Below are 121,896 nucleotides of genomic sequence, written 5' to 3'. Positions count from 1 at the left end.
CTTCTTCACACTACTCAGTATGATGTGCAATTTAAAACTTACAAAGTATTTACAGAATTTTCCATTTAATATTTTTAGATGGAGGTTGACAACAGGTAACTGAAAACACAGAAAGCGAAACCGCAGATAAGGGGGGACTACTGTATTTATTTGATCCATTCCTTCATTTCTTTTTCTTCTCTCTGTATGTGTATGTATCCAATATTATTATCAATACCAGTATTATGAGTAACAGAACAGTTACTGAAAAAAACCTTCTTTGCCATTCCTTTATCCTTATGATATATCCCACCAGGGAAAAACAGACAAACAGTTTAAAGTTACTTGAAATTATTTCTTGGTATGGTTAACCACCAATGCTATACATGTTTAGTTTCATTTTGCTAAATTTTTAGGTGTCACTTCATTTTGACTTTGTTTTCTTACTATTTATACTATTTACATGGTTCCAAAGTCAATTATACAAAACAAAGTTACATTTATGAGAGGTCTAAGGGATATCACTATCCTTTCCACCATGTTCAGTCACCTTAGAGCAAAACATTTTAATTAATATTTGGGTCTTTCCTTTCAGCATTTGTACTTATATATAAGAAAATATGTCCACTTGTTCCCACCACTACCTGTCTTTCTTAGAAGACAGTGTACTGTAATTCTTCTGTGCCTTGCTTTATTTAAGAACATGACTGGAGAGTATAAAAAGATGTATCTCATTCCTTTTTAGAGTTGCACGGTCCCCAGTGTGCAGATATACTATATTAAACATTTTCTATCAATAATCATTTAGGCTGTTTATTGTCTTTTTTCTGTTGTGTATAGTGCTATGATGAATAAACATAAGTATGCACCTCTTTTTTTTAAGATTTTTTTTTGATGTGGACCATTTTTAAAGTCTTTATTGAATTTGTTACAATATTGCTTCTGTTTTATGTTTTGGGTTTTTTGGCCCTGAGACACGTGAGATCTTAGCTCCCCAACTACAGATCAAAGCTGCACCCCTGCATTGGAAGGTGAAGTCTTAACCACTGGGCTGCCAGGGAAGTCCCAAGCATGCATCTCTTAATATTTCCCCAACATATCTTTAGAAGATTCCTAAAAATGTTTAGAAATTGCATATGTAATTTTGCTAGATACATCCAAGTTTATTCCAAACTAATCACTTCTTTTAACACAGAAGAAATTTTAATATTAATATAAGCCATTTTATCAATCTTTTCTTCATGCACAGTGTTAAACATTTTTCCCCATCCTAAGGCTATGAAGAGTCTCCTATATAATTACCTGGAAACTTTGTCATTTTGCATTTCATATTTATATTTAATTGACCCAGAACAATTTATGAAAAAGATAATTTTTCCCCTTCTGATTACAATGCCACTTTTGTCATAAAGTTACTCATATATAATTTTTTCATTCTCAGGCTCTCATTTCATTAATCTATTTTTGTCACTCTTGTAAATACTATATTGCCTACATTACTACAGCTTTGTGGGAAACCTTAGTCTGATCAATTCTCTAACATTTGTTCTTAATGAGTGACTTGACTATTCTTGTCCCTTAGTATTTCCATATATATATTAGAATCAACTAGATACAGATATAGATATATCACAATTTGTATGTGTTTGCAAAATAAAATAAATGAAAAGTAATTGAGGTCTCTTTAACATAGCATGAGTTAGATCACCAGACACAAAGGCAGTGAAATGGACAAAGGAGAAGACAGGAAAGCTGAGATCAGAAGTACTGTGTCTTAAATGCAAATCAAATTTAAATGTGTGCACATTGGAATTAGTAGCCTATTTCAAGAAAAGAGAGAGGGATAAACAGGACAAATATTAGCTAAGAATGTGCTGTCTGCAGATGTAGAGAACAAACGTATGGACACCAAGGGTGGAAAACCATGGTGGGGTGGGGATGGTGGTGTGCTGAATTGGGCGATTAGGATTGACATGTATACACTGATGTGTATAAAATTGATGTCTAATAAGAACCTGCAGTATAAAAAAACAAACAAACAAAAACAACTAATACTAAACTTTCTTTGGGTTATTTGTATGGAAATATGTTAATATAAATGTTTCAGACATTACATGAAATTTCTAAAAATCTTATATGTTCTGGTATAATGTTTTAAGTCATAATTCTAGTTATTACTTTAAAATGTATATATCAGAAATAACTAAAAAACAATGCGCTGTCTGCCAGGATTTCACATACAGATGAGCAAACAGACACTGAGGGTTAAAAAGGTCTTCATAAATGTCACACAATCTATTAATAAGGGAACAAGGGTTAAAACTCAGGGCCATCTGACTTTAGAACCAATGTCTTTCCACCACACCAAGCTCCTAGAAGGGCAGGGTAAAAGGGAGAAATGAGCAAGCAGTGACAATTCCAAGGTCCTGGGTCCATCCACAGACACAAATCAACTTATATTATCAAAATTAAAAAACACATAAAGACCACATTTACTGAACCTTTTCAACCCATCTTTCCATCATTCTATAAGAAGAATTTTACATATACTTTTAGGGTCTGATGATCAAGTCCCCTCCCCTTAGTGCAGTTTCTAGGTCTTGGCACTTTTTGACTCATGCTTTCTTCAGGTCCTCTTTGGGTAATTACTGCATGGCCGTAATTATGAGAAGCTAACATTAACAATATTACCACATGCCTAACTTATTATGTAGTATAATCAGGAACATGTAACTTCAAAATAGACCATATGTAATTTGTTCTGTTATGCTAATCATTCAGTTCCAAATCTTAAAAGTTTAACATGCCAAAGTGAAAATTTATATAAACAAAACTTTTTATTGTATTAGCTTTGATTAAAAAATTAAATACATTAGAAATATGATTTCACTTGTAAAATAGTACCAACAAAGATGCCTAGAAACACATTAAATCTGTGAGTTTTGTGGTACTTATTAAGGCTTGAACAGATACTGAAGGCTTTTCCATGCTTAGTCCATTCTTATGATTTCACCACTATATGAATTCTCTGATGTACAGTGAGTTGTGATTTCTGGATGAAGGCTTTTCCACATAAAGCACATTGATAAGGTTTCTCCCCAGTATGAATTCTCTGATGTACAACAAGGTCTGACTTCTGGGAAAAGGCTTTTCCACATTCAACACATATATAAGGTTTCTCTCCCGTATGAATCCGCTGATGTCCTGGGAGGTGAGACTTTTGAGAGAAGGCTTTCCCACATTCAGTACAAACGTAAGGTTTTTCTCCTGTGTGAATCCTCTGATGTCCAATGAGATGTGACTGCTGACAGAAGGCTTTTCCACATTCACTGCATTTATAGGGCTTTTCTCCAGTATGCGTTCTCTGATGTATAATGAGCTGTGACTTCCGGGAGAAGGTCTTCCCACATGCGGTACATTCATAAGGTTTCTCCCCAGTATGAATTATCTGATGTATAATAAGTTCTGACTTTCTGCTGAAGGCTTCCTCACACTGAGCACATTTGTAGGGTTTCTCCCCCGTGTGAATCCTTTTATGTATGATGAGGTGGGACTTCTCACAGAAGGCTTTCCCACATTCAGTACACTCATAAGGCTTCTCTCCAGTATGAGCTCTATGATGTATAATCAGCTGTGACTTCTGGGAGAAGGCCCTCCTACACTGATTACATTCATATGGCTTTTCACCAGTATGTATTCTCTGATGTATAATGAGGGGTGATTTCTGGGAGAATGCTTTCCCACAGTCACTACATTCATATGGTTTTTCACCAGAATGAACTCTCTGATGGATAATGAGGGATGATTTTTGAGAGAAGGCTTTTCCACATTCAGAACATTCATAAGGTTTCTCCCCAGTATGTGTCCTCTGATGTACAATGAGATGTGATTTCTCACTGAAGGCTTTCCCACAAGCACTACAACCATAAGGTTTCTCTCCAGTATGAATTCTTTGATGTATAATGAGCTGTGACTTCTTGAGAAAAGATTTTCCACATTCAATACATACACAGATCTTCTCCCCAGTTTCAACATTCACATATTGAATAAGAGATTGTTTATCGCTGATGATTTTTCCATATTTACTATCTGCACAGTGTTTCACTCTATTATGAATTTTTTCATGCTTAGAATAGGAAGAACTAGTAGTTCTCCCACATCCAAAATTCTCATCTGTGTTTTTTCTTGCATAACCCCTATTACAACTGAATAGGTTTACAGTAGGTTCCAAGCTCTTTTCAAATGAATCACACTTATACAGTCTTTGTCTTGAAGTATCTAGGTCTGTGCAGTTATGAAATATTTTTCCAAATGCATTATATGTATAGTTTGACTCTTCAATAACTGTTTTGTTGTTGATGGCTGTGACTTGCCTGAGAAGTCTGTCTTGATTTTCCTGATCTCTCTCCAGCTGGTTGCCTTGCCAGACCTTTAAAACGGAGTACAATGAATGATCCCTTGTGACACTTTCCAGTATGTCCTTATGAAAGTAAACATCTCCAAGTGTATCCAATTGATGTGTGTCAAGTCTAGTCTCCCTGTCTGAAAGAATAAAATTGTAGAGATAAAATCAGAAAGATATAAAGATTGAGTAGAGGACAGAAGAGGTGAAACAAATGGATGATCCAGGATGGTCCATGAAGACAGAGAACTGGGCGGGCAACAGGCCATTTAAACCACAACAAAACATGTAAATTTATTGGGTGAGTAACTAAAGATGGACTTTACTTCTGATAATGGTGGCATGAGGTAGTCACGGAGTTCCCCTCGTCAGAAAACAAGTATAAAACTGAATAAAATAATTTTAAAAACATCCAATTCAGGGCACTGGAAAACTACCAAAGGCAGGCCACAAGGTGAAAAGTGTTTACTTGTCAAAAATTTCTACTTCATTAGGTAAGAATGGGGAGTTTGTGGCATTCTTTCCTAAGGTTTTCCTGTCTCGCACCCCTAGTTTATGGGGCATTGACAGATAACACAAATCCACAAGATACAGTTTTATGCTGATAGTAGAGCAGCTAGGAATTTAACAAGGAGAATTTGTAAGCAAAAGAATCATAGAAAGGTTGAGATAATGAACTTGCGATACATTCCTACCTGACTGCTAAAATATTTGTGAAAAGAGACCCTAGTGAGCCCAGCAGTGATTGAAAAGCTGGGGAAACTTGCAAATTTCCTATACTTTTAAAGGGTTCTGAGACATGCACAATCCAGGTGGCAAAGAGTAGAAGTCATACTGGCTTTAGGTGTCTAATAAACCTCTGTCCAAATCATTAGTTCACATCTATAGCCAGGCTTAATCAAACAAACAAAACTAAGCAGAGATATTAGTGATGACACTCCACAGGACAGAAAGATGTCACAGTTTAAGCCCAAGCAAGTGCCTCAAAAACAAAAACTCTCAGAAGGAATAAAAGGATCCAAAGACACTATAACGTACTGTCTACAATGTAGAGCTTTCAACCAAAAATTACTAGACATATAAGGAAAAAAATGTGACCTATACTAAGGAACAAAATCAGTCAATAGAAACTGACTCCAAATGGGTGCAAATGTTGGATTTAGCAAAGACTTTAAAGAAGCTATTATAAACATATTCAAAGAACTAAGGGAAAATATTCTAAGGAACAAGTGAATAAACTGACAATTTCAAAAGAGGAAAGAAGAATATAAAAGAACCAGTTTGATTATAAGGAGGCAGGAAGAAGAATTTTTGAGAGTAACGGAACTTTTCTGTATCATGATTGTGGTGGCAGTTAACTTCCTCTATGCCTTTTTCAAACTTTAAAGAAAGAGTAACATTTATTTTATGTAAATTAAAAAATAAAAGAATCAAATGAAAATTCTAAAGTTGAAATGAAGATTTCACCAGATGGGCTCATTAGTAGATTTGAGACAGCAGAAGGCAAAATCAGAATCAGTAAACTCGAAGATATATCACTAGAAATTATTCAGTCCAAAGAACAAAAAAAATTATTAAAAAAATAGAATCTCAAGATCTGTGGAGCAGTTAGGCATTCCAGTATAGTGTAATTAGAATTTAGAAAGGGGGGGAAGAGCCAAAAGAAATCTGGAGAAATGTCTTTAAAATTACCAAATTCGGTGGAAAACATTAGTTTACACATACAAAAAGCTCAACAGACCACAGGAAGGATACCAAGACAACCAGCCAAATCAGAATTAAACTGCTGAAAAATAAAGGCAAAAAGAAAAACCTTCAAAGCAGCAAGGAAAAAAATGACACATCATGTATCAAAGAATAAGAGTACTGTTGGCTGAATTTTCAACACACACACACACACACACACACACAAACTGAGGTCAGGAAATACTGAAATGACACACAGTCAAAATACTAAAAGAAAGCAACCTGTCAACCAAGAATTCTACATTCAGTGAAACTTTAATAATGGCAAAATGAAGACATTTCCAGATAAACAAAAAATGTTACCAACAGAACTGATCTATAAGAAATACTAAAGAAAATCTTTCCTGCTGAACAAATAATACCAGATGATAACTCAAATCCACAAGACAACAGAAAAATTTTAAACTATTTGGGTAAATATAAAGGATTTAAATATCTATAATTTTAAAAATATTTCCTTCTAATTTCTTCAAAAGACTTCTTAAAGCAAAAACAGTAACACTATACTGTCAAATTTACGACAAATACAAACGTAACATACATGACTAAGAGAACAAAACAGCACAAGGTGGTTCAGGAGGGCAAAAAATGGAGCTATGCTAGTGCAAGTTTCTATAATTTGTGAGAGAAAAAAAAAGCAGTATCAACATAAGGTGGGTTATAAGAAGATAAATATATTGTAATCCCTATAGCAACATCACACACACACACACACACACACACACACACAGAACTACAACTAAAAAATAAACAGGGGAATGAAAATGGTCTATTAAGGACTTCCCTGGTGGTGCAGTGGTTAAGAATCCACCTGTCAATGCAGGGGACATGGGTTTGAGCCCTGGTCTGGGAAGATCCCACATGCCACGGAGCAACTAAGCCCACGTGCCACAACTATTGAGCCTGTGCTCTAGAGCATGCGAGCCACAACTACTGAGCCCATGTGCCACAACTACTGAAGCCCGCATGCTTAGAGCCCACGCGCCACAACAAGAGAAGCCACCGCAATGAGAAGCCTGCACACTGCAAGAAAGAGTGGACCCTGCTCTCCACAACCAGAGAAAAGCCTGCATGCAGCAACGAGGACCCAATGCAGCTAAATACATAAATAAATAAACAAATTAAAAAGTCTATTAAAAAATATTCTTGTAACAAAATAACAGGGACCAAAAAAGAGATTAAACAAATAGAAAACAAATAGCAAAATGGCAAATACAAATCAAACCAAATCAGTAATTATAAAGATTTAGGAATGGAATAATTTTCCAATCAGAAACTGTCAGACTAGATAAAACTAATTGTACGTTGTCTAAAAGAGATTCACTTTCAATTCAAAAATAAATAAATAGGTTGAAAACAAAAGGATGGGAAAAAAGTTTTAAGCATAAGAGAGTTGTAGTAGCTATATTAAATCAGACAATAGAGATTTCAAGATAACAAATATTAGAAATTAGGTATATTTCAAAATTGCAAAAGGATCAATACAGCAAGAAAATATAACAATTATAAATGTATATGTACCTAACAACAGAGCCCCACAAAACATGAACCAAAACTAGCAAAAATGAAAGACAAAACAGACAAATTAACAATTACAGCTAGAGATTTCAACACCCCTCCCACAATGATTAATAAGACAAGTAGACAGGACTTCCCTGATGGAGCAGTGGTTAAGAATCCACCTGCCAATGCAAGGGACACAGGTTCGATCCCTGGTCCAGGAAGATCCCACATGCCGTGGAGCAAATAAGCCCATGCACCACAACTACTGGGCCTGTGCTCTAGAGCCCGCGAGCCACAAGTACCGAGCCCATGTGTTGCAACTACTGAAGCCCGTGTGCCTAGAGCCCATGCTCCTCAACAAGAGAAGCCACCACAGTAAGAAGCCTGCCCACCGCAACAAAGAGTAGCCCTCACTCGCCGCAACTAGAGAAAGCCTGCATGGAGCAACAAAGTCCCAGCACAGCCAAAAATAAATTTTAAAAAATAATAATTAACAAATAAATAAAATTCAAGTCATATTTTAAAAATATATTTTAAAAAAAGACAAGTAGACAAAGAAAATCAGTAAATATCAATGAACTTGACAACTGACATCTACAGATACCCCATCCAACAACAGAACACACATTCATTTCAAGAACACATTAATCAAACATCAGAATAGACTATATACTGGGCTTCAAAACAAACTGCAATAATTTTATAAGGATGGAAATCATACACAGTATATTTTCCAACCATAATGGAACTAAATTAGAAATAAATAACAAAAAGAAATATCAGAAATCTCCCCAAATATTTGGGAATTAAATAACATATTTGTAAATAAACTATGTGTCAAAAAGTCCAAAGAGAAATTAGAAAATAACTTGAATTGAATGAAAATGAAAACACAAAATATCAAAATTTGTGGGACACAGCTTCATGCTTAGAGGACAAATTATATGCAGGTAATCCTCATTTTGCAAGATTTCAACAAGCATGAAATTTAGTTACCACAGTTTAGTTAAATAACACCAGTCTGCCAACAACATAGTTCACACTTTAATGACCACAGTATGTCTAACAGCATAAAGTACAAACTTCACTGCTAGCTCTTCGGTCCATAAATCACTAAATAAATAACAGATATGCATCATGATCAGTACCCAATCATTTCACTTCTTTCAAAGTCTGTTGGTGATTATTAACTTCACATCTGTTGTCCAATATATATACAGACAGCAAAGTGTATAGTTTGTTTCCTCCTTGTATCCCACTGATAAACCCATGTGACATTATCCAAATTATCCTAATCATCCAAAAATGCATAACTGAAAGAGGGAATTGACCAACAAAGATGTAAATGCAGCAAAGAAACAACACATAACAACACTGGATGTGATTAGAAAATAGCTGACCATGTTGGCATTGCCACTATTTATGAGACTTTAGATATGCAGCCAGAGGAACTTAGTGAAGGCAAACTTATCAACATAAATTTCTGGGTTGTGATGGAAAGGATAAAAATATTTCAAAGAAAGTGATGCCTAAATTTTCACATTACCTTCGACATATTTCACAACACTGAAAGCACAAAGGAGAAAATGTTGGAAGCTGACCCAACCTTAGAAAGTAATATGACAATTCACTAAGGCACAGAGAACATGTTAACTCCTTATCATAAGTTATACAATTATAAGAAGGCAAGCACTGTTCAAACCACTCTACATAGAGTTTTTGGAAAGAAATTAAAGACATTTTCAATGCTTCCAATGTTTTAAATTGCAGGGTAGTAAATAAATATTAGTTTTACTACATTTCATCTCTATAAACAGTTATAACCAACAGCAAGATAACATTTTTTTTCAATTTTTTTTTTGATGTGGACCATGTTTTTTTAAGTCTTTACTGAATTTGTTACAATACTGCTTCTGTTTTATGTCTTGTTTTTTTGGCCACAAGGCATGTGGGATCTTAGCTCCCCAACCAGGGATCAAACCTGCACCCCCTGCATTGGAAGGCAAAGTCTTAACCACTAGACCACCAGGGAAGTCCCCAAGATAACTTTTAATGTTTTGACGAAAAATGTTTAAAGGTCAAAATCAATTACAATTTTTCCCGTCGATTATAAAAATTACTTGGCAAAGTTCTGGCTTCCATGGTAATTTTTATGGCCCCTCACTACCATACAAAGTAAGGACTATCTATATTTAAATGTTCATACTAGAAAACATAAAGGTTTCAAATTAATGATCTAAGCTTCTACCTTAAGAAGCTAGAAAAAGAGCAAATTAAACCTAAAATAAACAGAAGACAGGAAACAATAAAGATCAGAGTGGAAATCAGTAGAAGATAGACAAACAATAAAGAAAAATAAATGAAATCAAAACCTGATTATTTGAAAAAAAATTAATGAAATTGTTATGTTTTAGCTAGTGATGAGGAAAGAAGAAAACAAAGTATCAGTGTCAGGAATGAAAGACAGAACATCTCTAGAGATCCTACAGACATAAAAGAACAAAAAGGGAATATTATGAAAAAAATTTATACCAATAAATATGACAATTTAGATGAACTGGAAAAATTCCTTGGAAAAAAAAACAACCTACCAAAACTAACTCAAGAAAAAGTAAATAATTTACATAGATCCACATCAAGGAAAGAAACTTAATAAATAAAAATCTTCCCACAAAGAAATGTCCATATTTAGACTGGTAAATTCTATCACTGTAATAAACCATAATCATGAATATAACAGCTTTTCTCAGTCTGTGAGTCCTTCTAGTAAATCAGCAGAACTGAAGGTGGTCTTGCAGACCCTCAACACAACTAGCAAACCAAATCTAGCAACACATAAAAAGAATTATACACCATCACCAAGTGGAACTTATCCAGAAATATAAGGTTGGTTTGCTGTCCAAAAATGTATTAATTAAAATCCATTAACACATCACATAAATAGATCATTTCAACAGATGCAGAAGGAACATTTGTCAAAATGCAACACATTTTCATGATAAAAACACTCACCAAACTAGGAATAGAAAGGAACTTCCACAAACTGGCAAAGGGCATGACAACCTACAGCTAACATAACTTAATGGTAAAAGACTGGATTTTTCCCATAAGATCAGGAACAAGACAAGGATGTCCACTCTCCATTCTATTCAACATTGTACTAGAGGTTCTAGCCAGGGTAGTTAACCAAGAAAAGAAATAAAAAGCATCCAAAAAAAGGGATATTTAAAACGATCTCTATTTACAGATGACAAATTCATTTATATGGAAAATCCTAAAGAATTAGCTAAAAACTATTAGAACTAGTAAACTTTGTGAGTTTGCAGGATCCCAGACCAATATTCAAAAATCAATTGCATTTCTATGCACTTGCAATGGACAATCCAAAAATAAAGTTAATGAAATAATTTCATTTACAATAGTATCAAACAGAATAAAATACTAAGAAGTATGTTTAACAAAGATGTACACAACTTATACTCTGAAAACTATAAAACATTGCTGAAAGAAGTTAAAGAGGATCTAAATAAATGGAAAAACATTTCATGTTCCAAGTATCAGAAGACTTAATACTGTTAACATGGCAATACTCCTCAAATCGATCTACAAATTCAACCAATCCCTATCAGAATCTGAAGAGGTTTATTTGTGGAAACTGATACTCTGATTCTAAAATTCATATGGACCCAGAAGAGCCAAAACAATGCTGAAAAAGAAAAACAATGTTGGAAGAATGATACTTCCCAATTTCAAAACTTACCACAAACAACAGTAATCAAGAGAATGTGATATTGGCTTTAGAACAGATATATAGATGAACAGAATAGTATAGACAGTCCAGAAATAAACCCTTTCATTTATGGCCAATTGATTTTTGGCAAGAGTACCAAGACCATTCAATGGGAAAAGGAGAGTCTTTTCAATAAATGGTACTGGAACAACTGGATTACCACAGGCAAAAGAATGAAGTTGGACCCTTACCCCACACCATATGCAAAAATTAACTCAAAATGTCAGATCAAAGACCTAAATGTGAGAGCTAAAAGTACAAAACTCTTAGGAAAAAAACATAGGGGAAAATCTTCACAACATTGGATTTGGCAATGGATTTTTGGATACGACACCAAAGCACAAACAACAACATAAAAATAGATAAACTATACTTCATCAAAATTAAAAACTCTTGGCGGGGCTTCCCTGGTGGCCCAGTGGTTGAGAGTTCGCCTGCCGATGCAGGGGACACGGGTTCGTGCCCCGGGCCAGGAGGATCCCACATGCCGCGGAGCGGCTGGCCCCATGAGCCATGGACGTTGAGCCTGCACGTCTGGAGCCTGTGCTCCACAACGGGAGAGTCCACAACAGTGAGAGGCCCACGTATAGCAAAACAAAAAAACAAAAAAACAAAAAAAAAAACTCTTGGGACTTCCCTGGTGGCACAGTGGTTAAGAATCTGCCTGCCAATGCAGGGGACATAGGTTCGATCCCTGGTCTGGGAAGATCTCACATGCTGCACGGAAACTAAGCCCATGCACCACAACTACTGAGCCCACGTGCCACAACCACTGAGTCCACATGCTGCAACTATTGAAGCCTGGGCACCTAGAACCTGTGCTCCGCAACGAGAGAAGACACCGCAATGAGAAGCCTGCGCACCGCAACCAAGAGTAGACCCCGCTCGCCACAACTAGAGAAAGCTCGCGCTCAGCAATGAAGACCCAATGCAGCCAAAAATTTTAAAAAATTTAAAAAAGAGTTAAAAACTCTTGTGCTTCAATGACACAATCAAGAGAGTAAAAAGAAAACATGGGAGGAAGTATGTGCAAATCATTTATCTGATAAGAGATTTATATCAAATAAGAATTCTATACAAAGAATTATATCTATATAACAAACTTAACATGAAAGTTCTATATAGGAACTTTATATAAAGAGCTCATAATTCAATAATAAAAAACAAATAATTCAAAAATGGATGGGGGGCAAGGTAGGGATAGGTGATTAAGAGATACAAACTACTATGTATAAAATAAATAAACAACAAGGTTATATTGTATAGCACAGGAAAATATAGCCATTATTTTGTAATAACTTTAAATGGAGTATAATCTATTAAAATGTTGAATCGCTATGTTGTACACTTGAAACTAAGATAATATTGTAAGTTAACTATACTTCAAAAAAAAGGACAAGTGATCTGAATAGATATTTCTCCAAAGAACATACATAAATGGCCAATAAGCACATAAAAAAATGCTCAACCTAATTAGTCTTCAGGGACCGTTTTGGTTCAACAGAGAGTTGTTGTATTACCCAGCAATTCTACTCCTAGGTACACACCAAAGGAAAAGAAAAAGATATGTCTATACAAAAACTTATATATGAATGTTAACAGTAGCATTATTCATGTAGCCAAAAGACGGAAACAAGCCAAATATCCAACAACTAATGAATGGATTAACAAAATGTAGTATATCAATACAATGTAATATTATTCAGCCAAAAAACGAATGAAGTACTGATACATGCTAAAATGTGGATGAACCTTGAAAACATTATGAAAGAAGTCAGTCACAAAAGACCACATATTATATGAATACATTTATATGAAATATCAAGAATAAGGCAAATCAATACAGACAGAAAGCAGATTAGTGATTGCTTAGGGCTGGGGAGATGGGAAGAAGGGGTGTGATAGCTGAAGGGTATAGAGTTTCTTTTGGAGGTGATAAAACTGTCTTAAAATTGACTGTGGTGACAGTTGCACAAATCTGTGAATATCCTAAAAACCACTGCTGACTTTAAATGGGTGAACTGTATGGCATATGAGTTATATCTCAAAGCTGCTTAAAAAAAATAATAACAGAAAATTTCAGGGTACAGCTAGTGAAACATAGCTGTAGTCACAATGTGTAACCAACTTTATATTCCACTATTCCCCAATAAATATCTTTTATTAAAGTCAAGTAAGCCTAGAAAATTTCTATCAGAAAAGCCATGTTGATTTCTAACTCCAAGGATTTGTACATGTCCTTTCCTAGAGCTTGCCCTCACCTTCCTCCTTCTGCCTAAGCCACACTTCACATATGCTTCAAAGTAGCTGGTTCATGCTTTGAAAAATGCCTTCTTAAATTATGCCACATCTCTTTAGACTATAATTTTCACTGAACCCCTGAAGCAGTAACTATATTGGACATGCAATTTTGTATAGCTGTAAATCTTGATATCTTGTCTTTCTATGTATAACCTATGTTCCTGAAAAGCATTTGCCTTCTATTGTCTTTGAATCTCTTTTAGAAAGGTACTAAAGATATGATTGTTGAGTGGATCAATAAGAAATTTCTCTTCTGTACATGGCTCACTACTACTGAATTAACTAGTTGTTGAATACCTACTACAAGCACAGCACAGGAGCAAGAAGGAATAGGAGTTATCAATCTGGGTGGAAATGTAAGTCTTAGTTGTCAACCAATTAAAAACAAAAACAAACTGATATTTCACTTCCTTTGTCTTCCATCTGCCAGATTTTCACCTGGATAGATCCAATTCGATATGTCTCTCTTCATGATCCATGGCTCTTCTCCTTGTTCCAACTTAGATATGACACCTGGTTTGGAAACTGGATACCCTATGATAAAAAAAAAAAAATTGAGGAATTGAGTTGACTACACTGAAGAAAGAAGAAAAGGTACAGTTTTAGGAGCCCTACAATGAAGTTGTCCAGCTGGCCCTCAGCACAGTAATGACCTTCCACTGGAGAGAAGAAAGAGAGCAAAAAGTCACAGGTAGGTCAAGAACCCACCCAACTCAATCAAATTCCAGTGAGAGGCACTGGATTGGCTAACTCTGAGTTATGTTGGGAAGCCATCCTTACCCACTGAGACCAGGTGGCTGTAGTTCTCCAGCATTACATCCCTGTACAGGGTCCTCTGAGCAGGGTCCAGTTGCTGCCACTCCTCCTGGGTGAAATCTATAGCCACATCCTCGAATGACACTGGACCCTGTAATAGCATGCTCCTGTTCAATCTGAACTGATCATTCTCAACATTTTTACCATAGTAAACAAAACTACATTCCCAGTTCTACATTATGCCTATTGAGAAAAATGATGTAAAGATCTATCTTCAGCAAAAAGAGTCAAACACAGCAAGAGAACAGGAAAGCAAAAGAGACCTAATCACAAATGGAAATTTAATCAAGGCAGCATCCACTTCAAGTAAGTGGATTATTCAACAAATGGTACATGAGAATGCAAATCATGTATATGATATCCTCTAACTTTCCACTGTGTCTTCTCGAAATTTATATATAATATATATATATGAACTATAGTTTAATAGTGGTTTCATGTGGTTTCAAAATATATAATCTGCATATTACATAGTAACTCTTTTCAAGTCTTTATCTTTCGTTCTCTCTACATTTTCCCTAATCCTAATTTTTGACTTTCCACTCTTTTCTATTTCATTGTATGGAAATCAAGTACAAAGTAAGCAAGCAACTCACCTGAGACTTGGTCATCTTCTGCTTCTCTTCCAAACAGGAAAAGGTCCGAGGAATCAGGACTGGGAGATAGAATGGAGCCTCCCGGAGCCAGAACTGACATTCACCAGTCTAGAAACACTACCACCAAAAGTCAGGTGGATAACAGGCCACCCTGTAGAAGAAGGTCATTTGGTCCTTACGGAAGAGTCCTTACCAAACCACCACGTGAGGGAAGCCCTCTTGTGATTATAATATGATCACATAGAACTTAGACAAGGTGTATTTTTAATTGGATGAATGCTGATATGTTTTCTGTTGACTTACTAGCACCTTATTCTTCTCCTTTGGACCAGCAATTATTTGTTGTTCTATATGCAGAACTACCATAAGACAATAATCATGGATATATATGTAAAGATTTAACTCAAGATGGAGCAGATCCCTGGCAATAAGAATGGGAATGATGAAGTAGAAAACTGCTTCTGTTTAGGGAATATGCATTCCCATATTCCCTAAACAGAAGCAGCCAGTAAAATCCTAAGAGCTGTTTCATATTTTCCCCTAACTTGGCAAATTCTCTTGCCAAGTCAGTATTCATGGATTAAAATTGTGGATTTTGTTAATTTTAAGATGTTTTCTGTTTGCTAATTTTTAATAGTGCAGTTGTCTATATTTAAAAAAATAGTTATAGGTTGTATAACAGTAGTCTGTTAAACATGAACATACCACAATGCAGCAAGATAGTTACCTGGTAATCTTCTCAGTCCCAGGATGGGTCATGCAGACATGGGCTGAACTCATTTAGAGGAAGTGAGTGCTCTCATGATAGGAAGACTGTTTCATATAGGGTATCCCAGGCTTTGTCAAAATAAATCTGGAAGAAAACAATCAAACAGTCATGCTCATCTCTGAACGCCCAGCTCTGCAACAAGTAAACAGCAGGCATTTAATAAATGTTTGTTGAACAGAATGTAGAAGGACTGCAATAAACTGAGGAAGAGGCAGGGCTGAAATCAAATCTTACATGAGAAAGAGAAAAAGCAGCCCTTCCTATCTGAGAACTGGCCTGGCACTCATAACTCTCCTATTTAACACGAACAATTACAAGAATCACTTACATCAGACAGGCCACTCCCTGACCAGGATGGATCAAGACAAAAACAACACCTCTCTTAAATCATACCTGAACACAGACAAAACATCAATATTCTCCAATTCACAAAATACCAAACATCCCCCTCTCCCAACTAACATGAAGGATTGCTGCTTTTTTACCTATCACAGCTTTAGCTTCAATCTAGTCATTCTTCTCTCTAGATAAGATTTATTCAACTTTCCACTCACTGAATTACCCCACTTCCTGACAACATCCAATTCAGAGCAAGGCCCGTTCCCTACACCCTCCTCAAAATCACCTAACACAAGGCCAAATCCTACAAGTGTTTTCTAACACCCTCTTATCGAGACACCCTTAAGGCTCTCCACTGTGTACGTGTTCCTAACTAAATGCAAGAGCAATAAACCCAACTTATTCAACTACAGGGTGTTCCTGGTAGTTTTTGGCTCGACGGAATTGACAGTAATAATCCTGTCCCTTTAGATTTGTTTGGTCTTACATTCAAAGGATGTTTTCTTCTGTGATGATATGAATGATGGAAAGACATGATGGCTTGAAAAAACATCTGAGGAGGGGCTTCAACTTGAGAGCAGCCTCTGACCTACACAGACTGTAAAGTGAGGCATTTCCCAGTAAACTGGGACTAACCTTTACCAGCTCTGGGCCCCATTAATAACCTCTAAAAATCACTGAATCACCAGGTGCAGAAATCAGAAACCTCAAAGAGCACCTCCACCCCCACTCCCATCACAGCACTGGCCATATAGGTCCACAAATCACTGGCCACACGGATACCCCATCAGCACACAGGCCGGCCGTCCCTGACCCACAAATAACACAGCTCTCCCTATGACTGATCCACATACATACCCAACACTCATCCTAGAGACTCCCCACCACTGACCCCATAGACCTTCAATTACTGACCCTCATGGGCCGCCGTCCCAATAACAATTTCAGTCTTCCTCAGGTCTCAACCCATAAATCCCCCTTCTGACCCCCAGCTCGATTATCAGGTCCCAAAACGCCTGCCACAGCTTATCCCAGTACGGATGTCACATTCATAGCGGCGAACTCTCCCGCTTCCTATCTGGGTGAGCAAAGCACGAGGCTCCCGGGCCTGCGCTGTTCCGTACCGGGCACTTTTGCCCGCTCCACACCCTGGGCGGCTTTGTTCAGGAGGCAATATGGCCGCCCCCATGCGCTGTGTCTCAGTGGGAGCCGCCATCTTGAAAGGCCGGCCAGTTCCGTACAAGCAGAGGAATTCGGTTTATTCGGAACCTGAGGCTGGGCTGTACCACCGCGGCAGCGAGGGTAGGGGGAAAAGATGACAAAAAGGAGAATTATACAAATGCGTAAGGTAGAAGCTATTGCAGACTTTACAGGATTGGGGAAGAATCTGCAGTAGGACAGTACTTTACTGAAAGACTGTAACTGGTGTAAGAGGAATTTGGAATGGTGCAATCCTTTCGTAGGAGAGTCTACTGAAAAGGTCTGGTAAATGGTCCAGGAGATTCCAGTGTGGGAGAGGGGCAAAAGTGATGCAAGACTTGGGCAGCAGAGAGGGGCATGAACAGTTACTTATGCTAATTATTATAGGAAATCCTCCTAGGGGAAATTACAATTATGGTAATAAATCGCAGGGGGCGATTGACGAAAAAAGAAAAATTGATGGATAAACAACAAGATCCTACTGCATAGCACAGGGAACTATATTCAATATCCTGTAATAAGCCATAATGGAAAAGAATAGGAAAAAGAGTATGTATGTGTATATATATATGCATAACTGAATCACTTTGCTGCTTTGCTGTAAGGCACAAACTAACACAATATTACTTCAATAAAATTTTTCTTAAAAAAAAGAAAATTGAGACAGGGAAGAGGAGACTGAAACACAAAATAAAGGAGAACCTAAGGAAAAGAGAAAGGAAGCCTAAGGGACAAAAAGACCTAAGGCATAAGAACAGAGAATAGAGACTAGAGGACAAAAGGGGGGAGAATGAGGGACTGAGAGTGAGAGACTGAGGACAGAGGCAAAGGAGAATGAAGGAGAAGGGAGGATTGACAGACAGAAAAAAAGCAGAAATGAAAGGAGAAGACTGAGGTGGAGTGACCCACCATAAAGTTTTGCCTGGAACTGCCCAAGGAAATCCCTCCCAGGGACTTCAAAAGTCCTGCTTTGGGAGGATGGCTGGGGAAAGTTGGAGAATAAGTACAAAACCCAAAAGTAAAGGTATAAGCAACACTGTTATCCTCTCAAGTGGATAAGGCAAAAGATTTTATGCCTTTCCTGGTCTTTACTATTGCTTTTTTTTCCCTTGGCTGTCGATGCTGGCAGCCATGATTTGCAGTTTACAAAAATGGTTTATCCACTGTTGCATCACTCTGGAGTGATACAATTTAAGTGTACAATTTAAATGCATTGCAATCATAAGCTTTAATAATTAGTCTATGGCCTTATCTGTGGATTAACTGTTGTGCTTTGTACTGATATAGTACTAGTTTAATTTCTAACAGTGTGACTATTTTGACCATGTTTTCTAAGAGTTCAGATAATGAAAACGAGAATATTTTTAATACCAATGACAGCATGACCCAGACGTCACCAAAAAGGACTCTTATTTTAATAACAGATGTAAAGACATATCCACATCTAGATTAGGGAAGTAAATAACTAAAACAGTGCAAACTGCAAAAGATGAAAAAAAGAATTTGGGATTGGGCATGGTGGAGGAGGGGAATAAAAGCACATATGGAGAATTAAATTTAAAAGTCAAGGATGAGACAGACAAATACTTCTAAGTAAATAAAAGGGTTTTTTTGTTTGTTTTTGGTCCCTCGAAAAGACACCAATGCTGAGTTGAAAATTGTAGCCGTTGAATTCGACTGGACAGATCACTCCTAAAGGGAATCTAAGCAGCAGAAAAGAAACCTGTCAACTGGCCCAAAGTGCCCCCGACATTAGGTGTACCTCTCACCTGGTTGAGGTTGCCTACTGGGTGTTTAAAAACCAAAATATAGAGGACAAAAAGGCCTGGAGGCAAGCCCACCTACTGGTTGTTGCCCCTCAGTGTCAACCAGACAGCCTGGGAATTTGAACTAACTACCCACAGAGATTCTCGACCTGGTGAGTCTGATCCCCAGACTCCACCAAGGTATAGCAAGTCAAGGAAACTAGTACCCAATCAGTGCACCATATGTAAACAAGAGGGACACTAGAAGAGACAATGCCCTCAGCGCCCCCCAAGGTGGATGGAAATGGCAGAACCCAGCCACAACCCTCGAAGGCAGCTGGTCCAAATAGATGAAGAATAATGGGGCCAGGGGCTCCTAAGCCAGCTCTCCAATTGACCCCTGAGGAGCCCCGTCTGAGACTGGACACTGGGGAAAAGTCTGTTGAATTCTTAGTCAACACTGGTGCCACTTTCTCAGTTCTGAACACCAGATCAGGCACTCAGTCATAAGAGTTGTAAAATTATGGGAGTATCAGGGAAGGCCCAAGAATGGGCATTCATAGAGCCATTAAAATGCAAATTGGACAAACACGTCATCCATTCCTTCCTACACATTCCCAAATGTCCTATATCCCTGATAGGAAGGGATATCTTACATAAATTGGGAGTTACTATCCACCTAATGGGAGACAAACTGGAGATTGGCATTCCCCTAGACAGGGGGCACAAGATGGTAATGTTAATGGCTGAGGACAAACCTCCCTGGACAGATCTAAACAATTAGATCAAACAGCTAAGGGATGGTCTCCTTGCCTACAGGCAGTAGTAGCTACTGCAACCCTGCTAAAGGAGGTTGAGAAGTTAATGTTCAGACAGCCAATCACCATATGAACTCCACACCAGTTTCAAGCATTAGTAAGCTCTAAGGGAACAGAATGCTATCCCCCGGGGCAATTCAAGTCCAGACTACACTTTTGGACACCTTAGTGGTTACTATGAAAAGCTGTCATACACTGGGAATTCCCTGGTGGTCCAGTGGTTAGCAGTCAGCACTTTCACTGGCGCAGCCAAAAACAACAAAACAAGATAAAACAAAAAACCTGTCAAACCTGTCGTACATTAAATCCTGCCATCTTACTACCTACAGAAACAGGGCCCTTAGAACATGAGTGTATAGAAACAACAGACACAGTCTATCCCAGTTACACCAACCTAGGAATCAAGCCTCTCCCAAACGCTGAAGAGGAGTAGTTTTATGAGGGAGGGAAAAAGCCTGGTGGGATATGCAATAACCTCCCAGACCCAAGTCATAGAATGAAGAGGCCTACCCCCAGGGACTTTAGCCCAAAAGGCGAAACTGATGGCCCTCACCCAAGCCTTAGAGCTCAGGACAGGGAAGGCCTTAAATATCTACACAGATTCCTGGTATGCATATGCCACCCTACACAGACACAGGGCTATTTGAAGGGAAAGAGTTATGCTTACTGCAGAGAATAAATAGGTAGTACATGGCTTAAGCATATTGAAACTCTCAGAAGCAGTACAGATTCCAAAAAAGGTGGCAATGATTCATTGCTGGGGTCACCAAAAGGAGGATGCAGAGGATAATGGGAAACAACACGGTGGATGCAACCACCAAAAAGGTGACCCTAGAACCAGTAACTTGGCAACTACCCTTCATACTTTGAAGGTCAGATCCATCCAATTATTCCCCAATCTACACAGAAGAAATATTAGACAAAATCCCAAAATGGGGCTTCAATAGGGATTTGGGGAGTCATGGGTGGCTAGTTAATGCCCCAAACTGTAGCTTGCCAAGCCATCAGGGAGGACCATTAAGGATCTCACTATGGGAGGGAAGTCCTAGATAATTAGCTGGTTGAGATCATAGTGACCCCAAGCACGAAAAACATAATTGGTTGGGTAGTTGAGACCTGCCCCATTGGTGCAATAAATAACCCCAACACCAGAGCCCCCAGAGGCCCCCAGATAAGACCCATTCAAACCAGAGGGACAGACCCTGGAGAACACTGGCAGATAGATTTCACTGTCACACTGAGAGTACCGGACAATTTCAGATATAAGCATTCCCCACTAGAACTGAAAGGGCAGCTGAAGTGACTAAGGCATTACTAAAAGAAATAATCCCCAGGTTTGGGCTCCCAGGATCCCTACAAAATGATAATGATCCAGCATTTGTGTCTCAAGTGACGAAGGGGATAGTGAGTGCCCTGGGCATAAAATGGACCTTACACTCAGCCTGTCAAGAAAACTGGATTCAGGTTCTTCTGGCTGCTCTGCTCTACATGTGGTTAGTCCCCGGTGGGGATAAGTTAAACTTAAATGCATCTGAACTCATGAATGGTCGATCCATTCCCCAAGCCCAAGAAGGGACACCTTAACCCCCCCTTGGAATGAAACAACTCAAGCTCTCCAGGTAGGAGAAACCATGAAAGCTCTCACAGAATACGGTAACCACGAGTGGCCTGCACACACTGACCTGGCCCTACATCCCTTCCAGCCAGGAGAGTGGGCGTACCTAAAAACATGGAAAACAGGCAGCCCACGAGATCAACTCACTCCTAAGTGGAACGGACCACGCTTCGTGATCCTAACCACCCATTCTGCCCTGAAGTTGCAGGGGATCACTCCGTGGGTACATCACACTCCAATGAAGAGGGCTCCTGAGCCCCAACCTCTGGAGAAATAACCCAAGACAACAGACACCATCCCCCCCCACCCCCCCCACTCCACACTACTCTTGTGAACCTCTCTCCAACCTAAAACTCCTTTTCCAAAAAAAGGCAAAAGATAAGTAATTGTATATGCCAAGCAATAGGGATTTCAGGATAACTGGATTGCCCTAGATTATCTGTTGGCTGACCAGGGAGGGGGTTTGTGCATGTCAATGCAACATGTTGCTTTTACATCAGTGCAAGTGGCCTGATTGAAGAAAGTGTAGACAGGCTACTAGGAAAACCAACTTGGCTAACAGAAGCCAGCCAGCCTAATCTGGCCAAACAAATTTTGGAGCAGGGTAAAACAAGCCCTCCCCAGCATCCTTGGTTTCTACGTTTCCTGGGTCCCTTAAGAACCATTGTCCTCTTGCTGATATTTGGGCCATGTAGTTTAAATTGTCTGGTGTCCTTTGTCTCCAAAAGATTAGAATCTATAAAACTTCAAATGGTGGTCGCTCAGGGATACGAAGTCAGGGCTGAGGCCAGTCAACAATCAAACATATCTCAAGGCAGCAGGGGAGAAGTTGTGCTCCTCCACCTGGGGTTATTTATGACAACACCCAAACTCGGCAGGAAGCAGTTGCAGAAGACAGAGCCTCACCCCTCAGCACCCGTCAAGAATGAGGGGCAGGTCAAAAGAAAGAGGGGGGATTTGCCACTTTGCCAAAGGCCACTAGGGTCCCCTGGGGAAAATAAGATGGAATCTAAGTGATAAGGTCTAACCTCTTCTTTTGTGCTTAGTCTAGTTTCACTGGCCTGTTAGAGGGCCGTGTGCAGAGGCCTTGCACCTAACCCATCGCATTAGCGCTCCCAGAGCAGAAGCGCTGTGCGCTGTGCTGGACACCCCAACTTGGCCTGAGGTGAGCAGAAGCCTGCGCAGGACATTGAATTCAAGATGGCGGTGGCCGCAGCAGGTCGTGTGCTGACGCTGTACCCGGCACTTCAGTCTGAGGTGCGTGAGCACCACGCCTGCCCCTCACCCAGGAGATCTCCACCCCGCCCGCCACTGACAAGAACCCTATAAAGTAGCCCCGCTAATGGTCTTTCCGGGAGAACGTGTGCTCTAGAGCACCAGTTTGCACCTCTCCATTCTTTGACCACAGAATAAAGCTTTCTTTTGCTTCTGAAGTAGACCCTTCTTGGGGCCCGACTCCAAAGGGTCGGGAACACACCTTCTTAAATTGAACTCCCCTGAGGAGGAGATCTGTCTCCAAGCTTTTTCAAATTTTTCTCTTTAAATATTACCCAGACGAGTTAGCTATTGGTCATCATATTTGTGTAATCAATATAAATTTGTGTTTGTGTTCTTCAGAATTATCCCACTCAGTACTAACTTCAACCACTGTTAGCTTCAATTTGCAGGCATTTTAATAAAATCTGTAAGATGTATTTCCCATTTTGTCGTAACTTCATACTCACAGGCCCACAACGAAAAGCCTTGGGCTCAAACTCAAATTCCAGAGTTAAGTCCTCAAATTTCTAGTGAAAGCCGTTCCTGCCAGGAGAGTTCTTAAAACGGAGTAGGTACGGACGCCACCACAAGATTCCTGGCACAGTGCACCTGTGCGTCATCGCCCAGTGGACCTTCTGCCGGGAAGGGAGTTGGGGACCGGGGCGGGAAACGCAGCGCTGGAATCAGGTGTAACGCGCCGGGACCACACCTCACGCCCGCCGGGACGACACCTCACGCGCGCCGGGACGACACCTCACGCGCGCCTGGCCTCTCGCTGCGCATGTGCGGCACCTCAGCGCGGGCATTCTGGGAGATGTAGTTTGCAGTCGGAGGAAACACGCTCCAGCGAGCCCCGCGCGAGGCGGCTTCTTCTGCGCATGTGTGCCCTCCAAGTCCTCACGGTGGTGACCCCGCGCGGCGGTGACCCCGCGCGGCGGTGAGGCCCGAGAGGTTAAGCCCCTCACTTGGCTGGCCTTGATCGGGGCTGGAGGTGCGCCGTGCAGAGGAAGATGGCGCGGGTATGAGGTGGGTGGGGAATAATAGGGCTCAGCCGGACCTCGGGGTAGAGGCGTGGACCGGCGTGTGTCAAAAGCTACAGTGACCCTCCCCAGCCCGAGTTCGTGAGCCCCGGGTGGGCGGGCTCCCGGGACTGCGTTCTTACGGGTCGCGGATCGGGCGATGCAGGGGCTCTGCAGGTGTGGCGATCCGGAGCGCATCCGCCGGTGGCAGGAGCGCACAAGTGGTTAATGCCCGGAGCGCCCTCTGGGGTGTGGGAAGAGAACCAAGCTTTACTGAAGGTCTGAATTGTTGCCGGTGGAATGCTACCTGCTTTTCCAAAGGTGTCTAGCTTTAACCCCACAGCAACCCTGTAAGTCAGTTTTTCATACTATGGGTTGAAACCCAGTACGGTCGTGAGTATGGGTGATGAAATCTGTTCAGTTAGTAAAGACTAGTATTTTTATTTGCCAGTGCTTTTTAAAAGTTGGGTTATAATTTACGTAGAATAACTGGCACGTAACTTACAGAGAATAAAAATGTAAAAATTGTTGTATACACCCATTTAACCACCACACCATCAAAATACAAAACATTTTAATCCCCCAGAAAGTTCTGAACCTTCCCAGTCAATCATTCCCCCCGTATGCTGAGAAACAACCAGTTTTCCACTTTCTACAGGTTAATTTTGCCTTTATAGAACAACATATAAATGGAATCCTATAGTATGTACTCTTGTATGTGAACATTTAAAAAAATAAAATACTGTAAAATATCACGTATGTATCCCATGTAATAAGCATTGTTTTATGAAACTTACTATAACTACATATGTATTGTTTTTCAGTGACTATTTTTTTGAACGTCTATGAGCCAAACACTTTCCTGGTGCTGGCTATTGACTATTCAGACAAAAATCCCTGCCTTTATGAAATTTTAGTTTTAGCTAAGTAGAGATAGTCAATAAACAATAAGCATAATAAATCAGTAAATTATGTAGTATACTAGAAGGTGATGTGTTATACACAAAGAAAAAGTAGATCTGGGTAAGGGAAATGGGAGAAGGGTTAATTTTAAATTAGGTAGACAGGGAGCCCTCCTTGGTATCTGACTAAAGTCTTGATGAAATAGTGGAAGTGTGTGCTGGCCAGAGGGAACAGCTAGCATGGACGTGAGTGTGCACACACACAAACACACACACACCTACATTAACATTAGGTTGTTTTGTAAAATATATTTGTTAGCTTAATTTAAAAAGGGGTGGGCGGGTAAAGTCACTGGTACAACACAGGTATTATTTCCAATTTTACTGAGGCTCAGGAAGGTGAAGTGACTTGCTCAAGGTCAAATAGCCAGAAGGTAAATTCAAGCCCAGATATTTGTTTCCAACTCTCCTACTTTTTACAACATGTCTCCTAGCCTAAAACACAGCATTTGACTGAACTCTGCTCCTCCTCAGCTTAAACCACAGGGACCTGCACCTCAGTTCCCCTGGGGCAGATTCCAGACAGTCTGGTGAATGAATCTCACCATGTGGACACTATATTTCCAAGTCTATAGATGTCTTTGCCTATATCCTTGGTCCCACTGAGAACCCAATATTGGTGCATCCTACTTTCAAACTGTAGCCTATCTGTAATCCTACAGCCCTGGTTGGAGTCCACAGAACTCATGACTAGAGGGTCAGAGAAGGGTGTACATCAACTACCACTTACATTTTGATAAATTTCTGACATCATTTTTGATTATTACAAATTTACTTGAGGGGTATATATCTATTTGACTAACCAGTTCTTTAATTTGTTCCAATTTTAAGTCTGTTAAAAAGTGCTACAACAGATATCCTTGTAGCTAAATCTTAGTGCAAATCTGTGGTTTTCTCTCAATGAATTCTGGAGGACCCAGGGGAAATTCTCCCACAGTGGCTTCTTCAACCCAACTGTTGAGGCAGCTGTGTATGGGTTGTTATGGTCACCAGTGTCAGGGTTTATTACACCAGTGATTCTGGAATCTTCAAGTCATACCTGGTCTCACATGGCTCATTCTCTTAAACCTATCTCTATCTTCATAGATCTCTGCCTTCACCCAAGGGTTACAGAAAATGACCAAGTCCCAGGTGAGTTAGTTTGTTTTGCTATACAGGACCAGTAGAACACGATTGTAAAAATGACCACATGAGCTGAAATAGTTCAAACCAATCTTAATAATCAATGAGATTTTCCCCATTGGTTATAATTATTCTGTGACCTTAAACTTTTTTGTCAAAACATTGAATCCTCTCTTGGTTATACAAGTATAGGGAAATAAAAAATAATAAAAACAAATATTTAGTACACTGTAATTTGAAACATTGAGAAAGTGTTTTATTCTTCGTTAAAAAGCTTATCAAGAACGGTTTGAACAGTGCCTTCTCATTGTATAACTTTTGACACTGAGTAAGCATTTTTTCTATGGCTTGACATATTGGCAAATTGGATCAGCTTCCAATATTTGATCCTTTGCATTTAGGACAGTCAGCTCTGGACATGTAGTGGGTACTCAGTAAATATTTGTTTAATGACTTATTATTAAATGAATGACCTAATGGGTAATTATTTCACAAGTATAAAGTATTTCATATAGGAGTTTTGTGTCATGCACAAAATAGAACATAAATCTAGACAAACAGGCATCAAAGCACAGTGCTGGAGAAACAGAATGAGACCAGTTTAGTGTAATATCCCCAAAAACGAAGTGGGACTAAATTTTGGGAAGCATTGTCAACTAATGAACATGGTTAGAAACAAGTTGCCATGCATTTTTGTCCATTTTATGCATTATAGATAATTTTAGTTGGAATAGGAATGTGTTGTTACAGAGACCAGTAACATTCAAGGACGTGGCTGTGGATTTCACCCAGGAGGAGTGGCAGTATCTGGGCCCTCCAGAGGGATCTGTACTGGGACGTGATGCTGGAGAACTATATCAACCTCATCTCAGTGGGTGAGGACCATTTCCCAGTGTTGATTGCTATGCGCCTGGTTGACTGCTTTTCCTTTCTCAGTTGCTCCAAATTGCCAGCCCTCTGAAATACTTTTACTAGTGTGGCTCTGAGTCTCAGTTGGTGACAACTGACAATCTTTGGGGAGATATGGCTACACGTTTGTTTAAAAAACCTCTTTTTAAGGTACAAGTGAGCACCTTTATCAGGCAGTCCCTGATGAAGCTGAGAGTTCAAAGGACCTGAAGCCCAAGTAGCTAGGTCCAAATCCCTTATCATTTCTAATTGACAGGCTATAAAACCACCAAGCCTGCTGTGATCTACCAATTGGAACAAGGAGAAGAACCATGGATGGTGGAGAGAGAAATCTCAAGTTGGAGATAGCCAGGTGAGTTAGGTGAAGAGTTGTGTGGATGGAAGTGAATGAAATGAAGTTCACAGTTGGTTAATGAGGGCTGGCATCTTTGAGAAATATCCTTCAGATTCTCTTCATAAAGGCCTCGGACCTTTGGAAATAACTAGGGACAGTTAACATAAATTTCATATCTACCTGAACACCATTTCTGTGTACCACCTTCACATATTAATGTGGTTTTTTTTGCATGGCTGTTAGAGAGTTACATTTTCTCCTTCAGGTGTATTCTGCCTGTGATCCCTATCAACTTCACTTAGGACCTTGAGAAGATATTTTTCTCTTTTTTAAAATTGTGACAAAATATAGACAACATAAAATTTATTTTTTAAGTGTACAGTTTAGTGGTATTAAGTACATTCACATTGTTGTGAGACCATTACCACCATCCATCTCTAGAACTCTTTCATCATCACAAACTGAAATCATTAAACAATAACTCTCTGTTCCACCATCCCCCAGCCACTGGTACCCACTATTCTACTTTCTATAGCTACGAATTTGACTATTCTAGATATAACTCATATAAGTAGAATCTTAGAATATTTATCCTCTTGTATCTGATTTATTTCACTTAGCATAATATCTCAAAGTTCATCTATATTGTAGCATGTGTCAGAGTGTCATTCCTTCTTATGGCTGAATAATTTCCATTGCAGTATATACCAAATTTTATTTATCCATTCATCTACCAGTGAACATTTGAGTTGTTACCTTTTAGTTGTTGTGAATATTGCTTCTATGAACATTGGTGTACAAATATCTGTTTGAGTCCCTGCTTTCAATTCTTTCAGGTATATACTCAGAAGGGAAATTGCTGGATCATGTGGTAATTCTCTATTTACATTTTTAAGGAATTCCCATGATATTTTCCACAGCTACTGCACAATTTTACATTCCCACCACAATGCACAAGTGTTCCAATTTCTCCACATCCTCACCAACACTTGTTATTTTCCAGTTTTTTTAAATAAATAGTCATCCTAATTGGTATGAAGTGGTATCTCATTATGGTTTTGATTTGCATTTCCCTAGTGATTAGTGATGTTGAGCATCTTTTCATGTGCTTATTGGCCATTTGTATATCTTCTTTGAAGAAGTGTCTATTCAAGTTCTTTGCCTATTTTATTTTATTTTAATGTATTTATTTTATTTTATTTTTGGCTGCGCTGGGTCTTTGTTGCTGCGCAGGTTTTCTTTAGTTGTGGTGAGCGGGGGCTACTCTTCCTTGCAGTGCATGGGCTTCTCATCACGGTGGCTTCTCTTGTTGTGGAGCACAGGCTCTAGGCGCACAGGCTTCAGTAGTTGTGGCTTGCGGGCTCTAGAGTGCAGGCTCAGTAGTTGTGGTACACGGGCTTAGTTGCTCCATGGTATGTGGGATCTTCCCGGACCAGGGCTCGAACCCATGTCCCCTGCACTGGCAGGTGGATTCTTAACCACTGTGCCAACAGGGAAGCCCCCCTCTTTGCCTATTTTAAAACTGAGCTGTTTCTTTATATATTCTGGTTATTAATCCTTTACAAAATATATGATTTGCAAGTATTTTCTCACATTCTGTGGGAATGTAAAATTGTGCAGTAGCTGTGGAAAATATCATGGGAATTCCTTAAAAATGTAAATAGAGAATAGAGAATTACCACATGATCCAGCAATTTCCCTTAATAGTGTCCTTTGACACACAAAAGGTTTTAATTTTGATGAAATCCAGTTTACCTATTTTTTCTTTTGTTGCCTATGCTTTTGGTGTTACATCCAAGAAATCATTGCCAAATCCAACTCCATAAGGCTTTTTTCTGTATTTTCATCTAAGTGTTTGATCATTTTTTTTTTTTTTGGCCACTCTGTGGTCAAGTGGGAAATTAGTTCCCCAATCAGGGATCAAACCTGCACCCCCTGCAGTGGAAGTGCAGAGTCTTAACTACTGGACCACCAGAGAAGTCCCAAATAAGTGTTTTATCATTTTAGCTCTTTAAGTCTTTGATCCGTTTTCAGTTAATTTTTGTATATGACATAAGATAAGGATACAACTTCATTCTTTTGCATGTAGGTATCCAGTTTTCCTAGCACCATTTATTGAAAAGACTGTCCTTTCCCCATTGAATGATCTTGGTACTCTTGTAGAAAATCATTTAACCATATACATGAGGGTTTATTTCTGGGCTCTCTATTCTATTCCTTTGGTCTGTCTATCTGTCTTTATGTCATTACCACACTGTCTTGATCATTGTGGCTTTGTAGTATGTTTTAAAATCAGGAAGTGTTAGTTATCCAACTTTGTTCTTCTTTTGGAGTGTTTGACTACTCGGAGTCCCTTGAGATTCCATGTGAATTTTAAGATGGATTTTTCTATCTCTGCTAAAAAGTCACTGTGGTTGGGCCTAGAGTTTTTTATCTTCATTTCTCTAGCATTCTAGCGTACCCACCATCACCCTTGCGTTGTCATAGTGTCTTTTTTTTTTTAACATTGTATTAATTTCCCAGGGCTGCAATTTAAAAATTACCACAAACTAGGCTTAAAACAACAGAAATTAATTGTCTTACAGGTATGGAGGCCAGAAGTTCAAACTCAAGGAACTTCTGGCCTCATGGAGTTTGGGGCCCAGCATGGTGGTACATGAAAGCACTCTGGTTCCCCAACCTGTGAACTTTCTGAACCCCCTCCTTTAGGGTTTTTTTGGAGGCTCCATTACATAGGCACAATTGATTAAATCATTCGCCACTGGTGAGTACTTCAGCCTCCAGCCCTTCTCCCCTCTCTGGAAGCTGAGGCATGGAACTGAAAGTTCCAGCCCTCTAATCACATGGTTGGCTCCACTGGCAACCAGCCCCGATCCTTAGATGCTTCCCATAAGTCACTTATTAACATAACAAAAGACACCTTTATGACTTTCATCACTTAGGAAATTACAAGGGTTTTTGGAGCTCTGTGCCAGAAACAGGGACAAAGATGAAATATATATTTCTTATTATAAATCACAGTATCACTGGGATAAAAGATATGTGTTGAAGCCTCTGGGGTTCCAGTGGTAGACATAGAATAGAAATTTACTCACTTTCTTTAAAGAGTGATGACTTACATGTTGGGAACTGGGCCAGGAAGCTCAGTAGCGTTGTCAAATTCTGAGCCAAGGGGTGCCTTTATTGCTCTGGATATAGGTAGCATAAATGTAACAGTAGTCAAGTACTGTCAGAAGTTTATAAAATATCAATAGATGAAAATGATGATTGATAGGAATTTAGATACAGGGTGAGAAATCTACTGCTTAAGATTACATTAATAGAATCCAGATGCTTGGAAAACATGATATAAAGCAGAAAGTGGCAAGAACATAGTTGTCTGAGGATCAGTAATAATAAATATAATAATATCTAACTAGTGAAACATTACATGCTAGGCAGTATTCTGAGTACTTAAAGCAATTGACTCGTTTAATCCTCACAAAACCCTGTAAGATAGGTGATATTATTATCCTTTTTTATAGAAGGGGAAATTGAGGCCCAAAGAGATTAACTTGACCTGTGTCACACATCTAATTAGTGATGAAACTAAGATTGTAATCTGGATTGAGAGCCCACATGCTTAACGACAATTCATTTTCCATCTGTGGTAGGTAGAGAGCAAGGTAGGGAGAGCATTTAAAGTCAGGATTGATTCAGTATCTATGAACTGTTATAGAATAATACACACTCAGTAATCAGAATTTAGCAGTGACTCTAATCCTGAGGCAAGCATGGCTTATCCTATGGCATATTTTCCTCTTACTGGACATAGGAATTCCTGCGCCCTCACACCTATACAAGAATGAATTACCATTATACTGGCTACAAAAGTGTTCCTGTTTACAAGTAGAATTGATGGTTTTATAAAATCAGTTTCATGCTGCTGGATGAATAGACAAGAGCTCAAAGACACTGGAAGCAAAGAGACAAGTGAAGATTAAACTACAGCAATCCAACAATGAGTTGATGAGACACTAGCTCAAATCTCTCTGTTCCTCATCCAGTCCTTCCTTTATTGCCTCTAATCACCATTTTACCTTAGTCACTTTTATTTCTCCTAGATGGGCTCTTCCCATTGACCCTGTAGCAGCTGTTCTTCTTTGTTCCTTTTTACTACTTCTTGGCATTATTTCCATTTTTCTCCCCAGTTTACAAAGTCTTGTTTGCATATAGTCAAATATATTTATGTTCATCGTCATATTATCTAGTTCTTTTACTACTACTACAGTGTTTTTTAAAAGTTGTGCCTTTCCTGCTAAGCTCAGGGGTATAGATTCCATTTAGCCTTGGTATTTCTGTTAGATATGGATACTGGGTCTGCAAGTAAAGATTCAATCTCACAACAGTGCAAAAAGCTATGAGTCATAATACGTTAGCAGAAATATTCACCGACATATAGTTTATTATGCTCCCTTCTAGAAAAAGTCTGGCAAGTTGATGACCACATGGAGAGGCACCAAGAGAACCAAGGAACACTTTTCAGGCATGTTGCATTCATTGACCAGAAAACTGTGACAGAGGAAAAGTGTAACAATTGTAATGCACTTGAAAATAGATGTCATCTGAGCACAGCCTTTGTTTCTTCAAAACTAAGACTCCAAAGACATGATTCATATGGTAGAAGTTTTAACTATTTAGACTTATTTAGTGGTGACAGAAGATATGCAAGAAAGAATGAATGTAGTGAATGTGGGAAAGCCTTCTTCCAGAAGTCAGACCTCATTATACATAAGAGAACTCATACAGGAGAAAAGCCCTTTGTATGTACTGAGTGTGGGAAAGGCTTCAGCAAGAAATCAAATCTCGTTATACATATGAGAATCCATACTCTAGAGAAACCTTATGAGTGTACTGAATGTAGAAAAGCTTTCTCCCATAAGTCACACCTCATTGAACATCAGAGAATTCACACTGGGGAGAAACCCTATGAGTGTAATGAGTGTGGGAAAGCCTTTTTCCAAAAATCACAGCTCAATATTCACCAGAGAACTCAGACTGGGGAGAAACCCTACGTGTGTGATGAATGTGGGAGAGCCTTCAGCATGAAGTCACACCTCTTTGTACACAGGAGAGAAACCTTATGTGTGTACCAGGTGTGAGAGAGCTTTCAGTGAAGTGTCCTGCCTTATTAGACATAAGAAAATCCATACTGGGGAGAAACCTTATGAATGTAATGAGTGTAAAAAAGCCTTTTCTGAGAAGTCTGACCTCATTATACATCACAGAACTCACACAGGAGAAAAACCCTATGAATGCAATCAATGTGGGAAAGCCTTCAGACATAGCTCAGCCCTCTGTCGCCATAAGAGGACTCATAAAGAAGAAGTTTCTTAAAAGAGAAACTAATGTGGGAATATCTTCAACTAAAAATTACAGTGACAGAAAGCCTTCATTAGAAATCAAACCTTATTATATATCAAGAAGTCTTAAGAAGAAGCCTATTAATTCAACAAATTTAAAGTATGTAGCTATATTTCTGTAGAAATCATATTTCAGATGTGATGCCAAAGTATTTCTTGAAGATATTACAGAAAGTACACCTCCTTGTTAAAGGATAAATGCTTACTGTGGACTACAAAGACTTTTGAAATATTAATAAGTGGGCTAGTCAAAACAAAATTAGAAAATCATATATGGACAGTCTGCAAAATATGAAAGCATTATATTCCAAACTGTTCTACATTACATTATGCACCACATAACGTAAATCATAGGTATTGGAATTGCTTATGTGAAGCTAACAATTACAAATATAAAATAAGTATTATATATGTAGAATGCCATTACCAATTATTTTCCACATTAAATAGTACTATTTTTTCTTTTTTTAATTATTTATTTTTAATTTTTTTTTATTTTTTGGCTGTGCTGCACAGCTTGCAGGATCTTCATTCCCCAACCAGAGATTGAACCCAGGCCATGGCAGTGAAAGTGCAGAGTCCTAACCACTGGACCACCAGGGAATTCCCTATTTTTTCTTCTTTTAACAAAGTATGAATTGTAACAAAACATAGGGCATCCTAAATAAGAATTCTAAAGTATAAAATAAACTTTTTTCCTGTTGTTTGTTGGCATATATAAAAGACTCCTGCTACTTCTTGATCAGTGATAAGAGTATGTAAATGTAATGTTATTTACATAAAGTATATATGAGACAGATATCATATGAGAGTGAGCAAAAGAAAGTAGCCATGGCCTCTTACAACACTCACTACAATTTAAATAGTTGTTTTTGGTGACTAAATTACCCCCCCCCCTTTTTTTTTTTTGAGGTACGTGGGCCTCTCACTGTTGTGGCCTCTCCTGTTGTGGAGCACAGGCTCCGGACGCTCAGGTTCAGTGGCCATGGCTCACGGGCCCAGCCGCTCCGCGGCATGTGGGATCCTCCCGGACCGGGGCATGAACCCGTATCCCCTGCATCAGCAGGCAGACTCTCAACCACTGTGCCACCAGGTAAGCCCAACCCCTTTTTATATACTGTTATTGTCCCCCCAGATCCATATGTTGAAGCCCTTACCCCCATTGTCTCATAATGTGACTGTATTTGGAGATGGGGCCTTTAAAGAGTAATTAAGTTAAAATGAGGCCATTAGGTGGGCCCTAATCAGTCTGACTGGTGTCCTTATAAGAAGGGATTAGGATACCAGGGATACAGATACAGAGAGGAAAGGCCATGTGAAGAGACAGCAGGAGTGTGGCCTCAGAGGAAAGCAACCCTGCCTGCCCCTTGATCTTGGACTTCTAACCATAACTGTGAGAAAATAGATTTCTGGGGTTTTTCTGTTTTGTTTTTTTGCGGTATGCGGGCCTCTCACTGTTGTGGCCTCTCTGTCGCAGAGCACAGGCTCCGGACGCGCAGGCTCAGCGGCCATGGCTCACGGGCCCAGCCACTCCGCAGCATGTGGGATCTTCCCGGACCGGGGCACGAACCCGTATCCCCTGCATCGGCAGGCGGACTCTAAACCACTGCGCCACCAGGGAAGCCCCAGATTTCTGTTTTTTAAGCCAGCCAGTCTGTGGCATGATTTTTTGGCAGTCCTAGCAAATTAATATACATACTATTATTCATTTTCACTGGATTACTTCATAAGTTTGAGTATACAAACTATAAATACTACACAATCTAACAATATGATTGGAGGCTTGTTGTACTATGCACCATTTCTATCTATTTGGCATTTCCTAATTCACCTGTGATAGAATAATAAGAAATACTTTTCATTAGGATTTTACAGTTCAGAAATACAGGGACTTCTTTCAGAGAGAAGTATTCATTTTAAAAAATAAAATCCATTCAATGGTGGGGGGGTAGATACCCTGTAAATTTCCATGTAAACATCCATGGCATTAGAAATCAACTTCTCCCTTATTTATTAATTTTAAGTGAAACCTCATTTTTTCCTAAAGTGAGTTTTAACAGAGAATTATGTACACAGGTGAAAAACATACAAGAGGTGGTGTAAGAGCTCTCGTTCTGCAGGCAACCAGATTCTAGATTCTAGATCTTCTTTGAGCCTTATTTTCTCTTCTGTGAATTAGAGATAACAATGCCCTAATTTGTTGGGTTATTGCAAAGATTATACAAGATAGTCTATGTACGGTATTCATAAGATGTTAGCTATTTTTATGTTTTTCAAGGGTACAATTGGAACTTTAATTCTAATTAGAAAGATAGGGAAACGATTCACTGTAATCAGGGCTGTGATAGAGGGAGATAGAAAGGACTTGGGGGAGGGGGTGTCACATGCATCATTCTATTTCATTCTCACAAGGCTATGAGCCTGGAACCACTGCCCTACATTGCCCCTGTATTAAGTCACTGATTTAGGGGTTAGTCCTAGAAGTGTATTGCCTGTGTAACAAAATAAAATATGTGACATTGGCCTAGCACTTGGGCAGTGAGAAAACATGTCAAAGGCTGAAAAGATGATGACAAACTGGCAAAACAATTGGTAAAATTGTCTCCATTACATACACCTACTGTGCTAACAGCTCTAGAAGATATTAGAGAGCAGAGCGTTAGTAATGTTTGCTCACTGATATTAGCTGCATTTGGCAAGCTTTTACAAGAAAGAGATAAACTCAGGAAAAATTAGTGATTGACAAGCCAAAATAAAAGCAAATAGTCCAGAAATTTGGGGCCCTACAGAATTTTTTTTAATTAATTAGTTTATTTATTTTTGGCTGCATTGGGTCTTCGTTGCTGAGCGTGGGCTTTCTCTAGTTGTGATGAGCAGGGGCTACTCTTCATTGAGGTGCGCAGGCTTCTCATTGCGGTGGCTTCTCTTGTTGTGGAGCACGCGCTCTAGGCGTGTGAGCTTCAGTAGTTGTGGCACGCGGCCTCAGTAGTTGTCGCTCGTGGGCTCTAGAGGGCAGGCTCAGTAGTTGTGGCACATGGGCTTAGTTGCTCTGCGGCATGTGGGATCTTCCCGGACCAGGGCTCAAACCCATGTCCCCTGCATTGGCAGGCAGATTCTTAACCACTGCACCACCAGGGAAGTCCCCCTACAGAATTTTTTTTAAAATTATTTCTAGACTTCTAATAGTTGAGAATGATTTAAAAGGTTTTGAGAATCGACAACCTGATAAACCTTTCAGTGAAATAAAGTGACTTAGAAGAAAGATCTTGTTGAAGTCTGATATCTTCAAAGTGTCTCATCTGCCCACCCCAGCTCCGTGTTACAGGAGCTCAATTTTAGTCAGCTCCAACTGAGAAGACTCGGGCTCCCGTTCCCAGCCTAGCTCTTTCTTATACAGTAGCTCTACCCAAGACAAGGTAGGCCAAGAATACTGGGGCCCTGATCCACCCCCCTCCAGGCTTTATGTTTGTAGGGCAAATGTTCCACGCCAGGGGGTGATGGGGGACCGAAAGCTGAAAGGACAGCAGGCTATTTTCCCAACTCCCACTCATAGAGCAGAGGTTCCATACGGGGAGGAGTAAATCAAAAAGACCTCGGGCTTCCATTTCTCCTCCCAAATCCCACTTGCAGGGAGGAGTTTCCATGCCAAGAGGAGAAACCAAGAAGCTTCCTCAGCTCCAATGCAATAGTGTAGACATCTGTCCAGGGAGAGAGGCAAGAGGGAGGACTGGAAGCTCCAGAGCTCCACAGAGGGACCTGACTTATTTTGTACACAGTGTGGAGGAATGCTTGACTTCAGACATTGTTGAAAACAGAGATCTTAGTGGCAAGCAATTAGAATTCTCTTCCATAAAATAAGTAGCAACAAATGAAATAGCAGGCCACCCGAAAGTTTAACAGAGGGAACCAGAGAAATAGCTTAAAAAGTGCCCTGGAAGATCACAGTTGTCCCTGTCTGGAAGGCTGTGCACACATCTAGGTTTCACACTCAGAACCAACCGGAGCAGGCACTTGAAAGGTATAGTCACTAACTGAACATAGGCCAGACTTGAAAGAATTCTCTAAGTCACACACAGATCCATTAGCAGAGAGTGGAAGCTTTACTGGCTCAAGGGACTTAGGCACACCTCTGACCAATCACTGGCTGAACATTACAATAATTTGGACCCAGGGGTGACTTCTAGGAAGCCAGGCTTGGGGTGGGAGATGGGGGAACTGAGCAGTAACATCAGAGACTATACATGGTGAAGGAAAATAGACTTCACAAAATTAGTCCAGGCAAGCTACTTTAAAAAACTAACAAAATAAAACAGAGCAAATTCACAAGCCCTGAAGGGGATGTATCAGAACCCAAAGTTCCTACTAGTATCTAGTTCCTACTAGTATCTCAAAAACTGTGAGAGAAGCAAAGAAACCGGAATAGTATAACCCTTGTACAGGAAAAACAGTGGCAATAGAAACTACCTTTGAGGAGGCCCAAATGTTAAACTTTTAAGGCAAACGCTCCAAAAATAGCTATTATAAATATGTTCAAAAGCTAAAGGGAACTATGTTCATGAAAGTAGCTCATGAATAGAGAATGTCAATAGATAAAATTATTTGAAAGAACCAAATGAATTCTGGAGTTGAGAAGTACAATACCTGAAATAAAGATTCACTGTAGGGGATCAACAGTAGATTTAAGTTGGCAGAAGAATGAGTGAATTTGAAAATAGATCATTAGAGATGATACGATCTGAGAACAGAGAGAAAAAAAGAATGAAGTAAAATGAACTGAGCAGACTTCTGGTTTCTTATCTGACAGAAAGATCTTAGAATTTGTCACTATCATGTTCACAACCAGAAAAAAATCTGAACAAGTTGGAAATCAACAATTCTTCTCACTTCCTATAGAGAATTTAGGTTACAGGACAAACTCCTTCCCTGAAAACTAGAGAAAAAGGAAGATACTGAGAGGTTACTAGGAACAAGCTCACCAGAGGAGCCAGTATAGGTAGGAACACTTAGATTGTAATTGATGAATTGCTGGAGACTCAGTGTGAAGTAGACTGAGAGTTAAAAACTCTCAGGGTTCAGTCTTAGGGGGACCTCCACACTTTCATGAGTCATCTCCAGGAACTGCCCCAAGTTCTTCAGGTAATGATGAGAAAAAAGTTCCTTCCTGCCTCTGACAGAGGGAGCAGAAAAGTAACCATTTTGAAATATACCCAGAGGATTCTGTTCTTTTTAAGATAGGACTTGCATCCAAAGAAACTGTTTTCACCAGAGCCTAAGGGAAGAACTATTTTTAAGAAGGGGCTTGCATCAAAAGAAACTATTTTAACTTGAGGGAAGGAAAATATTCCACTCCGCCCCTCTCTAGTCTTTGACATGGAGGAAAAGAAATATCCAACACAGCCCCCCTTTAACCTTCATGTCTCACCTGGGGGGCAGGAGAAGCTAAGAACACTGGTAAAAGTCACAGCCTCAAATCACAGCCTCACTAAAAGACTGGCGCCTAATCATAGGATTATAGAATGCTCCCCTCCCTCCACATCTTACCATCACATCAATCAACCTCTATAATAACAATGGGTTACAGCTAAAATAACTGCAAAGCTCAGATGCTATTTGAGCAGAAGTGTTTAGAGAAAACTAAAGATAACACAGGAGACAAAAATAAGAACACTGGAGGAAATTTTACCTCTCACATCTACAGCTACAGCAAACAAAAAACTCAGCCAAACTGCTAGCCAGGTAAACATAAAATTGGTGTTGGAAAATTGGTGTAGAAAAACGTGCACATTTGGCATCAGGAGTGGTGTCAGAAAAAAGATACCAGACCCTTCAAAAGTTTAAGGAGAAATGCTCTCTCAAACAAAATTTGAGGGAACTTGTTGCCAGTAGACCTGTCTTGCAAGAAAGGTTAAAATATCTTCCCAGAAAGAAGGAAAATGATATAGGTCAGAAACTCAAGATCTCGGGACTTCCATGGTGGCACAGTGGTTAAGAATCCGCCTGCCAATGCAGGGGACACGGGTCCGATCCCTAGTCCGGGAAGATCCCACATGCCAAGGAGCAACTAAGCCTGTGCGCCACAACTACTGAGCCTGCACTCTAGAGCCCATGAGCCACAACTACTGAAGCCCGCGCACCTAGAGCCTTTGCTCCGCAACAAGAGAAGCCACAGCAATGGGAAACACGGGCACCGCAACAAAGAGTAGCCCCAGCTCGCCACAACTAGAGAAAGCTGGCGCGCAGCAATGAAGACCCAACACAGCCAAAATAAATAAATTTATAAAAAGAAAAGAAAAGAAACTCAAGATCTCCATAAGGGAAGGAAGATTGTTGGAGAAGGAATAAATTAAGGCAAAATACAATTTTTTTATTTTCCTTAGTCTTAATTGATCTAAATAATAAGTTTGTTCAAAATAATAATGGCAGTATATTGGTTGATTACAGCCTATGGGTAAATGAAAGGAATGACAGCAATGTCATAGGGATGGAGGGAGGAATTATCTTTTAATCTGTGTCTTTATACTTAAGTGAGTTTCTTGTAGACAACATGTAGCACTGCTTGCTGGTGGGAATGTAAAATGATGCAGCCACTTTGGAAAACACTCTGCAAGTTCCTCAAATGACCAAACATAGAGTTACCATAGGACCCAACAACTCCACTCCTATGTATATACCCAAGAGGAATGAAAACATATGTTCATGCAAAACCTTGTACACAAATGCGCAAAGCACTACTCTTCACAATAACTAAAAGGTATAAACCACCTAAATGTCCACCAACTGATGAATGAGTAAACAAAATGTGGTATATCTATGTAATGGAATATTATACGGCCATAAAACAGAATGAAAGACACAATTCAACATAGATGAAGCTTGAAAACATGCTAAGTAAATGAGGCCAGTCACAAAAGACTACATATCACATGATTCAATTTATATGAACTGTCCAGAATAGACAATTCTGCAGAGACAAAGAGTAGACTAGTGGTTGCTTAGGGTTGGAGGAGGAGATGAGGAGATAAGGGGATTATGGCTAAAGGATATCAAATGTCTTTCTGAGGTGATGAAAATGTTCTGATATTGACTGTGGAGATGGCTGCACATGTCTGTAATTATACCAAAACCATTGAATTGTATATACTCTAAACGGGGGAATTGTGTGGTGTGTGAACTATATCTCCATAAATCTGTTTTTAAAGATTGAAGTGTTGGGCCTATAACATATAGAGGTATAATATATTTTACAGTGCAAAGGAAGGGAGAAAGAAAGAAGTTCTAGGGGAGTAAGGATGTGACATCAGGTGGTAACCTGAAACCACAGGAAGAACTGAAGAGTACCAGAAATGATACATGTTTGTTTGTTTTTTTTAAGATTATTTGTGTGTATCCTTTCTTCTCTTAGTTTCTTCAAAAGACATAAAATTAGGGACTTCCCTGGCGGTCCAGTGGTTAAGACTCGGCACTTCCACTATAGGGGGCATGGGTTCGATCCCTGGTCGGAGAACTAAGATCCCGCATGCCCCGTGGTGCAGCCAAAAAGACATAATATTATATAAAGCAACAATTATAACACTGTATTGTTGGGTTTTAACATACATAGACAAAATATATAAAACATAGTAGCACAAAAGTGGGCAGAGTGGAGCAAATTTGCTATATATCACTGGAATTAAGTTAGTATTAATCTGAAGGAAATATGATAGAGAGAGATTGTCTAAATCCTAGAGCAATATAACAAATAACAAATAGTTTAAAAATCAATAGATACTCAGCCCTCAAAAATGGAGAGCCTAACTTCTCAGTCCTTAAGTGTATGCTATGCCTAGTGATTTCCAAAGTGAATAGTATGGAAAGAAATGGGGAAATAGTAACTTTACAGTGTAGAAACATGGACCAACACTACCTCAGACAGATGACCAATGTCAATATCAACACTGATAAGTCATGTTGATAGCATGAACCCTCGATATAATATGATGAAATGGTGCTTTACCTCTGTGGTCTTCCTGCCTTTGCAGTCCAAGCATGAGAAAAACATCAAGAAAATCTCAACAGGGGAACATTCCACAAAATCCCTGACCAGTACTTCTCAAAACTGTTGAGGTTATGAAAACAAGGAAAGTCAGAGAAACTGCTTCAGCCAAGAGGAGCCTAAGGAGACATGATCGCTAAATATAATGTAGTATCCTAGGTGGAATCCTGGAACAGAAAAAGGACATCAGATAAAAACTAAAGAAATCTGAATAAAGTGTGGACTTTAGTTAATAATGATGTATCACCATTGGTTCATTTATTGTAACAAATATACCCTAGTAATGTAATATGTTAATAGTAGAGAAACTACTTAAAATAATGGGATCAATGGTATATAAAGTCTTGACTTTAGATCTACATGCTAGAGAATCCACGAATGGAATCACTCTCTAGAAGTTGCAAAGACAGCCCTGTAGAGTGGAACAAAAGAGGCAGGGTAGGAGGGTTCTGGGCCCCTTCCTTTTTCCTTAAACAGAAATTACTTGAGAAGCATCCTGACACCTCCCCATACACAGGACATGATGGAAAAAGAGAGTTGGCGGGATTGGGAAGACCTAAGCGTATGAAGATTAAAGCATGATACACCTGTAGAAGATGGTATGAAGAACGGAATGAAGTCTGAGTAACACCCTGAAGGAGGGATGTCCAAAAGGGGGGTTGATGTGTCTAGGTGAACACATGAGCAGGAAAGGTTTTCTGTGATATATTTCTGTTAGGTTAGCAGATGGAATGCACATGTGAAGGGGGAGGCAGGGGAAGCATGTGGCGGCGGGGGTGCATGAGTCTGGGATTAGAGTGATTTTAGAAACAATTTGAAGCCCGGGTCTTACCCTCTGTTCACCTGATAGAAAAATCCCTTGGGGTAGGACAAACCTTGATGAAAGACCCAGACCTCCATCTCTTTCTCTCCCGAGTGACCAGTGTTCCTTCCGGCCCTGGTCTGCTGCAGGGCAGAAATCTGCTGAGTCTTCTCCCCTCCCAGGGAGTTATACCATCATGCAGCCTTGGCTCTTGGAAAGAGTCACCATCTTGTATTCTAATATGGGTCCCATATATTCTAATATGGATAAGGCCATATTGACCACTCCGTTCATACTTGCATCTCTCCCCACAAAGGCATCTGAGTCTAGTGGCTAATAGACTATTTCTCTTTCTAAAAAAAAAAACTTACCCTGAGTACTTTATTCATGTCCTTTCTTCTCACTGGAATTTGCCTGCCTTATGGAACACAAAGATGGTTTTTGTGGTCTTCTCCTTATAAAATAGGTCACATAGATCTACAGGTGGGCTGTATTCACTTTCTCTAAGAAGATGTCACTTGGCTTGGGAATACCAGCCAGCCATGTCTGAAATTCCAGACACAAGAGAGCCCAGAGAACTGGGTGAGGCTGCCTATAACTGCCTTGACAACTAAACCACCGATGGATTAGAATTTTTAAAATCACAGCACCGTGGAAACAGAATCACAGAATTTTGGATCTGGGTGACAGAAGTCTCACATAATCCAACACCTTAACAACAACAAAAAATCCTTATTTACTGATTGGAAGAAGTTTTTGCCCATGGAAATTGTTTGTTTGTCTGAACTTGAATACACAGGACAGGAATGGAAACATCTTCTTTGGTTGCTTGATGAAAAAAATAAAATAATCTTGAAACCCTGACAAACAGAAGCTATGCGGGAAAAGGAAAATTATTTGATCATAAGAGTCAAAAGCATTTACTCTATCAGGGTTTGAAGGTGCTGAAAGTGGAAAATTGAAAGTGAGTGAGGTGGGGTGAGGAGATCAAGACAACTACTTCCTTCATCTCTTCCCTTGAAATTTCTTCATAATTAAGACTTTCATTCATCTACATTTGGATTTAACAAATAAGGTATGAACTTTATTTTAACATGGAGGTGTGAATACCGCTACTTCTGAAATCAAGTTATAATCCCAGTCTAGTGGCAGCTTGCCTGGTGTGTCTCATGACCTTTCGTAGACAATGGATACTTAAATATGACACCAAAAGCACAAGCAACAAAGTGAAAAAGTAAATAAATTGGATATTATCAAAATTTTAAAATTTTGTGCTTCAAAGGATACCATCATGTAAGTGAATAGATATGGAAGACAAGAATGGGAGAAAACATTTTGCAAATTATATATATGATAAGGGACTTGTATCTAAAGTATATAAAGAACTCCCATTGTAAAGAAAAATAACCCAATTTAAAAACAGATACAGAGGGGCTTCCCTGGTGGCGCAGTGGTTGAGACTCCGCCTACCGATGCAGGGGACACGGGTTCGTGCCCCGGTCTGGGAACATCCCACATGCCGCGGAGCGGCTGGGCCCGTGAGCCATGGTCGCTGAGCCTGCGCATTCGGAGCCTGTGCTCCGCAACGGGAGAGGCCACAACAGTGAGAGGCCCGCATACCGCAAACCCCCCCCCAAAAAAAAACAGATACAGAATCTGAATAGACATTTTTCCAAAGAAGGTATACAAATGACCAATAAGCACATGAAAAGATGCTGAACATCACTAGCCATTGGGGGAAATGCAAATCAAAACCACAGTGAGATACAATCTCATACCCATGAAGATGGCTATAGTTGAAAAGATGGACAACAGTAACTGTTGGAAAGGATGTATAGACATTAGAACCCTCATACACTACATTGCTGATAAAAAGGTGAAGTAGCGCAGCTGCTTTGGAAAACAGTCTGAAAGTTCGTCAAAAGATTAATTCACTTCTAGATATATATCCAAGAAAAATGGAAACATATATCCACACAAAAACTTGTACACAAAATGTTCATAGCAGCATTATTCATAATAGCCAAGAAGTGAAAGAACTTAACTGTCCATAAACTTATGAATAGATAAATAAAATCTGGCATATCCCTCCAACGGAATATTATTTGGCTATGAAAAGAAGTAAAGCACTAATGCATACTACACCATGGATGAACCTTGAAAAATTATGCTAAGTGAAACAAACGAGTCACAAGGACCGCATGTTGCAATATTCCACTTACATGAAATGTCTAAATTAGGCAAATCCAGAGTCCAAGTATATTGGTGGTTGCCTAGGGCTGGGAGGGCTGGGGAGGTATGGAGAGTGACTGATAATGGATACAGAGTTTCTTTTGGGGGTGATGAAAATATTCTAAAATTGATCATGGTGATGGTCGCACCGCAATACACTAAAATATACTAAATATGCATACTAAAACCATTGAAATGTACACTTTAAATAGGTGAATTTTATGTATGTGAATTAAATCTCAATAAAGCTCTTATATAAAAATGAAATCAAGATCTGAGTGCTGGGTGTGCTTGTTGGTATTGTAGTGTCACAGCTTCTAGGCCCTCCCAGCTGAGAGAGCAAGATACATACGTGTTTATACTAACCCATGGATATACACATACCTATAAATATCTGTATATGTACCCATCTCTATCTCCATTAAGCTAAACATGATTTCATACTGATGTCTCCAACTCTAATCCAATATCACGTAGATCATTCTAGCCTTCCCCACTAGCTTAACTGTAACCTCTCACTCCTGGGTCCCACCATCTGCCATCCATTTATTTAATTGTTCAGTTCCAGTATGCATGTGTAGTAGCTTCAGGATTATTAACCTGAACCCCTGTGGAAAACAACTTTAGCAACCAGAGTACAGTACTTATGTGTAGTTTACTTGCCTTTAATCTTACTTCTCCACTCATATCCCAAGTTTATTATTTTCCCATCAACCCCTACGGTGAATTTATTTCATACAGAGATTCTTTTATCAAAGTTTAAATTCCATCATGAGATCCCCCTACTGCCTAAATTATTTTTAAAAATTGATTATATAAGGTTCAATTCTTGTGCTGCTAAGTTCTATGGGTTTGGCAATTTCATAGTGTCATGTACATCCATTATTATAGTATCATACAGAATAGTTTCACACCCTAAAAACATCTGTACTTCACCTATTCAACTCTCTTCTCCTCTTTCAACATCCCTGAAAACCACTGATGTTTTTACTGTCCATATAGTTTTTCCTTTTCCATTATGTCATATAAATGGGATCATACAGCATATTGGCTTTTCAGATTGGCTTCTTTCATCTAGCGATATACATTTAAGAGTCATCCATGTTTTTGTGTGGCTTGATAGCTCATTTCTTTTTGTCACTGAATAATACTCCATTGTATGGATGTGCCAGTTTTTTTTTTTTAACTTTAAAAAAATATTTATTTGTCTGTGCCGGGTCTTAGCTGTGGCATACGGGATCTTCATTGCCATGTGTGCGATCTTTAGTTGCAACATGTGGGATCTTTAGTTGCAGTATGCGGGGTCTTAGTTGCAGCATGCAGGATCTAGTTCCCTGACCAAGGATGGAACCCAGGCCCCCTTCATTGGGAGCGCGAAGTCTTAACCACTTGACCACCAGGGAAATCCCCAGGTGTTTTTTGTTTGTTTGTTTTTTGCTTATTTTTCGCTGCATTGGGTCTTCATTGCTGAGCACGGGCTTTCTCTAGTTGCAGGGGGGTGCTACTCTTTGTTGTCGTGTGTGGGCTTCTCATTGCGGTGGATTCTCTTGTTGCAGAGCACAGGCTCTAGGTGCGTGGGCTTCAGTAGTTGTGGCTCACAGGCTCTAGAGCACAGGCTCAGTAGTTGTGGCACATGGACTTAGTTGCTCCTTGGCATGTGGGATCTTCCCAGACCAGGGATTGAACCTGTGTCCTCTGCATTGGCAGGCGGATTCTCAACCACTGCGCCACCAGGGAAGTCCCCCAGTTATTTTTAATAGACTTGATTCTTTTGAGCAATTTCAGGTTCACAGCAAAATTGAGAAGAAAGTACAGTTCCCCTACACAGGCACAGCCTCCACCACTATTAATATCCTACCAGAGTGGTACATTTGTTATAATTGATGAACCTACATGAACATATCATAATCACTCAAAGTCCATAGTTTCTATTATGGTTTACTCCTGATGCTATATATTCTGTGGGTTTTTACAAATGTATAATGACATGTATCCACCATTATGGTATCATATAGAATATTTTTACTGCCCTAAAAAATCCTCTATACTCTGCCAATGCATCCCTCCCTCCCCCTAACCCCTGGCAACCACTGATCTTTTTTTAATGTCTCCATAGTTTTACCTTTTCCAGAATGTCATATAGTTGGAATCATACAGTATATAGCCTTTTCAGATTGGCTTCCTTCACTTAGTAATATACACTTCAGTTCCCTCCATGTCTTTTCATGACTTGATAGGTCATTTCTTTTTTTTTTTTTTTTTTTTTTTTTTGCGGTACACGGGTCTCTCATTGTTGTGGCCTCTCCCATTGCAGAGCACAGGCTCCGGACGCGCAGGCTCAGCGGCCATGGCTCACGGGCCCAGCCACTCCACGGCACGTGGGATCTTCCCGGACCGGGGCACGAACTCGTGTCCCCTGCATCGGCAGGCGGACTCTCAACCACTGCGCCACCAGGGAAGCCCGGTCATTTCTTTTTAGTGCTGCATAATATTCCATTGTCTGGATGTGCCATTTCTCTTCAGTTCCTTTTTTTTTTTTTTTTTTTTTTTTGCGATACGCGGGCCTCTCACTGCTGTGGCCTCTCCCGTTGCGGAGCACAGGCTCCGGACGCGCAGGCTCAGCGGCCATGGCTCACGGGCCCAGCCGCTCCGTGGCATGTGAGATCTTCCCGGACCAGGGCACGAACCTGTGTCCCCTGCATCGGCAGGCGGACTCTCAACCACTGCGCCACCAGGGAAGCCCTCCTTTTTTTTTTTTTAATCATATATAGGTATTGAATTTTGTTGAATACATTTTCTGCCTCTATAGATAATGATCTCATGGTTTTTCTGATTTAGTCTGTTAATAGGAAGAATTACATTGATTTATGAATGTTGGACCAGCCTTGCATTCAGGAATGAACTCTATAAGATTTCCCTGGGGCTTCCCTGGTGGCGCAGTGGTTGAGGGTCCGCCTGCCGATGCAGGGGACGCGGGTTCGTGCCCCGGTCCGGGAGGATCCCACGTGCCGCAGAGCGGCTGGGCCCGTGAGCCATGGCCGCTGGGCCTGCACGTCCGGAGCCTGTGCTCCGCAACGGGAGAGGCCACGGCAGTGAGAGGTCCATGTACCGCAAAAAAAAAAAAAAAAGATTTCCCTGGCTTGCAGATATTATCTTGATTTCTCAGTGTTCTGGACAGAAGCAAAGGGCAGGAGGACACTATATCGTAAGCTCTGGAGAGTAGGCTAACTCTGCTGCTTGTACAAGTCTGTGACTTAGAACTCTGACATCACACTTTCTGTTTAATGGGGAATGAGGTTCTGTTTGCAGTGAAGACACCAAGCACCTACACTTAAGCTTGCCTCATATATTCATGGCTCTATAAATGGCTGTTCTCCCTGAAGCCACTGGATGTAACTGTCAATTATGACATTCACTGGCCCTCTGGTACTACTGGAATCAGCTTTTGTCATTCAAGTTTTAAAAGCTCTCTGGACAGCTGGGAAGGTAGTATTGCTCACTGGTTAAGAGCACAAGTCTGAGTCCCTGCATCCAATTCTTTTAGGTATATACCTAAAAGTGGAATTGCTGGATCATATGGTAATTCTGTGTTTAATTTTTTTGAGGAACCACCATACTGTTTTCCACAGTGACTGATGACCTACAGTTTTAAGTTCAGATTTTTCTAATATAGCAGAAAGAAAAAGAAAACAACCAGAAGTAAAATTGACCTTCCCTCGTGGAGCCAGATATACACACTTCAGTTAAAGACTAAAAGTAGTACCATCCCTCTCACTGATATGAGAGTATTACTTTTATATAATTTAAATTTTGTTTTAAATAGTGACTAACAAAAAAAGTAAAATGTATAATCTTCATATGCTCTGGCTATCCATTAGGTGGCCCTTGGGTGCTGAATCTTTGAAAAACCCTGGGTAAAATGCTGAACAAATGTGTATCCAACTTACTTGCAACCTCCTCCGGGAACTTCCTCAGCCCCCTGACTCCCAGGAGGTTCTTTCCGTCCCCTGAGCTCCAAAGGTCCTCCTGGTCTCCAACACTTACCACATTTGTCCTCTTCATGCTCCAGTGCTCCCCCAGTCTAAACTGGAGCCCTAGAGGACACACTTGCTCACTGGTCAGTGTCTCCAGCAAGGCCTGGATGGTTCTGGGATTTTGTCTAGGCTGCATGTCTGACTGGGTCTGGGAATAAAGGGTCCAATTCAGGACTTCAGATCAGCCTAGCCAAGAACCGTGGATGCACAGCTCCCATCGGCCCACTTATGAGAGGCTCCCAGAACTCCAGCCCAAGATCCTTTATTCCCCTTGGCTTGCCGTTCTCACCCTCTCCTGCCCGGGCTCCCTGCATGCAGGAGGCCCAAGGAGCAGACAGTCACCTGTTGTCATGTAACTGTTGATGCTGCCTCTCAGTGGGCTCCGCACATCTGGGGTTGACGTCAGCATTAGTTTGCTGTGTATGCGCATGCATTGCATTGGAACATGAAATAGTCTTCGAATCCATGACTCAGACTACTCCCTGATTCAGATTGGCCTGTCACAACAGGTAATTAAGGGGTTTCTTGTTTTACAGATAGTTTCCCCCCCAATTAAAATGTTCTAATAGCAATAAGGTCATTGTTAACAACTCAGACATACAACTGTAGAGAAGAAGGTGAAAAGCAACTGAATTTCACTACCCAACATAAGCACTATTAACATGTAATGTACTATCCTTTCATATGTGTGTAGACTCTTACAAAACTGTGCAAAGTTTATGTGTTTGTAATTAAGGTTTTACTTAGAAGTACACCCTAGACATCTGTTTCATTATACTCAAATGGCTCGATAATTTCCCCCGTGTGCATGTATATGTAGCCAAACTCCTGTTTGAAGGCCTGGATTGTTTTCAGTTTTTCAGTGATATAAACAATGCTGAGATCAACCTCTGGCTCCCAGATTATTTATATTGACTGATTTTAACATGTAACTTGAATTTTTTCCACAAGGGGGAAGCAGGCTACTGTGAGAAGACTAAGATTCAAAAAACAAAAACAACTAAGAAGTTCTTACTCTTTTGCTTTCAGGAAAGAAAAAAAAAAAGGAAGAAAGAAAGTTCTTTGACACACAGAAGCTCACCCCAACCTTGTGAGGCTGGTGGTAGTATTTTCCTCATTTTATGGATATGGAAACTGGGTGATGTGTATGGATTCTTACCAACCAGTGAGTGCCAAGGTGGAATTCAAAGCTCTCTTCTGGTTCCGTACAGCTGGCTCTCTTTCCTTCACAACACTTCCAAATTGACATTGGCATTCTTCTTACATTCAGTTCAGGTCTAGGTACTGTGCTGGGGACACTCTGAGGCATGCAGAAATGAATCAAAGGGACTTCCCTGGTGGTGCAGTGGTTAAGAATTTGCCTGCCAATGCAGAGGACATGGGTTCGAGCCCTGGTCTGGGAAGATTCCCACATGCCATGGAGCAACTAAGCCTGTGCACCACAACTACTGAGTCCATGTGCCACAGCTACTGAAGCCTGCACGCCTAGAGCCTGTGCTCCGCAACAAAGAGAAGCCACCGCAATGAAGAGTAGCCCCCGCTCGCCACAACTAGAGAAAGCTCGTGTGCAGCAACGAAGACCCAACGCGGCCAAAAATAAATAAATTTATTTTTTAAAAATGAGGGACTTCCCTGGTGGCACAGTGATTAAGAATCTGCCTGCCATTGCAGGGGACACAGTTTCGAGCCCTGGTCCAGGAAGATCCCACATGCCGCGGAGCAACTAAGCCCGTGTGCCACAACTACTGAGCCCACGTGCCACAATTACTGAAGCCCACATGCCTAGAGCCTGTGCTCCACAACAAGAGAAGCCACCGCAATGAGAAGCCCACGCACCACAATGAAGAGTAGCCCCGACTTGCAGCAACTAGAGAAAAGCCAACGTGCAGCAACAAATGAGGCCAAAAATAAATTTATTAAAAAAAAAAAAGAATTAGAGGATCCCTGATCCTCAGGGGGTCATTATCAGGTGTGAGGACAGACTTAGACATAAGAAACTGAATGACTAGATGCCCACTAGAATAAAGAGAGCCCAGGAAGGCAAGAAAGTCCCTTTAATGGTGAGACCAAGCACAGCTTTATAAAAGAAGCATGATGCCAATAAGAGTTAAGGTTTATTTAGCATTTACTCTAGGAGGAAAACTGTGCTAAGTCCTTTATATGCATAATCTAACTAAAAGTTCCCCACAGATCTGGAAGGTGTTAATGTCCTTTTTATAGGGAAGAAAATGGATGATTAGAGAGGTTAAGAAACTGGCTACTTGTGTCAGAACCCTGGAACCCACATCCTTAATGTGTATTTGGCAGGTCCTAGAAGGAATGGTAGACCTTCAATAGGCAGAGCTAGGAGAGAGACTTCTAGGAGAGGAAACAGAGAAACAAAGTGTTGGAGGCAAGAAATACGGGCACATTTGGGAATGCAAGGGCATCGGTGTGCCTGGAGTGTGAAAGAGGAGGAATCTGAAGAGATAAAAACTAGAGGGAGAAAACTGAGCCAGATTGTAGAAATCTGTGAAGAGCAAGCCAAGGTGATCCTACTGTGTTTTATAGTGGGGGGAACCAACCAAAGAGAATGACATCACCTGTGTTTTATGAAGATAAATTTGATGCATTGCATAAGGGAACAAGGAGACTATTAGGGGATTGTTAAAATAATATCCTGGCCAAAGGTAACCAGAGAAGAAATGAGAACTGAAAGACATTACCGAGATAAAATCCACGAGATATGACATCTCATTAGACAATGGGGAGAGAGGAGAGAACCATGATTACGGTTTACACGTTTGGGCAACTGGGAGAATAAGCGTGTACACCAGGAGGGGGCCATGGGGAGAGAAGGTGTTTTTCCCTATATAGGATTGAGGAACCTGAGGGACTTCTGGGTAGAGATGTTCAGTGGGGAGTTAGGAGCAGGAAGCTGGTAATTTAGATGTGGTACCCGAGAATCAGAGGAAATGACTGGGAGCAGGCCAGGGAGAATCTATACTTAGGATTCAGCAGGGGATGTTTGTACCCTGATAAGCTGTAATTCCACTGTCAGATTTCTGTTGCAGAGAAATAAAATCACAAGTGCACAAGAAAGTGTGTGAAGGATGTTCACAGCAGCACTGTTTGTAGCAGTGAAAGGTGGGGTGAGGGGAGGAGTGAGTAAATAAACCATAAAACAGCCACATTGTGCAGTGGTTGAAAATTAAGTAGATAAAAAAATGCTAACACGGACAGATCTCCAAAGCATGAAGTGGGAGAGAAAAGCAAGTTATAGCACAATAATAATAATGTGTAGTGCTACTTATGAAAAAAGAAGAAAAGCTAAACAGAAAACGTTGTCACATATATTTTAAATATTGTGTGTGGGTGTGTGTGCACACAGAAAATTCTGGAAGGATAAACATACTGTTAATTATGCTGGAGGAAAAGAGTTGTGAGAAAATTGAAGAGCAAGAGGTGACCTAGGGCTTCCCTGGTGGCGCAGTGGTGGAGAGTCCGCCTGCCGATGCAGGGGACACGGGTTCGTGCCCCGGTCTGGGAGGATCCCACATGCCGTGGAGCGGCTGGGCCCGTGAGCCATGGCCGTTGAGCCTGCGCGTCTGGAGCCTGTGCTCCGCAAGGGGAGAGGCCACAACAGTGAGAGGCCCGCGTACTGCAAAAAAAAAAAAAAAAAGAGGTGACCTAAATGGGAAGGAAATCCAAAAAAGAGGGGGTATATGTATACTTATAGCTGATTCATTTTGCTGTACAGCAGAAACTAACACAACATTGTAAAACAACTGTACTCCAATAAAAATTAATTTTAAAAAATGAAGAGCAAGAGGGGTGAAATGGGATTTTAGCCTTAGTTGCCAGGTTTTAATTTTATAAGAAGAATGCAATCATAATGACTTATGTGAATAAAAGTATTAAAAAATATATAGATTCAATGGGAATAAGAGAGAATGGAAGAGATGGGGACATATTCCAAGGCTATGGGGGGTAGGAAAATATTATTGGGAACACTGGGAGAGGTTTCTGGAAGTGCAAAGTGGAGGGGGGAATCACAGCACTCACCGACTCTGCAGAGGCAACCAGCAGGATGAGCCCTGTGAGCTCAGCTAGCTTTCAACACCTTTCAATTATAGCCACAAGCTCCTGTGTCCTGGAAAGGTCACCATGTCCCACCACTAGCCTTGGAATGAGCCGGTGTTTGTTCTGTTCTTTCCTGAGTTGTAAATGTCCTATGACTTTTCATCCAATTCTTGTGTTTGCATATGCCCTCCCTTTCCCAGAAATTCCAGCATTCTTCGTGTTCTCATTTCAGTCCTTCAAGCTACCAGTGAAGTCCACTTCCTCCTGTTCCAATCCCAGCCAGTTGCTGCCTCATCTCTTGTCCCCCATTCAAAAATATTCCTACTCCAGGTTACTTACAAGAACATTGTGGGAGGCCTTTTATGGAATTTTTCAAGAGACGCCTGGCAATAGATGTTGCTAACACTGAGCACAGAGAGGTGCCGGCAGTGGCGCTAAACTTTATAGAAAGTATCTCATTTGATTCCTCCAGCAACCTAGTAGGTCAATACAATTATAACCCTCATTTCACAGCCAAGACTTAGTGTGTAGTGGTAAGCATGTAGTGGGTGAGTGTTAGGACAACATCGCATAAGCGATTGAATGGGGGTCAGAGAGATGGGGGAGGTATAAGGGGCTGGGTGAGGGAACAACTTCTCAGGTGCTGGACTGGGGGCTGGGGGTGTTCATTTTGCCAAGTGCCTTTATAGCCATGATTTCATTTGGTGTCACCACATTGATCTAATGATGGGGATCATTAGGGAAGATAATGAGTGAATCAAACTGTAATTCCCTTAAAGTGGCAACCACTGGGTCAAGGGCTTTTCCAGCCTATTAACCCACCATGATGCCTTGAGCAAGTCTGCAAGGGGGTGGAATGCAGACACAGTGGGGACTGTCTGTGGCTGCTTTTGGCACAGTTCCTTAAGGATCATCAAGTTCCTAGCAGCTGCTCCTCCCCGTCTGGAAACTCTTGGCCAGGCAGCCCCTGCTCTCCAAGCCCGACCATTCCAGGAGATAAAGCTAAGTGGCAGAGGAGCCAGTTTCCTGGGGTTAATAAACAGGCTGTTTATAGCCAGAAGTGGTCACGGGGCAGGGACAGACAGGCTGGGAGGTCACGCTCCTTCTCAATGTTGAGGTTTCTCATAAACATTCTCCCAGTGAGCCTTCTGGGATGCAAGGACAACTCTGGGCCCGTTGCCCTTGCTGGGGGCAGAGTGCCAAGACACCCACACCTCACTTCCTCCTCCTTTCTCCCCACTCCCCCACTCTTTCCTTTCTTCTGTCATTCCTTTCCTATCTTCTATAATGGAAGGAAGATACATTTTCACAATAGATACACCCCGTAACTTTGGGCAGGTAATCCATCCCTCTGAGTCCCAGTTTCCTCCCTATAATATGGGGGTAATGACAGGGCCCTCCCTGCAGGAGGTATGGGAAGGTCTCTAGCACTGTGTTTGGCACACACAGTGGGTATTTAAAACACACTTGTCTGGACTTGAGGACACAGGGAGGGGGAAGGGTAAGCTGGGATGAAGTGAGAGAGTGGCATGGACATATATACACTACCAAATGTAAAATAGATAGCTAGTGGGAAGCAGCCACATAGCACAGGGAGATCAGCTCCGTGCTTTGTGACCACCTAGAGGGGTGGGATAGGGAGGGTGGGAGGGAGACGCAAGAGGGAGGGGATATGGGGAATATATGTATAGTATAGCTGATTCACTTTGTTATACAGCAGCAACTAACACACCATTGTAAAGCAATTATACTCCAATAAAGATGTTAAAAAAACAAAACACACATTTGTCTTTCCCTTTTTCCCTCTCCACCCCATCCCTTCTCCCTAACTCTGGTCCCTGCCCTTTTCACTTTCTAATCTCCTGCCCCAGTCCTGCCCCAACTAGCCCCCCACCCCACCCCCGGGCACTTCCGGCCCCTCTGACTGTGCTTCTGCTGCCTGGGCTGATGGGAGAGGCAGTCAGGCTTGCCCTGAGGAGGGCGGCCCACTGTAGGGCCAGCCAGCCAGCCTTGGCACTTACCACAAGGCCACACCCTAGCCTCTCTGCTTTTAGTAAATAGCCCACAGGATTTGGGGGTGGAGGGAGGATGTAGAAAGGGAGAGGCCAAGATACTTTACTCTTTGGCTTATTGTTGCCCTCAATATGACTCTTCCAGTGGCTTAATGATCAGAGATCATTGTGTAAGTTACCGTGGGGTAAATTTTGGGTGTAAGTTACCGAAGGGGACTTTAGGCAAGTCCCCTTCACTCTCTGGACTCAGAACAGCGTGCAATAAATGTGGAGAGTATCAGGCCCTGGAGCCAGACTGTCTGAGCTGGAACCTTGTCTCCACTACTTACTAGCTTGGGTTGCTAACCTCTCTATCCCCCAGTTTCCTCAATTTTAAATTTATATGTATTTTATAGGGTTGTTATGAGGATTAAATAAATTAGTCTGTTTAGATCACTTAGAACAGAGCCTAGCCCATAGAAGGCACCCAGTTAATCTTAGCTATTCTGTGTAAATGGGGAGGTAGAACAGGGTGGGTACAACATTATATGTCAAACATATTTCAATTATTAAAAAAAAAAAGCTCTAATATGTAAAAAAAAAGAAAAGAACGTGTGGTGTGCACGTGGGAAGAGCAGGACATCTTCTCAGAGTATTACACAGTCCTGAAACCTCACATTCCTCCTCTTTGTTGACCTCTGGATGAGAACAGATCAGACTGTTGTACACAAGATTCTGCCTAAATAAAGGCAAAGTACAAGGATTAAGGGACACTCCCAAATCTATGTCTACCCTTTCTATTTCTCATTCATTCATTCACTCATTCATTCTTAAATAACTATTAATTAAATACCCTCTGTGTGTGCCTGGTACTTTTCTAGGGCTGGAGTTACAGCAGAGAATAAGACATAGTCTCTGACATCATGCTGCTTACATTCTAGGTGGAAGGAGAATGGGATAGACCATAGTAGGTAGATAAATAAATGAATGGGAGCACTTAAAATTGTGGAAAGTAATAAAAGAATAGCAAAACAAAATGATGGAGCGGGGAGTTTTCTTCTGTCTATTGTCCTCAAAATAAAGTCCAAGGCTGCGAAAGCCTATCTCCATCTGCCCTTATTTACCTCTCCAGCCTTACCTCTTGTCACTTTTCACCTTGAACTCTCTGCTTCAGCCATGAAAAACCTGCGTATCAAAGTTGGAAGGGGCCCACTTGACCCTTGATCTAGTGGTTCTTTTAGCCCCAAACACAATCTCTTTTTCGCTACTTCTTTCATGTCTCTCACCCAGCTAACTCTTGCTCCTTCTCAGTCACTAGTTACTTCCACCTGGAAGCCAGCCCTGCTCCCACGAATCCAGGTGAGGTGCCTCTCTTTGTGCTGCATTTTCTCTTTCAAGAGTATCTGTCACCCTGTGTAGCCAGTTTGCTGTTGTCCCTGCACCAGACCGTGAGCTCCTGGAGGGCAGGAATCACGTCTTGTTCTCCCTGAATCATAGAATCCTCAACAGTTGGCACAGTGCATAGTACATAGTAGATGCTTAAGAAACACCTGTTGAATTAATTAACACTCAGTTTAGTAAGTTGTTTGTTTGTTTGTTTGTTTGTTTTTATGCGGTACGCAGGCCTCTCACTGTTGTGGCCTTTCCCGTTACAGTGCACAGGCTCCGGACGCACAGGCTCAGCGGCCATGGCTCACGGGCCCAGCCGCTCCGCGGCATGTGTGATCCTCCCGGACCGGGGCACGAACCCGTGTCCCCTGCATCGGCAGGCAGACTCTCAACCACTGCGCCACCAGGGAAGCCCCTAGTAAGTGTTAAGAGCTCATTAATATGAGGAAAAGACATGGACAAGGCATGGCTTTGGAGACAAAGAATTAATTGGAAGAAAAAGTTATAATTTCTCAGTCCTTTCTGGAGTCCATATTCTAGCATCTTGCAGCTCTAATACTCCACCAGAGCCTCCTAAAAGGCTTACAGAGCAGTCAGGGCAGAAATTATTGACCCCACTTAACAGCTAAGGAAGGTCAAGCCCCAGAAAGGTGAATCTACTTCAGCAGAAGTTACCTAGCCAGGTGGCGGTAGAGTGCATCTGAACAAGTTTAGGGCCCCAGAGACATCAGGCCCAACCTCTTCATCATACAGGGAATGTGGATGGGGGTGGTATCAGGCAGACTCTGAACTAAGTGTCCTGGCTCATCTAAAACTCAAAATAACTGCTTGAGGGTGACAGTGATGGTAGCCACAAAGGGGGAGGCAACATGCTTTACCCACAGTCTACCCTCACCCTGTAACCCAACCCGACTAGGCAGATTCTCCAGGCCACCACTCCATTTGTCCTCAGGGACTCCTTCCTGGGGTCAGTTCATGAGACACTGCACAGTCAGAGACTCACTAGGATGGACAAAACCTCAGAATTCTAACTTCTTTGTTTCAGAGTTGGGGACATCAGGGCTCAGAGAGATGGGACTAGCCTATGGCACCTACGGAGATAGGATCAGGACTCCAGATTCTCAGTCCAAAACTTTCTCAAGTATACCCTTGACATGAACCTCTGAGTTGGGGAAGGGGTGACAATGATGTGGACCAGACCTGGCCATTTGTTATCTGCGGTCATGTTGGGAGAAGTGAGGGAGGAGGGGTGATGGACTACCCACTCCATCTGGTTGTCCTACTCTAGAGTTTATTAGTTCCCACTAGTCCTCATTGGTTTTGTGCATTGTCAGCTAACCAGAGGAAGCAGACTGTGGGCTGTCCACTGTTTAGTGACTGTTTATGAAGGTCATTATTGCTACTCCAGCACAGTAGTCTCCCAGCCAAACAACAACATAGAGAGGATGGAGTGCAGGAAAAATGAGGCCAGCAGAGACATAGGTAGGACTCCCTACTACTAAGAAATGGGGACAAGTGTACATGTTTTAGGTTCTAAGAGAAGGGAAGGGACATTTTGTCTGAAAGCTTGGAATTGTATCCAGCATAGGTATGACCCTTGCAGATGCCTGTCTTTGCTGTGAGTCCCTGGACAAATCACTCAGCCTCTTGGAACCTCAGCCTCTCAAATGAGAGGAGAGTTGAATGAGATAGTTTCTAGGGACTCTTCCCCTTTTTTATAATTCTCCCTCCAACGAAGTGGGCATTAGACGAAGTGAGAGTCATTAACTCCATTTCAGGTACGTTCAATAAACCTAGTATTTGCCAGGCCAGGTCCTGCTGAAGTTTAACTGCAAGATCTGAGGAAAAGGGTTAACATGCAAGCCTGAGATTGCTATGCTTAGAAAGATCTGCTTGCACAACTGGCCCTGGGTTGATGTTCAGCGACTTTGATTTCAGGAGGATTTCCACCGTTCCCAGAACTGATAAGAGTGGCGCACTATGCCTAAACTATTTGGACAAACAGTGTGGCTTGTGCTGAATTCCTGCTTTCCTTCTGGGAGTCTGGCATCTTGGTACATGCTAGGCAGAGGATGCCTACATGGCCAGCCCCCAGTAAAAACTGAGCACTGAGTCTAATGGGTCTCCCTGGTGGACACTTTACATGTGTTGTCACACTTTGTTGCTAGAGGAATTAAGTACAGCCTGTGTGACTCAACTGGGAGAGGCCTCTTGGAAGCTTGTGCCTGATTTCACCCAGTCTTTGTCGCATGCACCTTTTCCCTTGGTTGATTTGTTCTGTAACCTATTGCTGTAATAACTCATAGGTTTATTATATAGCTTAAATATACAGCTTAAACCCAGCATGATCCAATAGAAATATAATGTCAGTTGTGAATGTAATTTAAATTTTTCTATTGGTCACATTTTACAAACTAAAAAGAAAGAGGTGAAATTAATTTCAAGAATATAGTTTCTTTAAGCCAATATATAAAAATATTAACGTTTCAACACGTAATGATATAAAAATGTATTGAGATATTTTTACATTCTTTTTTTCTTACTAAGTCTTCAAAAACCAGTGTGTATTTTACATTCACAGCACATCTCAGTTTGGACTAGCCACATTCCAAGTGCTCACAAGCCACATCCAGCTATTGGCTGCCATGTTGAACAGCGCAGGCTTACAGATAATGACAAGGACTCTGGAAACAGGACATCTGGGTCAGAATCCTGGTTTTGCCACCTACCAGCTGCATGACCTTAAGCGAAGTGATTTAACCTATGTGTTACTTTCTTCATCTCTAAAATGGGGATAATAATGTTAGCTACCTCATGAAGTTACAGGGATTTTTCCAAAAGTTAATAAATCTAAGGCAGTACCTGGTACATATAGGATGTTGGGTGAATGCTGGCTGCTCCTCTTATTATCCAAAAGGTTGGCCTTTGAGGTCAACTTGCCCAACTCTTTATTCCATAGATGAGGAAACGGAGGCCCAGAGTTTGGAAGGCACTGGTTTGAAAAGCAAAGGCTCTAGCCACCTCTTTTCCTGTCCCCTGGCTAGCTCTAAGACAGCACCTGCCAATTATTTAGGAAACCAGCAGCTTCAGGGCCCCACCTAGGTTCTGCAATCCTGTCTTGATTGCAAAACAGGGCCACCATTTGAGTTGGCACTGAAGTGGTGGGGCTGAGCCTCCCTTCTGCCACTGCCATCTGGACCCAACAGTTGGGCTGGCTGACTCCGTCACTGAGTCCAGTGCTTACTCAGCACTGATAGGGCTGCCTTCCATTGTTTTCGCTTTTTACGCCCTTCTTATTTATTAACTCATGTTCTATCTTCCTCGAAGATGCAGAGCATCAGCACTTTTTTAAAACCTCCTTTTAATCATCTACAGTCCCCATCCACCCACCAAGCAGGTAGATAGGGAGCTCCCCAGATATGTCTATAAAAGAGAGAGTAAAGAGGTACTGGGTGCCCACTTATCTGGGATGCAGTAGGGCATGTTCTCAGGCTGGAAACAAAACTGGCTTATGATTCCTCTAGAGTATCTGTCTCCACCCTTCCTTTCCTGAAACCCAGATGAAATCATCTACTTTCCTCTGACAAACTCACACGTCTCAAATCTTACTAGCAGCTGGAATCAGACCAGTTTCCTGGGCTCAAATTTGACAGCACATGCTGACCTGAAGATCTGCTTATTCCATTTACCAAATCGTGCTTTATTTGGCATTTGTTTATTTAATAGATAGTTACTGAGCATCTACTGTGTATTAAGCCCTCTGCAAAGTGGTAAGAATGCAGCCTTTGTGGACCTTATGATTTGCTGTAGAAAACAGACAAACAAGAAATGCTGGTAAAGTACAACAAAGGCTTGATGTGGAAAATTCAAATACTCTAGGAACTATAATAGAATAAAACGAGGGGACCTGAATAAAACTCTTTCCATGGTGTTGACATGATGCTGAAATCTGAAAACGGTAGGAAAGAACCAGTAAAAGAGAGAGAACATGGAGAGTTCCAGACAGAACTCAGCAACATAGACAAGACCTGGAGGTGAGAGAGAAGAGCATGTTGGAAGAACTGGAGAACAGTCCAGTACAGCTGGGTAGAGAGAATAAGAAGAGTGTGGCAAAAGATGAGGAAGCGGCTGGATTTGGAGGATACTGTCTGAAGCGCTAAGGAATTTGGACTTTAACCTGAGGGCAAGGGGAAACATCCTGGTGGAGAATAACATCTTTCAAAACATAGGGTTCCTGGGAACAGATCAACCAAATGTACTAGAAAGGCTGATGATGAAAAGACTGGCAAGTGTTGTTTTCAACCTTGTCTTCATGATCTTTGTACTGAGGCTCAGACCTCCTCTGAAAGCAGTCTGCAGCATGGAAGCCCAACCCAACGGCAGGCCATGCTCCCTCAACCTCCCAGCCCACTGTCCATGAGATCAGTACTCCCGAGTCTGGGGCAGCACAGGTCTTCCTTAGACCCTTGGAACTGTAGAGGCACAGAGACCACCATGGAGAGATTGTCAAAGACTCTTGTCTAACAGATTGACCAACTGAGGCCCAGAGAAAGAAGGTAACTTGTCTGTGGCCCCACTGCAAGCCTCAGGCTCTGACTCCTTCTTGTCTCCCCCAGAGAAACGAAACACTAGGGCTAGGACTAGGGTGAGGCAAGTCAGGCACTCAGGCTGCACCATTTAAGGAGGCACTCGCTCGTGGGTGCCAGCTCTGCACTTGCCTCACCCTCATCCTGGCTCTGTTGGACACACTTCGAAGGCAGAGATTGTAACTCCAGAAACCTTTTTGACATCTTTCATCGTGTTGACATGATGCTAGGCACATTTTTTTTTTTTTTTTTGCGGTACGCGGGCCTCTCACTGTTGTGGCCTCTCCCAATGCGGAGCACAGGCTCCGGACGCGCAGGCTCAGCGGCCATGGCTCACAGGCCCAGCCGCTCCGCGGCATGTGGGATCTTCCCAGACCGGGGCACGAACCCGTGTCCCCTGCATCAACAGGCGGACTCTCAAACACTGTGCCACCAGGGAAGCCCCTAGGCACATATTTTGAGGGATCCTAGATGCCTGCTGATGCTAATGAACAATGGATTTCTGACAAACTGATATGTATACAGATGTTTGTATCTTTGGTTAAATATGACCTTCAGGAGACACCAGAACAAAGTCAAGAGGGCCTGAGAATGGAGTCTAGACCTGGATTCTGGTACCCTCTCTGCCATCAGTTTGCTTTGGGAACTTGAGTAAATTGTTCCCCGTCTCTAGGCTTCAGCAAAATGAGGTGGTTGAATAAATAGCATTTATTGACTACATACTCTGTGTCAGCCACCGTTCAAATGCTTCTGTGCTTTAACTCGTTTAAAGAATTCCTGGCCTTCAACACTCCCTTCACTTCAACAGGCTGTGGTTTGAGGTAAGGAAGGCTTCACAGAGAATGTGGGATTGAGACAGACCTTCCAACTTCCCATGGGGACAATACTATCTTAAATCATAGTAAAGGCATGGTATCTCAAATCACTTCTCCATCAGAAGACAGAGAATCACCTGCCTCAGAATCACCTTTGGAACATGTCTGAAGGTGGAACCCCAGCCTCTGCCGCTAGAGATTCTAATGTACTGATCCTGAAGAGGGACCTGGGAATCTGTATGAAAATCTTCTCAGGTGGCTGGTAGTCTGATTTGGGAAGCACTGATCCCAATGCATTCCCCTATCGGTGGAGAGAATCATACGTAGACAGCACAGACCTAGAGCTCCCTGAACCGATCATCAGCATCTTGAAGCAGAGAAACGAAGTCATGGATTGATTAATGCTGCAAATATTAAGCACATGTTGTGTTCTAGGCCCTGTGCCAGCTGGTGATTATGGTCCCTACTCTCAAGCGACTCCTGGTCTAGGTCTGTCACTTATTTTATTTATTTATTTATTTTTGCGGTACGCAGGCCCCTCACTGCTGTGGCCTCTCCCGTTGCGGAGCACAGGCTCCAGACGCGCAGGCCCAGCGGACATGGCTCACGGGCCCAGCCACTCCGCGGCATGTGGGATCTTCCCGGACCTGGGCACGAACCCGTGTCCCCTGCATCGGCAGGCAGACTCTCAACCACTGCGCCACCAGGGAAGCCCTGTAACTTATTTTTAGAAACAAGTCATCTAGCCAGAACCAGAAGGGACTTAGAGAGCATCAACCAATCCCATCATTACACAGTTGGGGAAACTGAGGCCCAGAGAGGGAAAGCAACATGTTCAAGACTACACAGGGAGAAAATGTATTTTCTGCTCTCAAACCAGCTGAGGAATCCCAATGTTTTTCCCAGGAGAGGGCTGCATTCAAAATTCTAGGGAGGGCATTCACTCTGCTTTTTAAGCACTAAACCTACATAGAGTAAATAAATGTTCCTGGAAGTCTCACTTCAGATCTTGCTGACATTTTAGGTCCTTAATATCCCTTCAACCAGAATGGAGGCAGGAGGGAACAGGGAACACCTTGGGGGTGCCATCAACTCTTCGGTTGATGCTTCGGTTGAAAAGGTGCTTTTCAAAGCCCTTTCCCCGGCTGTGCTGAGGACATTGTGCCTGCCTTTTCTAGCACTTTAGAGTCTAAAGAAGAGGGTCCCGCCTCACGGGCTCACAAGGAACTGGCTCCCATCTCTCTGTCCAGACTTGCTTATGTCACTGTCGCCCAGGGCCTGGGGAGGGGGAGAAGCGGAGGGTAAGTTGTGTCCGCCCCTGAAATGCCAGATGCCCTGCGATTGGCTGCAAGGACTCCGGCCCGGCCGCGGATTGGTCATCGCTGAGGGCTTGAAAGGTGGATGAGAGCGGACGACACCTCAGACGGACTGTGGCCGGGGATCAGACAGCGTCTCCGGCGAGTCCGAGACGCGGCCCCCGCCCACCATGGCCCGGCTTTTCCGGGCATCCTGCCTTCTCTCCCTGCTCCTGGCCGGCTTCGTTCCGCCGAGCCGAGGACAGGAGAAGTCGAAGGTGAGTGAGCCTCGGGGATGGGTGGCCGGGGGATCGAACGTGGTCCGCAGGTGTCCATCTCTCGGTGGTAAGGCACCCTTCTTCCCGGGCTCCCCACCAGTAGGGTGACACCTAGGTGCGAGAGACGCTCTAACTCCCGTTGCCTCCCTCTTCAGCATACCCAGACCGTCGTCAGACTCTTCGCGGTTCCATCTGTTGGAGACCTGGGTGCCCCGGGTGGGCAGAATGAATGAGGGAGGAAGGGTCTTCTCTCCCGGTCCACACTTTCATCCCCACGGCTACCTCCGGGTCGTCTTGCTACCTCCAAGTCACTGTCTGTTTCTGAGATATTCCCCTCCAGTGGGGCCTGAAGCGGGTGGGGGGGCACAGAAAATGGCCTGGAGACTCAGGGTCTGGGTTGGCTGCAGAGGTTCCCAGGGAGAATGGCAGGCAAGGTGAAAGGGAAGGAACACGCAGCTGTGTGGTCCCCGTCTAGCCCAAGCATAAACGCAGGTAGAATTCTGGGATACTGGTAGAAGACGCAGAGGTCTGTGACAGAAGGAGCTCTGAGCTGGCAGCACAGAATGCCCAGGATGCTGACTAGACTCCCTTTTCCTTTGTGGACCTCAGTTTCTCCACCTGTAGCAGGTGGGAGGACAGGGCACAATGAGGCTGATGATTTCAGAGGGGATGCTTGGAGAAGCTGCAAAATCCACACGCTGTTCTCTGACGTGTCTCCTGTTTGGGGGCAGCCTCACTACCCACAACCCACTGCCCATCTTGGCCTGAGCAAACCTAGTAGTTGGAGAAAGCTGGGGACTGCCAGCTCGATAGGAGAGACAGAATTCTCCTGAGCCTTAGTCTATCCCCAGCAGAGTGTGTGGCCCTTAGCTAGAGTGGAGATGCTGAGGCCAGGAGCAGGGGTGACCACACATGCTTATCTCTTTGGACAGTATACGCCAAAGTGGGCTATGTAGATCTCTCCTCTTCCCCAGGGTGGGGAGGCAGAAGCCAGGCATAGACCCAAAGAGAGAGATGTATGTTTCCAGCAACCCAGTACACACACACACACACACACACACACACACACACACACACACACACACACATTTGTATAAGCTGAAGAAGCTTTGCACTTCTGTGTTTCTCAAATCTTCCAGATCTTAATTCTAAGATCTTATAACTCCATGATTCTGTTTCCAAAAGCATATCTACTGTTCAGGAAGCCCACTCCAAACACAAGGTTCCTTCTGTCTGTTTCTATCCCCTGTCCTGTCCTCAGCCTAAATTCCAATCAGTCTGTCCCTGCTTGGAGTCAGCCTTGAGACTGGATGGTTATGAGGCCACTTCCTCTAAGCCTCTGGCTTTGTATCCAGTCCTGTTCATAATCTCCAACTCAGAAGGTATTTTCCAGGGCAGGGATGGTACTGAATTTCAATATTGGGGTGTGGAGTAGGAGTGAGGGTAGACCATGGGTAGGGCAGTATCTTGGAGTCCTATAACCTCAGCTTGGGGAGAAGCAGAGAAGGGAAGATGGGCCCTGCTTCAAGAAGGCTGGTGGTAAGAACATGGATCCCAGGAATAACTCATCATAGCCATGTGTTCTCTGTAGAACTCTGGGGAGTAGATGGATTCAGAGAAAACAGGATGGGTATGATCTAGAAAAGTCTTAGGGTGAGGTATGATCATATCAGATACAACCAGCTAGGAATTGCTAGCTAATGACAGTCTGGGTGTGCCTATTTCTCCTCCAGGTCCTGAGAGAGCTGAAATGTCATGGCCCTAGGTTCTAGGACTCAACCACTTATCCTACCCCAACTCCAGGGCCAAGCAATGGGGCAAGGGGCAGGTGGAGAATGGGATGGACAAAGGGTGAGAGCCCCAAAGGGATGTTTGCCTCCTCCCAATTCAAAGGGAGGGGCTGGGTAACAAAGGGAATCCTCCTTTCCTTGCCGTGTCCCCTCTCCAGTCCAGTTTAAGGCTGCCCAGCCTCCCTGTCTTTCCTCTACAAAAGGACTTTGCAGAGGCTAGAGAGAATAACAACCGCTGACGTGCGTGGGATCCTAGTAACCGCTGGTTTCTAGGTGACTAAAGCAGGCAGAGAGAATCATGGAACCACCGGCTGACAGTCAGGGCTGAAGAGCCCTCAAGACAGCACTGAATCTGACCCCGCCTCACAGCTGAGGAGCCAGAGCCCCAGAGAAGGGACAGGAGTCCTCACACAGAATCAGAGGCCCAGCCAGGCCCAGAACTCAGGTCTCCTGCCCCCAGTCCAGCTCTCCTCTCACACTTTCACACTGATGGGAGTGGGCAGGTGGGTGAGGAGAAAGACACAGGACCAGCAACCCAAGCCAGCTGGGGTCCTGGCAGGGTCCCCCCTCCAACTCTCAAGCCATCGAAACTCTCCTGTCTTGTGCAATTGTGGGAGGATAGAGGGACCCTCACTCCCTCTCCCCACCGCCACGCACAACTCCTCTGACATCCGGGTTAAGGTGCAGGGTTCTGGGACTCCATGGGCCCAGAAAAGGGGAGGGGGCTTCCGTAAGGACTGGACGTGTGCTCAGTGGTGAATGCAGGCCATGGCTTCCCCCACCATAGGCGCTCTCTGACCCCTCTCGGTCGGAACTCACAGCACTGGCTTCACTGGCCCAGTAGAAAGGATGGAGGCTTTGTCACACATCCATCCCTTCTCCTGTAAACACCCTGCCCAGTGCATCATCTTCTTCAGACTGGCTGGGGAACAGCAAAGCCCTCTTCACAATAAGGTAGGAGCGTCAGGGCCCTTTACCCTATCCCCTGATGGGTGGGTGGGGCAGGGGGCGGGTACAGATTTCTTTCTAAGAGGCTTGCAAGACAGTTTTGACCTGCTAGTAAATTCTCGCAGCCATTTTGGGAGGCAGGTGGTATTATCCTCTCCCGTCAGCAGACGGAGGCTCAGACTGAACGTGACTTGCCCAGGGCCACACAGCCAGCAAGGACTCAAATCTAATGAGAGGAGATTCCCACCCTGAAACTGGTTTCAGAAGCTGATCCTCCCGCTGTTTACAAGTTTCCATTATTTAGACAACCTCTTGGCTTTTTTTCTCCCCATTTCACGGTTTGTTTTCAGACTGGGGTGGAGTAGAGAGGCAGGTGGGAGGCCTTTCCTTCTGGCTGCTAGAACTCTGTGGCCAGCTAGGGTGTGTTTGTTGTGCCCTGGCTGTTTGTATTTTGAGGTGGAGCTGACCCCAGCTGGGGCCCACGAAGCCCAGGGGCTGAAGGAATGTCAAGCTTAGGTCTCAGGCCGGCCTCCAGCAGCCACCAGAAGTCACGGGGCATGGAATATTAGACTCACGTGTAGCAGGGAATTTGTACCGGAGCCAAGAAGAGAGCTTGCAGCTGTCAGGGAATGGCCGCGCGGAGGGAGTTCCAGCTCCCCTGGCTCAGCAGGCTACGGAGTCTTCAAGACAGAGCCTGCATTTTTACACCCTGCTGGGGCCACGCCCTGCCAGCCCAGATGGCTCTCTTCACGCAGTTGGGCAGAGGTGTAACTGGCTGCAACAGCAAGTCTTCCAGGATTGGTGGGAAGAGAGGGCGTGAATTTGCTTCTCTAACTCCAACCACCTGGCTCTGTCTCTCTGGTCTATAATGCTAGTTTGCATTCGATTTGTTTATTGTCTTCTCATCTCCTCTCAGATGTCCAGGCCAGGACTACCTGCCCAGCTGCTAATTATGGTAGTGATGCCATGACACTCTTTCAAGAGTCGACCCAGATTTTTGTAGTCTGTACCAAAAAAATGGCAGAGATGAGATGGGGTAGAGTGGGGTAAATGCAGCATCCCGCTTGCCGGCAGCAATCCATCCCCTCCTCTCCCACTAAGAGTGACGCTGTCAAGCCATGGTGGTTGAGAACAGCTGATCCAGTTCAAGGTTCTCATTTTATAAATGAGGAAACTGAGGCCCACAGAAGAGAAAGGGCTAGCCCAAGACCACATGGGGAGTTAGTGGCGGAGCTGGTCATGGAATCCAGGTTCCCCAACTTGCAGCCCATTTAACGCTCTCTCTACTAGTTCTGGAGGCTGACCGTGGAACAGCTTGGGCAGAGGAAGGTATAATGGTCATCGTCACAGCTGCTCGCCCACAGGGAACATTGAATCTACGCCAGGCAGTGGGGCTTTACCCTGACCATCCCATTTAATCCTCATGGCAGGCCTTGCCCCATTCCTGGCTACTATCCTACTTCCCTATTTCTAACAGGCTCAGTTTTCCAGTCCCCCAGATCGGGAACCTCTGAATCACCACTGTCCATACTGCTGCTTCCTCATTTCTGTTCAGTTCTTCCTTCGCGATGGTCTAGTTCAGGCTCTCATCACCACTTGCCTGCATTATTGCAATAGCCTCCCCGTCTCCACCAGCCCATCCAATAACACAACACCAGCATTGGGGGAGTCTCCCTCAGAGCCTGCCCAGTGACTGTTTATAAATTGACATGTGATGCAGAAGTAATGACCAAAGTAAGTATTTCTCCAAGTTTCCATAGCACCCACCAGCTTATTAAGTGTTTTCAAAATTATTGTCTTGTACAAGGAATTAGGAGACCTCACTTCTAGTCTGGCTCTAATTCTTGGAGTGGTCTTGGGCAAGTCAAGACCACTTGGGCAAATCAGTTCCACCTCTCCCTGTTATCTTGAAAATGGTGGAGTCTAAGTTCCCTTCCAGCTCTAACCACTCCCCGGCACTGGTCTTCTCTTCCAGATGGACTGCCATGCTGGTGTGAGCAGCACCATCTATGAGTATGGAGCCCTCGCCATTGACGGGGAGGAGTACATCCCCTTTAAGCAGTACGCTGGCAAATACATCCTCTTTGTCAACGTGGCCAGCTACTGAGGCCTGACGAGCCAGTACATTGGTAAGAGCCCATCCCTCTTCCCCTGCTTGATTTGGGGCTGTTTCTGCCGATTGGGCACATTCCAATCACAGGAGCTTTCCCCATGCAAGGGGGAAGGGGTGACTGTGATCATGAGATTCCAAACCCCGTATCTTAATCCTACTGTGTTCCATGGTTCTTTGAAAATGATTATATAAGCCTGAGGTCTGATCACCTTCAAATATGTTCTGGAAGATTCTCAGTTATCCTTCATCCCTGGGCGCCTCAACTGCTCTAAAAGCAGAAGGAGGGAGGAGATTGGGTTTGTGCCTGGAGTGTCCTTTCATTGGAGTAAGAAATAATAGCTTTGTCTTGCTGAGAATTCCTCACCTGTCCTCAGCCCCATCTGCCTTAGTGCTTCTCCTGGCCCCTGGAAAGCAGGCAACTGGCCTGAGTCCCCAGAGTACAGGTGTTAGTGACAGAACCAGGTGTTGCACCCAGGTTTCATGATCCTTGGTATCCTCACTTCTTTCTCCTTAGCTGGGTCAGAGTCAAGAGCCTGAGGGAACAGACAGGCGAAAGGCATCTGAAAGCACCCACAAGAAAATGCTTTGGGGGGTGGGGTGGGGTTTGAGGGAGGCAAGGGCAACCTGACCTAGGGCAACCTGAATGTTCTGCCTGGCAATCATTGGACCTTGGCAGTGGGTGACTGAGTGATTACTCATTTGATGAACCATATTGCTCTCTTTTCCCCCAAACCTCCAACCTATCCAGATTGGAATCCATAGCATGGGACTTGAATCCCAGCATTGCCACACTCAGTGGATTATCTTGGGCAAGTCCCTTCCCCTGTCAGGCCTCAGTGGATTATCTTGGGCAAGTCCCTTCCCCTGTCAGGCCTCAGTGATTTCAGCTGTACAATGGGTGAGCAGGTGGAGTGGTACACAGGAGGGAGGGCTCCTCATCAGGCTACCCCGGTCTCTGCTCTCTCTCTCCCTGGCCCAGAACTGAATGCACTACAGGAAGAACTTGCACCATTTGGTCTGGTCATTCTGGGCTTCCCCTGCAACCAATTCGGAAAACAGGAACCAGGAGAGAACTCGGAGATCCTAGCCACTCTCAAGTGAGTGCTAACTCAGTGTCCTGAGAAAGCGCCCCAGCCTAGCCTCCAGGCACCTCTTGCAGCGGCCCCTACTCATGATGGATATTTATCAGCCTCCAAGAACTACTCTCCCCTTCCAGGAACCCCGTTTAGTGGAACGAGTGGAAGAGGGGCCAGGAGAGGGACAGAGACAGGGACGATGGTTGTGAGCACATGACCGGGGAGGGGGAAGGGGAGTACATGTGGAGGGCAGGGGTTATTGAGAAGGTACCAAACTGGAAAAAGACTAGACCCACATTACGCCTGTGCCCATTCAATATTCGCTGGCTCCCACTGCCCACTGTAGAATAAAATCCAGACTCCCAACACCCCCTCCCCTGTTCTGTCCCTTCATTTCTGAGCCCTGTGCCCATTTCCCTGGGACCCACATAAAAACATTGCTCTTAGGCATGTCCGACCAGGTGGGGGCTTCGTCCCCAATTTCCAGCTCTTTGAGAAAGGGGATGTGAACGGGGAGAAAGAACAGAAGTTCTACACATTCCTGAAGGTGAGTACACAGCCACCTCTATCAGAGCCTCTCTGCCCAGCTGATGCTGGCTCTGGACCAGGCTGCAGCCGCTCCTGGCTCCAGCCCACATAAAGACAAGGCCTGTGCAACCCTCCTCTGCTCCTGGGCTCTTGGGGAATTTCTTGGCATCTGATTATTATTCCAACTAGAGGGCTTTGCAAACCCTAGGGTCTCATCAACCCATTTTACAGATGGGCCCCAGAAGGGACAAGATTAGGGTCTCACAATCTGCTAGAGCCAAAACTGGTTCTGGGATTCAGTTTTCTAACTCCCAAACTGGTGCTCTTTTCTCAGTGCCAGGCTATTCTCCTTCCTCCAAGAAGTCCTGGGAAGGAGGCAAGATAAGAGGGTGGGAGGGGTCCCAAGCAGGGTTGACTCTATTCTCATCTCTGCTCCAGAACTCCTGTCCTCCTACCTCGGAGCTCCTGGGCTCATCGGGCCGGCTCTTCTGGGATCCCATGAAGGTCCATGACATCCGCTGGAACTTTGAGAAGTTCCTGGTGGGGCCAGATGGCGCTCCCATCATGCGCTGGCACCACCGCACCTCGGTCAACACTGTCAAGATGGACATCCTGACCTACATGCGGCGCCGGGCCACCCTGGAGGCCAAGGGGAAGTAACTGAGGCCCACCCCACCCCATGTCCACCACGCAGGGGCTGGGGAGGACTCTGTTCAGGAAGGAATCCATTTCTCCACCCACACCATACTCCCGCACTAAACCCCTTACGATTACGCAAGGCCTCAGCTTGACACGAACGTGTGCATACAATTGTGTCTGTACTGCTGTGCACATGGGTGTTTGCACGCATGCCTACAGCTGTGTGTGACCAGGTGTGTGCACACACGTAAGTGTACGGCCCCATGGGCTGACCTGCACGAATACCCAGGAACGTGTACCGTGTGTGTGGCGACAGCTGTGTGCCGTGGAGAGTGCCAGAGAGTAACTCCCCTCTTTCCAGTTCTCTGTTCCAATGACAATTCACTTCCTGCTGAGCCCAAAGAAAAAAACCAGCTCTAGATTCAACTGTTCCACTCTAACCTGGACCTCAACCCCTGGAGCCAGCACCTCCCACCACCTCCAAACACCACCCCTCAAGTGTCCAAAAGTTTCTGGGCCTGCCACACTGCCCGACCTCCCTCCTCTCCATCACACAGCCTCCCTCCTTCCTGAGGGCCCTGCCAAGCCCCCTACCCCACCCCGCAGTGTTCCCTGAGAGTAGCCAAGGCAGATGTGAGAGCAAGGGCCATGTTCCCCGTGTCAGGGGTGGCATCTCCATGAAGGAGGGGCCCAAAGCCCTTGTGGGCGGACCTCCCTTGAGCCTGTCTGAAGGGCCAGCCCTTAGTGCATTCAGGCTGAGGCCCCCGGGCAGGGATGCCACCCCCGCTCCTTTGAGGGATGTGCCCTCTCCTCTCACCCCGACCCACTGGCATTAGACTCACCCGTCTGCCTAGTAAAGGCCTTTCTGCAGCAGCTGTGCCTACTGTGATGCTTCCTCAATGGGGCCACCCTCGTGGTGGGGGGGAAGGGAGAAGAGGAAGAGGAAGAGAAAAGGAATGAAGGGAGACCTTTGGGCCCTTGCTTTTTGGTTTCCACCTAGGCCCACTCTGCTTCCTCACTCGGCAGTTGGAGTTTATAAAACCAGCTCACGTCTACTCTCATCCCACAGTTAGTTCTCCACGGCAGCTAGGGCTCAGGTGAGGTGTTCATGTGACAGATGAAGAAACTGGCTCGCAGAAGGTCCAGGCCTTGCCCAATGTCTCCTGACAAGTGAGGGGCAGGACTAGAATGTAAACCCAGGTTGCCTGACCCCCAGCCCCTGGATGACCCTCACGGAGGCTCTGAGCAGGGCCCCAGAGGATATCTACCAAGAGTAACGGTGATGCTCCTGGGGGTGTCTGGGAGGAATGGGGTACGGAGGGAGGGGGCCAGGAAAGCAGCACGCTGGTTGACTAGGAGGGGAACATTAATCAGGGCATAAGAGAATACCAGTCACAAAATGTTAATCTTCAACTTGGATTTATGTCCAAGATTCGTGCAAACAGCTGCCCGGGGATCAATAGCCACCCCAAACCGGGCCTCCAGCACCACAAGCCTCCAGCTGAGGGCCTGGCAGCTTCAGGCTGGGGCCCCCCAGCCGATGTGGCTGGCATGGGCTTCATCCCAGGCTGCAGTGGTGCTGGCAAGGCTGCCATGGGCAGAAGTGGAGGGCCCAGGAGGACAGCATCCTGTCTCTTCTGCTCCCAGAGGCAAACCCGCTCTTCCCGCAGCTCCTCAGAGTGGGAGGGGATGTGCGTGGGGCAGGTCCTGCTACTGCAGAGCTTGAAGCAAAAATTAAACACACACATGAACTGAATGTGGTCCCCAGAGGGGCTGCTGAACCACTTCTGGGGAAGTTGTGAAAGGAAGGGGTCTTGACTGCACCCCACTTGAGATTAACATCTGCCAGCAGTTTCTGCAGAGGATGGTAGGTCAAGGCCGGATGACACTTGTCTCCACCCAGTGACAGAGTAGTGAGTTTTTCCCAGTCACTCCAAAGGAAAGGCCCAGATGGACGCCTTCTGGATGGAGCCTCCCCAGTCTCTAAACAGTTCAGGTTGGGGCCAGGGCTCAAGCTGGCCATCCATCTCAGCCTCCCGAGTGGCTGAGGCTCGGAGAGCCCATGGCCTCTAGTTTTCCAGTAAGCTGAAGTCAGCTGGCTCTGCAAGACGAAGGTGGAGCCAATGGACTGGTTTCACTGAGGTCCCTCACGGTCATTTTTGGTGGGCTCTAAATAAACAAAAATTTTGAGGATTTGAAGATGAGGTGGTACAGCAGGTTTCAAAGTCCTATGGAAACCAATATAGTAAGAGTGGAAAGAAACCAGTGAGGGTTGTTGGGTATCACCAAGTGCCAGGCCCCAGGCTAAATGCCTTAGGTATATCTGTCATTCAGTCCTTGCCCAGCCCTATGAAGCAAACAGATTATTATCCCTTTATGAGGGGGGAGGGAACTGGGGCACAGAGAGGTTTTTAAAAACTTGCTCAAAGTCCCAGGTCTAGGAGGTGCTGGCGCCTAGTCAGTCTGGTTTCAGATCCCAGAAATGGAGTAGTTCTGGGGGAGGGGACAGTCCTGCCCACTTGGCCACCCTCTGCCCTCATCAAAGCAGGCTCCGAGGGGCTCCACAGAACCTCTAGGGCTCCGCAGGGAAACATCAGAAAATGCCCAGCCCAATACCTCCTCCTTCCAACCACGAGATCCTCCACACCACAGCCCTCTAAGTCCCCCTGTAGTCTCTGCTCCCACTCCTTCTGCAGAGGGGCACTCGACCTCCTGGCACAGATGCGACCCTTAGAAAACTCCTCTTACTGCTGAGATGGACTTGGCCTCCCTATTGCTCCCCTTAGTTGCAATTCTGCTCCCAGAAGCCCCACAGGCAAGGCAGTGCCTTCTGCCCCACGAGAGCCTCGCAGAAAGTGAGGGAGTGACCAAGGGCCCAGGGTGCTCTTATGACTAGCGAACAGACCTCCAGTCCCCAACTGTTTATGGCGGACACCGTGGCCAGAGGGAGCTTTACAAAATGCAAATCTAATCTCTCATGCCGCTCTGATTTTATTTTATTTTTTATTTATTTATTTTTTTGGCCACACGGCAGGGCTTGTGGGATCTTAGTTCCCCGACCAGGGATCGAACCTGGGTCCCCTGCAGTGGAAGCACAGAGTCCTAACCACTGGACCGCCAGGGAATTCCCATGCCACTCTGATTTTAAAATGTCCAAGGACTGCACATCATCCGTAGGATAAAGACCAGCCCTCCTGCCGTGGCCTGCAAGGCCCTCTCGGCCAGGACCCACCAACCTCCCTGACCTCGCCTTGCCCGTCCCCGCCTTCCCCACCTTGTTCCTGGCTCCAGCCACACCGGCCTTCTCTCAATCCTCAAGTTGGCCACATTTCTTCATCCCCTCCCAGCAAGGCCTTTGCATTTGTCCTTTCTCTGCAAGAACACCCTTGGCTTCTGCCTCTTTACCTCGTTAATGCCACTCATTCTGAGGGTCTCAACTCAAACACCATGGCCCCCACGCTGGGTCAGGTCCCTCTGCTATCTGCTCTCATAGAAACCTGCTCTTCTTCCTTCAGGGCACTTGAGTGCAGCTGTATGCCCACTGGTGTGATTTTAACCATTCATCTCTGCCCGCCTCACTAAACAGTAAGGTCATAAGGGCTGGGACCATATCCGAGCTTCCCCAGAACCTCGTACAGCACACAGCATTTAGACCCTGAACTGTAATGAAGGAAGGAATGGTTTCAACCCCCTCATGATGCAGTCACCATCCCTTTCTTCTCAACACTATTTCAGAAAGCTGGGCCTCCTCCTCCACCTAGATCAGAAGGTAGCAACATCGTCGTCCCCAAACGGGGGTGATCCTGGCAGATAAGTTATCTCCCCCCATGGAAGACAGGGCCCATTACCAGGGGATCATGCTCACCTGGTTCCGTAGGCCTGGCCGTGGGTGAGCCCATCACTTGGGAGCTCTGATTTTGTATCCCTCCACATGGCAGCCGCCAGGTGTATTCTGGCTGCAACAACACTGGTGCTTAGTAATCAATTACCATAGTCGAAAATTACAGTAGCAGCTACCGTGCCAGAATAGTACTAAGTTCATATTAATCGAGTATAACTGAATCCTTACAACTACCCAGGTTGCCACCCCCATTTTACAGGTCAGCAAACTGAGGCTCAGATGGGTCAAGCAACTTGTTGAAGGTCGTCCAGTTAGGCAAGTGGTCAAGCTTTGATTTGAGTCCAGGTCTCTATAATCCTGGAGCTAATCTCTTAAGCCCCACAGTACACTCCAGTGTTTAAAGATGCATGTAAGGAACGGTCATGGGGGAGAAGCTGGATGGAAGGCAGCTGTCACCAGGTGAGAGCGGGGGTGCCTGAGGGGGCTGTGGCAGAGGCACTGCAGAGGATGGGACAGGTGACAGCAGGTCTTTGGAGACAGAATGATAAGCAAGAGAAGAAAAAAGCAGCCAAAAAAATGGAATAAAAGAGAAAAGGAAAGGAAACTGAAGAGGGAAAAGAGAAAGAAAAGCAAAGGGAGAGAATGCATGGTGAGGATCTGGTACCTGGTTCCATGCGGAGGTTATAAAGAAGGTCAAACCCAAACTCCAGTACCCATGGCCTGGTGGGCGGGAGAAAGCCCTCCTTCTGGGCCCACTCCCTTATTTGGCCTTTTCTGTCCTACACCAGTGACCCTGAGCAGCCCTGGGCTGGAAGGTCCTGCCCCTGGGACAGCAGGCCACACACCACAGTGCTGTTCAGAAGGGGCCGAGGATGCAGCTTCTGACTCCCTCACTTGACCCTGCCCTCTGGAATGTGTCTGGGTGGCCTGTGTGTGTGTCCTGGAGTGAAAGAGGAGCACAGACTCACCAGGTGGAAGAGGTGTGACTTGGGAAGCGGGTATGGGTGCTCCATGGCCGTGGGGGGAGGCGGGTAGCGGATCTGGGACCAGTCCTCAAAGCCACGGTGTTGCACAACGGGGGGCATGGGCGGGTAGGCGTAGGGGTAGGCCCCGTAGAGATGCTCCGGGTGGGTCTCCACGTGGTAGCGGTCTGCCGAGGTCTACAAGAAAGGCTGACATCTGGCTCTGGCCTGTGACAGGCTGCATGGGCCGTCCCAGTGACACCCATCCCATCTCCCGTTCTCTACTTAGAATCTCAGTTCTCTAAAGACTGGCACGTGGCCACGGAAGGCTGGCACATGCACACAAGAGTGGCACATGGGCATGGAAAACTGGTACATGGGCACAGAATATCAGCTATGATAAGTTAGTGTGTCCTGAGCACTTATTCTGTACCAAGTACTGTTATGAATGCTCCACCCGCATTACCTCATTAGTTAGCTGGGCACCTGAGCAAACGATGCCCCCCCCCCCCGCCCAGTGACTGCAGCACCCTGAAGGAGGTAAAATGCAGTAAGTGCTGCTTCCTCCCTCAAGCCTCCTCACCTTTGCTTTCCTCTTCTGCTGTCTCAGGGCATCTTTCGCCCTTTCCTCATCTTTGAAGGCTTTTAGCTGAGAGAAAGAGGGAAGGAGAGAAGACCGTTAGCCTAGGTGTTTCCTGGCCAGGCCTGGATCCAGGGCCTAACCAACCACAGCGTTGACCAGCCAATGCATAAGGCACCGCTCTGGGCTGTCCTTCTGGCCCGGCCCCGGGAAAGGGCCCTATGAGACACAGCACAGCCCAGGCTGCAGGCTGCAGGTAAGGCCTGCTCACCCATCACGGGGTGGTCTGAACACAGGTCAGGTGGGTTGCGTGAGCCTCACTGCTTCTGTGTTTTCGCATTAACCCCTTTTAGTTCCAATGTGGGAGACAGTGGATGGCTCAGAGCTAACTCCTAAATTTGCTCTTTTAAGGCATGAAAACTGATTGTGGAAAATCAGAGCTACAGGTCAGAGAAGGGAAGGGCCTTTCTGAGGGCCACAGAAATGTAGCAGCAGAGCTGAAAGGAGAATCAGTGAGTGTCCGGACATCCAGTCTCACCAGGGACCCTTCAATCCATGCCCCCTCCCCGTGAGGACAGCCAGCTGCCCCCTCCTTGGTCCAGCTCTCGTCACCTGGGCATGCAGTTTCTCCACCTGCTTCTTCAGCTCTTCCTTCTCCTCATTCATACGTTCCCGGTCGCTGCGCTCCCTCTGGAAGTCCTCCTCAAAAATCTTCACCTGAAGGGGTGGGAAGGGGTGGGGAGGTGGGGAGAAAGGGATGAGGCAGGAGGGGCAGTTCTGAGTGGAGGCTCAGACCTGCTCAGGCCTAGAACCCTGGGCCTCCTGTTGGGAGTCAGACATCAAAACTGGTTTCACCGCATCTCAAAAATACCCGTGGGGAGGGGAACGGGTGTACCTCTGGCCCCCCACCCCCAAGTTCAAACAGAGTAGTTCTGGGTGTGTCTATCTTATATTCTGGGCTTCAACATAGGGATTTATTTGAAAAAAGGATCCATGCCAAAAAAGAAAACAACAGGTTGACAGCCATCAACCAGTCCCATCCTCTCCTTCTGCTGAGGCCCACAGAGAGATGGAGGCCACAAAAAAAGAATATGAGTGGAGGACTGGAGTTCCAGTCTCCTGGCTCCGAGAGCAGAGGGCCTACAAAACTCTCCCAAGGCTTTGGGGTGCCCTGGCAAGGAAGGGACAAGGTGGGGCCCTGTCTCTGCCTCTGCAGTTTCACATCCTTACTGCAGATCAGTGAGAAGCCGACCAGGCTCAAAATGATTTAGAAGGATCAAAAGCAAGGCACCAAACACCACAGAAACACGTGAGAGAACCAAAACCTTTTCAACTTCCTTTCAATTCTCTGTATCCCTCAAGAAGAAAGTCTGCATTTTATGCTACCGTGTTTTTAACAGGTTTCTAGTACTTAACTTCCCTTAAATAAAGGGAGAGACGATTCAAGCTCAGAGTCTTCATCAGGCAACACTCAAGTTCAACAACACTATTTTACCTTTTACTGTATTTATTGTTTATAGTTACTTTCTACTTATGGCAAATAAACAGGTTTTCCCATTTATAGTAGAAATGTAAGTTCCCTTTTAAATATATTTATTGAATTTATTTTAAAATTTGTTTTCAAAATATTAGGTAAATAATAGCACAGCTGTGGCACAGAAATGTTTAAGCCATGATGGTGGTAGAGGAATGACCTAGATAGGGATACACTGGTAGTGAGGATAAGCCTATATCCAGACAGGGGTCCTGGCCAATGGTCAGAAAGTGGATGACAGATTACAGCTTCCACATGGTTCAAGGCCCATCCTGGGCCCTCAGGAATGCTCCAGCTCCCACTGGGCACCTCCTACCTCACCTCTTCCCCCTAGCCTCACCTGCTGTTTCAACAATTCATTCTGCGTGACCAGTTCCTGTTTCCTTAGCAGGCCTCCAGCTCCTTCGGGGCTCCCAAATGCTGTTGCTGGAGATGATGGGGAGGCCTGGATACTCAGTGCTTCCTCCAGGGCCTGGAATCAGGAACAGAGGAAACAGACCCATCATCAGAAAGCCCCTAGAAGTCAGGCCTCATTGGAAGGGTCAGGCCCCCTTGAAAGATCCCTTTCCTGATAACAATAATAGTAATAATAACCACCACTATTTAATAAGTGCTACCTTATTTATGAACACTATACACACATCATTTCACTGAATCCTCGCCACAGTCCTATGAAGAAAAGATTGTGACCATCATCCCCATTTTATGGATGTGAAAACTGAGGTTCAGAGACCTGAAGTGATTTGTCCAAAGTCACACAGCTAGTAAGTGGCAAAGCAGGGATTCAAAGCCAGCGTGTGATCTTAACCAGCAGCCTAACCTGTGGTCTTTATGTAGAAGGGAGAAATCTCCTTCCCTGAGGATGAGTGGCTCAATTCTTAGCACCCAGACCTAGAAAGAATACTAAGTCCTTTGGGGGAAGAAATTTCAGTCTCCTCGACAACTGCCTGCCCTGTGATTCTTCAGCTTCCGTAACCCATTCCCACCAAGCCAACCTCTCCAGCCCCAGCTCTTCTGTATTAGATTAGCCTGGATTTTAATTTTGACTTAATTAATATTTTACCTTTCCAACCATGAAAATGGGCTGAAACATCACCAAATAGCATTTTGAAAATTTAAAAAGCACCCCTATTTTACCATGTCCACAAGATACCTTTCCTTACGTAAACAGTGTGCTCACATTCTCTTATAAGTTTTCCATTAACTGGCTTTCTCCTTCAACCCTGCTAATGTGTTGCTTGAGAACTTTGGAACACCTCTCAAGACAACACCCTCATCACCACCTGGACTTTAGCCCCCTAGACAGCAGGGCCTCTGCTGGCCATGCGTCAGCACTGCTCACAGTGCCTCCCTGGACCTTGGGGAGATAAAGGAAACCTTCCCCAACTTGGACTTGGGCCCCACTTGGTCTCCAAGACTCCCCCAGAAACATGAGGAAACTGCTGAGCCAAGAGTAAATACAGGATGCTCAAGGGGTGGGCTATGGCTGCACTGCACCCTCCTCCTCCGTCTGCCCCATTTTTCAGATGAGCAGGCTGAGGTCCAGGGACAGGGAGAGCCTTGCGTTAATCATCCCCACCAGCGTCTGTCCCCAGCTATGCCACAGAAACCTGGAGGGCAGCGACCCTGTCTGAGTCATCCCTACAACCAGCAGCATGTACGACATTCTGCCTGGATTTAGACCCCCAATTCCCCCAGCTCAGGACAGATCGTTCTTTTCCCTGAGAACAGGTCCCAGGGCCCCACACTCAGCATCATCAGCGCTTACCAAACACCAAAACCAAACAGAAAGGGTCACCCCCGGGGCCTAGTGAATGCAAACTCACAGCAGAGCTCGCTGCGAGCAGGAAAAGCAGGCAGAAGGGAGAGGCAGACAGACAGGACGGGAGGAAACGCTGAGCACAGGCTCCACAGCAGGAAAAGCTGAGCCTTAGGAGAAAGTTTCCTTTCAAAGCCCCTCCTGTCAGCTTGTTCCTTGAGCCCCTGCACTGGAAGGCGGGCAGGGGCTATAACCTGGTACCAGAAACAGCCCCCAGCCCAACCCAGCCCACTGCCTCTCACCGTGGCTCAGAGCAAAGGGCTCCCGCTTTACCTGGGCTCTCCCACCCCCACCCCGAGCCCCATATCTCCCTGGATCCCCCTTCTCGAGGGCAGAAACCTCAGGCCAGTGGTCATCCACTCCCTTCAGTAAGTTCTTCCTGAACACGGACGGGCTTGGTGCCAGGTGCTGGGGGATACATACCCTGGTGAAGACGCACACCTCCCACAGTCAGATGGGAAGACAGGTCATCGATAAGTCATCACAAGAAAATGCCAGAAGGGGTGTGAAAGAAGCTGCCGGTACTTTAGACACACAGAATAGGGAGCTCAAAGGAGACTTGGGTTGGGAAGGCCTCACTGAGGAAGCAGTGTTAAAGCTAAACCTGAATGATGAGGGGGTGGCACTGTGTGAGCGAACAGCACGTCCAAGGGCCTGCAAGGGAGCAAGCATGGGGTCATCCCAGCCTGGCACTCAGCATGCGGGGAGGGGAAGGCAGAGGTGGCAGAAATCATGGGGCAGCACCGAGAGCCTCAGCGCCTTCGCCCTGACCCAGGAGTCGCCCCTCCTGAGCTGAGGGTCTGAGGCACCGGCCACAGGGCGGGCGCCGTGGCTGGCTCAGGGAAGCCCTGCCCGCCCAACGGACCATAGCCGAGGTGCCCACCTTGTTGAGCCGCTGAATTTCCTTTTCCTGGTACTCCCGCTGCCGAGTGAGTGGGCTCAGCTGATCCTGCAGGTATTTGACCTTCTGGCGGAGCTCCTTGGCCTCTGCTGTCAGCTGCTCCTTGTCGGTCTGCAGGGAACACAGGACTGGTAAGCAGGGAGCCTCTCCAGGAGGCCTAGACTCCCTGACTGCCCGCCCCGCCCTGCGCGCGGCCATGCCTCCCCTCTCGCTCTCACTCTGCTGCCCCAGGATGCTCATGCACAAGGCCCCAGGCGACGCACCCGGGTGAGAGCGGTAATGTCTACATGGTCCTGTCCTCAAGGAAGGGGGAGCTCAGTTGAATGAAAGGCCCCGGGTTCTGCCACCAGTTCCTCCAACAGTGAGCTGAGCCCTTGGGCGCTGTCCCAGCCCTTTCTGGTCTAAGCTCTCCTATCTGCCATACGTAAGGGGTTCATAACAGGAGTCACAGGTGGGCTTCAGGAGGTCTGTGAGCCCCTAATCCGAGCACACAATTTTTTTTCTTTTTTTTTTATTTGCGGTATGCGGGCCTCTCACTGTTGTGGCCTCTCCCATTGCGGAGCACAGGCTCCGGACACGCAGGCTCAGCGGCCATGGCTCACAGGCCCAGCCGCTCCACGGCATGTGGGATCTTCCCGGACCGGGGCACGAACCCGTGTCCCCTGCATCGGCAGGTGGACTCTCAACCACTGCGCCACCAGGAAAGCTCCCGAGCACACAATTTTGACTGTGCAACTTTTTAGAGAGAAAAGCCACAGTTTTTACCAGATTCGCACAGGGGTCTTCTATGATGCACAGAAAGTGATAAGCCACCGCAAGTCTCCAAAGGACCTTTCAGCTCTTACAGTCTCTGAGCCCAGAGGAGATAAGACCCTCATAGAAATAAATGCAGCACAAGGCAGAAAGGGTTCCTCCACGGAGAAACAAAGTACTACTGTGAGGTTAAAAGAAAGAATACTACAGCTGAAAAGAAACCAGGGAAGGCTTCAAGGCAGAAGCACTGCTTCCATACCTACTATGGAACAATCCAGGTTCTTCATCGCAAAGAGCCACACCTGGAATGGCCCTCAGAGAGCATCAAGTCCTAGCCCCTTTATACGACAGGAAATGACTATCCAGAGAGGGGAGGTGACTTACCCAAGGCCACGCTGTGAGCTGGGGCTAGACTAGAACCCAGGTCTCCTCATTCTGGTGCTCTCTGTCCCCTTGCAAGTCAAAGGGAGTGTTTAAAATAGAAGAGGGCAGCACAGTGCAGAGGAAAGACCAGGCACACCCATATTAAACTATTTCTGTGTGTTTATTTGTGATAAGAGGCCTGGAAAGATACACCAAAATGGTAACCATGGTTACCACTGGGAAGAGCCTGGAATTGGGGGGGTGGGGGTGATGAGGAGAGACGGTCCAGGGAAACTCTCACTGTATCTGTATCGTATGAACATGTCAATATCCTACAAACTAGCTGGTGAGCTGCTTTCAGCCAAAGATGGCCGAGGGCAGCCTTGGTTGGATCATGTGGGAGTTGTTGCGGACTCCCCGCTTAAGAGGCTCCCGGGTCAGCACGGCCTCTATGGCCATGTGTTCCTACCCACAGGGCCACACTTTTGTCTTGAAACATCCCGCCTTTCCCCCAGCTGACAGGGAAGAGTGTCAGATGCCAGGAACTTACCCCACCCACTAACGTGAGCCAGGGTCTGGCTGACAATCCCAAGCTGTGACTGTGCACTCACCAGAAAAGACAGGCAGTGTCCCCCCTAACACACATCTCCAAGGTACGGGGCGGTAGCCAAGGCAGGCTGACCGCTCAGAGAAGGCCCCTGGGTGTCGCATACTGATAGGAAGGAGCTCTGCTGGAAATGGCCATTTCTAAGTCAGGCAAAAGCAGCCTGTACACAGTTCTCATGAAGGAGAAGGCATGGTGACAGAAATAAAATCTCCAGAGAGCCTGGGGGTCAAATGGCCTTTCCTCTTTAAGCTGTTCCAGGACCCTGAAGGGCCTTGGCCGGTGTCAGTCATACACATGACAGATCAGATGCTACTTCTTCAGGGGACCTGTTCCTGGGCACCCCCAGAATAAATCCAGGCCCCCTTTATGCTCTCGCTCTGATCCCTGTAACTTCTCCTGTGTCGTACTTAACACACGTCTACTCATTTGCTTCTGTAATTAGATGTCCCACGTCTCTTCCCCCGAGGGTGGGGTTGACTGTTCACTGCTGAGTCTGTGTGCCCAGCACGGTGCCCAGGGCATGATCTGTTGAACAGTGACCAGATGAAGGACTGAATGAAGCTCTGTCTAATGGTGGAGGCGCTCACCCACAAACAGCCATCACCACTGTACACATTCAGCAGCACCCAGCCCATCAAGTGTACTAGAGCAGGCCTGCGGAATCTCTTTTATATTCCGTGCTTCCCTGTGCAGTTCCCTAGATCATAAGATTTTAACTGAACCAAAGCTCTTTGGTATAAAAACAAGAAAAAAATGAAAAGAATAACTAATCCAATCTCAATTTTCAGATGGGAAACTGAGGCACGGGGAAGGAAAGTGCTTTTGCCTCCAGCCACACAGCCCTTGAGTACTGGAGTCAGAGATGGAACCCGCGTCTCCTGAGTCCCACCCCTGATTGTTTACTCCCTTAGCTCCAGACTGCTGGGGAGCAGAGGGCTGGCCCCCCGGAGCTGAACCTGCGGGACCAACAGTCACACTTGCCTCCTCCATTTCTATCTTGGACTTGGCCAGGAGGAGCTTGCGGTCAAAGTCGCGCTGTTTCTGCTCCCGCTCGGCCTCCAGGTCAGTCACCTGCTTCTGCAGGTCCGCCAGCTTCTGGCGCAGCTCAGTGATCTAAGTTCAGAGGCAGAGAAAGGGAGTGTGTGAGGGCCGGGGTGAACATCCAAGGTTCAAGGCTGCTGTGACGGAAGCAGCATGCAGGATGCTGGGGATGCCCGGAGAGCCCAGCTATGAAGCAGAGCTCCAGCCTTGAGTTCCCATCACCCCCACAGTACCTTCTGCTCATACTGCTGCTTCATGGACCGGAAATGCTGGTCCCATTGCTTGTTCACTTCCAGCAGCTGCAGGGGAGAGATTGGGGTGGGCAGGAGATAAGCAGAGAACGACCAAAGAGAGCCAACTCCTCCAACACCAGCTTTGCAGGCGTGTGCAACGTGTGTGGACGGCAGCTACACACACTGCCTCGATCCTGCGCTTCTCAAAAACGTCCCTCAGAGCAAATCACCTTTATCAACCGCCACATTTTACCCTTGCCGGGAAGGCAAGACTAACACCAAGACACAGAAAGAGTATATAATTTTTATTGTAGAATTATGGAACACACACCCACGTGGAGGGCAATTTGGGACTCTGTATTTAAATTTCCAATTCTCGTTCTCTTTAACCAAATAATTCCACTCTGAAAAATGTAACCAAAAGAAGTACTTGTACAAGTGTGTAAAAAATATGTGTACTGTTGATCATCTCAACAATGTTTATATTGCAAAAAAGTCTAGAGGTCAACCTCAGCATCAGAAACAGGTTAAGGAAATGATGGAATAAACAGAAAATGGAGCACTGCACAGCTCTTCAGAAATTCCGGTGCTTAATACATTGCCTCCGTTCTGAGATGATACTAATTATTTGCCATAATCTTGATATAACAACAATTCGAGGAAGAAAACCAACCCAACATCATTAAATTAACAATGGAAAGGGCATCCCAAGTTCAAAAACATTAAAATATGATAAAAAGTACTCAGAATTAAAGAAACACAGGGTATGTTTTACATATAAATAAATACCCTCAAGATATAGTTAATTTTAAGGAAAGAAAGAAAAAAAGCAATCTGCAATGTGGTATGTATGATATTTTTACAAACATCATACATTAGTAAGTACATAGAGAAAACTGAGGAATATGCAGTGAACTGTTATCAACTGTGGTCATCTCCAGGAGGTGAGGTTCTCGATCTTTTTATAATGAACATTATATAACTTCTGTAATCAGAAAAAAAAAACTTACAGTAATACAAAAAGAAAACTAAAATGAATATGCATACAAACAAAAGACCAAGAGAACATGACTCTCAGATGTGCTGGAGGATCAGGGAGGGCAGAAAGGCCCAGGGACTGGGACAAGGACCGGGCTGTGTGGAGAGGAGGGGCTCAGAGAATAGAGAGGATGGGGCTCCCACCTCTGGTCCAGAAATACCGGGGGTGGGGGACAGAGGAAGACTATGCACAAGACACAAGGAAAGAGCCTCAACTTCTGGAGACTCTCAACTGATTAGAAGCAGTGCTGCAAGCAGGTATGGGATCTCTCATTCTGTGACAGTCCCTCCCTGAACCAGGCTGCATGGTGAACACATGAACCCCAGACTCCCCATTCCTGATGCTAAAACTTGCCTCTTATCACAACCTCTCTCCACCATCCAGGGTTTACCATGGGAGCCTTCCTAAGCTATCCCCCGCAGCAATTTTAGGCCATACCCCAAATGCCACCTCCTCAGAGTGACTCCTGTGGGTAGGGGAACTGATCAGGAGACAAGAGCCAGGGAAAAGCAGCATCTCTCACCCATGGGCAGATGGTTCAGTAGTCACCATGGCAACGCATCACAGAGACCTGGGCCTAGCCAGAGGGCCAGGGAGGGTCTTTGTCCTGCTGGTCCCAGGAGTGAGGAAGGGTCTTCCCCGACCACCACCACTCCCTCCAGCCACCTACCTCTGTGCGCTGCTGCTCCAGCATCCTCACCTTCTTCTCAGCAGCACCCAAGGCTCCCACCTCTGGGACTTTACCTGCTGTCACACCAGCCTGAGGAGAAACACAGAGGGGCCTTTAGCAGAGCCTCAAGTAACAATTCTCTCCCCTACTCAGTGCCCCTCTAAGGCTGCTCACCCATGAGACCCAGCCCTCCATCTCTTGCCTCTCTACCCTCCCACCCACCAGGACACTGTTACTCGTCCCAGCTATGACTGAGTCCCTTCGGGAAGTCCATGGAGATCATTATTCCCCCTCCCTGACCCTCAGGGGCTCCCAGACCCTTCCCTCTCCCCCCCCCCCCACCATGGCCACTTCTTTTCCTGCTCAGGCTCTATCTCTAAGGCATTGCCAGCTGCCCTCTCCTCCCCTACCCATCAGCCAAAAATGCTCCAGCCTGGAAGGCAAAAGTTACACTTTTTTTTTTTTTAACATTTTATAAAATGTTTATTTTTAAAATGTTTTTTAAAAGATACACAAATAGGGCCTCCCTGGTGGCGCAGTGGTTGAGAGTCCGCCTGCCGATGCAGGGGATACGGGTTCGTGCCCCGGTCTGGGAGGATCCCATATGCCGCGGAGCGGCTGGGCCCGTGAGCCATGGCCGCTGAGCCTGTGCGTCCGGAGCCTGTGCTCCGCAACGGGAGAGGCCACAACAGTGAGAGGCCCGCGTACAGCAAAAAAAAAAAAAAAAAAAAAGATACACAAATAAAGATCTGTGTGCATGTGTGATTAGTACATGTATTTCCTAGCTCTGACCTCTGAGAGGGCCTAAAGCAGTGTCACTCCAATAGCCATGAACACAGATCTTGGTTTCTAAATACCATTCTCTAACAAAAAGAAACAGGACTCCTTGGAGGAGTGGTTAGTTTCAGGCCTGGGCAGGGAAAATATAAGGTGATTATGGAGCGACTTGTGGTGCCAGAAAGTAAGGAAGTGCTCAATCATAATAATAATAAGAAGAAGAAGGGCATGTCAAATGGGCATAGGAGACAACCTGAAAGAGATGCCTATGACCAAAGCTGGAACTATTTGAACAAGAAAACAAATTGCAATAGTGCTGGATTATAAGCCAAAGAATAAAATAAATATCCTTGAGTCCCTATTAATAGAAAAAAATAAGTGAATAAATAGATGCAGGAGAAGAAAAATTCCAATTAGTAAATAGAGAAGGAATGAAGGAAGCACAAAATCACCATTAGAAGACTATAGTAATAATCCCTGCAGGTGAGACCCGCCAGTGGATACTAAAATTAGTATAAGGAGAAACAGGACATCTGCAGTCTCAAAGTGTCTCCTCAAAAGTAAATATTTAGGGGCTTCCCTGGTGGCGCAGTGGTTGAGAGTCCGCCTGCCGATGCAGGGGACGCGGGTTCGTGCCCCGGTCCGGGAAGATCCCACATGCCGCGGAGCGGCTGGGCCCGTGAGCCATGGCCGCTGAGCCTGCACGTCCAGAGCCTGTGCTCTGCAACGGGAGAGGCCACAGCAGTGAGAGGCCCGCATGCCGCAAAAAAAAAAAAAAAAGTAAATATTTATTAACTACAAAGGGAAAATCAGTCCCTTTATTATGGAGAAAGCTGACAGACACCCCTTTAGCCAAATGATCAAGATTGAATGTAAATAGACACATCGATATCATGTACCCTTGACATGATGCAAGATGTCACTCCAGTGATCTTCTTGTCCAAATCCATAACATCAGTCTAATCATAAGAAAACATCAGAGAAACCCAAGTTGAGGGACATTCTACAAAATAACTGGCCAGTATAACTCAAAAGCCTCAAGCTCATGAAAGACAAGAACCACTGGGCGCTGTCACAGACAGAGGGAACTAAGGAGACAGGACAACTATTGATAAATGCAATGTGGGATCCTGGATTCGATCCTGGTACAGAAAAAGGACATGAGTGAAAAACTGGTGAAATCTGAACAAAGACTGTAGTTTAGTTAATAGTATTGTGCCAATGTTCATTTCCTGGTTTTGATCACTGAACCATGGTTAGGTGATATGTGAAGACGATGGGGAGATGGGCACTCTCTGGACTATTTTGCTACTCTTCTGTAAGTCTAAAATTATCTCAAAATAAAAAGTTAAAAAAATTTTTTTATACATAGGAAGTGTTGGCAATTCCCTGGCGGTCCAGTGGTTAGGACTCTGCGCTTCCACTGCAGGGGGTGCGGGTTCGATCCCTGGTCGGGTAACTAGGATCCCACATGCCGCATGATGCTAGCAATTCAGAAATTGAACACCAGCTCTATCTCCAAGGCCCTGCTTGATATAGGCCAAGACCCACACCCTTTCTGGGCCTCGGTACAAAGAGATCAAACAGGATGGGCCCCAACCTCTGACATCCTGTGGGTCCGACAGCATTTGTCCTGGAGTCGTTGCCCACATTCTCTTTGTTCCTTGCCTTCCCATTCGCGTCCACACTCCCCTGTGGCTGGTGGGGGTGGGGGGGGTGGGGCACGGTGCTGAGTGAACTTGTGAGGCTCAAGCGCCCCTACAGGCTAAGGTCTGTAAGTACACCATAGAGCCCGGGAGTAAGGGGAGAAGGCTGGGGGAGCCCTCCAGGGACCGTCTCACCTCCTTTAGGAAAAGTGAGAGATGGGCCTGCCCTTACTGGGGAAGGAGGAAGGGGGGTGCTGTGCTCCTGGGTGTACCCTTAACCTCCACAGAGAAGAGAGGCATCAAATCTGCCATTAAGAGCGACAGCCAATGTTCATTGTTTACCACGTGCCAAGTGCTCAACCTACTGTACAGGCATCACGTCACTGAATCCTCCAATGACCTTCTGAGGTAGGTGTCATTATCTCCATTTCACAGAGGAGGAAACTGAGGTCAGAGAGGTTATGCAACTTGTCCAAGGTGGCAGCATTGACCAGAGGTAGAGTCAGCATTCAAGCCACATGCAACTCCAGGGCACAGGCTTCACCACTGCCCAGAACGCATGCCTCCTACGGGACCTTCCTCCCCGGCAGGGCAATAAGGGCATCTGGCCTTTCGAGAAGTCACTGATGTTAAGGGCTTTGGAAAAGTGAAGAGGCCTGCCCACACACTTCCGAGAACCCAGGGGAGATCAGGAGAGTCCACAAGTCACTTCCTCAAGAGGGCAGACAAGGCAGGCTCTGACTTGAGGGGTAAATGGAAGAAGAGAGGGGCTTCATGGGCTGGGATTCAGAAGGCCATTCATCGGCATGTTGCCCTCTCACACCCCACATCTGCTTAATAGCAGGTGGATGCAGGAATCTAGATGATGTGATGTCACAGGACCTCTCCAAACCTCCCGCCATAGCTGTCTCACGGAGTAAGAGTCCCAGCCCTGCCTCCCTGACATGTAGAGAGGACGTCCGAATCACATAATGAGTTTGCAAATCCCAGGTAAACTCTACATTGCCATTGCACATAGTAATAAGGAATTGACTTATTAGGATAATTATTGCTATTACACAAGTGTCGGGTTTGTTAAAGACACTGAGTCCTGCTGTACAGCCATTAAACCCCATTAAAGAGGAGAAACATGTCAGTAAAAAGTTGGGACTCAGCTCTGCAGCACAGCACAGACCAGGCAAGGGGCCAGCCAGCTCCTAGCTGGGAACTGGATGTGAGCCAGCGCTGGGAGCTGTGGTGGGAAGGGGGCAGGTGGGCCAGCCCAGGTCATTAGCAGGCCTTGCTGCGTCAGCCCACACCCTGTTCTCTGTATGTCAGAGGCTCCCAGGCAGGAGCTTAACAGAGTCCCTTCAGGGTCTTTCTCAACCTAACACCCTAATACCACCAGGGGTATCTGAGACATTAAACTGGTTTTTGGGAGCCACCCTGTAAGAGAGACCTTGACAAACTGGAATATGTTTAGGGGATATGCCCAGACTGCACAAATGACACGACACCACCTTTATGAGAAATGACCAAAGGAACTGCAGCTATTCAGCCTGGAGAAGAGAAGGCATGTGGGGGCCAGGGAGCCAGAGTCACAGCCAGCAGGCTGAGCGTGCGTCCCAGGGAATGGGATGCTCCATGTGGCTGGCAGCAGAATAAGGGCTGAGGAGTGGAAGCTACAGGGTGGACTCTCAGGACAAGCCAAGGAAACGCCGTCTAACAACTAGAACCTTCCAGCAGTGGGGCTGGCTCACTGCCTCTGGAGGCTGGGCACCAGCCACTGCAGTTCTGGGGAAGGAGTTTCTGACCACATACCTGCTGCTGTGCGGCTGCCCCCTTCTTGCCCGTGCCTTCCATCTTTGGTGAGCCTGGCCATCTGGAGGCACCATCTTTGCCGCTGCTCATCAACAACTTCCTGAGCTCCAGGTTTTCCTCCCTGGTTGGAGGCAAAGAGAGAGGTCATATTGCTGGCCCTGGGTCGAGGATCCTGGGGACCTCAGACCTGCTACTCATCTGAGTTGCAGCTGAGACGTGGGGAGTAAGGCGAGTCCCTGAGACCTGCCCTCAGGTGCAACCACAAAGGGCATCCTTACGCCACTTTGCTCGGCTTCCCTAGAAGTCTCTGACGCCCACCAACAGGGTTTGCCCAACTGTGAGACGTCTGTATACATGAGATCTTCAGGATACATCCACACTGCATTAAAGAACCCTGCATCACACTCTCTGAGAAAATTCCACCCTTTCCAATTATCCTCAGACGTCCTGTGTGGAACGTGGGGAAAGTCTCAGTTTGGTGCTGATGGGTCCTGAGTGCCTCTCTAGTGCTTGCTAGTCTCCCGTGTTAACAGAGAAAGAGCAGCCTTCAGCCTCAGAGCCTTGAGTGGGCAATTCGCCAAAATTAATTAACATCCTTCCGTTTTTGTTGTGTTTATTATTGTAGGTATCTTCTATTTATTCCAGGTCATGCTGTTTTCCAGTTACTCTAGTGCCAGTTTTCATTATAATAATCTTAAGCAAAAACATGATGCAAATTAAATTCTTAAGTAAATAATAAGGTAGGTGATACAGGACATAAGAAAAATGGTGATGTGGACTCAGGTATGACTGAAATATGGAAACTATTTCTTCGTATCCTATTTGCCAGCTGGTTTCCATGTGATAATAGGAAAACAGAGAAGTAAAATGGCTTTCCCAAGGTCACACAGTGGGGACTTGCATCCTCACCTTCTAATCATGGGTCTTTCCTCCAGCCTGGGTTTTTGGATCCATGGATGGAGTCATTATGGCTATAAAACTCCAACTGTTTGGCCATCCAGAAGTCAATAAATATATGCTGATTCAAAATGGCACAGTGGATCAGCAGTCACACCTGACTCCCTCTGGGCTTCACAGGCCTCTCCCTGGACCTCAGTTTCCCTCTGCAGGGTGAGGGGTTTGGCCCACATGATCTCAAAGGGCCCTTCGAGCTCTGACAGTCAAGATCAGTGCCTCTCAGATGTGATCCTGGGTCTACCTACATCGTAATCACAGAGGCCCACTGGAAAATGCAGATGCCTAGGTCTCACCCCAGACCCACTGAATCAGAATCTCAGCACAGGAGAGAGGCGTGGGAGTGTAAACTTGCAGTGCCTTTCCTGACCCTCAGTGATTCTGATGCACAGTTAAGCCTGAGACCCAGTAGTAGCCCAGGTGAGCAACCCCTGACTGTTCTCAGGAAACAGAGCGGGTCAGGATGGTGACCAACAGGGGGCAGCAAAGTCCAGAGCCCTCTCTCCAACAGCCAGCTAGCTGCTGTTAACAGGCGGAGGGGTTAAGTTCCCAAGGAAGGAGTGCACTTTGTACAGACCTTCTTCTGAAGCTCTCAAGGCACTTTATACACAAACACTCCCCAAGGTATTAAAAGGACCAGAGAGGAAACACCCACGGAGAAGGACCAAGAGACCTGACATCCAAAGCAGGGCTCTGGGCACAGGCCTCAGAGCGCTCAGCCCGGAAATCAGTGCCACGCACCATCGTCTTCCTCCTGCCCATCCGACTCCTCACCCCTCCTCTGTGGAGCCTGGACTTACCGGAGCCTCTCAGCAGCCTGATCCCGCTGTTCCAGGCCCTTGTCCAGCTTGGCCTTCAGGGCCTCATTCTCCTTCCGAAGCTGCTCACATAGGGTCTGCAGGGCAGAGAGGGAGATGGGGGCAAGGTAAGGGAAGGGGTGCACCCCAAATGCAGGTTAATGCTGGGGGGTGGGGGCGCTATAGCCACGCCAGGTCCTGACATGGTATCCCTTTTGCAATGGCCTCACCCAAGCCCTCTTGGGACAGCAGGAGCCAAGCCACAAGGCCCACCCAGGCTCCTCTCTGCATCCTCTCCCTCAGAAGCCAGCCATGAGGACGCCGGACCAAGAATCAGCCACAGCGCCTTCTGTTCCTCCAAGGCAGAGAGCACCATCCCTCCTCCTCCTTCACTGCTGTTCCCACAGCCTAGAATGCTCTTCCCCACCAGCCTTCCCCTGGCTGACTTCTACTCCTGCTTCAAGTCTTAGCCTAAACGTCACCTCCTCCGAGAAGTCCTCCCTGACTCCCACATCTCAGGTGAGTTAGGTCACCTCCATTATCCTCACTCACAGTCCCCTGCTCTCACCCTTCCTGGTACCCGTGACAATTAGAGCTAAAGAACCATCAGTGTCGTTACTTTCTTAATGTACCCCTCACCCCACTAGTCCATGAATTCCCAGACGGCTGGGATCCTCTCGCTGCTCTCTTGTCCACTGAGGGATCCTCAGCCCAGGGCCCAGCTCAGCTCGACACTTTGTTGAAGGAACGCAGGACTGATTGGCTGAATGGACCTGAGTCGTAGTAGGCCTAGAGCTCAGGCGATCTGGAGAGTACTCAAGGCAGCCGGGGTGCAAGGTTGTCAGCCGGCAAGTCAGAAGACAGGGCATCGGGTCAAGACCTCACCAATTCCCAGTGTGGCTCAGGATTCCCTCACTTCTGAGACACAGTTAGTTCCCCCACCTACAAAGTGGGGCAACTGCTCCTCCCCTGCCTCCTTTATAGGGCTGCTATGAGGACAAACGAGACCGGGAGAGGGCAAGTGCCTCGTGAGCTGCCAGGCGCTTGATAACCTTTGAGGACATGTGTTTGAAGCGCTGCAAGGTGGAGGGGGCATGGAAGATGGGCAGCCAGACTCAGGGCCTCACAGATGGAGGGAACGGAGGTTCTGACTAGTAAGGGTGAGGCACCACGTCAGTACTAAGCGACTCAATCTCTCAACAAATACCTAGTGAGCACCTAACCCATGACCCGTAAATGGCCAGGTGTTCTTCCACTCACCACCTCGGTGGAGCCTCGCAGCTTCCCCAAAGCTAGGTAACTCATCTCTATTTTAAATGTAGGCTAGGGAATTCCCTAGCAGTCCAGTGGTTAGGACTCGATGCTGCCACTGCCGAGGCCCCGGGTTCAATCCTCCGTCAGGGAACTAAGATCCCGCAAGGTGCACGGTGTGGCCAAAAAAACACCAAATGTAGGCTAGTGCAGGTGAAATAATGTGCATGAGGTTGTACAGCTCTTGGGGATCACCAAGGGGATTAAACTCCATCTGGCAGATCCTAAATGGTACCTCTTTCGCCTGTGATGAAAGAGCAGAGAAGGGAGGTGGCGGGCTGTGAGCTGGGCTGAGGGCAGAGACCGTGAGCGATATTCACCAGACCTTCTACCTGCTCCCTTCCATGTCCATTTCCCAGACTTGCTGTGACCATGTGACCAGTTCTGGCCAATGAAAGGTGAGTGGTAGTGACAAGTGTCATTTCTGGGCTGGCTCAGGCACAACTCTCTGGTCTCTTTTTCCCTATGGCTGCCAAAGGGCACAAGACGGCTGGGGCCTCAGTGTGATTGTGGAGCAGAAACGAGCCCCTGCCACACAGAATATGAGGGAAAACTTTCATGTTATCCAGGGAGATTTCAGAGTTGTTTGTTTCCACAGCAAAACCGAGCCCTTTCTGACTAACCCAGGAAAGACTTGAGAAGGCTGGATGGAGAATACAGCCTGGAACTGGTGAGTGGTCAGACATGGAGGTATAGAAAACCATTATGACTGGCTGCAATGCCCAGCAGAGGTCTCATGCCATACCTGGCCTTGGAAACGCTGAGTGAACCGAGAAACAAATCAGTGAATGAATGAGGAGGAACCAGATTAATCTACCTCCACCCACAGGTTGGGCAAATACCCAGGATGCAACAGCCCTTCCATCAAAGGGGTTAATAGAGCTCATGTGTGAGTTCATTAGTTCATTCATTCATTTGTTCATTCACCAAATGTACATTCAGCACCTATGAAGTGCCAGACACTGGGATGCAGTGGTGAATATGACTGACAAGGTACCTGCCCCTCTTGTGAGGCCTACATTCTAGCAGGGAACACAAGCGAAAAAACCAAACACCAAGTAAAGAAACCAATTAATAAAATTATTACAAACTATGATAAGAGCTAACAAGGAAACAAACAAGAGCCTGATAAAAAATAACAGTGGGGGCACTTTCCTGGTGGTTCAGTGGTTAAGACTCCGTGCTTCCACTGCAGGGCGCACAGGTTCAATCCGTGGTCAGAGAACTAAGATCCTGCACACCGTGCAGCACAGCCCAACAACGATAAAAAAAATTTTTGAAAAAGAATATATGTGTATGTGTGTATATATATATACATTTATATATAAAACTGAATCACTGTGCTGCATACCTAAAACTAACACAACATTGTAAATCAACTATACGTCAGTAAAAAGAATTTTTTTTAAGTAACAAGGGTTGGCAGGACCCCTTTTATGAGGCCCAGTATCAATCCTTATTTCAAAGCTGAAAAGTTGGGACTCCCCTGGTGGCGCAGTGGTTAAGAATCCGCCTGCCAATGCAGGGGACACGGGTTTGAGCTCTGGTCTGGGAAGATCCCACATGCCATAGAGCAACTAAGCCCGTGCGCCACAACTACTGAGCCTGTGCTCTAGAGCCCGCGAGCCACAACTACTGAAGTCCACACGCACACGCCTAGAGCCTGTGCTCCGCAACAAGGGAAACCACCGCAACGAAGAGTAACCCCTGCTCTCTGCAACCAGAGAAAAGCCCGCACACAGCAATGAAGACCCAACGCAGCCAAAAATTAATTAATTAATTTAAAACCACCACAACAACAAAGCTGAAAAGTTGACACTCAAAGTGATCCCACCACAAGCAACGCACCAGGTTCGCCTCCCCAGTGGCTCGGCCTTGACACTTGACATCTCTGGGCCTTGCTGACACCTGAAGGCGGTCTCCCTCGGCCTGGCCCTCCAGGCTCCAATCACTCCTCCAGCCTCCCAGTATGGCCCCTCACCCAAGGTGGGGGTGGGAATCCTCTGCTCCCCCCGTCTCTCCTCACACCTGTCTCCAGCCTGGACGCCCCTCCTGCTTTTGTCAACCCAGGCCCTTCCCAAAGCTGCACACAGTGGACACCCCAGCACCTCATCCGTCAACTGGGCACTCGAATGTTTGCTGACATGAGTGAGACAACAGGGCGGTGACTGGCCCAGAGGAGGGTCTAGGAGGGAGGAAGGCTTGGAGTTACAGCTCTGTCACTAAGGTGACAGATACTCAGGTCCCGAGCAGGTTTTCTCGGAGCCTCAGTTTCACCCTCTGTGAATCCTTCCCTACCCCCAAGCCGTGAAGGCTCAGATCCCCTGCCCAGTGTGGATGAGCCATCACCATAAAATCTTAACAGTGACCACTTTTTGAGCACTTACTATGTCCTAGACTGTACAAGGGGCTTCATTTAATACTCAGAGCAATTCCACGAGGGAGGCATTTCCAGCCCCATGTTACGGATGGGGACAGTGAGGGACCGAGAGCGTAAGTCACTTGCCCAAGGTTAGAGAGCAATAAAGAGTCTACTGGAACCAAGGACCATATGGTTCCAAGGCCTGGCCTGGCCTAGGAAGGAAATCTGACTTCATTCCCACAGCACAGGAAGGGTATAAAAGGAAGCCTCCTCCACTGGGGAGGCAGGTTGGGATGGGAGTTAAGAGCATGGACTTTGGAATACGACAGACCGAGGTTCAAATCCCAGCTGCACCATCTACTAAGTGGGGGGCCTTAGGCAAAAAAAAAAAAAAAAATCACCTCTCAAGGGCTGTGGCCCCACCTGTGAAGTGTGGATAATGATGGTCCTGGCTCAGGGGGCAGGGACAGTAACATACAAGGGGCCGGCCTCTGTCCCCTCCCTTTCCCCACCTGTATGTGAAGAACAAAGGCAAGGCTGCTGCCAACCTACCACATCCACAGCCTCGAGAGTAACCCCAACCATGAAATCTGCATCACCCACACCATTATTTCCCTGTTTCCTGCCTCTTCCTCGTCCCTTCTCACTTCCTTACCCTGCTCACTGCCCTGAAAAAGAAGCCCAAGTCGGGTCCCCATCCTCACCCTCGGAAGTCCCCGTGGTACCCTGGACTCTCCAGAAGAGCTGGAGGAAGCAGAGGGGGAACCACGTGGCAGACCCCAGGCCACCCTCCCTGGGCCCAGCCTCACCTGCAGGATGGAGGTGCGCTGCTCATTCTTGTGCACCTTGGAAGCCAGCCGGTTGAACTCGAGGGCCATGCGGCCCAGGTGCGTGAAGAGCTGGCTGTGGTCAGGCTCCTCGGCGCACACGCTCAGGGTGGTCTCCAGGCGCTGCAGGTGCAGCATCAGGTTGCTGTCCTCGTGGGGCAGGGGGCCCAGCTCCTGGCGGGGGGAGGGGACGTGGACCGCTCTTCACCACAGTCTGAGTAGGTGCCCCCAGCCTTTCTCCCTCTGCTTCCCCATTCCTCATGACTCAGTTTCCCCCTCTGATCCCATCTCAGCCCAGGGACATTCTCCAGTTATGCAGGTTCCCTGTCTGGGGCTGACTCACAGGGCAGGACCCGGGACTTGCAGGCCACTGGCTGGCTTACCAGTGCTGGAGCCACCTTCCTCCCACACGTTGGGCCTTGCTGAGTGCCTGTGGGTAAATCACTCATCCACTGGGCCTCAGAATCCTCATCTACTACATGTACACATCCCTTTTCTTCTCTTCTACCCCACAGGGTTCTTATGCAAGTGAAATGACACATGAAAGCAGCAAGCCCAGGAAAGGGGTATCACTCAATACACAGCACTGCTTCTTCAGCTCAAGAAGGCTTGACCAGCAGACATCAAAACTGTCTGACTATTATGTCTATACATGTGTCTTCTTGGGAGTGGTCCAAGCATTCATCAACTTTTCAGAGGACCCAAGACTCAAAACACGTTAGGAATCACAGACAGTTCAAAGAATCCCAATCTAGCAGAGAATTGAGATAGGAAGCAAACCGTGGGCAATATAGTCCAATCTCAGAATCTATCAGTCCCTGTCTCTCTCTTTCTCCCTCTTTCCTCTGTCTAGAACACTCTTGGCAAAGACAATGCCTTAGCTATGCCAACACCACGTCCAAGAAGCCACAGGGGTAGCTGACAGCTGACTGCATCAAGCCCCTGCCAGGCAACTGAGTCCCCCTCTTCCCCTGCCTGAGACCCCACCCATCAGGCCCCACGCCTCTTCGGGCTTCATTCCTGTGGTGTCCCCTCTGTTCATCCTTCCCAGCACCCCCGTGTTTCAGCTGCTCTAGCAGGCCTCCCCTACCACTTATGGCAGTCACAGGCCGTCAGAGCTACAGGGAGCCTCAGGGTTCCGGTTTGGAAATGAAGCTTCGCGGAGAAGGAGGTTGCTCAAAGTTGCCCAGTGAGTCAGCGGCAGAGCCAGGACTGGAACTTGGGCTTCCTGACTCTCCATCTATGGCCACTTCCCTCATCTGAACTCTGCAGCAGTGGAAATGCCCTGGCAGCCACAGCGTGATGTCCAGTGAATGCCTCCATGATACTCTTAGCACCTTATTCTATCAGATGCTGCTGCTTCTTCAATTCTGCCTTCATTCCCCCACTGCCTCTTCCCACACAGGATATGAGGTGGTGAACGGTGCTCTATTGAAGGCTGGTGAATTGTTTCATCGCCCTGACTTCTCCGACTGGCCTACAAGCTCCCAGAAAGCAGGGAGGCTGTCTTGTCTTTGCTCAGCACAGACTAGGCACATGGTGGGGCTAAGGAGGAACCTATTAACGAGGTAAAGTCTGAGGTCATAGAGTGAAATGCTTTCTGAGCAGGGGGGTCTTGCCTCCTTGGCCAGCTTCTCAGAGCCCTTGGGGATAGAACAGGACAAGGGGACAGAAGTTCCCAGGGGACAAAACACAGAACATTTCTGATACTCAGAGCAGCCCCTCATCACTGAAGGCATACTAGTGTAAGCTGCATGACAACTTGATGAGGACCTTGCACTGGGGACTGATAGACACAAGATGCAAACAGTGAACTAAAGAGCAACATTTTTTTTTTGCCTTGTTAATTCAATATTTTAAATTTAATTATATTTTAACTAATTTTTTGGCTTTTAACTTAAAATTTTAACATTTTAATCAACTATTTGTAGCTTAAAAAGTCAAACTGTTTTGCAAGGTTTGTAATGGAAACCAGCAGTTTCCTGTCTCACTTCCCTCCACGTCCCAGTTACCACTTCCCAAAGCCATTCACTTTACGTGTAAAGAGCAACATTTGTGCCCCAAATCCTTGGTAGAATGAGGCAGTGGAGACCAAGGTATCAGTGAAGGGTTATACCACTTATTGCCTGTATAACAATCAAAAATTCTCAAAGTGAGGAAGGAGGAAGGAGGAGGAGAGGGCAGGACCTGAATGAAGACTTTTGAACAACGTTCCACACCTTTGTCAGTGGTGCTCCAATAAGTCTGCCATTTTAAGAGAGAACAGGACAACATAGTTGGAATAAAGGCAGCAAGTAGGGTAAAGCAGAGAATGAGGATGCCAGGTGGACACCCCAGAGCTGGAGGGGAGTGTGTGTGTGCGCGCGCACGCATGCATGCCTGCGTGTGTGTGTGTGTAAGTGCAAGGTTTAACCTCCTACCTGCATGCCCCAAAGGGGAACCTGGGAGCAGCCAAGAGCCTGCACAGAAGGGCCACACCTGCCTCAAGCTGCTCTGGGTTTCTCTGACCCTTTCTACTCTACCCAAGCTACGAGTCCATAGGCCCAAAGGCTGAGTCAGAGCCTGCGGAGGTGCCCGGCGCTTGGCGGAGGCCAGTGGGGCTGGCGACGTGCCTAGGCTTTCACAATGGTCGGGTGATTGTGTGGCTCACAGGGAAGTCACCAGCCACGGATTTGCATATGTGAGCGAGAAGCACCCCCTGGTGCTGGCCCCTCAAGCGTATCCCTAGTGACTCCGGGGTGCCCAGGGGATATAAGCGGGTCCTGTGCCTCTCACGCGGGGCCAGGTGACTGAAACAGAGAGGAGACGGGGGACATGCCCAGGGACCTGCCATCCACTCACCATGGTATTTCTGGTGTGGCCGCCGCTCTCTGGTGAAGAATGCCCCTCGGCAGGGACCACTTCAAATTCGGAGGAGGTGCTCTGTGTAGAAAAAGGGGGTCAGGGGCTGCCTGAGAGAAAAACACCTCGCCCCTCCTCTGGAGCCCCATGGCTGAGAGTACAGCCGGGTCAGAAAATGGAAAGAGGAAACCCCTTCTCACGTCCAAGTCCTCTAGGCAGGAGGGGAGCCGGCCCAGGATGAGCTCACAGACCACGAAGCAGTAATGAATCCCAGCAAGTCAGCCCGTAACCCACTGTGTGACTCAAGGTCACACCACATCCCTCTGTGGCCAGTTTCCTCATCTGTAAAACAGGGATACTGGACTAGCTGACTTTAAACCACTAGCACTTTAGGATCGTATCTTTCTTAATGGCTTTGCACTTTTAAAATGTTTTCATGAACTCCCATTTTTTCTCAAAGCAACCCATTGGAGTGGTCAGAAGGTTATATCCCCATTGGGCAGATGAGGAAACTGAAGGCATATCATTAATAAATGCAAAAGTAGGACTGCATTCCAAGGACTGCAAATCTAACATTCCTGCTATGGCACCAGAGCTGTCTCCTGGGCCTAGGTGTCTCTGACTGGTCACCTGGAGAACACAGACAACAGTTAGTGTGGCCACAGCCATGGTGGTCCCGTGCCAGCCTTGCCAACCCAGCCCCAGAGATCCCAGGGGAGTGGACTGATCTGGGATAAGTCCCAACAAGACATCCACAAATTTGGAGAGACTTTTTCAGGACACACCTAAATCCAGGGAGGCCAAGGACTCCAGCCTCCCCCACATCTCCCAGCCACGCCAAGTAGAAGGCACTGGTTGTGCCACCAGGGGATGGGCCGATGGTCCCTCTGGACCAGCAACTGGCTCTGGGATTTGCTGTTAAACCTGGATGAACAAAGGCTAATTCAGCCTTCCTTCATCCCAGGAAAGGGCCGGGCTGGGAGGACCTCCGTGCTCAGCTTCTGCTGAGCCCCATGGCCACCAAGGGCCCAGCTTTGGATCTTGGCACCACCCTAGAAGGTTTCCCTTTCACCTCTACGTTTCCTCAGCTGTCTGCATGACCTCACAAAATGTTCTTCTCTCTCTGGATCTGATCTGATCTGTGGGATGGAGACTCTAACTGATACGGCTGGGACTTCTCTGGTAGTCCAGTGGTTGAGAATCTGCCTTCCAATGCAGGGGACGCGGGTTCAATCCCTGGTTGGGGAACTAAGATCCCACATGACGCAGGGCAACTAAGCCCCCGTGCACGCGCACGTGCCACCTACAGAGCCCACGTGTCACAGCTAGAGAGAAGCCCGCGCACCCCAACGAAAGAGCCCACGTGCTGCAACTAAGACCAGATGCAGCCACAAATAAATAAGTAAATAAATATTTTTAGAAGTTTAAAAATAAAAATAAATGATACGACCACCTGGGTCCCTTCCAGTCCTAGGATACCAAGCAAAACTTCTCAAGGCAAATCTTCAGAAGACAGTTTCTGAGCCCCTGTTGAGAAGGTGAGTTCCCTGTCACATCCGCCTACTTTCTGAGCACTGTGCAGTCGATACATGCTTAACATTATGCAACCTAGCAAATGGGAGGAACTCCTTGTACATATCAGGGTCTTCCTGGTAAGATTTAACTCTGACCTTCATTTGAAAATGCGTAAACCGAGGCCCCAGAGAGATTGAGATCAACTTGCCAACATCACCCAGCAAGTCAGAACCCAGGTTTCTTGACTCCAAACCTCTCTCTTGCTGTTCTGCCAATGGGACCTTGAAATCCAGGTAACTTTCAGCCATGACTCCAAATGCAACTTACACTTGCTGGAGGTTTGGGGACTGGCTCTGGCTTGTCGCTGGGGTGTGCAGGGTCAGCGGGGGGTGCTGGGACATCTGCATCCTTTCCTGGAGAATTGAGAAAACATGGGTGAGCAGCAGGGAAAGGGGAAAAGCCCAGATGCTGCCCCCTTAAGGACAGCCTTGGCCAGGAAAGTTCTCAGACAGAGTTCCCTACACGAGTCTGGGAAAATGGGAGGTGGTCCCAGCAGGGCCCCACAGCCTGGGAGAACGACTGGCTCTGGAATGACGGGGTAGAACCTGGGCAGAGAGACCATCTTCCCTGATTTGCTGGGAAAATCCCAAGGTGGCCACTGCTCCTTGCTACCCTGGACCTGCCTCAATGATGACAATTTACAATTAACAAAGTGTTTTTATATTTATTATCTCAGCCAATTCTCAAGACGGCTCTGTTTCCCCATTTTAAAGGTAAGAAAACTGAGGCATGGAAAGGTCACCAACTGGCCCACGGTCACACAGTTGGCAACTGCAGAACCAGGACTCAAAATTAGCTCTCCTTCCCTGAATTCCTGGGGCTCTGGCCACAGGGGGCCCCTTGAGGGGAGTTGCACGGCTCCCTCTGGGGATGGGCCCGGCACCCATCCAGGACTCAGAAAACGCTACTGAATGGACAAGTGGAAGCTGGAAACATCCATTGCCTGCAGGACAGTGGACTCTGCGAGCATCACTTTCCTCCATGTGTCCATTCAGCACATATAGCCAGCAGCCAAATGGAAGGTTGGCACACTGGCCTGGGCTGAGACCGTAAGGTGGGGCTGCAGCAGGAGGCATCTGAGCCCCATGTCGGGGGGCACCTTTTCCTCCCTAGTCCCAGACTTTGTCCTGGACTTGGAGACATGCCAGAGGACTGCACGGTGATCACACACAGGACTTTAACCCTAAGTCACAGTCATCGCTTTCCTTTAATAGGTAGCATATGGACCTGACATCTGAAAGACACTGCAGCAGACTGATAGGCAAGTCTAGTTCTTCCACAGGCCTCGCTTCCTAACCTGTAAAACGGAAGGAGGGGGGCCAGACCAGAGAGCTCCTGACTCAGATGCCAACTCTAGTGACCTGAAGTGGCTGCCTGGAGCACAATGCCTGGCACATAGTAGCTGCTCATTAAATATTTGCTGAATAAGTTACGCTGATAAAGATCCTGAGTCCACATCCTGGGTGCAGTGGATTGTTGTGATCCATTTCTAATGTCTGCCACAGCCTCAGGACTGCTGAGTCACCAGCTATTTTTGGACAAGGTTATTTTTTTTATTTTTTATTTTTTTACAACTTTATTGGAGCATAATTGCTTCACAATGGTGTGTTAGTTTCTGCTTTATAACAAAGTGAATCAGTCATACATATACATCTGTTCCCATATCCCTTCCCTCTTGCGTCTCCCTCCCTCCCACCCTCCCTATCCCACCCCTCCAGGCGGTCACAAAGCACTGATCTGATCTCCCTGTGCTATGCGGCTGCTTCCCACTAGCTGTCTACCTTACGTTTGGTAGTGTATATATGTCCATGTCTCTCTCTTGCTTTGTCACAGCTTACCCTTCCCCCTCCCCATATCCTCAAGTCCATTCTCAAGTAGGTCTGTGTCTTTATTCCTGAAGTCCTTTCCAAATGTGACCTTCTGGGGGATTCTATAGCCAGAACATGACTGGGAGGATGGCCTGTGGCCTAAGGATAAACGAAGGAGAGGTGGATTTCTGATTAAGAAGGAAGTCCACGGTTAAGGGATTAGAGAGTAAGGAGTACGGGCAAGGCAGAGGACCGCCTGGGCTCCTCTTGTACCTGTGAGCTCAGCCAGGTGGTCGAAGGAGGCCAAAGAGGGAGATGGTGGTGGGAGCAGCTCACTGTCCTTGACCAGCTCCTCTGCCTTCTGCCGCAGCCTGGACGCTTCCATCTGGGACTCTTCCAAAAGCTCCCCTGGGGAGACAATGGGGGAAGGAGGAACAAAAGGAATTACTCAGTTCAGTGTGCTCGTTCTCCCATCCCAAGCCTCTAAGCCTTGGGTTCTGGAGCTGCAGGCCCTGGGTTTCACTCCCTGCATCACCTTGTTGGCTGAGTGGGACACACGTCATTCTAGCCCACAACCAGAAAGAGGCCTGATAAGAAAGAGCCCTGCAACCAGGGGAAAAGGAGCAGGGGAATCTAGAACAAACTCCTGGTCCCTGGCACCCTCTTCCTGCCCCACTCCCACTGCACCTGGCTGGGGACTCCACAAAGCCAGGGGCTCTTTTAGGTCCACCATCATAGTCCCGGGGGGCTACCCACAGCCTACAGCCCGCAGTCAGGGACTGCCTGAAGGGAGGAGACCCTCCATAACATCAACCACCCCTCTGGGCCTCGTTTGCCTTCTTTTGTAAGTGGAGACAGGGAAACTCCATCCCTCCTTCCCCAATCTGCCATTCCAAGGAGAGATCTGCCAAGCAAGGAGAAAGCATTTGGAAAATTGGGAGCTGTGCTCACCCCCAAAGCCTAAGCCCGGAGAAGGTGGCAGCAAGGCAGAGTTTTAGGAGTTTGGAGGAAAGAGAGTCCCCTCTGGATGGGGAAATCAATGAAAGCCTCTCATGGAGGAAAAGACGGCATCTGAGCTGGGTACTGACAGATGGGGACTAGTCTGTCATGTGGAGGTAAGCAGGCTTGCTCTGGGCAGTGGCGACAGCTTGAGGAAAAGCCAGGAACAGAGAAACCAAGGGGCCTCGTCCCACCTTGCTTCAGGCCAAGCTCAGCTCCCTGCTCTAACACTTGGGGACCGTACCCTGGTTGCCCTGGTGATGCCAGCTCTCCCCATTTCTGGTGCTTCTGGAAGATGGGCCATTCTGTTTCCCTGTCGGCTAATTGGGCCTGCCAGCTCCCTCTCCGCCACCCCAGGCCTCCTTCTCAGTCCCTCATGGTATTCTGAGTCTTGTCATCATGGTTCTGGGGTGCGAGGGACTCAGGGCTGGGAATACTGCCACCGTGCTACAGAAGTACACAAAGACACAGCTGTGGGGCAGGAGGGAGAGGGATGACTTTGGCAGAAGCATATGCCAGCTGGCACTGCAGGCTGCAGGGAGGAGGCTTGCAGGCAGAGTGCAGGGTCTGCTTTACCTAACATCTTTATCCCTTGCATTTTTTCCTTCAGTCTGGAATTCTCCTCCACTAGGCGCTCAAAAGCTGCGGACACCTCGCCCAGAGGTACGCCGCCCCCAGGGTCGTAGATCCGGTATGGTCCTCTCCCTTCCATGATGGTGGCTCAGCCCCTGCCGTGGTGCCCGCCTGGCTGTAAGGACAACAGCAGTATGTCAGGGGGCTGGCCAAGCCACTGAGGCGTCCTAGTCAATCAGGGCCTCCGAAGGCAGTCACCGTAACCCAGAAGAGAACACAGTACTTCAGACTGCCTGGTCACAGTACAGCAGAACACAATAGTCACCTCCTTTGATCTGGAAACTTTGCCTCTATTAATGCAACCTAAGAACGGCATCAGTTTCTTTCAGCAGCCTCACTGTACCACCGGTTCATTTGGAACAGCAGTCAACTGTGAGGTGCAATGTGGAGTACAAGAAAGAGCACTGGCCTTGGAGTCAAAACACTTGAGCTCACGTCCTGTTGACAGGGTCCAGAAGAAGAGGACCCTGCATCACTGCATCCGCAGCGCCCAGCATGGTGTTAGCTATGACAGGAATGCCCAATAAACTCTTATCAAATGAATAAATAGTCTAGCTATTAACTCACTGTGGGATTGTGGGCAGTCCCTTGCCCTCTCGGAGGAGGGGAAATGAAAGTCTTACACTAAATCAGTGATCTTTAAAATGAAATGTTTGTGCCCAAAGGGATAAGCAAGTCAATCCAATCCGAAGTTCCATTTATATGTGCACTATCTTTTTTAAAAGAAAGAATAAGAAGAAAACCCCCTGACTAATATTTACTATACGAATTGACACTGTCAACCTCCTCCTTCCAGTTCTAATGAACAGACGGACTTTCCGTCAAAGCACCATCTACTTGTGCAGCCAGTGCTCTGCATTACTCTGTTCAATTTCACCAGCTTTATGTCATCTGAAACCACCATGCAAAGTGATTGCAGAATCTGAGTTCTGTGACTTAGCAGAGAAACTTCTTTCTTGCATTCATTCATTCCACAATTATTTATTGAGCATCTATTCTGTGCTGGGTGCTAGTCTAGGTGCTAGGCAATTATCAGCAAACAAAAGAGACAAAAATCCTTCTTGGAGCTTACATTCTAGTGATGGAGGTAGATAAGGAGATACATAGTGAGAGAGATGAACATAGTATCAGGGGTGATAAAAAACATCTACGGACAAAAATTAAGCAGGAAGTTTGAGGCCAGGACTTTATAGAAGGAGGTGAGGGAACTAGCCATGCAGATATCTGGGGGAATAATATTTTAGGCAGAGAGAACAGTAAGTGCAAAGGCCCTGAGGATGAAAAACTGATTCAGCCTCCAGCCCTACAAAGAGCTTACTAACCACGAAAGAGCTCCAAAGGCCTCCACCGGGGACTTCAGAAGGGCTTGGGGCCCCGAAACCTCCCTCCCAAGATCACCACCCCCAGGGCCAAAACGATTTCAGTCATGAGTCCTCAAAGGCCCTTTGAGCACCCACAAGTGCTCACTGCAAGAAAAGAGTAAAAAGGGACTAATAATAACAGCCACCATTCATTAACCTACTTGCCAGGCACTGCATTAAGCCCTTCAGATGCATTATCTCAGTCAAACTGCACAACAACCCTAAAATACATAGTAAATTATCCTCACTTTATAATGGAGGCTTGTTGAGGTTAAGTAACTCAGCCAGGATTACACAGCCAGCAAGTGAGGGTCAAGATGAAAATCCAGTTCCACCTAAGAAAGCCGAGCTAATCACCCGCTATCCTCACACAGCTGCCAAGACTCAGGCCAGACGGGCAAAATGCAAGTTCAAGCCTGTTTGTAGGGTAACATGGGTACCCTCTGGGCTGTTTCCCCTGCCTTGCAGCACAAGAGATAAACAAGGATTTTGCCCAGAGGGTCCACATTACCATGGGATGCCATGAGCCGGGAGGAGAAACAAAGTTCTGGTGAGAGGGACCCTTCCCCCAAAGGCTAACGAAAAAGAGAAACACACACTTGAGAGGCACCCACGCCCTGCTGAGCCCCACAGAGGCAAAGGACAGCTGCCCACACACCCAACACAAAAGTCACCAGTCAGCTTAGGGGGGACTTATTTTTAACTTGAAAGGTCAATGTTACACAGCAGAGCAATAAAGCTTTGAAGTGGTCACTGAATTAAAAGACAGTGTGGGTAAGGCACTTGGCACAATGACTGGCATATAGCAAGGAGCTTGAAGTGTGGGTAGACGTTGGGGGCGTCCTTCCTCTATGCTCCCCTTTCTCCTGCGTGCCTCTCCAGCAAGCCCTTACGCCCAGTATGGAATATATATGACTGGGGTAAGCCTATGTGCATCTGACTGAGAACCTCCTGGGGGCAGGAGCATGCTCTCCTCATCTCTGTTGCCAGCACAGGCCTGGCACTTGGGAGGTGAGCCGTGATTCAGAGCTGAATGGAGTTCACAAATGGGGAGGCCAAGAGCCGGAGGGGCCGTAGCCACCTTTGGTGATAAGTGACAGCAGGTGTCCGGGTTCCTGCTCACCACTCCACACTCACCCTACATGGAACTCACAGCTGACACGGTGTGATGATTTGGGAATGTTTTTACTCCACATCTGGCTTGCCCAATAGATTAGAAGCTCCATGAGAGCAGGGGCCGAGATCACCTGGTCTACCAGGGTATCTTCAGAGTGGTCCAGAATAGAGCCCCAATAAACCTCTAATCAGAACAGAGAGACAGAAAGGGCCAGAGGAACCCTTGACCCTATGCCTGCCTCCTGACAGGCCATGTGCAAACATCCTGAGAGCCTAACCGTGATCCATGGACCAGAAGCACCTGCACAGCCATATACTTCTAGAATCGAGGCTGGCACAGCCAAGATCTCTCAGAGATGCCCAGATGTAAGGCCAAGCGACAGAGCAGGATGCAGGATACAGGAACTGAAACCCCACCTCCACATCCTCCAAACCCCGCACGCTCTCCCTCAGCAGTGGGGAGCCAACAGGGAAGCGGACTCACGGGAAGCAGCGGAGGGACAGGCAGGGCTATTCTCCTGACTCCAGCCTGGGCAGCTTGGGGGCAGGGGGAGAAACAGGCTACAGGCAGAGGGAGCCCAGACCAAACAGTCTACTGTGAGAAAGTCCTCTCTGGAGATCAGAGGGGCTGCCCAAGGGAGGGTCTGGACTTCTGGAGGAAAGAAACACAAAGACAGGAATGGGGAATTTCCACGTCCTGCTGACCTCATGCCCAGATGGTCAGTGGCAGTTCCAGGATGACCGCCGGGCAGATGGGAACTCTCCTCCTGGTCTGTGTGGTTTTTAGCCCTTTCCTGGAGAGGGGACTCATTCCCAGGATGACAGAGCTGGACAGGAATCTCCAAGGGCAACAAGGCCAAGCCCGTTACCAGGCGCCCCAGGGCTCTCGGAATGCGGGGCTGCATCACTGTCCTGCCTCCCCGGCTGACAGCACATTCCCCCTCCGTTACAGACCGCAGGAGTGGGTGTGGATAGGGGAAGGAGGCGCTGACCACCCACACGCCTTGCATGGGGCAGTACGGGAGCTCAGCGCCTAGGCATCCCGGGGCATGAGCTCATCTGACCCTCCCTCATGGTGTGAGGGCAGCAGTCAGGCCCCAGAGCAGGAAGACCAAGGTCACACAAAACATCAGGATGGAGCTGGAAGGTGCCTGCTCTCTCTCCAGTCTGCCACTGCCCCCACCCACCATTTCTGCTCCTGTGCTGCAATCCCACTGCAAAGCAGAGGCCCCATCCACATTCTTGCCACGTCTGGCCTGGACTCCATACCCACCTGAGCCTGGTTCCTTTAAATTTAAAGCTACGGATCAGGTGACCCGCCAGCAGCGGACACCAACCTGCCTTCCAAAAGCAGAAACCGTCGGTGGGGAAGAGGCAGCCAGCTCAGACCTTCTTCCAAGACAAGATCTTGGCTCAGGGCAGGGGTGTGGGATCCTACAGCCCACCCTGAGAGGCCTGGGGTTGCCCACTGGAACCAGAAAGTCCCGATTTAGGGGCAAAAAAGGGCCCAGAGAGATGGCAGGCCAGGCAGCGACCACAGAGTGAAACGACGGAGGTGATCCTGTTGAAACTGAAGGAGCCAGCAGCCCAAAAAAGGAGGAGGAGCCGGCATGACAGGACGACAGGTGAGCAGCTAAGGGGACGGGGGTGTGGGAACGTGGGCCCAAATCACAACCTCCACCCAAGAGGACGATGATGGCTGAAAAAGGCTAGATTCAGAATTAAATTTACATTCCAGCTTCTGCACTGAAATGCTTCAGCCCATCAGAAGCTGCCTTGTGATCAGCCATGTGCTGGTGCCAGAAGTAGGGGCTCCTAGGTATGAATGAATGATATGAATTTGCACAGCCAGTAACATTTGCAAAATACCTAGAGTTTCCCAAGCGTTGTTTTTCTGTCACAACAGCCTTGGACAGAAGGCATGGCTGATGTCTGTTCGACAGATGAGGAAACTGAGGACCACTTGGGAACTTAGTCTGATCTAATGCCACTGGGCACTGGCTGCATCCTGAGGTCAGTTAGACGCTGCAGCTCTGGGGGAAGTGAAGCTCTCCCTGGACCAGAGGAAAACTCCTGAGTAGATCTCTGGTACTGGGAGTTGTGAGGTCATGGTGGCCAGCAGCCTCATCCCCAGGCAAAGGCAGGGGCTGGCAGGGATGCTGGTGGGTGGGGGTGACAGCGTGGTGAAGGGAAGGGGTCTTCAGGAGGAAGGCACAGGACAGGAAATCAGAGGTCCTGATGTCTACTCTGTTGCCCGCTCTGATGGGCATGGGCAAGCTGTCCACTCTCCGTACCTCAGTTCCCTCATAGGCACAGGGAGGAGCCTGGACCAGAGAGAAACTGGGTGATGACTTAAAACTGGCCTAAGGATCCATGGAGACCCAAGCCTTGGCTTGGGAGCCAGCCACAAGGCAAGGAAAGAGAGGGGACCCAGCACACTGGAGATAAAACAGCCTTGGGGTCAGGAAGAAAGGGGCCCAGTAGGGTGGGATCTGGGGGTAAGCAGGTGAGGCACGCAGGGTGCTAAACAGAAGGGGGCGCCCAAGTGCATGCAAGAGACCCTGAGCAGGAGCCCTCCTTACACACTGCACCTGGGGCCTCACCTGCGTCTGCCTCGCCCTGGTCCCTCTGCCCACCCCTGCAGGCTGTGTGATACTGGACCAGTCCCTCATCTTTTCTGAGCCTCAGCTGCCTCATCTGCAAAATAGGAATAATAATAGAATCCACTGCAGGTCAGATTAAGGAAGTTAAGTGAAATAATATATGTATAATTGGAAGGGAGTTCTCACTTTCTACTTCCCAGTTGTTTATTTAACAAAGAAATGTATTCATTTTGTGATAAAATTTTCTAAACAATAATAATAATAGTACCTCACTAAGTACCTGGCACTCAGTAGGTTCTTACTAAAAGGTTGAGGCAGCCCCATAACTGTGCCCAGCTGATTGATTATGGCATCCACTTAATTTCTGTGAACTGCAAATAACTGTTAAGCAGGGACACTGGGACAACACCATAGCTGGTGAAGCTGAAGCTACAAGAAGCCCATGGACAAAGGCGATGCTCATGAAAGATGAGGAATCATGTGAGTCTCATTTTCCTCAATTGCAAATGGGAATATCTTGCAAGTCTCCCGAGGGCTAACGGGAAGTGAGGCATCATGAAAGCAGCTCGCAAACTAAAGCAAAAATCTGTCCACATCTGCACTTCGTGATGACCTCCAGTCCTCCTCACCCATTTCACAATCAGGGAAACCGGGGCTCCAGGTCCATCCATCAAAGAGCAGGCGGTGCCCTCTTGATGACTGTCAGCAGAGAGACAGCGCCTACTTTAGATGCTCTGTACCCAGGGCGCCCGCCTTAGCATCCTCACCAGTGAGGAGCCAAAGATTTAATCAGTCTTTCCAGCCAATTCAGTAATAAAGAGGCTGCAGGCATGGGGTGTAATATGAGGAACAGGTGGGGCTCAGGAATCGTAGGATCTAGTCAACGTACACCAAGGCAAATATCTTCCATCACCCAGCCTCAGTTTTCTAAAAGGAGAGGTTAGCAACAATGGCAATAATACAACATAAGGGGGAAGACTAGACAAACTTTAAGGCCCCTTCTAGTTCTAACATTCCAGACCTTGCATTTATTGTCATCCCTGTCTAAAACCTTCTGACCCTGAAAAGCCTGCTCTCCCCGCTCCAATCCCTCCCGACGCCCAGGCAGATTTCCCCGCCTCATCGATCCTCCTGCAGTGCTGTCAGGCGTGCTGTCGCCTCCCCAAGAGCAGTGAGAAACCCCTGGATGATGTCTGCAGCCCTTCCCCAGGTCCTGCCCTCCTCTCTGGCCTGCACCCGGGCTCTCCAGCTCAGCCTGAGAACTGTGTCCTTCAAACACAGCACACGTCTCTGTGTCCTTCTTCCCCTGCTCCCCTCCACTGACTCACCCACAGAGGGAGCCCCACTGCCCCCACTTAGCCTCCAAGACCCAGGCTCTACACTATCAGCCTAGGGACAGTGGGGAGGACCAGGGCCATCAGCTGGCTGGAAACGCTGCGAAAGTCGACCAAAGAGCATCTAACTAAAGCTGGGAGAGGGCCTGACAGTTGTGTGCTACCATATGCCAGGCACTAGGCTGTTAGTGGCAGAACAAAGAATTCAGCCTCGATCTACCAGACTTCAACATCAGTGCCCTTTCCACTGGCCTGCACTGACTGAGAGGCACAGGGCTCTGTGCCTCAGGGAGAGGACACCAGTCCTGCCTGTTGTCCCACTACCAGGAACATGCCCCAGGTTCTAGGTCCCTACCTCTATGCATTGCTAACTTTGCATCAGGTACCAGTCTGCCCTTGATTGCCAGCAGTCAACAAGGCTTAGACTCTCAGGATGAAAGGAAGCTCAGGGGAAATTCAGTCCTGTGCTTATCCGGTCCCCAGGGGAGCCAGGGGACTCTGGTTGACCATCTTTAGTGACCCAGACCAACTTCCTCCTCCAGGAGCCTCCCCTGGGCAGCCAGCATTGGCTGTAGTTAGGCTACTCCCAGTTCTGCTTCCACTGACCCTTGCTCTGCTTCCTGGGGTCCCCTAGAATAAAGAACAAGATGACCCTCTTCTCCATCTCAGCCCTGAGGAGATTTGGAACCTGCAGCATTCTCTCAAAGCAGATTAGCCCTTGTTCCCTGCATCGCCCTTTGTAGGGACTGGCTTCCAGACCCCTCCCCATCCACCCCCTCAACCCTCCACCCCCACCCTATCTGCAGCGGGCTTTGAAACTGGACACAACACTCCAGGTGTGGTTTGCCTGACCAAAGAGAGCAAGTTTCACCTCCACCCTTTTAGGTATTATGTTTCTATTGATGTCGCCTTGTGGACATTTGCTTTTCTTATAGCTGGCTGCCCACACTAAAGAATGTCCTTTCTCAATGATGTCAACAATCAGGCTTGTATGCCTGATTGGCTGAGAAGAAAGTTCTCTTGTAGAAAAGTATGCTTGAGGAGGTTTCAACTATCTAAAGGGTCAGAGGTAACTGACTGGGTAATCACCTATTTAAGTAAGCTGGGAACCTCTGTGTCACTGTACACAGAGACCGGACAAAGATGTGCACTGCCACACACTTTGTAACAGCAAAAATGTCCTGAATGTTCATCAAGTGGGGACTAGTTTAATAAACTATGGTGCATTCATTCAATGGACTACTTATACAGCCATCAAAAAGAATGGGGCAGGGCTTCCCTGGTGGCGCAGTGGTTGGGAGTCCGCCTGCCGATGCAGGGGACGCGGGTTCGTGCCCCGGTCCGGGAGGATCCCACATGCTGCGGAGCGGCTGGGCCCATGAGCTATGGCCGCTGAGCCTGCACGTCCGGAGCCTGTGCTCCGCCAACGGGAGAGGCCACAACAGTGAGAGGCCCGCATACCACAAAAAAAAAAAAAAAAAAAAGAATGGGGCAGACTGCTTTGCAGTGACAGAAAGGTGCCCATAAAATATTGTTAAGGGACTTCCCTGGTGGCGCAGTGGTTAAGAATCTGCCTGCCAATGCAGGGGACAAGGGTTCGAGCCCTGGTCCAGGAAGATCCCACATGCCGCGGAGCAACTGAGCCCGTGTGCCACAACTACTGAACCCTGTGTGCCTAGAGCCCGTGCTCCACGACAAGAGAAGCCACTGCAATGAGAAGCCCACGCACCACAATGAAGAGTAGCCCCCACTCGCCACAACCAGAGAAAGCCCATGCGCAGCAACTAAGACCCAACGCAGCCAAAAATAAATAAATAAATATTTATTTATTAAGAAAAGAATTGTTAAGGAAAAAAGCAAAGTATAGATTTATATGTATAATAGGATACTATTTATTAAACACACAACTACCTGTGCATATATGTGTGTGTATATATATGTATACATATATGTATAAAATCTTAAATGTGCTTAGAAAAAGGTCTGGAAAGATACACACCAAACTGTTGCTAGTAGACAGATCTAGAGAAGGACTTGGGCTAGGGGACTGTAATCAAAAGAAACTTTTTTTTAACCTAGTTTTTTAACTCTTTACAATGGAATCTAGTTCTGTTCTATTTTTTAAATTAATTTTAAAATACAGGCAGGAGAGAAGGCGGAGAAAAGAACACAACTTTCATTTTTTATGTTATACCTTTAGTATTGCTTGAGTTTTTGGAGTTTTTTCTCTAATGAATACATGTTATTTTGTAACACTTTTAAAGGGAGAGTTTAATTTTTTGTTTGTTTTTAATTTAAGTGGCTTGACAGGGCCAGAACAATAGGAAAGGGCTATTGTTCTGGCACCACATGAGGCTGGAGGGCTGCGGGCAGGGATGAGAGCCTCCTTATTATGAATCTGCTTCACGTGGACAGACAGGCTATAGGGACTGAATCATAAATAAGGAGGGAAAGTCCAGGGACAAGTTTTCTAGTCAAGGAATGCGGTAGATGGAGACCTGGCAACTGTGAAGGAGAGTTTCAACCTGGAACCCGCCAGAAAGGATCTGGCTTCAGGAAGGTCAGGGCTGGGCTTGAGGTGACAAAGGCGGGAAGAAAAGCAACAAACTTTGGTGCTGGAAACAAGGGCGAAGCTTCCCACCCATTGCCTGTGGGCCCTCACACAGGGACTTATACCTGTTTTGCTGGAGAGGAAGCCGAGTCAAAACAGGTGCAGAGCTGGGCTTAAGGTGGCACAGCTCCCAAGGGACAAAGGAGAACAGCCCCACCTGATCATCAGTCCCCAGGCTGTACTCCCCACTGCCAACAGCCCCCTAAGAAGGGCTGAGAAGGCAGCCCAAGCAACCCCAGCCCGCTTTCTTTCGCCTCCTCACAGTTCTTGGGATCCACAGGTACAAATACTCTGCTGCTCCGAGAAGCCCAGCTTCCCTCCCAGCAGCTGTGACTCTCTTAACCTAGGAGGAGCACATCCACCATCAGCCACAGGGACACAGAGCACTAGGCCCAACCTTGGGACAAAAGGGAAGGGAGACTCGACTGTCCTCCTGTCTACCTGACCCCAAAATGCCCAAAGCTGGTTTATCCAACAAAGGCTTTCGCCAGCCCTGTAACTCCCTCCTCCAAGGGGGAAGATGACAACTTTTGAGAATTCCCCTCATACCAAATATGGCGAAAAGAGGGTTTAATGGGTTCAACTCCTGGTTCTGCTCCCTCACCACTGCTCACCTCACTGAGCAGTGACCTGCTCAGTGACCCTGAGCAGTCCTCACTTTCCTGGTTTCTTCTCCCTATGGAAATGCTGTGAGGACCTACTGGGAACACTCTGTAGACTATCCCAACAGGAGCCACAGTGGTTAGGAAGAGAGCTTCCGGGGGCAAGACTACCCAGATAAAAGCCGGACATGTCCTATTTTAATAGCAAAGGCTGGAAACAACCTAATGAAGAAGAAAATGAATAAAGACATCGACGCCATTTCACACCCGGGAATGCTAATACTATACAGCTGTGCAAAGCAAATAGGCGCGAGCTAGAAACACAAACAGGGATGAATCTCACAGATATAACACTAAGCGAAACAAGCAAGTTGCAGAAGAACAAAGGCAGTATGATGGCATTTAAATAACATTTTAAAACAAACAAAACAAGACTAAATATTGTTTACAGATGTATATGTTTATAATAAAACTGTAGAGAAATACAAGAGAATAAGCTCTAAATTCAGAACACTTGTTTGCTTCTGGAGGGGTGGGGAAGGAGATGATCGGGGAGAAATTTTACATGAACAGAAAACACGTTCTTTCTTAAGCTGGATGGGTGGATGCCCAAGTGTCTGCATGTTACCTCTGTGTCTGAAAGATTCCTTCGTGTTTTCTAGAAGTCAGGGCTGCCATCCTCAGACCCCCACTCCTCTTCCCAGAGGTTGGGGCGGGGGGTGGCAGCACCTCAGAGGCAGCAGTGGGGGTGTGGCAGGAACTGGGGTCCCTCAGACCACTGAGATGAAGCTGGCCGTGAGGAAGGCAGAGGACCAGGGTGTGCTGGCCAGCTGAGAGTGCTACAGGCATCCTCCACTGCGGGTGGAGACCACACCAAGGGCCCCTGACTCATGGGACACCCCCACGCCTGCCCTAAAAGCACCAGCTCTGGTCTCTGAGTAGATGACTCCCTGGTGACACGACACCCCAGCCCCCAGCCCCCTCCCCCACCCCGACACACACACACTCACACATCTGCCTGGGCCACCGGGACTCTCCACCCTACAGGTGCTCAAGGACACAGGCAACAGCCTCGGGGTGGGCTCCTTGGGGAGAGGAGAGTTCAGCCCCGCCCAGGGACAGCCCCCAGACAAAGAGCCAGCCGCCCCTCAGCCCAGTGCTCCTCAGCCCAAGTCGTCCGTTCCTATTGGAAGAGCGACTGTCCCGGGCCGGTCACGGGGAAAAACATCAAGGACTTCCTCCCGCAAGTGGCGGCCCAGGTCTGTCTCTGCGGGCCAGGGAGCCTTGCTGCCCACAGAACGAGGGGCGCTTCTCCCTGCTTCCCTGTGCCTTCCTTCTGGCCACTCTCCAGGGGACTCCAGACACTCTCCAAAGAGGAACAGGAGGAGGAGGGGCAGGTGGGGGGTGGGCAGCAGCAAGAAGCCGGGAGGGTGGGCACAGAAAGGCCTGGCCCCGTGGGAAGAACTCGGCAACTACCGGAGCCATAGAGGGCGGCCCAGTCACTGGGCTACAGTTTTCTGGAAGTAACGCCCTAAGACGCCTGCCACTGCAATCCCTTCATTTTGCAGCTGGGACACCAAAGCCAGCAAAGGGAGGAGGACCTGCCCAAGGCTGCAGGGACGGCGGTGACACAGAGGGGAAGAAAACCCAGTCTTCTGGTGGCCAGCTGTGCGCTCTTTTCACCACACCTCCTACTGCCCTCCCTCTACCTCATCCCGCTTCCCTCCCTCCAAGTGGTCAGGTGTGCAGTGAGGGAAAAAAGAGGGACGAGAAAGGAGGTGGGCCCACAACGGGGAGCCACCTGTAACAACACTGGAAGGGGCTGCCTACAAGGCAGTTCACTCCTGACGCGGCACTGGGGGTGGTCAAGCGGAGGCTGGTTGATCACCTGCTGGGGTGCTGGGTGCTGTTGAGGAAATTCGGGCCAGATGTCCTCTGCGGCCCTCCCACATGTCTACTGCCACTATTCCAAACAGGGATGGAAAGACGTCTGAGACAAAACAAAGGATGACCCATCCAGAGAGGACATGGCATGGTCCAGAGGTGGCAGAGGATTAAAGGCAAGTTATCCCGAAGCATGAAAAATCGGACCATCTGCATCATCTCCTACTGAAATCCCTTCAACAGCCTCATCATCAGCATCATTAGTAAGATTTAATGATGTTCGGCAGCCAGCAGCGATTGATCACTTACCCCACGCCAGCCCTGTGCTGAGTGCTTGACACACACTGTCTCATTAATGCACACCACTCTGGAAGTAACACTTATGTCACATAATCTTGTGGAAGAGGAAGCAGACACGGCACGCACCCAGGTGTGCTGAACTCTAAATCAGGCACACTACACCACGGGCTCTCAAAGAGCAGCTGGACCGGCAGCATCAGCATCACTGCCACCAGCTGGATCAGACACCCTTGGGGGTGCAGCCCTGCAATCTGTTTAACAAGCCACCCAGGGGATTCTGATGCACGCTTGGGTTTGCCAGTGCCCTGATCACTTCCCAGTGCTGCTGACGGGGAAAAACTGACACTTCTCTGCCTGGTAGTCAAGACCATAGGGTTTTTCCTAGCCCAGCTGGTCAGCTCCCCCAGTGCAGCAGAGCCTTAGCCCAAATCCTCTTACCCTAAGTTGCAGAAGGGGCTCAGGCCCCGCTCTGCACCTCATCATCTTGCCTGGGCCCGACCTTGAAGTCGCCTCCTTCCAGAAGCCCCCCTGACCATCTGGCACCCCCAAATTGCTCCACACCCCAGTCAGACTTACTGCCGGGCACCTGCTGGCACACTACGCCTTCCAGCTAGCACTCATGGCACATTTCTGCCCAGTCCACAACGAGTTCCTGGAGGGCAAAGCCAGTACCTTATTCACTTGAGTACCATGCCACTCCACACAGCACCAGGCCGGAGGGCTGTCAGGAAATGTTTGCTGACTATCAGAAGAAAAGAAAAATGCCTTGGGAAGCAAGTTCTGGCTCTCACCCTGACTCTGCCACTACCTCTCTGGGACAAGTGCCTTCCCATCTCTAGGACTCAGTTTTCTCATCTGTGAAATGCACCATTATCCTAGTTTCTTCTATTCTACTCATCTGCTGAACAAACCCAGCAAAGCCTTACCCCAGACACTCTTTATCTAGTATCAGGAACGCACACGTGAAGACTAAAGAGGTCCCTGCTCTCACCCTTCTATTCTAGGAAAAGAGGAAGACAACAAACAAGCAAACAGTAAAAATTACTGTATGCCTGACATATACAGTGTCTACACACATACTTTCTCAACTGCAAATAAGCAAGATCATTTCAGAGCATGATGAATGTATTAAAAAATATATGTAATAGTAATATGACAGAAAGTGAAAAAAGGGGTTACTTTGCATAGAAAGATCAGGGAAGGCCCCTCTGAGGAGGTGACATTTGAGCTGAGACTTGACAGATAAGGAAGAACCAGCCATGAAAAGAGCTGGGGAAAGGTGTTCCAGGCAGAAGGAACAGTACATACAAAGGTCTCAAGGCAAGAATAAGCTTGGCCTGTCCAAGAGGAAAAAAAGCAGGCTGCTGCGGTTAAATCACAGTGAGTGCAAGAATAAAATAATACCCAGTAGTACCCAGAGAGGGAGGCAGACAGCCGACCTCCTACAATTCTGAGGTGTTCAAATCAGGTCGGCCAACCCAACCCAGAACATCCGGGGCCCAAGTCACAGGCAGCACTGGGGGTTAGGGTATGAGTCAGACCCCACGGCTTCCTGGGGCCCCAAAGGCCCTGGTGTGGGAATAGGGGCAGGCAGCAACCCTCAGCATGAGTGCCATGCCATCCCCACGGACACACATGGGTGGGAGAAAACAGGGTCACATAAGTATGTAGAACACAGGACACTCATGGCTGCAGCCTCCAGAGGGACATGATCAAGTGTTTCAGTGAAGTGCCAGGCCCTGATCACATTATTTTCCCAGGACACAGCCAGGATAGTGGAAAGGAAACAGGGCCCAGGGTTCAAGGCTTACTAGTCTTGGGCAAGTCTTAACCTTTTGGGGGTTCAGTTTCCTCACCTCAAAATTGAGGCTACTGCTAGTGACTCTCTCCTAGGGTTGCTGAAAAGAGTAAATGAGATACTAAACATAAAGCACTGTGCCTGGCACACAGTAAGTGCTGATAAATGTAAGCTGTTATTATTACCATTATTGGTTTTTCACTGCCTCAGTTCTCTCTGCTGTAAAATAGTGATATTAATACATCATAGGATTGCTATGAGTTTGTGCTAATAAATATTCCAGCCTCCTAATGCAATATCCACTGTCAGGAATGAAAAAATAAATCGAGAGTCATCTTTCCGGATCTCTCATCAGGTGCTGAATTCCCCTCTACCCTACCACATTGTTTGGAAAATGAGTAAGAGCTGATTAAATTCTATTTTGACAATACTGTGAAATAAAAATGATGCATTAGGAATCCACAGATTTCTCTGCACTGTCATTCTGCAAGGGGGTGGGGATAAACGTTGCTGATTCTTCTGCATCATCCACAAAAGTCCCTCCCTCCAACCAAAACACGAAGTCTCACTCAGTTGCACAAAATTCCCACCCACAAAATTCCCATACAATGAATGAATATATAATACAATCACTTTCATGTACACACAACTTCACACACTCTTGCAGACAAATGTTCTACAGCGGGAAACTCACGCATATGTAGAAACTACACACCCCAAATCGCTCCCAAAATTCACTACAGCTACCCTGCAAATGCACCCAAATGTTGTCTCCGACGGTGGGCAAAATACGTTCAACAGAAACAGTATAGCACAGAGTCTGGAGTCAAACGCCAGAGTTCAAATCCTGACTTTGCAACTCTCTAACTGTATGACTCCAATCTCCAAGTGCCTCGGTTTCCTAACCGGTAAAATGCGGATAATAATAATCATACTCATTTTGAGGATGGAAGTGACAATTAAACGAGTTTAATACATGTAAAGAGCTTAGTTCAGCACTTGGAAAGCGCCCAATAAGAGTTATTTCCCTCTTCATTACGTGTGCACACGGCTTCCAAAACTGGTCTCCCACACTATAAACAGACCCACGCTCGCACACACACCCTCCAACCCGAGGGTCCGCACACCCAGCACACAGCCCGCCTGCAGTTCCCAGACACGCTTGCCCACTCAGTGCGCACGCGCGCCTACCACCCTCCGCGCAGGTCAGGGATTCCCCACTCGGCCGGACCCGGCCGCCCCTGGAGGTGCCCTGCGCCCGGGGACCTCGGGCGCCGGAGCCCAGGAGACAAGAAACCCAGGCCACCAGTCCGGGCCTGACCTCCCCCCTGCCACGCCCGGTGGACTACCGAGGCTGGAACCGGCCCAGTCCCAGACTCCCTTCCTTTCCATCCCCGCTCCGCCCGGCCGGCTTACCTGAGGGTGGGGACCCTGGGAAACAGCGCCCCGCTCTCCGCGTCCAGCCCGAGTCCAGGTACGCGGTAGAGGCCTGGGCCAGGTTCTGGCCCCGCAGCACTGCACAGGATTCCGGCTCAGGGCAAGGGGACACGGCCAGGGACTAGGAAGTGCTGGGGGCCGGGCCGCCCCACCCCCTGGGAAAGTCCCCAGCGATTGACAGGCCGCTCGCCCAATCACGCTGCGCCATCTGGGCGGGTCCGCAGCCACCGGGGTGGGACGCAGAGAGGTAAACAGCCGCCGCCGGAGCAGGCCGGTCTCTGGGTAGCCTTTGCCTCGGGCTGCAAGCTCTGCAGGTCCGGGCAGTCCCTCGCGGCCCTCCCTGCTGCGGAAACTCCGGGCGCCGGAATAAGGCTGGGGCCACCCTGAAAGCCGGAATTTCAGAGTAGAGACGAGCCGAAGAGACCACCCACCCTTTCCTTGCGCCGAGGGACACAGGGGCCGGAGCGCGGGGAGGGGACTTGCCAAACGGCATGTAAGCATTTGTAGCTGAGCCAGAGCTAGAGTTCGGGGTCCTAGAGTTCGGTCCAGGGCTCCCCCGGACTTCTTACAGAGCTCACAGAAATTCTGATGTGAAAATACCCTTAAAGAATCTTATTGTCACAGCTGACATTTTTTGCGTACTTACTGCTCCAAACTTGGTAAGCATTTTACATGCTTTATTTATTTAATTCGGTCAGCCACCCTAGTGAGATGGTTTTTATCCCCCCCTTTTTTTTTACCATAAATAAATTAATGTACAAGGCGCATGGAGGTTAGATGACCTCAGTAAGTGGCTGAACCAAGATTGAAACCCAAGGGAGCAAATCCGTAGCCCACTTTCTATACTGTCTACCTGTATGTGGGCCAGATCATGCAAACAGGCTGTGAGATTTCCCAGACCAGGAAGGAGCAGTAACTTGGTTTAAGGTTGGGAACACTTGTTTTTTTAAGCCCACCATTTTAATTAAAAGAGGGTAAATTTTAATTTCAAAAAGTGGAAAGTCCTAACCTTGGAATATAGGACAGCTCTTTTTTTTTTTTTTTTTTTTTGGTAAAGCCATAACTACTATTATGCTTTGGATTAATTATTCAATCTTTTAAAATAAATTTATTTATTTTATTTATTTTCGGCTGCGTTGGGCCTTCGTTCCTGCGCGTGGGCTTTCTCTAGTTGTGGTGAGCGGGGGCTACTCTTCGTTGTGGTGCGCGGGCTTCTCATTGCGGTGGCTTCTCTCTTTGTGGAGCACGGACTCTAGGTGTGTGGGCTTCAGTAGTTGCGGCACACAGGCTCAATAGTTGTGGCGCACGGGCTTAGTTGCTCCATGGCATGTGGGATCTTCCCGGACCAGGGATTGAACCTGTGTCCCCTGCATTGGCAGGCAGATTCTCAACCACTGCGCCACCTGGGAAGCCCAGACAGCTCTTTAAATTGGGTTAATATAGCTTTATGAAAAACTTATTCCTAAAGATTTGTTTCACTGGAACTACTGAAAACTTAGTCATTGACAGGCCCTCATCCTCAGAAAGGATTTGGGGAACTATTTTATACAGGCCGTCATTTTACAGGAGAGCTCTGTAAATTAACTGTAACTCTGTGTGAAAACACACGCGCGCACACACACACACACACACACACACACAACCTACCCAACTATATGACTAATCCAAGAACTCTCCTTTCAGTCTTTGTGACATCCTGGGATGCTTTTAGTTACTTCAAAGGGGTTATCAAAGTCTCAAAATGATATTAATTCTAGTTCATTTTAATTATGAAAATAAGTACACATATTTTGAAGAGAGGGAGGGAGAGAGGGATGCGACCACCAAACAAAGCACCACTGAGTGTCACCAATCACCGGGAGATTAAGATCTTGGGCTGGTTCATACTGCAGCTCTCAGGCATCACCTCACCCATTTGTGCGCTGCCCCCGCCCTGTCCGGATTTCTTCCTGCTCTTGTCTGTAATTCCCAGTTTGCCTTTTCCTCTAATGCACTCTTCCTAATCCCAACCAAAGTCCTTCTCATGAACACTGAAATTTACTTTAAAAAATGAAGAGTCTCCAACTGTTTGCATTTTGTTTCCAAACTATTTCAGCTGTTTTTGTAAATGTCTGACCTTAAAGGAATTAGGCAAATGGTTTCATTCCCCAAAGTGCCGGGTGACTCCTAGAGGTGGGCTTGTTGGACAATGTTCTAGTATGGCACAAAAAGGTCACACAGTCATCTTTTTGCCTGATTCCCTCCTTTTGGATAATTTTTCTTAATAACTGCAATATGTGAGAAGATGCATCTTTTCGAAGTCATGACCACATCCACCTCTTCCATCCATTTCAGTCTGAGTTCTAAACATTCCATGTTAGGGGCCATGGGACCGTTGATCACAATCCCCTATTTGGCAGATTGGTAAACTGAGTCCTCAGAGTAGTAAAGAACTTACTTAAGGCCACGCACATGGAGTGATGAAACCAGGGTTGGAACCCAGGTCCTTGGCTCCCGGTCATATGTGCTCTTTCCACTGCATCATGTTGTCTTTACAGTGTCCTGATTTTTCTTACTTTCTTACAGAAACTCAACACTCATGATGAACGTAGGCCATGGACCTAACTAATGGGGTTCTAACCACTCAACCACTGCCTTCCTGGGTGGCCTCTCTAAGTCTCTGTTCCTCTCTGAAAAATGGAGATAATGATTACCTACCCCTTAGGTGATCATGAGGATAAATGAGATAATGCAAGTAAAGCCCAAAGCTTGGCACACAGTAGGCATTCAAGAAAAGATAGTGGTTTGTAGATGTGGATTGCATGCGTTGAGTAGAACTTCACTGTTAAACCCAGGAATGCAACCTCCCCAGGCTCCATCCCACCATCCACAAACTCTCTGGGACCCTAGACTCTGGGGGCTAGGCAGGGTAGGAGACGGGCCCCCTAGCCTGGCACCCCCTTCTCCCCCCAGCCCTGGAAGGAAATTTCCAAGCTGGGAAGCTGGGCCTGACACTGAGAACTGAGTGACTTAGTCAGCTGGGAACCTCTTGCTCTTCCAGAGTGAGGACAAGCACCCGTGCAAAGCCCCACCTGGCAGGAGAATCAAAAGGGCTGTGTGTTGTTTCGTTTTGTTTTGTTTTAAGGCAGGCGGTTTCCCAATCTCTTTTCTACCACTCCCCCGCCCCCTTCCACCACCTCCACCAAGGCTGCTCCAAAGTTTAACACCTAAATCCACATTTGAGGGATATGAAAAACATACCAAAAAAACCCTCAACCTATAAGTGATTTAGCTCTAAATCAAGGGCCTAAAAAGGAGTGAAAGCTGCATATTAAAAACATTAGAAGGTAATATTTATGGCATATTTGCTGTGTGCTAGGTCTGCACTTTCACATATCTCCCAACCAGCCTCTGAGGTCAGAACCATTATCACCCCCACTTCACAGATGAAACTGGGGCTCTGAGGCGTTAGGTGACTTCCACAGGGTTTTCAGCAGCAAGAGTTCACTGGAACATGAAGATCCCGGTTCTTAATCTCTTCACGCTCTTGAGCATTATGCTATGGCGTCTTGCCAGCTAGCAAGGCACAGAGCTCAAAATGCCAGTCCTTAAAGAGTCCTTAGAAAGGATCAAACCCAGCCTTTTTCTTACAGGGATGAAGCCACTGAGGGCCAGGGAGGGCCAGGGACTTGTCACAAGTCTTACAGCAAGTTTGGGATAGTACTTAAGTCTCCTGCTCCCGGAGCAATGCTATTTCCACACATCTCAGTCATGGGAAACAGAGCTTCTAAGACAAACGAACATGTGCCTCACTCTGATAGGTGAATTAGTGAGTCTGGGCCTTCGCTAGGGGTGATGAGCAGCGATGAACTAAGAAAGGAGCAGTCCTGGGTCTGGGTCCCTTCCTTAGATCCAGTCCCACATCTCCATAGCCAGAGGCAATCTCAGGAATGGAAAATCCTATGATGGATTCTAGGTGCTTTTTGGTGTTGGGTGTGTGTGTGTATATGAAAGGGAGGTTTCAGTGATAAATGAGAAATGCATGTCAAGCACATGGTGTTGGCTGAAATTGTACTAGGTAATCGTATTTGGGGGTAAAGAGTAAGTAAATGAGCAGAGTCTATGGTCTCTGCTTCCCACCCTAAGCCCCAGAAAGCATTTTTAGTTCTATCTACATCCCAAATAACTGCATGAGAGGATGGATACAACGGCGCTAAGAAATCCATAACTTCTGGGCTTCCCTGGTGGCACAGAGGTTAAGAATCTGCCTGCCAATGCAGGGGATATGGGTTCGGGCCCTGGTCCAGGAAGATCCCACATGCCATGGAGCAACTAAGCCTGTGTGCCACAACTACTGAAGCCTGCGCGCCTAGAGCCCATGCTCTGCAACAAGAGAAGCCACCGCAGTGAGAAGCCCGCACACTGCAACGAGGAGTAGCCCCACTCGCCGCAACTAGAGAAAGCCCGTACACAGCGATGAAGATCCAACGTAGCCAAAAATAAATAAATAAATAAAAAATAAATTTATTAAAAAAAAAGAAATCCATAACTTTTCACATTCATTCAGCACTTTAAGGTGAATTAAACCGTTTCATATTAACAGTTTGCCCCACTTCCAAGAGGCATGTCATGCAAGGGTTAGGAGGTGGACTCTGGAGTCTGATAGACCCTGGCTTGGATCACAGTCCTGCCACTTACACCTCGCCATGACTCTCCTCCAGTTTCCTCATCAATACCAAGAAGGTTAAAACAGTGCCCAATACACAGGGTAGAAAGAATGAAACGTCACAGAACCTGGCATCAGTGAGAGGCAACAATGATACTTATGATCAGCCCTATAGGGTGGGCAGGGATCATTCATCTACTCTTTCCAGTGAGGACCTCAGGGCTCAGAGCTGTGGAGGAACTTGCCCTAGACTTCACAAAGTGTTCTCGGAAACACCAGGCCTAGAAGGCATTTCTCC

The 121,896-nt window shown here is 46.4% G+C and overlaps 3 protein-coding genes and 1 long non-coding RNA gene across 14 annotated transcripts; 2 read left to right on the top strand and 2 right to left on the bottom strand.

Annotated features, from left to right (window-relative positions):
* Positions 1-300: 300 nt before the first annotated feature.
* On the bottom strand, positions 301-58,143 carry LOC309804873 (uncharacterized protein). 7 transcript variants are annotated; one of them, XM_082622556.1, is made up of 6 exons: positions 58,029-58,143; positions 15,861-15,986; positions 15,134-15,284; positions 14,502-14,628; positions 14,160-14,255; positions 301-4,521 (listed from the first exon to the last, which is right to left on the bottom strand). In XM_082622556.1, exons 3-6 carry the CDS (start codon positions 15,146-15,148, stop codon positions 2,981-2,983), a joined length of 1,779 nt encoding a protein of 592 aa, XP_082478682.1. In that variant the 5' UTR covers positions 15,149-15,284; positions 15,861-15,986; positions 58,029-58,143; the 3' UTR covers positions 301-2,980. The 7 variants fall into 7 exon arrangements, with proteins under 7 accessions (XP_082478682.1, XP_082478680.1, XP_082478681.1 ...); XM_082622554.1 differs by lacking the exon at positions 58,029-58,143 and adding an exon at positions 51,769-51,868; XM_082622555.1 differs by lacking the exon at positions 58,029-58,143 and adding an exon at positions 23,344-23,426.
* Positions 23,813-51,166, top strand: LOC309804876. 3 transcript variants are annotated; one of them, XR_014294185.1, is made up of 5 exons: positions 23,813-23,902; positions 25,944-25,988; positions 26,730-26,854; positions 27,145-27,240; positions 48,754-51,166. It is a non-coding gene; the product is annotated as an uncharacterized lncRNA (long non-coding RNA). The 3 variants fall into 3 exon arrangements; XR_014294186.1 differs by lacking the exon at positions 48,754-51,166 and adding an exon at positions 33,141-33,453; XR_014294187.1 differs by lacking the exon at positions 48,754-51,166 and having other exon boundaries at positions 27,145-27,553.
* A 3,845-nt stretch (positions 58,144-61,988) lies between the features above and the next one.
* Positions 61,989-70,107, top strand: GPX3 (glutathione peroxidase 3). Its single transcript, XM_082620903.1, has 5 exons — positions 61,989-62,140; positions 66,854-67,007; positions 67,971-68,088; positions 68,515-68,614; positions 69,034-70,107. Exons 1-5 carry the CDS (start codon positions 62,054-62,056, stop codon positions 69,253-69,255), a joined length of 681 nt encoding a protein of 226 aa, XP_082477029.1. The 5' UTR covers positions 61,989-62,053; the 3' UTR covers positions 69,256-70,107.
* A 529-nt stretch (positions 70,108-70,636) lies between these two features.
* On the bottom strand, positions 70,637-117,094 carry TNIP1 (TNFAIP3 interacting protein 1). Of its 3 annotated transcripts, none has more exons than XM_082620880.1 (18): positions 116,933-117,094; positions 101,851-102,022; positions 100,549-100,683; positions 98,735-98,820; positions 96,893-96,973; positions 94,034-94,225; positions 89,555-89,649; positions 87,801-87,921; positions 83,578-83,667; positions 81,869-81,934; positions 81,576-81,707; positions 78,854-78,982; positions 76,492-76,623; positions 75,230-75,334; positions 74,621-74,686; positions 74,044-74,235; positions 73,100-73,190; positions 70,637-71,403 (listed from the first exon to the last, which is right to left on the bottom strand). In XM_082620880.1, the coding sequence occupies exons 2-18, from the start codon at positions 101,984-101,986 to the stop codon at positions 71,369-71,371; spliced, it is 1,884 nt and encodes a 627-aa protein (XP_082477006.1). In that variant the 5' UTR covers positions 101,987-102,022; positions 116,933-117,094; the 3' UTR covers positions 70,637-71,368. The 3 variants fall into 3 exon arrangements, with proteins under 3 accessions (XP_082477006.1, XP_082477007.1, XP_082477008.1); XM_082620881.1 differs by having other exon boundaries at positions 73,100-73,186; XM_082620882.1 differs by lacking the exon at positions 101,851-102,022.
* Between the last annotated feature and the right edge of the window lie 4,802 nt (positions 117,095-121,896).

This window comes from Mesoplodon mirus (assembly GCF_964341445.2).
Source record: "Mesoplodon mirus genome assembly, chromosome: 5".
Lineage (NCBI taxonomy): Eukaryota > Metazoa > Chordata > Mammalia > Artiodactyla > Ziphiidae > Mesoplodon > Mesoplodon mirus.
This window is presented reverse-complemented; position numbering and strand designations above follow the sequence as displayed.

Excerpts from the sequence above, each read along its gene's own strand:
- LOC309804873 (XM_082622556.1), bottom strand. Across the intron at positions 14,256-14,501 it reads CAGCCACCTGGTCTCAGTGG|GGTATCCAGTTTCCAAACCA; the intron begins GTAAGGATGGCT and ends TTTTTATCATAG. Across the intron at positions 4,522-14,159 it reads ATCGAATTGGATCTATCCAG|ACAGGGAGACTAGACTTGAC; the intron begins GTGAAAATCTGG and ends TTATTCTTTCAG.
- TNIP1 (XM_082620880.1), bottom strand. The coding sequence starts at position 101,986 with ATGGAAGGGAGAGGACCATACCGGATCTACGACCCTGGGGGCGGCGTA. Across the intron at positions 87,922-89,554 it reads CAGGCTGCTGAGAGGCTCCG|GGAGGAAAACCTGGAGCTCA; the intron begins GTAAGTCCAGGC and ends GCCTCCAACCAG. Across the intron at positions 74,236-74,620 it reads AGCAGAAGAGGAAAGCAAAG|ACCTCGGCAGACCGCTACCA; the intron begins GTGAGGAGGCTT and ends CCTTTCTTGTAG.